This window comes from Diplotaxodon limnothrissa, linkage group LG10 (assembly GCF_057381915.1).
Source record: "Diplotaxodon limnothrissa isolate DT_005_m linkage group LG10, D_limnothrissa_male_GT1.1, whole genome shotgun sequence".
NCBI classification, from domain to species: Eukaryota; Metazoa; Chordata; class Actinopteri; order Cichliformes; family Cichlidae; genus Diplotaxodon; species Diplotaxodon limnothrissa.
The window spans coordinates 22,327,390-22,471,568 of record NC_140605.1 but is presented as its reverse complement, the minus strand read 5'-3'; the positions used below and the strand labels follow the sequence as shown (position 1 = coordinate 22,471,568).

General features: G+C 41.6%; 2 protein-coding genes across 3 annotated transcripts; both read right to left on the bottom strand.

Moving 5' to 3' along the window:
- Positions 1–32,036: 32,036 nt before the first annotated feature.
- nsg2 (neuronal vesicle trafficking associated 2) lies at positions 32,037–92,097 on the bottom strand. The gene is made up of 4 exons (XM_085363947.1): positions 91,969–92,097; positions 68,806–68,916; positions 37,796–37,906; positions 32,037–32,231 (listed from the first exon to the last, which is right to left on the bottom strand). The coding sequence occupies exons 1-4, from the start codon at positions 92,095–92,097 to the stop codon at positions 32,037–32,039; spliced, it is 546 nt and encodes a 181-aa protein (XP_085220073.1).
- Positions 92,098–103,062: 10,965 nt separating this feature from the next.
- cpeb4b (cytoplasmic polyadenylation element binding protein 4b) lies at positions 103,063–137,570 on the bottom strand. 2 transcript variants are annotated; one of them, XM_085364610.1, is made up of 11 exons: positions 137,144–137,570; positions 135,173–136,404; positions 120,092–120,182; positions 113,615–113,665; positions 110,030–110,053; positions 108,764–108,934; positions 108,387–108,476; positions 107,905–108,023; positions 107,613–107,727; positions 106,379–106,560; positions 103,063–103,491 (listed from the first exon to the last, which is right to left on the bottom strand). In XM_085364610.1, exons 2-11 carry the CDS (start codon positions 136,355–136,357, stop codon positions 103,264–103,266), a joined length of 2,256 nt encoding a protein of 751 aa, XP_085220736.1. In that variant the 5' UTR covers positions 136,358–136,404; positions 137,144–137,570; the 3' UTR covers positions 103,063–103,263. The 2 variants fall into 2 exon arrangements, with proteins under 2 accessions (XP_085220736.1, XP_085220737.1); XM_085364611.1 differs by lacking the exon at positions 110,030–110,053.
- Positions 137,571–144,179: the final 6,609 nt, after the last annotated feature.

The following is a 144,179-nucleotide window of genomic DNA, read 5'->3' as shown; positions in this document are numbered from 1 at the left end:
AGAATTATTCAGTGTTCCAACTTCGACTCACCAAGCCTCCTTAACTTGAGCTATGCGCTGTCACATGAGCCAAGGTGTGAAACAAGATGTGGGTCATTACTGTCACAGAGGCCAAGGTGTGAACCATGCCTGGTTTCACATCTTGGCTCATATGATGACTCACATTATTAATAGCAGGGGTAAAATACCTGGGCCTCTCCATCATACTACAACCTGAGAAAGCTTGTGTGCATTCAGCAGTAGGCATTATTTCTGCTTTTGCCTCAATTGCAAAGCACAGAAATTGTGTTTAAAAAATTTTTAATGCACATTCAGCGTCGGAGTTCGTGGGAAATGTTGATTGATCGTTTGTTTGTGCTCAAACATAAAAAGCAGCTCTAAAACCTCAAAGGTTCAAAGATAGTCTAATATGATTTAGTATACAGAAAGTCAGCATAGCTTACCATGAAAAATCCTCTGGACAATGCTGCAAGGAGGAATAAACATTTTATGCTTCTTTTTTTCCCCTCAACGTATTAAAACCTAAACATAATCTTTGCCATTTTCTTTTGATGACATGCCTGTCTTAATCGCTTTAACAAGTAATGTTACTGTTTCACACTTTCAGCTCCATCTTTGATCTCTACTTAATGCACAAAATCCACAATCTTAGCTCTCTACCCACACTCACTGTGAGGGCAAGAGAGGCTCCCTGTGAGGTGCTATTTCTGTTGCAGTGCCACATGGCATGAACTGTGTAGTAAATCTGTGGTTCCATACTTCAGATCTACAGTACCACATGTTTCTTGATCTCTTGCCACAGAAAATGCATCACCTCTGAAAACCTGCCCAAAGGCAACAGATCATATAAATACTGTTTAGCCATCAGCCACTGTAGAGAGAGCTTATTTATGACTTTAAGTTTGTAAACAAAGGCTGAGAAATACCTGTTTTGGTTAGAGTGATATCCCCATGTGCTGCTGTAATTCACATGGCAGTATTATTGTTCTTTCAAAAGCCTGATGAAAGCTGTAATATTCAAAGATAGATTATATGAACAGTAAACAGGCAATAAATGTAGTTTATTTTTTCTCCTGTGAAGAAGATGAAAAGTTGAAAGGTAACTGGTCCAGATGACATACCGCTGGAGGTATGAGAAGTCTAGGAGAAAGTGCGCTGGACTTTTTAACCACATTGTTTAACACAATCTTGGAGAGTAAGAGGCTCCCTGGGGACTGGAGAAGAAGTTAACTTGTGCTGATGAAATGTGTGATGACGAAAGGTTTAGATCTTTAACAACTACAGTCAGATGAAGTTAATGAGCCATGCCATGAAGACATGGGAAAGGTTGTTGAAGCTAGATGAAGGAGAGAATTTAACAGTAGTATTATGACTTCATGCAGTGAAAAAACACTACAGATGCAATGTTTGCTTTGAGAATGTTGATAGAGAGTATATAGAGGTTTAGTATAGAGGAGTTGTATGGAGAACATCATAAAGAGTTGCATTTTGTGGCTACAGAGAAAGCATGTGATAGGGTGCCAAGAGAAAAGCTGATACTGCATGAGGACATAAGGGATGACAGAAGTATGTGATGCCATGGTCCTGGGTCATTTGACCCAAGTATTTGGAGTTCTTGTGTTTTGATGTCATTTTGTATTATGGTTTATGCTTAAGTTCATTTTGTTAGTCGCAAGTTTATTCTGTATTTTGAATTGTCTCTGTTTCCCTGTTTAGTTCTTGTCTATTAGGTTCTACTTGTGTCTTTGCCCCTCTGTGTCCTTCCCGGTGTGTTCGGTGTTTGTGTGTCCTTGTGTTTTGTTTCCCTTTCCTGTTCCCATGTTCCTCTCCTTGTGTTTCATTAGACATTCACCCTGTCTATCATGTTTATCATGTTCCCCAGCCTGTCATGTTTCTCTTGTCCTCTCTCTCGTGCTCCCTCGTGTTCCCTTGCTCCCTCTTTTGTCTGCCTTTCCTCCACTCCTGTGTCAAGCTCGTGTCCGTCTTGTGTTCCATCGTTTTCTGTTTTATTGTGACAGTCTTGAATTCCATGTTCGGTGTGTTTAGTTCTGCTTCTTCTGTCTCACTGTGCTTAATTTGTCTCAGCTGTGTTCCCCGTGTGTTTCCTGTTTCTTCGTCTTTCCTGGTATATTTAAACCCTCTGTTTCCCTCTGTCCAGTGTCACAATCTACCTCATGGCTGTGTGTTTCTCCATGTGCCTCTCTGTATGTTTAGTTTCCTGCAATTCCGCAGTTTGGGTTTGTATTATTTTTCCTTTCAGCAATAAAAGCTGTGTTTTTAGTTAAAGTCCCAACTATGAGTCTGCATAGTCTGTTTTGTCAGAAGCCCGGGGTCTTTTGGAGTGTAATGTTTTCATAGTTAGATGCCTGGCTGACAACTGTATAAAACAAAAACTACACACAATATTCGAAGCACATAGTGCACACTGTGGGAATTTACGACTGTGCGTAAATCCCCCCTAATATTGGTATGATCCGAGCTCAGACACTAAGCGACTGAGCGAGGGGGCGGGAGGAGCTGCTGCCTGCGAGTGCGCTGTTGGAGAAACGGAGCCAGGCAGACAGAGGAGAACTGAAGTTCGACCAGGTACCAAAGAAAATCATCACAAGAACATTGTTTTACTGTACAACATCAATTTAGAGTAAACTTGTTTTGTTTTGGATAAATAAATATTGAAATATCTTTTGAATTAGTTAAATGTCAGAATAAAGAGAGACAGAGCTGTCTATTTTTTATCACTTTCATCAAATTTAGGAGTACATGTACACTAAGCTTATTGTTAATTAATAAGAAAACTCCAGACGATTCCATTGTGAGCTGAAGAAGCTTCTGATAGGTTGGTAGAGTCCATGTGAGTAAATTGGTGGCACACCTGTGGATGGATATAAGGCAAAACACAGAGCCTGTTTCTGTGACATGGGAAAATCAAGAGATATCAACCAAAATACCAGGAAAAGAATTATGGAGCTGCATAAGTGTGGCTCAAATTTGAATACAATTTGGTGCCATTTACAATTAAGAAATACAGATAGTTTCTCTCTTTACTCTTAAAGTTAACAAATATGTTTTTATATTTATCAACCTAAAAAAATTAACATTTAGTCTGATTTGATGTTACAATTAAAAAAGTGTTTTTTATCTGAAGAGTTTGTAAATATCTGGTTTCAACTGTATATTTGATGATGTTGGTGTTTGGCTTGATTGTCAGCACAAAGAGGGAGAGAGAGGGAACAAGAGCAGGTGAGACACACATGTTAGTCAAATGGTTGTTTACCAAAAGTATCACCGTATCATAGGTCCTCATGTATCTCGTACCTAGTGTTTCCTTTTAGGTTTGTTATTTTTCAAATTCTACATTTATTAAGTTATGCAGGCTTGTTTGCACAACAAGGCTAAATAATTATATAAACTTTTCTCAATCTAAATAGTGGACTTTGGTAGAATTAAAAAATAAGTGTAGTGCAGGTCTATGATGATTTTCAGTGCTACTATCATCTAGTTCTGATTCTGGTTCTGTCTTGGTTAAATCCCAAGTAGTCCTGATTTTGAACTGTTGTAGTCCTGTTTTAATTCCGGATCAGTTCTGGGTCTGGTTGAATTGGGGTTTAGTCCTCATGTCTTGATACAGCAGGTGTCCTGCATATGTGATATATATTTTTCCCTATATGAAGTCATTCTTTTTTGAACACAAAAACAACAAAACAGAGCCTATTAATCTTTCAGTCATTTCAACCAGATGCAATTTGATGAGTTGAGATGAGATGAGACTTTATTGATCCCACAACGGGGAAAATTTTGCATTACCTCAGCTCAGGTACAGATATCAGAAGGAAAATACAAAAAATACAAAGAAATAAAAAATAAGTAAGGTAATACACAGTATGATTGAAGCGCCTTGAGGCGACTTTTGTTGTGATTTGGCGCTATATAAATAAAATTGAACTGAATTGAATTGAAGTGTTTGATGCTTACTTTTATGCTTACTTTTCTCTTTAAAGTTATCATCATGCTACATTTTAGTGTGAGATCTAAATTCAGCCTGACCACAATCTACATTCCTCTTCGAAAATATAGAAAACATAACACTTGAAATTCTCTTTGTGTCTGAATCTGAGAGCACGCTCATTATCTCACAGACTGTGGATCAGACTGAATCTGCCCTGTTGTGATAAGCAGGATGGTAGGTGTCAAACTGCGTGTGGAACTAGATACCTGGTGTGGTTTTGCTTGTTTGACTGTTCACTGCATGTGCATTTGTGTGCAGGCATTGTGATAGACTGGATGACACACGTGAAAAAGAACTAGCAATTTCATCTGAAACACTGAAGGAACCCCTTCGCCTTCAGTGCACCTTTAAGACATATTTAAATAGAGCCTCTTGCATGTGAATATGGTGGGTTATTGTGTATCTGGCTCAATATCAAAGCAGGACTGCTAAATTCTCTGGAAGTCAGAGATCTGAAGATAATCAGTGAATGTATTTTGCCAAACAGCACGAAAGCTGCAATTATTTTAAATTTGGCTCAGATGGAATGAATGGTTATTTCCAGTGACAGCACTTCTCTTAATGTTAATTTCCTCGTTTAATCTGCGGCATGTTTCTGTTTCCTCGTCTCAGTGTGTGGTTTTATAGTCTGTATGAATATGACTGTTTTCCAGTCATTACAAAACAATCCAAATTCTGGTTTTAAGTGTTTTGTGACTCCTTTGTGGTTTTTTAAAATGATTATCCAGCAGCAGTGAGTTCTCAGTATTTAGAAGTATTGTTTGGGGTTTAGATACTGTATTATTTAGAAATTAGACTGTAGGGGGCCATGGTACACCGGGTGAATTAAAAACTAGTTCTCATTTCCCACCACAGCGTATACTGTGAAGGATTCTGATCCCTGACCCTTTACAGGGTGGCAGAGTCACAGGACTCAGTGTGGACACCCTGAAGGAGTCTGCAGAGGGGCATATAATTCATTTAAAGCCTGCCATACTTTTTGATGAAGTCACACACCTATAGAAAGCAATGCTTCAAGTGTTGATTTCTGCCAGCTGTCCAACCGAACAAAGATTCCCACCACAGTCGGTGCCTCTGTTCTTCCTCAAGTAACTTGTTCAAAACTTTCAAAACTTTCTTATTTAATGCCAAGCAGACGACCCCCGGTTTGTTCCCAGGAGGAGACGTACTGTAAATCCTTTTGGGGTTGTGTCAAGATTAAGGGAGCAAGAAAAAGGGGATAAAGAAGCTTTTAAGTATCAATATATGGCCAATGATTGTCATTGGTTTAAACATATCCTATAATCATTAACAGTGCACAGCAGACTTCAGATCTGAGGTGTTTGAAACAGCAGTGTTTAAGTTACTTTTTTAACATTTTCCTCTCTATGGGATCCATTCAGTGTTCAATAAATATGAAGATTAACATCCTGTGAGTCTTTGCCTCTATATCTATTTCTGTGTACATGCATTTGCTGTATTATCCTCAGTAGGTCTTTGAACTTTCTTAATTGTTGCTGTTATCAGTATTTTGGGTCTTCGCAAGGACAATGATCCCATATCCCAGGAATCATTAAAGTTTCATCCTCTTATCTAATCCAGCCTTGCTGATCAGGGTAAAACACAAGTGAAGGGTCATTTCAGTCCACGTCAGCTGATCATAATCAAAGACCGGGACTAACATCAACCGTAGAGCTGAATGTTTAGCTATTTACAAAGATAGAAAACATGGCAGGACTAGGGAATTCATTTTCAGATTTCTTTTGAATTCATTCATGTTTGTTTGTCGTTTGGCCGGCTGCCTCTACAGCACAGAGGTGACGATAAGCTTTGCTGTTGCGAACATCTGGCTCCGGCAGAGTGGTAATTACTTTTAGAGAAGAGAAAAGGAAACAGACAGACTTAGGAGACATAAAGAGGGAGAAAAAAAAGTGAGGGAAGCACTGAGTGAAGGAAAGTAGGTGGGCGTCCTCAAAGGTGTTTATTATGTGGCAGGAATGTAACAGGCAATTTAAGCTGTTGTCCATGTTTTGGAGCAGCCTTTGTTGGACAGCCAGTAATTATTACACCCACACTTTTTAAATACAAAATAGCATCAGAGACACTCGGTGATATCCAGCAAAATGCTACAAATACCACTGTATGTTGTTCTGAAACCTCATGAGCGAAGGCCAGGCTCCCTCTCACTTATTCAAAATTTCACTGGTGACTAACATATTTGGATATGTGGATATGTTAAACTCTTCAGAAACTAGTTTTAGAGGTTCCTTTATCCATTGGTAAGATGGAAATTTTAGTGAGTTGCCAGGTTTTTAGCAAGTCTACTGAAGGGATAAAATAACGTTCCCAAAAAATATATTCCTAGAGTATTTAAAAGTAGAATGGGAGGCAGAGCCTTCAGTTTTCAGGCCCCTCTTCTGTGGAACCAGCTTCCAGTTTGGATTCGGGAGACAGACACTATCTGTACTTTTAAGATTAGGCTTAAAACTTTCCTTTTTGCTAAAGCATATAGTTAGGGCTGGACCAGGTGACCCTGGATCCTCCCTTAGTTATGCTGCAATAGACGTAGGCTGTCGGGGATTCCCATGATGCATTGAGTTTTTCCTTTCCAGTCACCTTTCTCACTCACTGTGTGTTAATAGACCTCTCTGCATCGAATCATATCTGTTATTAACCTCTGTCTCTCTTCCACAGCATGTCTTTATCCTGTCTTCCTTCTCTCACCCCAACCGGTTGCAGCAGATGCCCGCCCCTCCCTGAGCCTGGTTCTGCCGGAGGTTACTTCCTGTTAAAAGGGAGTTTTTCCTTCCCACTGTCACCAAAGTGCTTGTTCATAGGGGGTCATGTGATTGTTGGGTTTTTCTCTGTATCTATGAAGCGCCTTGAGGCGACTTTTGTTGTGATTTGGCGCTATGTAAATAAAATTTAATTGAAATTGAATTGAATTATTCCCTGATTTGATGTTTTTATGGGTTGGTGGTGGAGAGTGCTGCCTAACATTTCTCTGATGATCAGCTGATGAAAACCACAGGATGTGATTCACATCCTTTGTACACTCCTCAAGCCACTCAATAACCCGACATGCCCTTTAGAAAAACAGGGGCATACCCATCCCAGAAAAGACTTCTCTCATAACAATGAAAATGTTTCATTATAGAATCACTTAGAACTATTTTTTATGATTAGGAGACTCCCATCACATCTAAGAGGGACCCAAATTCTACCAGCAAAATGCCCCAAACACCATGAAAGAGACATAAGATCTCCTTGATCGCTTCACCTTCAAGATTTTAAGGTAAATTCTTTCACTTTAATTTGCCACACATTTGTAGTTGTAGCCTTTAAAGATAATGTTTTGTACATCCGACCATTCATTGAAAATGCTGGCCTGGACACGGTAAACTGGTCGCTTGAATGTTTGTTTAGTTTTGCCATCTGGCCCCTTGCTGAGGACCTATTTTTTTAATGGGAAATTCTAACAAGGACAAAGACCCCTGACTATATAACCCCTGGGATCACTGGGATACACAAACTTCTCCACCATGCTAAGGAAATTCACTGAGGGGATAAGGTTTTGCAAATGTGCATATTCAGAGCATTTAATGGAACTTTAATACAACATTTTGTCCGTTTTATATCCCCGGAGGATACCTTGAGCAACCTCCAGTGAATAATAATTTTATGGATTTGCAGTTTGGAGTAAGGAAGCCTCACAGATTTTTCTTAATTATAAGGAGATCAAATGAGCTAAACCCTGATGTGCTGCAATCCCACACTCAGCCTGATGCAGAGAAGTCATAAATTTAATGGACCATTAGTGAAGCAGAAGGCAAATCAAGGTTAAGTCATTTCAGTAGCGAAGATATTAGAACAGGTATACTACTATACACTCACCAGCCTCTTCATTAGGTACAGATGTTCATCTATTCCTATATGGAAATATCTAATCAGCCAATCAGATGGCACCAACACATTGCATTTAGGTATGTAGATAACCTCTTGAAGTTCAAACCAAGCATCAGAATGGGAAAGAAAGGTGATTTAAGTGCCTTTGACTGTAGCATGGTTTTTGATGTAAGACAGTCTGGTCTGAGTGTTTCAGGTATATATCCTTTGATAAACACAGTGTACCCTTCATCTCATGACACCATGTCACAAAGCTCAGATCATCTCAAATTGGTTTCCTAAGCATGACAGAGTTCTCAGTGTGTATTCAAACGGCCTTCACAGGAACCAAGTTATTGTCTAGTAAAGCGCCTACAGGATGTGATGTAACGGGCGATTAGATAATGGATGTGCAGCCGACAAATCAGCAGCAACTGTGTGATGCTTTCATGTCAATATGGACCAAAATCTGCGAGTAATGTTTTCAGCACCTTGTTGAATCTGTGCTATAGAGAACTATGGAGAAAAAGCACGTAAGTATGAAAAGTATGTGAGCACAGTTCCCACTTTATTCGATAAATCTAACACTAATATAGGTTGATTGAAATAACCTACCAAAACATGATTACCTGCATAATGATTATTAATATTCATTTTTACAACAATACCTGGCCTCATAAAAAATCTGTGTAAGTTAATTGATATGACCCTATAAATGTGTGTGTGTAATGACAGCATGATTTATAATGACAACACAATGAGTAATAACCTTCAGAATAGAAATAAGACCTCTCTAACCAAATTCCAGCTAAACAAAGCAATTATTTATTGAACCTGTTCGGGTTGGAAACTCTGGGAAAGACAGGGTGATCACAACAAACATTTAAGAACGATTAAGACGGCGTCTGCTTACAGCGTTTCCACATTCGATCATATTTGCTTGAGCAGCTAGCAGCTGAGTGTATATGTCTGTGACAACCTATGTTCATTATAAGAGAGGGGTACAAGTACAGTCTTTGGCCTGGAGGCACTCTTCAAGTGAAACATGGTACATAATTTGTGCAGGCTGTTGCAGAGTCAGGAGCAGTGCACGGTTCAGGAATTATAATTGGCTACAAATATCCAAGTTCATAATATGCACCTACGCTTGACAACCTAGAAAAATCACTAAAGAAAAACAAAAGCTTTCTGGGATGCTAATATGTGGCTTTAAAAAACAAAACAAGCAAAATAATTTTTTAAAAATGTACATTGCCCTATTTCTTGGATGCTTTAGTACCTCATTGGACAAATTTGTATGCAGCTGTTGCAATAAATTTGCATTAAAAGCTTAAAACAGTCCATAGAATAAATATACGAACTACCAACAGGGACACCAGAGTGACTCACATGGTGGCGATTAATTCAGAGCGATTTGTCTGAGAGGTTTATTAACATGCTGACAGAAAACACATCTCAGGTAACTAAATACATTTTAAGCACAATGCTCTCAGTCTCAATCACAGTGGATTCATTTCTTTCGGTCCTTTTTCCACTCTGGAACTGGCAGCTTCATTACATAGTTTAATTAGGAGTTATTATCTGTTCTCGTAAAACGGCAGAGAAATGGCGATTGTTTTAAGTAATGTCAACTGGTGGCACTTGTTGCTTCTTTAGCTCTGTCCTTCGAGAACATTGAAATGTCACAGCACCTTACCAAATTCACGCCTGTCTGTTTCACAGAGAACAGAGATTTCACATGAAACTCAGACAAAAGAGCAAAATAATGCAAATTGCGGCGTACCACAGAGGACGTGACGGCCAGAACCCATAATCATGAGTTCCTGTTATCAGACCTTTTTTCACTTCGGTGTCTGCATGAGAGAGGGAGATCTTATTATCAAAGCCAGCGTAGAGACCAGAAGGTTCTTCACTTCACCCTAATTATGCCATTTACAACTGCAGCTTTAGATAATTATGCTGATTTTATCTATTGAAACAGAACCGCCGGTTTCTTCAAATTAATGGCTTTGGATGTCTTCATGAGAGTCAAAGTAAGTCACCGAACAGCAGGCTTTTCTCAACTTTAGTATCTCCAGAAACAACTCGGTTTTTACTTTGTGCTTGTAACATCAAATTGGATAAAAAAAATAAGAGACGCAGAGAGACACTGAAGTGGTGCCTGCCTTGCCCTGGCTTCAGATAAATCTGTGATCAATGCGTCACTGGTAAATTGCTGTCAGGCTCATTTTTGGCAAGTTCTCTGACGGTGGTTATTGAATAGATGATGAGCTCTGTCTCCCATAAGAATGACTGCACGATAGCGTCTATTTAAAGAGCTCTGAACTGTATTGCAGGCATGAAAGCAGACTCCAGTGGTCTCCATGGGACTGGGCTTTAATAGGAAGAGATGGGCAGGTTTTATGTGACAGATTTAATTTCGTTTTTTAATCAGCTAACTGCCTCTGCTTTCACTGCTTGTAACACACAGAGAATTTAAATTACTACATTTCAAATATATCAAGAGCCTCTCAGCTGGGTTGTCTCTTTATATCTCTGTTGGTCCCCAGCTTGCCCAAGCTAACATTTGCCTAATAAGACTATGTGCAGTATAAATATGTTTCCACCCTCTGTGCTCGTGCTGACTGGCAGGAGGGTCATTTGGTTGGCATGGGCCTTAAAAGACTAAGCCCTCATTATACATCTGCACCTAGAACACTGAGGTTAACCTGGCAAGTATAGAAACTGGAAGTACAGGGGCAGAGGATCCCATGGAAAAAAAAAAGGAAAAAAATCTGTGTGCAGAATAAAATTGAAACTAATAATTTCTGTTCATTTCAAATAATAACTATAAATACACAAATATCTTTGACACAGCACGGTAAATACAGGAGTTGGGTTGGTTTTCATTTTAAGTTAAAATTTTCCAAGTGAAATCTGAGTTTTGTGATTGTTGTGTGGAGTGGACTACCATGCAATACTCTCTTTAAGTCAGCAGCCACTTCATTAGGAACAGTATCAACCAAGATCTCTAAGAAATGTTTCCAGCACCTTCATGGCACAGGTGCTATGAAGATTAAGAGCAGTTGTGAAGGCAAAAGGGGTCCAACCCAGTGTTAGCATGGTGTATGTAATATGGATGGTGAGTGTATGTGGATTCCCAAAGTGTGGACTGCTGCCCACTCGTGGGCTTTGAGGGTACTGCAGGGGGGGGGGCTTAAAAAAAACAGCAGTTTTCATTAAATACTGATATTTCTAAAAGAAACTGGGTTTAAATTGTGTTTAAACACTGTTATTCTAAATTTTCTGACATGTTTGTAATCCAATCACCACCAAGCCATAACGCTACTGGGAATCAGCCTCAAAAAGCAAGTTACCCAAATATCAAAATGATTCAATAAAAGCTCAAAGAAAGAAATACTTTATCTCGTGCTGATTTTATTGAAGGGTTGGTTGGGAAGATTTTCAAAGTTAAAAATGGGCCAGGGCAGCACAATTGTTGCTGATGTAAATCAGCAGGAAGACACGTATTTATTTAAACGAAGCCCTGGCGTTCAGCGAGTAACCTCCATCTGCCATTAGCTGTGATACAGGCGGCAGAAACCATAAGACCTTGATCAAGCTGAAGGTTGCTCTAAAGCAAAATTGGATTATACCTAAAATTTAATTTCTGAAGGGCAACAGCGGATTTTGACAATGATACATTTTATAACTCGCAGGATGAGACAAAATCAAAATGTGTCTGCATTACAAAGTTTGTGTGTATTGCACCACTGACTACACAATTTTCTCCTTGCAGAAAGCGAGGAGCAGAGTTAGATGAAGCAGGAAAGTCACAGAGGTTTTGTGGTGCTTGTGTAGATGAGTCAGACACTATACAAACACCGGAGAAGAGCTGCAGACTACTGAAGATGCTGAAGGGCTCTCCATAATGTATTTATCTCTCTCCTGGCTCTTCCAACATTCATATTACCTGCACCTCTAGTGCTTCTCCTAATCAGACTCAAAACTCCCCTGTACATCGCACTCGCCAAATAGACTCCATTTACTCGCTTTCTGTGTGCTGGTATATGTATTTTTCAGCTTATGTTTGTAAAAGTCTCTGCATATGGTTTTCAGAACACTTTCTTTGATACAGAAGATTGCTTTCATATGATAATCCACAAGGCATTATTTATTACTATTGTTCCAGGTGTTTTGATGTATGGAGCAAGGCATGCAGAGCTGACGGTGACAGTGGAGATGAATCGTGAAGCAGAAGAAGTTCAAAAACTACAGCGGAAGAAAATCATCATAAAAAGCGAATATACTGAAATGGGAAAATACATGATCTCCTATAGGCTGTTCTGCATATCTGCACTTTGAATTTAGTGCAGTCAAACAGTTTAAAGATCATAGTTGATTAATTTCCTCTACTAAAACAAGCATTAATATCAACCTGGAGTTTGAGGTAATTAGACGTCTTGCTTGTTTCCCCCCATTTCTGAATGAGAGAATGGAGAACAAGCCTGAGGAAACTGTTATCAAACCCCAAAAACACTTTGATAGAAGCAGTTCTCACTGCTATCAACACACCAGAATTCAAAACACAATTCTTTCCAATATTTCACTCCAACATTGAGTTTGGTTGTTTCAGGAAGATTGGGCTTATCAGCAGTGCAATTACCATTTCTACAAAGAGCCTGTGGCTGTCTTTAAACATAAGGATGACGTGAGAGAGAATTCTTCTTACAGCACATTTCTTTCTCAGGATGAGCAGTAAACAGATTAGGGGGATTTGAAAAAGCTCCCTGCTCCTCGGCGCACATACATAGATTTGACATAATAAACATACTCTAGCATATTGTCTGAAAATGGGCCACAATGTGTCCTTCATTTTTGAGGCGATTAACTGTAAATTCCTGGAAGGCATTCTGTGATGCTGCTTAACAGCAGTCTGTATTGGATGGTGATAAGTAGGAATGAAACAGGACAACATCTGCACAGTACCTACAATGACATCAGTGGCAGTGGATTTCCCAAGCAAGGTGCAAGTTGAACATTGTGCCTGTGGGCACTTTAGTGCGTAAGTAGGAGCTTTCTGTCTTTTCTTCTTTTTGCTTCATAAGGGGTGAAGGTGTGTTACAGAGGTCTTAGTCTCGTCCTACCGACAGATTTTTTTCAGTGCAAGAAAGCAAAGAACTGATACAGGAATCTTCACTTCATCACACAGACAGAAAAAAGCTATTATGTCAATAATTTCAGTTTCGGGGTCACCAACCACATCTTGACTGATCAGAACGTGTTTTTTTTCCTTTTGTAGTTCTCTGTTTTGCCACATCGGTCCGTATGTATAGCTTTCGTTCCCACAGACCAGATGCAAAACCAGCAAAGAGTAAAACACATTCAAGTCTTACAGCAAGAAGGTCATGGGTTCAGATGTACCTGCACAAGTTCTCTCTGGGTTCCTTCCACAGTCCAAAGACATGCAGGTTGTCTCTGTTAGCTGTGCAACACTCTGGTGATCTGTCCCATGTATAACCCCTGATCCTGTATTTTATAACCCTAGTAAATGGATCAATGGAAATTCCAGGAAATAGAGTAAAACCTGAAACACATCAAGATTTTAGAGAGCAACAACAAGAAGCACTTTACTTTTCCAGTGTTTTCTAAGTTTCTAGTGCAGTAAAATCCTGATAAGGGTAGATAGATGTTTGCTCTGCTTACACAAACATTATGTAGGAGCATAAATGATACTGACTATGAATAGCGGGACATGACTTATTACATAATTCATTTCTAACTAACTAGGTAACCCCTTCTCTTTCACTTGACAATACTTTATTCAAAGATAAAACACATTTTAGAGTTAACTTGGAAAAAAAGGGCAGATGTGAAATATAAAAGCGAGGTCAGAGGGCAAATGTGACCAGATATTTGGATGCAAACTACAATGTGATATTAAGAACTTCCATATACCACAATCATTTATCAAGACAAACAAAGAAAGTGGAATTTCAAGCATAGTTTTAAAAATAAAAGACATTTTGTGAAAATTTTATCTTATTTGACTTTGAAGAAGAGGTCAGATGTCCAAATTAGAACCCTCATAGCTCATTTCCTGTATGCATATATGTCGTCAATACAAACAATAGCAGTACAAAACATAGTTTTCAATAGCTCTATACAGCATTATTATTACCTTCACTAAGTCTATTGACCTTGAAGGACAGGTCAGAGATCAAATGTAAGATGATATAGGGTCTTTTTTTTTTTTTTCATGTTTACTCACAGAATGATGACACACATGCCTGCAAACACTACCAAAAACACAATGCCCTTGATGGAGGTTATGTTTATCAAAAACAACATGATTTTCCACAATCCAGATAATACAACAAAACTGAATGTTTACCATCTAATCTTCCATCCTTTCAAGCACAATTTAAAATTCACTGCTGAGAGTCTTATAAAAACTAGAAAAGACATCAAGTAGTTACTCAGATGGCTGTACCACAAAGCAGGATTCATTTTATCCAGGTAACTTCAGGGTTAGTCCTGTGTTTTCTGTACTATAAAGGCAGTTCAGTTCTTGCTTGATTAAGTTCCTGCAAACCTAATGTGCTTCAGAGGTTAGGTTACTGAGTAGACATCAAGAGGTACAAAATGACCAGTCAATTATCTGAAAAATAGCATCTCAGTTCCTGGGAAATCATCATTCCTATACGCAGACACAAACTGATCCCTATGAGTGCCCCCTACTTCAATCAGAGTCTTTATCAGACGATGATTGTAAATGCAACACTGTTGCAAATAAAACAAAAGATTAATGCTGCAGAAAATCTTTAATCTTGGGATTTATCACAAAGTGGTAAAATAAATGTTTTAATTCCAGTTCATTATTTAATCATTGAGTGCACTCTCTATGCTGCTGTTGTTACTAAGATGACGGCTGCACATTAGAGCGCTGACTATAAAGTGAAAATAATACGTAGGTATTCATGTCGTGTGTTCAGGTAGCTGCACTTCCCATATGGAAAAGAAATAGTAAAAACATATATGATTTACTCATGAAAGTGGCCACTTTCTCATTACTTTCATATATTTTTTTAGTAAGTATACAAAACATACAAGTTTCATTATATAATTTTTCAAGGGATCTTATATGTGTTTTCACTCCTGTATGCTTTTCATACAAGTTTCATACAAGACAGATACAAACTTTATAAGATTTATATATATCTTTTCCATATGGGTTATAGCAGTGTGAAAGTGACTTAGCAACATATTAGAGTACAATAATATTTATACATTTCTATAACAATGTGGAAACGTGGCACTTCAGGACTTAAAACTCTGAATATCACTCCCGACCACGTTATGTGTTTAGTATAAGTTACCATGGTGATTTCTCCAGGTAAAATGAAAGCCACTTTGACTTTGATCAGTGAGTCATTAATCTGGCTTCGTAACGCTTCCTTTTCATCACCTTCGGTCGTAAAAACAAAAGCAAGAAAATTCTCTTCACCTTCTCTTTGATAGAGTGAAATCAAGTGTATTCACTTTATATGTTAGCATGAAAAAGGATACAAATCTCAGTTTTAAGATCTGCATCATGGGAAAAAACTGCCACTTGACATCCATGTTAATTCTTACACATGATCTCTTGCAAATAATATCCCTTTTTTATTTAGAAATGAAAATAAAAAGGATTATTGGTGATGATCATTGTGTCCCAGAATTCTATTGATTTTTCTGTTAACACCAGACACTATATGTGCCGTGTGCGATCAAAATTTCCATATAATAAGGTTTAAAGGATTAATGCATTAAACGGCTCAAAGCAACTGCGATACACTGTCAAGTGAGTATAATTGTTTGTCTTAATATAACGTTAATTGTTGATCAATTGATACATGCTTTGGTGGAATAAATGAATCTGTTCCAGCAAAGGAAAATGTCAACAGAATAAATAACACAAATAAATGAATGGAAGGACAGTGATTTCTCCAGTATCACTCATGTCAGCACAAGAATGTTTGCACTGCAGTTTCTCCTTGGATGCACCCATCCAATTCAGAGTCTGCAGACTGTGTCAGCCTCAGGAGGTCAGGCAGACACCAGAGTCCTCAGTGTGTGTGTGTGTGTGTGAGAGAAAGAGAGAGACTCAGGGTGTACCCTGAGTACTTGAGTTCATAGCACATGCTGACCTTAAGAAGACACACAGCTGCAAATTCGGCGTAAATGATTTTCTTAAGACACTCACACAGAATTGAGTGAGGAACCACCTCACAATGCATTCATGCCGTTTTAATAGTGAAGCCAAGTGAAACCAATTAAGATGTACTTTGTCGAGTGGCCTCAGCTGCTGGCTTGTGTGTCAGGAGAAATGGGCGAGCATATCCTGTAGTTTCTTGACATTTTCAGAGGAATGGGAAGAGATTGCCTCTTGTGCCAGAAGAACTGATAGGAAGTATTAGTTTTTAAAAATGTCTTGACCTCTGCGAGATTGTCCGTGCTCGTTTCTGTGACATTTCACGTAACATGAAAAGTATTTGCGAAGGAAGAAATACGGTGAACTTCTGCATCAGAGTCTGACTGTACCAGTCACTCCAGGCGTGTGGCACCAGTCACATCGGATTTTTACGGTAAGAGAGAGAAAACATGTCCGGACTGCTGTTTGGTATGCAGGACCATTTTATCTTCTATGTTTTTGTTTTATTCCCAGAATAAGAGCAAAGATAAGCACACATTGGAACTTATTAATGTGAAGAAAGGGCAACAGTACCACAAAACAGTCACATACAGCTGTCCTCCAAGACTCTCCAGCAGAGGACTGAGTGAATTTAAGTTTTTATTTGGATGCATCCAGACAGTCAGTCACGTCAGCCTCAGGACCGTTGGACTGATGAGAGCACTTCATCCCTCTGTTGGGTTTTTTCCTCTTTTGTGTATGTGTGTTAACAGGAGACAGAGGCAGTCTGTCAAAGAAGGTCCTGCATGTGCCTGGCGTGTAAATCAGGACATGTCTGTATCCACTGCATGCTGCTTTCGCTGTCAGAAAAATGTCCTTATTCGATGGACCGAGCTGTCATGCAGCTCACATCAAAGAATGCATCTCTCATGACCTCCTATCACGCGAGACCTGCTGGCTGAGTCATAAATCTTGCTGCATCAACATACAGATCCCAGTTCACCATTCCAGATCATATAATGTAAGCTGCTAAAAATACATGACGCACAACTACAGTATACACAAATATGAATGTAAACTAATTACAAAAGTCATCCTATCAATGACTAATCATTTACCCTGCTGAATTACAGCTTTTCCAGTTGAGTGACACAGACGTTTCCCGCTAACGTAGACCTTTTCAGCTAAATTTAGGTAATTTGGGCTTACTTAACAAGTGAGGCAATTGGATCAGAAAAGAACAGCTCCTCAAGGCAGATGTGATTAAATGCCACAAATTACTTGATATGTTAAGAAGCTCTCAAAAAAAAAAAAAACAGTAGTAGAAATGTCTGCTAATTTCAAAGTGCAGTTCAGCTGTTTGTTCTCAGAGCTGCAGTTTTGAATATGAATGAACATAAATTATTTTCAGAAGGAATTAAATGCCGCAAATGTTTTTCATCACATAATTTGATGAGTCGAGTGTGGTGAAAAGTAATGCCAGAGATAAGTTCTGAATGATCTGTGTAATATATAAATAGTCTCCTTTTGCTAGGTGTGAACACGGTGATAGCCGGCGTGCCTGAGATGTTGATATTTTCTGTCAGAGCACATTTCGTCAAAGCCTGCTGGGCATTAATTAACTGCCTCCATCATTTTTCTTACTTGATGAAAACATATTTTTCTGAATGTTTGTCAGTAGCAAGAGCTATGTTACCTTATTAGTGGATAACTATGACTTGAAACTGAAATATCAGCTGTTTATACAATTGCTAATATACTGTACATTTTCTATTATATTCATAATAGTACTTAGCAAATTCTCTAATTTGCTCCATTGTTTAAAATTCTGTGCATGTTGTGTAAAATTCTTGACAATTCTTGTCTGTTCATATGTGACCTTCCCTTTGGTAAGTATTAAACTTCATTTATCTGTTTTCTTCTGCTTAAGGCTCTTTCACATAGGACGCGGCATGTGCTGCGCTGATCGCTAACTACAGTAAAGGACCCAAAGTTTATGTTGCGCTCTCATAACAATATAAAGACCTGGATGACTTTGGTAACACTGTGAGGAACTTGGAGTCATTTTTGACCAGGTTATGTCCTTCCATGCACTTATTAAACAAATATGATGGCTTACTTCCATTTGTGCAATATCTCTAAAATTAGAAATATCCTGTCTCAGAGTGATGCTGAAAAACTAGTTCATGCATTTATTACTTCCAGGCTGGACTACTGCAATTCATTATTATCAGGATGTCCTAAAAACTCCCTAAAAAGCCTTCAGTTAATCCAAAATGCTGCAGCAAGACAGGGACTAGAAAGAGAGAGCAGATTTCTCCTGTATTAGCTTCCTGTTAAACCCAGAATCAAATTTAAAATCCTGCTCCTCACATACAAGGTTTTAAACAATCTTAATGATCTTGTAGTACCATATCACCCTCACACTGCAGGCTTACTTGTTGTTCCTAGAGTATTTAAAAGTAGAATGGGAGGCAAAGCCTTCAGTTTTCAGGCCCCTCTTCCATGAAACCAGCTTCCAGTTTGGATTTGGGAGACAGACACTATCTCTACTTTTAAGATTAGGCTTAAAACCTCACCCTACCGGTTGTGGCAGATGGCCGCCCCTTCCTGAGCCTGGTTCTGCTGAAGGTTTCTTTCAGCTAAAAGGGAGTTTTTCCTTCCAAGCACTTGCTCATAGGGGGTCATATTCATGTTACAAACTGATTATAGGTGAAATGTGGAGGCACAGGTCAGAGTGGGTGGGGCAAAAAAGTGGAAGGTTATGAGTGAGAATGTTTTTCTTTCATTTGCAGTGCTTTACTCATTTATTAGACCATCTGTCACAAAAACGAAAAAACACAAATCTGTCAAAAGCTTGTTTGAAACTAAATGAAATTGTAACTTATTGAACAAAATGAATTCACGTTGCCCACATTTTAGCTAGCATGCATTGAGAAATTAACCAACCGTGACATTCAGATACTGAAACTAATTTTTAAGCTCATGAATGATTGTAAATAACTAAAATGTGGCATCTTAATCAAAACATAATAATGTGCTTTAGTATTTTGTCAGCTTTTTTGTGAAACAGTAAATTTGAAAATATCTTGGTAACCACAATAATTCTATTTTAACCTCCTAAAACCTGAACTCTTCCACAGCATGCATTTTTAATTTCTCTTTGATATTTGGGCTGATTGGGACCCGATGTATGTAAAAACAAAGAATTACCAGATTTTTTTTTATCTTATTTTTGTTTTTAAGAAAAATAAAGAGTCACATTTGAGGATATTCATTTAAAATTGTGATAGAACAGTAGCAGTATAATGTCCTCGTAAGTGGATATCAGGCCCCTGTAGAGCAAAATTGAGTATTTTGGTCTAAATAACCCAAAATGTGATGTCCACATATGTGGATGCCAGGTCCTAGGAGGTAAAAAAAATAATTTTAAATGCACATAGTTTTTTTTATTTAATTATGTGTAAATATGCTGTACAAATTCAGCATAGTTCAAAGATAAACATGGACCAAAGGAGATGTCCTACTATCTTCAGAAAATGCCTTGGTGTTGAGCTAGAGTTTCTCAGCCTGCAGAGACTCTGGAGGTAAAGCCACGGCAGCCTTGTGGTAAGAAAGTGCTTTGAGTGTTCAAATAGACTAGAAAAGCAGTCCACACGTGGAAGTGTCCTTGGGCTTGATGATGAACCTCAAAATTGATGGATTTTATTTCTTATCTCATTCACAGGATGAAATATTAACAAAAGCTAAACCAAGTGTATCTTTTCTTTTCTTTGTGGATTGCAGACACATTGCATGACAGCATAGACAGATGGCATAAGACAGAAGACTACCTTGTCATGCTTGTATATAATTATCTCATGATTTGTGAAAAAGTTGAAAAAACGTTGTTTTGTTCAGATAAATTGTTGAAGTGTTAGGCTTGCAAAATAATAAATATGTGATCTTGAGATAAAAAGCAGCAGCTCCAGCACGTTACAGTTAAGTATATGAATCATCCTAAATCCTGGCAACAAGAATATTCACAACTTTTTTGAAACTGCATCCAATAACATAAGTGTGAATTTGTATTTTGACCTGCCATTTTATTATTTTTTACAGTTTTTGCCTTTTCCCTCCTTGGAAGAGGTAAAACACGGCAAAGTTTTTGGTTATTTTCTGTACATAAAACGATTTTTTATTTTTTGATATGCATTCAACTGATGAAAGTAAGTCCAACAACATGGCTTGAAATATTCACTTAATACTATACTTTATTATAAAAATACTGACTGTAGCTGGTGTAAGGACACTTGAAAACCCCAACAACGTATTCGAATTCATGCGCACACGATTTCAGTCCAACTACAGCTATCCTCAGTGATAAATTTTTAAAGTTTCCCCTCTCCTTTTTTCTTTAGTAAAACTCGAGCACCTTTTCACTCTGTAACCACCTCCCTTCTCAGAGATAAAGTCTTCTATGACTCACCCTGCCCTCATTTTGCCCTCTTTTGATCCATGTGTTGTTGTTTTTTCTTTAATTCAGTCTGGCTTCTTCCTTGCACTGAATTTATTTATCTTCAAGGGTGGAAGAAATGGTAAGTGAAAAATGCACTAAATCACTAAAACAACAACGAATGTCAAATGAAGTGGGAAAATTGTGCTGTTTGTGTGGGAGAGCTTTTATGGCTATGTGAATAAATGCATTTGAACCAAGTAGAAGATGCTTTTTTCACATGGGAGAAAAGCATATTGTAACACATGGCTGACTTTGTAAAAACAAACATTGACAAAAAAAACCAACATTATAAAAACAACGAGTTATAAGTTATAATTATAAGTTAGTTTTACTTCCTGTTTGTTCCCCTCTGTGTAAATGTGTGCCACGCCCTGATTGTCTTCACCTGTGTGAGATAGGAAGTAAAACGATACAGATACATTGTTGCTATAATCAAGGAGAATTTTCAGGTATCTTTAATTGATTTTAATATTTATTTTTCCTACAACTCTTGTCCCTCTTCCTCCCTGATTGGGCTTCATTACCAGGTGAAGTGATAATGCGAGGAGACTTGTATGCTGATGAATAAAGACCCAATTATAGGATAATTAGAGGAAGAAGAGGACAATGGATGGGTGTGGAAAGTCATGAGTATTATCTCAGACCACTGCTGATCTGACTTTTAATGAGGGCCGAGCCCAGAGTAGAGATTTAAATAACATGAAAAAGTGTTTGAAAGTAAAACATTTCGAAATCAAGGTCCTCGAGTCTGAAGGACGAGTGGAGAGACAGAGACTCGAAGCTGTCTGACCTTTGATCACCACGGCAGACTGAAATGAAGTCTTTCTTTTCCTTTATAGATTCATTTCACTCGCCGGCATGTTACATTCTGAGGGCGATTCTCCATTTCATCTATTCTTTTAGGACCCGGTGTCTTATTTTTTTTTAAAGCGTATAAGGATTTATAAACTGTGAATTATGCAAACCTACGGCAGTAGAGTAAAAGAATAAAATTTCAAATTTATTGGCTTGACTGAAAGACAACCCAGGGAGAGGTTGTTAAAATACTGTCACAGCAAATACTTAACTCTAAGTCAATGAAAATAATGAATGTCTCTTGGGGATACAGAGACGCAAAAAAAGTATTTTTCAGGTATCTTTAATTGATTTTAATATTTATTTTTCCTACAACTTTCTACTTTTGCTGCGTACATTTTAACACAACACATAACTACAGTACTCCCTACTTCATACATTTTCAAAACAGCTTTGTTACTTTAGAGTTAACACGTTTGAGGGGAGTTGTCATTTTGTATCACTGTGTGCCTTCCCGACATCAAGCCCATTTAAATAAAAGCAACAATACTGTAAAAAGCAATCGCATTGGTGCATCTAAAAGATGTAGAGATGAAAAAGCTGCCAAAAAACCCAAGCATATAATTTATGTATATTGCACAATGGTGTTCAAAGTGCAGATGTCAAGATGTTGTGGTCGCAGCACGTCAGTATCTAGGTAACACTACTGAAGCGGAATAAGCATAAAGACAGCATAGATTTTTTAAGTGGGAGGTCATTTCAAGTGCAACATTTCAAACAGTTAAATATCAGCAAACCCACAAACAGCTTCTGTGCAGTTTCTCAAGCATCTGTATGTATCTGTAAGTGACAAATGACTGTACTTTTCCCACCTCTGCCTGTGATAATTGCTTTCATTTGTATCTTGTTCCTCTCCTGTAGCCTGCCCCTAATCAGTCCCCTTTGTGTATATATAGTCTATTCTGTCTTTAAGATATATTCTCACTGTTTGTGCTCATTTTGGAGTACTGTTTTTTGGATTGTTGTCTGCTTACTGTTTGCTCATTTTTACTTCCCCACTGTGGGTCTTTCACACTATATCACGACAGAGAAATTACTTCACCTCTGTCCCTCTTCCTCCCTGATTGGGCTTCATTACCAGGTGAAGTGATAATGCGAGGAGACTTGTATGCTGATGAATAAAGACCCAATTATAGGATAATTAGAGGAAGAAGAGGACAATGGATGGGTGTGGAAAGTCATGAGTATTATCTCAGACCACTGCTGATCTGACTTTTAATGAGGGCCGAGCCCAGAGTAGAGATTTAAATAACATGAAAAAGTGTTTGAGGCTAGTGTCAACTTTCCCAATTTGATGAAAAATGACAATTAAATTTCATATTTTATATTATTCTTGGTTGTATTAAATGTTACATGAGCCAAAATAAATCCAACAGAAAATGATGTTGATGTAGTGAAGGTGTTATTGGATTAATTGATTAGATAAGACCTACTGCTCTGTTCTAAGTATTAATCTGATTCAATGGGCAGACGCCGCTACCCTTCGAGCTAACTTCTTAAATTTCTCCTTTCAGTGATCAGAGAGCTGCGAACGACAGTTAAACTCAATCCTGCCAATGCTGGCAGCTTCAGACCATAAAGGAAACCAAATCACGAAGACATGAAATTAACACATTTGCAGGCAGCAAGTGCACATGTAACAGATCCAGGCTGGTATTTATCATCATCTCTCACTAATCCCTGCTCTCAAAGAGTACAATTTGCTGTCTGCAGCACACAGTGTGTTGGCATCCATTCCTAAATATGACTGACATCTGACCAGGGATTATCCCATTGCCCCAGTTTCACTGGGACAGCCAAACAGAGAGTGCCTTGTCGTAAATATTCTGCACAGACAAAGATCGGAGTGTGTGTGTGTGTGTGTGTGTGTGTGTGTGTGTGTGTGTGTGTGTGTGTGTGTGTGTGTGTGTGTGTGTGTGTTTGACCATCTGAATGCCTGAATCAATTCAAATCTGTGCGTGTTTTTTTTAAATGTGCTCAAGCATGAACGTCCACACATATTCACGTTAGTCTGTGCGCATATGTTTTTATGCTTAGGAGTCATAAGCCGCTGTCTGCTTTGGCTCAGTGGGTGTCCACAATGTTAAAATACTGGCAGGGTAAATAAAGCAGACGTTGATAAATTTATTTGTAAGCTTATGACCTAATGAGGTCCTGAAATAATGTAAATAATGAAAACTCAAGGTCAGGACACGATTGAGTCATATTTTCTGTTTTGTGGAGAAAGCCTGATTATTATGCTTCCTCTGTAGCCGCTCCCTGAGAGAGGGAGCGAGAGACGCATCCCTTAACCCAGACATTTTTTTCTAAATAATTGAACTGTGCTCGGCATTTTGAATATTATATGTACTAAGCTCAGCAGGAGCACCCCAGCAGCAATGAAGGCTTGTGGACTTAACTGACATCTCCTAAATGGGTGAGGGGAAACTAGGCCAGAACAAAGTGCTCTCATATAGAGAAACACAAACTTAGATGCTCTGATATTTGAATTTTAATATGTTGATTTAGCTAATTAGACTGCTGTCCAGGCAAAGTACATATACAGATATATAATAGTCACACACACACATGAGACGCAGGGGACTGCTCGCCCGGTGAGTCTCATAATGCTTTCAAATGAGACACAAATTTATGTTCCTTTGAGATTTCCGGTGCTTTAAAATAAAATATTATCCACTCGCACTAGTACGGTAATATGTGCGCAGCATTCATGAGGATGAGCCTTACATTTTTAATGCAAATGTGGACTGTTAAATATTTTATGATCTTCTTAAGCACTGTATATTTTTCGAATTAATTGTGGCCGGCTGTTCAAGCTGCTCGCCAACACATCCGGCGGTTCAGAGGAACCACCTGCAGCTGATTTTCGATTTCATTTTTCAGAAGGTCACACAGCCAGACAAAACAACACATGCACCACAGATTTCAGATTAAAAAGACGATAGGTTGGGGCACGTACCACATGGGCTTAAATGCCCTTAGCAGCTGAGTTTGTGCTCCGCCTCGTTCTTTCCTGCATTTGCTGTCTATCTCTGCTGCAACATCTGAATAAAAGCAAAACAGGAAAAGAGAGCACCCTTCGTACAATATGCTGCGGTGTACAGACACAGCATGAAGTGTTTTTATGAATGAACGTGACTAAATGCTCAAAATAACATAAATTATATTCCTCATGGTGATCTTTTGTCGTCATGACATATCTTTTTTGCATTTAGACGTTAAAACTAGAGACTTTAATTCACAGTTTATATTCCAACAGTTAAAAATAGTTTTTTAAAAGTTATGTGACTCATTTTCAGGGGGTCGAGATAACTCTGCTTTTGTTCTTTAGTATCCTGTGGTTGCTAAACATGTAGAACTCTTCTGAGCAGGAAAAGGTTTCAGAGTTTTTTGTGGGCGTAACCTATAATGCAAACAGTGTCTGTGTATTTCATGGCTTTTGTGTTCAGTTTGAAGATACCAGTTGATTCAGATGGAAGAATATATTTTTACCTGGTTTGATGCAGTGGCTTGATATTGATTTCACCTGGTGAGCATGTTTGTGTCATCACAGCTAAATGTGGTTCCTAAGATACTGTACCAAGAACTTTGACCGCTGTTTATGAGTTTGTCTCTCATAGGATTGCAGCAGGATGCAGTCACTTAAGTTTAAGGACTGCTGTGATCTAAACCAAGAGTGCTGCATACTCATGTACAGTCGCATCTCTCTATATATTCTATTTTCATTGTATAACTATTACAGTGAAATATTTCAGGACTTTTTGTTTTGTTTTGTTCTTATTTTTTATTTTCGTAACTTCTGCTCATCTTCTTTTTCTTCTTTTGGCTGCTTATTTTTAGGGTTCACCACAGAGTGCATCCTTACCTTTACCACCATCCACTTTTGTCACACCAGACTCTCTCCCTGTCCTCCTTCACTTCATCCATGAACCTCCCTTGTAGTCTTCCTCTTTTCCTCCTGCCTGGCAGCTCCATCTTCAGCATCCTTTGTCCAGTACTTCCACTATTTGACCTTTTACATGTCTAACTGCTCAACCTGAGCCGTCCCTCATGTAAACCTTCCCTTTCATACCTCATACTTGACTCCAGTCAGTCCACCCTTCCTGTGCTCTCTTCTTCATCTCTCTTGTGCACTGGATGGTTGACCCCAGGTATTTAAACTTATCCATCTTCACTACCTCTGCTCTTTGCATCTTCACATTTCAACCAGCTTGCCTCACATTCACACACGTGTATTCTGTGTTGTTTCTACTGATTTCCATTCCTCTTCTCTCCAGTACAGACCTCCACGTTCTCTGCAACCTGCACATTTCTTCCACTACTGATCACAGTGTTGTCTGTGAACATCATAGTGCACAGAGATTCCTGCTTGACCTCATCTGTCAGTCTGTCCATCTCCATCGCAAACAAGATGTAATCCCACCTGAGTTGGAGCAACAGATGGGTTATCTGTTGCTCTACATACTTTTTGGCCAAAGAAGTATTAGCCCTGTAGCTCATTGCTCATTAAAATTAGAAATCCAGTATCTCAAATTATTTAAATGTTTTACTTTTAGTTTGAGCAAATTACTATTTACATAGTGTAAATACCAGCTGAGTATCTTTCAGTCTAGTTCAGTTCATGGAACCACAATCACAAGGAAGGCTGCTGATTTTACAGATAATCGACAGCCTACAAAAACAGGATAATCCACAAAATCCCATTGCTGAAAAGGCTGGTTGTTCACAGAGTGCAGTAATGGAAAGTTGAATGAAAGGACAGAGTCTAATAGAAAAAATATGCACAAGAAACAAGGATGAGAGCCACCTTTTGAGAGGATTCTCAAGAAAAGTCCATCCAAAAACGTGGCATCAGTGGATCAAGAGCCACCACACACACATGCCCCCTTCAACTGTTGCATTCTTAATATAAAGCCACTCCTGAACCAGAGACAACGTCAGAGACGTCTTACCTGGTGTAAGCAGAAAAAGAAGCGGAGACTTTCTCAGCGATTCGAAGTCGTCCTTTTAGATGAAAGTAAAATTTGCATTTCATTTCGAAATCAAGGTCCTCGAGTCTGAAGGACGAGTGGAGAGGCAGAGACTCGAAGCTGTCTGACCTTTGATCACCACGGCAGACTGAAATGAAGTCTTTCTTTTCCTTTATAGATTCATTTCACTCGCCGGCATGTTATATTCTGAGGGCGATTCTCCATTTCATCTATTCTTTTAGGACCCGGTGTCTTATTTTTTTTTAAAGCGTATAAGGATTTATAAACTGTGAATTATGCAAACCTACGGCAGTAGAGTAAAATAATAAAATTTCAAATTTATTGGCTTGACTGAAAGACAACCCAGGGAGAGGTTGTTAAAATACTGTCACAGCAAATACTTAACTCTAAGTCAATGAAAATAATGAATGTCTCTTGGGGATACAGAGACGCAAAAAAAGTATCTAACTTACTTTCTGTAAAAACACATCCTGCTTCTCCCTAAAGATGCAGTAAGCGACAGATCAACCTTAAAGGCTGAATAGAAAGCTGTCAACATCTGCCAGAGTGCAGCTTTGATGAAACTCCGCGCTGCTACTCCCCCACCATTTACCTGACTTTTCTCCTCCTCTTGCAATTCCCCGTGGTTCTGTTCCCCCTCCTCTACTATTTTTCTCATTCCCTTCCTTCTGTTTTCCTCCTCCACTTCTAAGGGACAACTACTGAGAGGCAGCCTTTCTGTGACAGCAGGGGAGGCGGCTGATGGGAGAGATGGAGGTGTGGGGAAAATTACACAGATGGCCGGATGTGTGTGCGACTTTTTGATCGTCGGTAGCTTTGAACAACATTTAAAAACAACAATGAACGTTTTTGTTAGAGATTTTTAAAATGAGACAGTTTGGAATAAATTCTGCAAGTACAACTTACGTGTGATAATAATAATTTCAAAAATATGTGTGCGTCTTTGTTCTGCCTGTTCCAGAGGCTGTAATGTGTAATGTGAAAAGGCAAGCAGCAGCTATTCGAATATATAACGAGTCTGGGCAGTGCTTTACAAACAGTTATTCAGCACAGGCACTGAGGTTTCTTAGTTTTGCAAGAGGGGATAGACTTGCGGCTTGATTTCTAGAAGTCCGGCAGACACCTGAGACCCCCATTTGTTTGTTGATGCTCTTTAAATATGTTTTGTCTTAAACCCCTGGCAAAGACAGCAGTGGCAGTAGGGCTTAAGAGCAAATTTGAGCTCAGTTATCTGGTTAGCTGCTTCATACATAGCCTGCCATTCTGTTTAGTTTTGTCCAGCAAAGGGGAATACATCAATGAGCGCACTAGACCTCTTCAACAAATCAGTGTTCTGACAGAAAAGTAATGCAACTCTGGATAGAAATAAATAAAAAATTGCATAAGCTCATCGAAATGGTGCCATGCAGAATGTATGCCATCATCAAATCAAAAAAGTGATCCAACAAAATATGTCAGTTTGATTTCTTTTTTATGGCTGGGAAATACATGTAACTACATCCTTTGATTTTTCAACCCAATATTATCAGCCAGAAGCTCTCTGCATACTTCCAGCTGTTTTAAATGTGAGAAAAAGAGTATTTTTTTACTATAATGTATCCAATGACAGTAGTTGAGCTGATCTGTAGTGGATACAGATCCACTGTATTCAGTGAAGTTCAGTGTCTCTCTTCTCTGTGCTGAAGGACAACAAGATGATCAAATTTGAGTCTGCGGTGCAGATGTCAGTTTTATTTCCCATGCATTGCAGTTTGTAAGTTACTCATTTATGACCTCCTGTCTCTTTTTTTACCCCCTCCTTCTATAAGAAGGTTGTGGATTTTAAACCTCTGTATGTTGGGCGTGTTTCATTTGGATCCTGTTTCTTATGAACGATCAGAGCGAAGCTTGATTTTTATCAGCATCAGTTATAACAGACAATTTCTCCCTTCGCAAAAAATATGACCTGTCTCATCTATCATTTCTTTGTAACACCAACATCCTGTACCACGGGAAGATGAATTGTAGATATTTGCAGTTACAATAGAAAAGCAAGAGATATTATTAAGAACCGTTTATTCCCATATCTCGATGCCAGCTGCTCATTTTAAAATAATCAGGACCACAAGGCTTGAAATTAATGATCTAGGAAAGTTTGATAGGCAGCAAACGTATCTGAGCTCATGTCAGCAAGGTTTACAGTTCTTCAAATGTTCTTGTGACAAAAGATCATCAGCCCCTTAGGCTTTCTGTATTTTCTCTTTGTGTTTACCCTTGTCAGTTACTTCTTCTTTTCCGACTTGCTTAGTCATTCAGAGGCGTACCTTGGTCTAGTCCCTGACCCTTGTTGATCTGTGAAGGAAACAGATTGCCACTTACTGTCTCTTGGACACGTTAGGTCATCAGCTGCTCCTCTTCACTTAACCCTTCAATTTATAACATGTCAGGGTTGTGTAAGCACGGCATAAAAGAACATCTGTCCATGCGTATGTCTGAGTCAGTACTGCTGTGTTGCTGATTTCCCTCCCTTTTATCAGTTTCTTTTCGTTTCCTGGTTGTTCGTTCTTCATCCTATTGTTCTGTTTGTTTTGTTCTGTTTTGTGTTGGATTATTTCATGATTCTGTTACCTCCCTCTTTCTTTCTGTGTGAGCGACAGTGATACCTGCAAACCATTTAATTAAGTTCCATTTGTTTTCATCTGGAAACGGGTGGCTGTTCTTTTATTTATTGACTTCGAAAAAGATGCAAAACAAAAAACGCTGCGTGTTGGACCGTGAGGAGTCCTGTTAATCTGTTATTTTGACCGGCAGCACGCACATGCACACTGGGCAATTCTTTAAATACACAGATATGTTTTCAGTTTAACAGGAGGATTAAGAAAGGTTGAATTATCAGTTTCTTTAGATCAACAAGCAGTGTTGTGTTTGGCAGTATGTCTGTGTGCTCTTTGCATTATAAGTTATGTAGTGTGAACACAGGACAAAGAAGGACCTGTGACCTGCGTTGTAAAGAGCTTCATTTTTCGCTCTAAATGGGAAAATGTCCAATTTTAATCTTGGTCTTCAAAAATCAAGAGGAAACACTTTGCATTATTAATGATGGTATAAAATGGTTGACTCATGATTTAGAATAAAAGTAACCTCCCTATAACTAAGGAAAATCTGTGGTTGCTAGGTGACTGCATTGAATATTTTGGGATTCAGCGACTGACTGCAAGCAGCTCTGCCATTCAACTGGTCACCCAGAGGTTAAGCGTGCAACACCCTCAACCTCTGGGCGACCACTATCGATTTCACAGGTCAGCTGGTGACAGGAAACCTGTCGCCACAAAACAACTAACACTGACAGCAATCACTCTCAGAATGATTTGCAAATAATCGCTGTCTAATTTAAAAACAAACTGCCCCCAAGAGCGCCACTCCTCTGACACATCTCTTTGCAATAGAGGACTGATTGCCAATTGTTTGTATTCTGCTTATAGTCCCTGTTGATTTGCTTCCCCCTGCATAAGCTGCCTTTATAGGTTAAAAGTATCAGTATAGGCAATATTGGTCCTGTATTTACTTGGTATCCCACAGCACTATCAACAACAGTAATTAATTCCTGTTATGCTAATGGAGTTTTCTCAAACTTTTACTCGCATGCCTTCCTTGCAAAGAAAGTTCACATCCCCGCACCCCACAACTCTGTATTTACTATTAACAAAAATGAGAAATTAATTTAAGTGACAGTCGGCACTTGTTTATTTCCTCTAAATAAATTACATTTATTCCACTTCCCTTCACAAACCACCCTTTTTCTCCCTGGGCATCAACATGGTCCAATGGCAAGTTTCTCCTCTTACATAATGAACCATGGCCCCTGCATGATTTGCATCATCAAATGAACCCAGTGCTATTTGAAGTATTGAAACTTCATGGATATTTTAAACACCAAATGTATTATTTCTTTGTTTATTCTGCTTTAAATCCTACATAGCTGTCTTTTCGTCTTATGGTGCTTTCTTTGCTCTCAAAAAGCTGTTGAATTCAGGACCATTTTCACTCTGCACAAGTGATAAACAGCTGACAGATTCATTAGAATACACATTTCCGATTAGGACAGTCAGCTATTCATGTCACTGAAATGCCTTATCTGCCATTTACAAGACTATAGAGACATGTAATATATCCAGTAGTTATTATTCATACAGGTATTTTTTTCCTAATAATTTTATTTTACTGTCAATCACAGGTGCTCATTATTATAGCAGACAAATTTGCCCCACAGCTCTGGAAACTTTAACAACGTGGTTTGAATCCGAGTATGTACATCTCAATAACATAACATGGTGCAAAAAAGCCGTCGCTCTCTTTCACGATGCTCTGCCTCGGGCCCACATTAGACGCCGTGTGAGCGCTAAAGAGACGCGGCGGTGAGCGGGACTGACAGACACACTCGGCACAGGTCACAGCTTGTTTTATTTTGAATTCGAACCAAGAGAAGAGGGACAAGGATGCACACGGATAAATTACACCAGGTATCGCTACATATCAACTAACAACATCACAACATCTCATTAAAGCGCTCTTGACAACAGATCCAACATTACCAAATTGAAAAAAAATTAATAATAATAAGAGTGCAGGAGGAGAACTCGGCTGCAGCTGAAGCCCATCCATAAACAGAACAATACACAGTGGCAAATAAAGAGTTTTGGCAAGAGACAGTTGTATGCACAATATCTTGTTTCCCATCTGCAACATTGTGTTTAATGAAGCTACAAGACTGGCAACTGAAGCAATATGTAGTTCACATAAAGGAATTGTACTAATTTTAAAAAAAAGGAGAAGAAGAAAAACTCCCTAAAGCTACTACAATGCATACACACAACCTAGCCTGAATGCACATCTTTATGTACAGCTTAGCTCACTGCAGGATCTCAGGATTTAAAATGTATGGCACATCACATTTAAAATGTTCTTCTTCTTGTGTATGAGCGATTAAACAGCAATGAAGGGGGGGGAAAGTCGTTCGGTCAAGTCAGAACTGACGCGGGCCTTGGCCTCAGACAGACCAGCTGAAGCTTTGACACATTTTGGGTGATACGCCTGTGTAGTTTTTGACAGGTATGCCTGAGGTTGCCTAGTCTGCACAAAAAAAGCTAGAAAGAAGAGGGGCTGAGAATGACTATACAGTAACTACAGTATACACACTGGGGAAAATATGACTTCAAACTTCAGAGACTCGCACAAAGAAGCGTGAATCTCAGCGTCAACTCGTGCCTTCGTACAAAGAGTTACCTGGTAATCACATACAAAACATCCATAGATTACAGTAAAAAATAAATAATCATGATAGTCAATGAATAATCATTTTGAGGAAGGGAGTAAACAAGATAACAAGAGAGCAGACTGCAGGTGGATGTGGGTGTACGTCAGCAGATGATGATAACCTCAACAGAGTAAGAGATCGGATGCCCCTCGATAAGAATGAGCACATAAAAGAGCAGACAAGTTAATCTGAATACAAATGTGCTTGTGGGGTTTAATGTCTGCATGCACGATTTCACTCTATATATGTACTCTTGTGTGAATCTGTCTCTTTTGTCTACAAGTCTAAATATTCACTGACATGTTGTCGGCCTGTGTCTGCATGTACGTCTTCATGTCTGCATGTGTGTCTTTACATCCTTTAACCATTCAGCTAACTCAGTGGCCCTCACCGCCACTCGGGGGTTTGGCGTCGCGCCCTCCTGACCCTCCAGGCAGCCAGGGGGAGACAGAGTGCGAGGTGGTCTGCTTGGCCATGCTGTAGTGGCTGATCACTGTATAGAAACGGCCCCTGGAGTTGGCATCCTGGGCAGCGTAGTAGGCCTCAAGAGAGGCTGGGATACACCGCTTGTGCTGTAGGGGGAACAACAGTGAGGTTGGTGTGATTTAGCAGGAGAGTAACATGCTAATTAAAAACTCTACTGAATCATTTACAGAGTTAAAGCAATGAAACCTGAAGGAAAACATTAAAATCCCAACTTCAATTACAATCCAGGCAAAATGTGTTTATACCACATTTATTAAGTTTTTACACTGATTGTATACTTAGCATTGGCCACATCAGAAATATTCAAAGATAACACTACATCAAGGAAAAACAGGTACGGTGCTGCTACTGTACTATAATCACTTGTGCTCCAGTTCTGACAGAGACTAGAAACAGAGATGTCCCATATTAGCTTCTAGCATATTAGCGTTAAATCCTTCTGCTCACAAGCAAAGGTTTTAAATAACCAGGTCCAGTAAAGACCTCATAGTCCCATTTTATCCTAATAGCACATTCTAAACGAGCTGACAGCTCTGCCTCCCAATCTAAAAGTGGACCCGACTCCCAGTTTGGGTCTGGGAGACAGCTCTGCTTTTAAGACAAGACTTAAAGCTTTCCTCTTTCCTCTTAAAGCTTATAGCTAGTTGTTTAACTCTGGTTTTCTCTCAGAGTGTGTATCTTTTGTCCCAGAAGCTTGGAAAGAAAAGCATCTGGACTTCTTTAAGTTACTTGAAGCCGTTTCACCTCTCATCTGAGAAGCTTTTTCAGTTCTAAGGGAAATTGGTGGAGAGTCCCAGATTTTAAGCCCTATGGGAGGGTCCCCAAGTGGGTCATGGACCTCCTATTGATCCTCTACCTAATCACACTAACCAAGGTGTGAAAATGGGTATGGGACAGAGAAGACAGGTGGTTTGAAAGAGGAGTGAAAGCAGCCATCTATGTCCACTGTGAACGACCCTCCTTGAACAGAGGCGGTGGTTTACAACACCAACTGTCTGCCATCTAAAATCCAGTTTTGAGATCCCTTTCCAGACGCCTTAACGCCCACTCACACCCTGGGCCAATTGACCTCAGGAAATCACATGATAGGGTGGGGCTCAATGAGTTCAGCCGAAAATTTGGCTGATTGTGACCTACACCCGTTTTCACACCTTGGCTTGACACTCTTGGGGACAATCCCATAGGGTTTAAAATCTGGGACTCTTCACCAGTTGCTCTTAGAACTGAAGAAGCTTCTTGGATGAGATGTGAAATGTCTTCAAGCAACTTAAAGAAATCCAGACACTTTTCTTTCCAAGCCCCTTAGACAATATACACAACTTTCTCCCCACAAATTTTAAGTATACTCTTCTCTATTTGTACTAAGTTTGTGCAGAAGAGACAGAAAAAAAGATTAATAATATTGCCACAACATAAATCTTCTGGTGGCATTTGACATAATACAATCAGGGTCTTATGAAAGGATGAGAAACCCACTGTAATATATAATAAGAACAAGGTAATTATCTCATGTTTTCTAATACTTTTTGTTAGAACACTGAACACACACAGTAATATTGTCTCTTATTAGGTAAGTCACAGTGAAATTGTGTGTACTCTGTCACATTAATGATTTTTTAGTTACCACATTACCTCATTGAAATACCTTATTTATTAAGCAGTTACCTTTTTACATTTTCTATGTAAATAACTGTATGTTTGCTCTGTTATCTGATGGTGTAGCCGACCAGCTACAGCTTTCATTATACATTGTAAAATGTCAATAAAAGGCTTCTATTTCTGATTCTAATATTAGTTGTAATAAGGAGGTAAAGTCAGAAGACACAAGAAGACGCCTAAAGCTCTGCATAAGATTTATAGGTCAGTGTGCTCCAGTGTGTACCCATTTAAAGCCTCACATAGTTGTGCTGTGTGTGGCACACTGTGTGAGCAGGCGTGTCTTTCTATTGACACCTTTCCACCTTGTGAATGTGGATGTGACACTGCTAATAATACCTCAGCAGACTGCAGTCAGAGCCCCTGCAGAGGTTGTGGGCCTCAAACTAGATTTATTCCACCTTAAAGACTACATCTGTCTAGAGACACAGACTTGCAAGGTGACCTCTTACAAGGTAGAGTAAAACTTATAAGTAGAGGGCAGTAGAAATCAGCAGAAAAGAGGCTGTCTGTATCCATACACTGTAAAACCTAAAACAGACTGTTGCATAAGGACATCAGTGTGAAACATTTTCTTTTACGACCTCAGCCGTAATGATCAGGAGTCAGTCATAATGTGGTAATTACCATAAAATATTCAGCATGTCTGATTTTTCTAATTTTCATCTAATTGTCAACCAAGCTATTAACATATGATAGAGGACTAAATTAAGTGTCTTTTTGGCTTCTGTGTCAAAGAATAAAAGCAGAAAATTACACCGGTCATAACAAAATCATTGACGCCATTGATGGATTATTGCCTGTCAGATAAGCCTCATCAGCCTCTTCGGTTAACATGAACTCAGAAATGAATAAAAGTAGGGCAGAAGTTTTTTTTCTTCACCCAGGGGAGACTGCGCTCACCTCTATTTCCTGATTTAGATAGGTGGGACGTTAGAGAAGAGCGGACAGGATTCTGCAGTTTATATGGCAGAGCAAATATTTGCCAACACGAATGGCCAATGACAGAGAAATTTATTGTGAAATTTTAGAAAAATACTTGGATGCTCCAGTTTCTCCTGCTGTCAGGGGAGGAACAACAGAAAAACAAAAAAAGGAATGGAAAGAAAATCTCATTATGGTGACATGTCGTAGCTGGACCTTAAAATATTCTTCACAGCTCATGCCTTCTTCAGGATGTAGCACGAATGAGCTGAAGGGGATGTATGTACAGGAGAGGCATGAGCACGCGAGCATATAATCAAACAACAGCTGCTCCACCTCCAAAACAATTTGATCCTATGAGCCTATTGATTTTGCACACGCTGAGATATCTTTCAGTTACACAGATGCTCAAAAACAACAGCAACGACCAAACAAAGAGGAAAAAATGATAAATGAGAACCACACATGTGACACCGCAGAGTATTGAACATTTTGGTGTTAAAGAACAGCACATATATTGATTTAAACAACAGTAACACACAAAGACGACATAAACCACACAATCATCACAAAAATAACTAAAATCTCTTCCTTAAAGACCTGGATCCATAGCTTACCATTGCTAAATCCAAAATGTTTTACAGTGTTAATGTGTGATGCATTAACATCATCACACATTTTTATGTTCTCACTCCTCAAACAAGCACATCAACTTTCTCCACTTGGCTATCTTTGCACATTAAAAAAAAAGCTTTCACACATCAATAAACCAGAAAATCTTTGCTGAGGGCTCACAGTTTCTTTTAATGGGGGCTTAAAATCAATATACCTCATGGATAGCTGAGTGTTTAAGAAGATTTTGTGCTGATGAGAGATTTGGAAAAGCAGGTTCAAGAAATAACATCCAGATTTTGTACCTATGAGCATAAACCGAGGCTGCAATAGCTAGGATGTGTTTAGAAAGCAATGTGCAACTAAAAATACTCACGTCTCAGTTCGATTAAGCAAATCATTTAATTGAACCCTATCTGATAACCCTGGGTGGTCTGAGGTTAAATATATCATTACTCCTTTGCCTGAGCAAACCATCTACTGTGAGGCTTCTCACCAGGTCCTGTAAAGGTCCCGTGTGACAGTAATTCTGTGGTCTTTACACTGACTCCCTGTAAAGTTTGGGGCTCAGTGTGAGACTTTGGTAATCACTTTCAGAGCGCTTCATGGTCAGACGCTTCCCCTAGTGAACTTCTCCATCCACGCGTAACTAATAAGCCTCTGAGGTCAGCTAATCAGTGCATTTGGTGGTACCTCGATCTAGGTCAAGGACAAACTCAGACGGCGCTTTTTGGTTTGTGGCTCCCAAGTTGTAGAACTCGATTTAATTCGACTTCAGCTCTGTGGACACTGTCTACACCTTTAAAAAGAAGCTTATGACCCACCTATGCAGGATTGCTTCTATCTACTTTTATCCATTCATAGCATTTTAATTGTTGTTTATATTGCCACACACTTTGCAACATTTATTCTTGAAAAGTGCTACATAAACAAACGTCACTTACTTAAATCTTTCCCAATCCACCCATGACTACACTCAGTAATGCACCATCCATAGGAGACAAGCTTTTAAGCAGTACACACCAGGATCCAAACAAAGAACGTGGCTAAACAAAAAGGCTTTGGAAACCTTGTGAGAATTTCACTTAGAGCAAGACATCTGCTACTGAAGAAAACACAGCAGAGCTTCATCATTTGTGTGTTACCTACTATTTACATCTGGATGCGTCTTTGTGGACTAAAAGAAAATTAAGCGACTGTATGTGAGGTGATGGGAGACACTTTGGACCCAAATCTTAAGAAGGACATAGATTATAGGCCTGTTCTTACTGTCAAGTGGCTCCCATGCTGTTCTTTATTACTAAAAGGTTTAATTTTCTGTATGCTTAAGACTTGAAGACCATGCTTTGAACACTGCAAGTATTTTTTTTTCTTAGTGCATGCATAATTAATAGGAGTGAATGTCTAAACAATGGAAGAGTTTTGGAGGTATGCTGATGTGCCTTACTAATTAACTGAACACAGAGGTGGGAAGTACCGAAGTACAAATACTTCTATATTTTACTTAGGTAGAGTTTTCAGGTACCTCTGACTGAGCACGTGCTGCATATTTTGATCAGTGTATTCTTATGACAATGCACTGCAGCAAAAAGATGTCAATATAATACAAATTTAATCGAATTATGGTTAAAATCTCGCTCTTTATTGATTGATTAAACATCAGATCATTTTGTACATCCCACTTGACATCCTGTGAGCATGACTTCCAGTTCAAAGCCTAAATTCAAGGGGTTTAACAAACATATTGCATTAACTATTTAGAAATTAGTTCAGAAACTCAAAAGTATTTAGATAATATGATACAGGGATTGTTTTGGGGGGTTTTTTTTATACAAGGACTCATTTACCTGTAGTAGGCTAAAACCTGATATTAGGTTATCCAAAATATTACAATATTCACAGAGGAATGAATGGGCAGTTTGAAGAAGTGCACCTCGATAGGCATGATAAACCAAATGACATTATATTATGTGGGGCTTTTACTTGACTCTGTGTCTCCTTTTGAGACCAACCAGATTAATTCAGACAAGTGCTATAGAAGTAGTGAAAAACCACAGTGCTATTGAGATTATTCATCTCTTCTTGACATGATCCTATTTAAGATGTGACAGATGTGTTTCCACTTGATATATTACCTGGAAATCTCCAAGACAGGAAAATATCTACTGTAGAATACTGATAACCCTCAAATATGTTGTTTTGGAGAAAAGGAAGAAGGTAGTCCAAGTATTCACAAAAGGCATGAAGGTGCAAAAATTAAGATAGACATATTAATAAAAAAAATGCTAAGAAATGGCTCAATAATAATAAGTTATCGTGTGCTGCAGGCTTGCTCAGCACTGAAGAGGCTAATCTACAACCCACATTCCAGCACAAACCAGCTACTGTGTTAAACACCTCTCCTAATAAATGTGCTGCTGAGCAATAAAATGAAACACTGGCCGTTTATGGGTATTACCTTATAAATGAATCCATCTGGGCAGGCGTGGTCGTAGGTGAAGGCTTTATAAACCACCAGGAACACAATGCAGGCAAGGAAGGCCAAGGCCAGGATGATCAGAATCGTCACCTGCAGGGAGGACAAACACTGGTCAGAGCAATAATGGACGATTGTAGTTTTCGTGAGGCAGGTTTAGGGTTAGACAGCGAGAAAGATTGAGCGTGTGCACCAGTGCGTGTCTACATGTGTGTGTGTAGTCATGACAAATGGTAAGATGTTGTTGACTGAGGTCAAAAGCTCCTCAAGGCAAGGTGTTCCTGTTGAAATGTGTGATGAATGACTCAAGTGGTGACACTATTAAAAAGTACCTTGTTTCCACGGTGACAATGCTGCAAAGATAAGACATTAAGTGAGCGAGGTAAATCACTGTTCTGTTTACCTTTGTTCAGGTATATATGTGTGTTTCTCTGATACAGTACATGCATATTTTGCACCAACACCTTTGTCACTAAAAGGTCTCTTTTTTTTTTCTTTCAAAAACTCAGTTTGAATCAAAGCTCTTTTCTGTTCAAGCATCCCAGTAAGCTGTGACAGGTGTGACAGCGAGCCTCCACATACCATCCCTGGCCTGTCGTGCTACATATCCATCTAGATCGCTTTGGTGTGAATTACCCACCTTCGAAGACCTTGCTGTAGAAATGTCTGCCCTCTCTTGGTTGTAATGAAACTGGCACTTGGTTTATAAACCCACAATCCATGCTGAGAGCAATTTCATGTGGGAACTATTTCTAACAAACTACACCCACCAGTTGTATCAGTGCATAGCAAAAAGCGAATATCTACCCACGGCGAGAGGCTGTGTTCATGACAGGATGTAAATATTAGTGACCACACACTGCAGAACTACAGTATAATGTTAGTGAGCTGGATGCTTGTTTTACTTGGCAGTCAACCCACAACAGGGTAATTTAGATGGGTAAACAGTGTTACAGATAAAAGGAAAAGCAGGTAAAATTGATTTGGGGATAATGACCCCTTCAATTTTTGTCATCATCTGAATTCATTGTCTTTTTCCTGTCTTCCTCCATCCACCCCCAGTTGGGGGTAGAAGATTTAGATTTGTTCTGTTTGTGCATGATGTATTGTATATGTTGTTTTAGACTGCTGTATGTGAAGCAAATTAGCCCACAATGATATGGCATTAAATTGGTCCTGAAAGATACGTATCTATGAATTCTTATTTCATAGATCGAACAAGGTGCTGGAAACATTCCTAACAGGCCTGACGGCATCACGCAGTTGCTGTACAACCCTTATACAAATTGTGTATTTCACCAAAAAGGTGGCCTCTGGTGACTGTGAAAAACATTTGATTACAGTGAACTATTGCTATGTTCAAGAAACTATTCTAAGTTAGTTTAAGACATCAGAAGATGGGTACACTGTGGTCATAAAGGACTGTACATTGTCAGAAACAACACTCAGGTAGGCTGTGGCATTTCACCCTCTATCACCCAGGACTTACACTTAGTATAAGTAATTTTGGCTGTAAAACTATTTTAAAAATCTAATCTTTTAGGAACCATTTGAATGTTTTCCTCAGCCCAGAATAGTTGAGGAGTTACGGTAATGTGAAGTGCACATGGTAAAATCTAGGCAGAGCTGATTTTTCCGTCTGTGTTCAGACGGCAGAACCTAATGAATGCTTTATGCTACTGTGATACATCAAAAATCCCTGTAAAGCTCGTCTTTTCTTCTTTCTGAAGCCATTTTAATTTAATCTGTAACACAAACAGTAAAAGAATGACAGTTAGTTAAAGAGCACCTGTAAAAAGAGCCAGGGTTAAACAATGCTTAGCTGGTACTAAAGGGCCCAAAGTGTGCCAAGAAAACCTCCTCCATGCCATTACATCACCACTAGCAGCCTGAATTGCTTAACAGGGCAGGATGGATCCATGCTTTCATGTTCTTTACACCAGATTTTCCATTTTTCTAAAGTAGAACAGTATTGTTTTTTTCTGTTTGCTTGTTTTGTTTTTATCCATGGAGATATGCTGCAGTCACTCTGTTGTTAAAAATGCTATCGATTGGTTTTTGGACGTCTTGTCTGTGAGTCATCCATGTGAATCAATCAGAACCCTTCCTGCCACCAAACCTGCGCTAATTGTCAGCGCACTTGAGTTAGTGAATTTGCCCACCATTTAATTTCTGAAATTCTCCAGCTGCTCACTGCCAAAAGCAGAAGAAAGAAAAGTGCCCTTCATTTTTCACTGTAAATAACAGGGTGCACAAAAGAGAATTATAAATTGCATATTCTTGATCTCAATGAAATATAATTTAAAAGAAAAGAAATGAAACAAAGCATAATGTTTGGGTCAGTTTCAATAACAAGGGCCAATGAAATGTTATCAGCCTGGACAAGCACTTGTATGGAATCAAAAACATTATGCAGTGTGAAAAATGCCCAAATATCAGCCCAAAGCAGAGCTAATCGAAAATGATGGAAGTAATGCATTTATTTCTGCATGCTGATGCAAATGTGTAGTTTGATGTGTGAAATATTCATTTCCCTGGCAGGCTAGACAATGTTGTAGTAAAGTAGATTAACATATAAAAGGATTTGTTTCCTCCTACTTTCTACTTGACACCCTGATTGGGTGCTTCTGAGTGAACATTTAATTAGAATTATGCAAATGGAGTACAAAGGATAGCTGTAGGTAAGTGTGAGCTGAATGAACATAGCTGTATCTCCTAAAAAAAAAAGAAAAACGTTAATATTAAAAGTCAGAGTTATCCCAGGGAGTCAGCTGAAATATGGACTCTTCCATAATGGATGAACGTATCTAATTTTCTCTTTTCATTTCTAGACCAATGTTAAAGCCCGATTTACTGCTGTGTATACAATCTGTCACAGCGAGATGTCAGCGCAATTACGCGCGGTTGTAATCATCAGTCTCCATCAGCGTTATGCGGGTGAACAGTGACACGCAAGCTAAGTGACTGTTTACTTGGTGTCAACCGGGGGACACGACTCTCAGCCTCGGTTGCTGCTGACACTTTTTGTAAATTACATCTCCCGCACTGCTAAACGTGAAAAGAATGCGCTGAAAGTCATAGCTAACTCGTATTTAGGGAGCAGCGGCAGACGTGGAGTGACTGACGAAGGACCCACCCCCTTTTTTTGAAGTCCTGAATAGCGATGCACATGAAACGGGCTTATTAAGAAGAAGGATTACTGTAAAGCTCCTCATATCATGAAGAAAGCAATGTGAGTTGCTCATGCATGTGGGCTTTAAAACTTAAAAACTCTGAAGCATGAAAAGAAGGCTGGAGTCTGAAGAGATCTGCACTTCTGTGTGCTGCTAAAAATGGAGGGAATTTAAAGAGTCTTCATCCACGCGCTGGAACCGTTTGTCTGAAATAGTCATTTAGGGGATTATTTACTAAATGACACTTTTAAAATTAGGTCGTGACATATTACATACGTAAAACAGATTAACGGGATTAACCCTTGCACCGAGTGTGTAGCGTTGATGTTTATGTTCAGTCTCTCTCTGATGTTAATTGTTGTTGGAGTGATGACTCAAGCAGGAATTTAGCCCACCCTCGGTGACAGAAATGATCGCCCTAAAATCCCTGTTGATGCAGCTGCTGTGGCCATGTGGTGTGCAAATCCATTAAAAATCTATCCTGACCTTTCTCCATTATTCATAATCTGGCTGAACTCTGCAGTAAACCTTAGAAGGTTCAGCTGAGGGAAGTCGACTCCCTCCATGCATGTAATGGCTTCAAACTTCTATTTACTGTCTTACTGTAATATTTCGCTGCTATAGGATGACACTACTGTACTCATGTATCTGATCTGAGCGTAACAAAATGCGCATTTATGGAACAGAACAAGCTACACCAGAACATAACAGAGCAGAGAAAGGCTTTTTTTGATTTGATCACTACAAAACTATAATTATTCTAGCAAGGCACCCACATCAGCGTCATCCCATTTTCTTCTCAGTATACTCAATGTGACTGTTTTGTCACTAGCACTTCAGTATGTGTCATACTACACTACTATCACCACCAACACAACCACCATCCCGTTTGCTGTGCAACACAGATAACAGACAAACGCTTGTTTGTCTTGGATGCAGGTAGAGGCGCAGCATGTTGTTGCGCTTTGAATAAAGAACAGCGTGTCTTTAACAAGGATTGGCTTCATGAGCAGAGGCTGGGTGGCTACAGGTAACCGTGCCTGCTGGGGCTTTAATCACTTCACCTAATCAAACTGTCTGCATTTAAAACCACACAAAGCAAAATAAATAAATAAAAATAGATTTGACAAGCATCACAGGCTTCCTGTGGATCCACACTGTTTGCTCACATGAAAGCCTAATAAGAACTCATGAGTAAAGTAAGTACAACAACGTTGAGAAAAACAAACAAAACAAAAAAAAAAAAAAAAAAAAAAAAGTTGCTGTAGACTTACCTGACGGACTTTCGTAATTGAAATCTCCACCACAGAGTTGCTCTATTAGACTGAGATCTGGTGACTGTGGAGGCCATTTGAGTACATTGAACTCATGTCATGCTCATCACCCAGTTTGAGATGACTTTTTTCATGTTTATTAGCATTTGCAACTTACATGTTTAAATAAAGATTTAATTTGTTCATTCAAAATCAAATCAAACGAATGAAGTCAGAAACTATGGAACTACTCAGCGAAGGCTATCGGCATCATCTTCTTGGTAAATCTATTTCAAAAATACTGACGGCCTGTGATAGTTATTTTAAAATCCTATAGGTGATTTTCAGAAAATTTGACCTCTGACCTTGACAAAGTCACTGAGATTTCAACTCATCGCCTCGTTCTTCTGGGGTTACTGTGTTCACAAACTTGGGTGCCTGCCCACCTGTCATCCCAGTTGGGTGACGACAATACCTCATCAGCCTTTATGGCAGAGGGGTAAAAACGTTATTATAAAGAATAAACTAGAATGTAGTTTAAGACCATCCACTTGAGATAGTTTCCTCAATCTGTTGACCTGTTTGGCATTTTTGCTCAAAATGGCCTGCAGGTCATTTTTCTTTCAATCAGGCTTAAAGATATTTATATTTATATATCTATAATCTTGTACTTCCCTATCTGCCTTTTATTCTTCTCTACAACAGGCAGCTGTCGACAGTTGTGAATTTCAGAGAAAGACAAAAAACAAAGCAGATTATAAAAGATCCATTAGGATTGTTCCTCTGCTCCCCGGCTTTCTCATCACTGACTGCAGATTACACATCTACAGTTTACCTGTTGTTTACCACATCTTTCATAACACACACACACACACACACCACATGCTTATTTTCTCAAACTCCCTTTGGATTGTAGAAAATAATTGATTGCGAGTGAGATATTTTCCACAAAATACATTTCTCTTTTATTATTTATGGCTGCACGGTGCATCACAAGTTCAAAGGCAGTGAGTTTTCTAAATAGATGTGCTTCTTCACAGTGTGTTTTCCCACCATTTGACATATGATTTCTCTCCTTTTTTTTTTTTTTTTTTCCCGACGCCGTGCTAGGTTAAAATGCAACACACCACCCACACTCTCTGCTGTAAGTTGACAGGCCATATGGGGGGAGCAGACACCTCCTCACATTCGAGGAACAGAGGAGAATATGTAAGTGCGCGTCTAAGCAGGAGAGAAAAGAAAGGTGGGTGTGTGACAGGAGAGAGAAACGGCGCTGATAAAACAGATAACTAAGTGACAGAGGGAGCAAAGCGAGAAATAAAGAAAGAGATGACAAAGGCAATAAAGAAGCAGGCAAAAGGCAGACAGCGAATGACAGAGATCCAGGGGCAGATGGAGAATCTTGTTCCCTGTTTTGGTAGCAGGTGGCAGGGACAGACAGACACACAGAGAGGCAGGCGGGAGGGCAGCAAACGCAATGGGATATCAGTTGTTGCATCGATCAATACAGTGCTGAAGAAAGCATGAATAACTGCTTTTCATTCATCTTCCTATTACCCCTCTGACATCTTCTCAAGAGCAGCACAAAGGAAGCTCAATCTCTTAAATTTTCAACTATTATTTTCCGTTCAGCAGTGAGCTGAATGAATCTGCGCTCGCACGGGCATGTGGCGCTACAAGCATTAAAAACAGCCACGCTATCGAATGAGGACTGTTCGAATGCTAAAAAGTTTCACCTTAGCTGTAATATCTCAAACGCCCCAAGGGAAATTTTGTTGATTAATGAGATTAATTATGTTGTTGACAGGCTGAGTTAGTGCAGAGTGAAAGCCTCCCCTACAAAAATAAATTTTTTTTAAAAAAAAGCTTAAATGTCACTGGTCAGCGGCAAATGCCAGTATGTCAATCAGACTCAACATCCAAAAATAAAGGATGTGGGGAAGGACCCTTTAAAAGTCTGACTATAAACTTGAGCAGTGCTTTTTATCCATCGTAACGCAGCCCGTGGGTTAAATTCTGAAACTACATCACTAGAAAGAAATCAGACGAGGCAAAAAAAGAGCAATTAGACGACTTAAATGTCAAATATAAATATCCATGAAAGTTTCCAGATCAAAATCCTCTTTGAAACTCGGCTTGCTCTTCCTATTTGATGTGGTGTTCTTGTCACACATGCGGCACAACTAATAGGATTTAAGTACAGGTAGTCTTTGTCCAAATCCTTCTAGACTTGAAGTTTTATCACCTCGGTGACTAAAAGTTTATTACAAAGCTAAAATCACAATGCAAATCTTTACAGAATTTTCAGATTAAATCCAGAATCATCGGAACTTTAGTAACATTTTGTTTATGAGTAAGGTCAGAACAAGTGCGACTGGAACTGGACTTCTAACACTGACTCGTGGCAACAAAGTGGAAAAGAAAAACGGTATTTTTGCAATGAGGGCTGAATTTTTGTTGTTTATTGATCATGCTCCGTTGATAAGTAAGTACGTTAAGAATGTAAAAATACACAATTTAGCAAAGCTAATCTTTTATTTTTATATTTTTTCATATATTAACATTTCAGCCGTCTTTGGAAACATACGATCCAATCCAGCCTAAAGATATAAGAGCAGAGATGAACATGTGCCTAATCCAGAATAAAACCCTCACCTATATGTCACATGCACAATGCTTTAAGCCATGGATCAGCTAGCTACATATAATTTTAAATTAAATATTCTCTTATCCTCTTAAGGCAGTTCAGTAAGGCAGAAACTAATGAAATGTGTGAACGGATACCTTTTAAGGCATTTGGTTGGAAGCTATCACTGATAACTGAAAGATCACAGGTTGGACCCTCATGCAAAATACACCACTCAAACATACTCTTTCACTGTATGCGATATAAATGTGGACATGGCCATTATTACAATGATGACAGAAAATTACCGGAATACTTTGTCACTTCAAGGATGGTAGGTGATGTGGTTAAAATCATTGAAAAAGAAAAAATAGGAGCGGACGTCTAGTCTTCAGGCCATTTTATTAAACTTTAAGGTAAATACTGTTTTTAATCATATATAAAGTAATACTATCAGCACCACAGACACAATCTGTGTTAGCCCTGCGATAGACCAGCGATGTATCCAGGCTGTACCCTGGCTCTTGCTCTATGGAAGGTGTGACAGGCTACAGTATCCCCCGCCCCCAAGTGAGCCTGATAAGGATAAGTGGAACAGGATGGATGGATAAAGCCTCACTTTCTTTCTTCCACTCTACTTTTAAGGTTTTGTTAAAACTCTTTTTCCAACTACAGTCGAGCCATGTTGTGCAGTATTTAGGAAGAACAGCTCTTCTTTCATGGATTTTCTTCTACTTGGATTTTGGCAATTGTGCCTTCTAATCCTGCACGCTGTTTTTCTCTCCAAAAAAACTCGGGTGAAAAATTCACTTTGTTTTTAGTATATACAACAAAGGCAAGCCTCAAAGCCAGCTCTGTTTGGGGAGTATCTGAGACAGGGCAGCGGGATGTCAAGGAGACCATGTAGGCGGATTTGGGCTCTCGAGAACTGGTTATCCGGTTGAGACGAGCGCAGCTTCAGCAGCAGAGCCCAAACACTCCACTGTCGAGTTGCATCATGTCTCAGACGAAAACACAAACTATTAAAATGCCAACCTGAGAAAACGCACGATTTTGCCCTGAATTGAGGTCAGCTGAGGTTTGCACAGAGGAGCAAGTCCCCCTACCCAGAGCACCCAGATTCCTTGAGGGAGGTCAACAAGTTACACTTGTTCGCTCTTTCTCAAAAACAATGACTAGAACATCTGCGTTGTGATTATTCATGCAGAAAACCTGCTGTTTTTCTCTGCATGTGTCGCGGGGTCCTCTCCTAAACTTCTCCCGAACAAATACAGGCGTAGTCGGAAAGCATTCAGTGTGGATAATTTATTTATTTTGCCGGCCTCCCAGGTGCACAAAAAGTTATTTACAAAGAAAATAGAACTGACTTAAGTCAGCACAAACAAACATCTATATACAAAACACAGTCTGCATGTTACCCTCTCTGTAACAGCTCACTGGACAAAAGACAACAGGTGGGCCCTGACCGCCTTCTCTTATACCCCATAGCCCCTCCCACTAGGCGTAATAGTCATCTCTTTATTATTTCTTTTATCAAACCGTCTTTCCCCCTCAGCTTATTTCCTGCTGTAGTCCTACAATACATATATGTATATACAGACATTTATGGCCACTTCCCGGCAGCCTACAGTGTTTCACAATAACACCAAACAAACCAAAAGAATAATGCAGTTCACGTGACTCTTCAAGCGCGCGCGAACCCACTATTTAAACCCCGGAACCCCATACCATCGGCTTGCATAACCCCCATATAATCGGCGATCATAGCGAATCTCCGCGACCGGCTTTATTGAAGGTAAGTGGGAAAATATGTTGGCCACCCTCTGCGCTGCTCAAAATATACCTCTCACCCCTTTTTGTTTATCTGCCCGGTCGCCGAAAAGCCGCGCAGCCACGGTAATTGTAAAAACTAATGGTGGTGGTGCGTGTATGCGCCCAGATCAGCTGTCGGAGGCTCGGGACGGTGCGACTCCGTCACAGCATGTGAGGTGAATTTCTTACAAATTTTAAATAAAGGTCACTTTATTTATTCTGTATATTCATGACAGCAGTCTTTGATCACCAAACTCAAGTTTTACAGAAATATATGGCAAAAACGGCGCTGATTAAAACCTGCATTCTGTCTGGTATGAACAAATATAATCTCCCTCTTTCTGACTGTGCATATCCGGGGGTGAATGAGCTGCAAACATCTTGCACTTGCAATGTCCTCTGCGGCCTCCTGCATTAAAGCACAGCAAGAGTTGCTGAATTTTCTTTTTAACTGAACCAGGTTGGCGGTTGCAACGGATTGCAGGAACACGATGAAGAAGGCTTTGCATCCCTCGGATTATGTGCTGAAAGGAAAGTACACAAGCCAAGCACAGACTAGCAGTCTTTTAAAATCCTAACCCCCCCCCCCCCCTCCTCGCCCATGAAAAGAACATCACATGTGTAACAACTGCTTTATGCAGATTGTAGTCATCACAGTTTGAAATTTTCATCTTTTAATCATGTTAAACCACAGGACACACTTGCATATTAGTCATTTCCACTCATAATAATCAAAGATTTCTGATGTAATCTCAAAGGATCCAACAGCTCTCATGCTGTGTTCGAAGACTTATGTTCTGCTCACTAAAAGATAACGTAGCAGTGTCCACAGCCCATTTTTATGGAGACAAGCACAGCGTCTTTACACACTGGTATTTAAATGGGACATTTAGGATTATAGCAAGCTAACTTTAGCGATGATAAAGCCCTTTCTCAGGACTAATCTGTTATTCTTTTTGGATGTGTGTCTATAGACAATGTCATTGTTAATTTTTCACCTCCTCGTCTGTTTGCTGTAAGATGTGTCATTAGAGAGCATCAAACTTTTCTCACTCAGAATCCACAAGCTCAGCAGCGAGTGTGACAGTGCATGTTCAGCGGGAGATGAGTGCTAATTATGATAATGCATCCCAATTAGGCGAGGTCTCTATGGAGACAGAACTTCAAAGGTTTTGCCTGTATGCACTGCGTATTAGTTAGAGATGTTACACGGAGGAGAAGGTTCTTAGAGTATAGAGTCCAAATCAAATAGCAGGTGGGTTAGAATAAAAAGAAATGACAGAAATAAAAATGGACAGAAAGGGTGAAAGAGGCCAAAAAAAACAAACAAACCCACAACGTAAAAAACAACTGAATAAAAGTCCAGAAACCTGTTTTCCCTAAAATGTGAGTCTACAGTCCACCGGAAAGAGAGCCACTAATCAGTAATGATAACAAATCTGAATGCACCCTCAATAATATGAACACACAAAAACACTTAAATGCTAATCATGAATCCGTAGTAAATCCCTGAGGAGACTGAAATTCTCGATTAGGTTTGCTAATCAGCTCCTACTCTGCTAGATGAAGATGCTGCAGGAGAGGAGATATTATTAATGATGGGACCTGCCTGCTAACACACAGCGCACCTCTAAACAGCTGGTCCATTACTCTAATAAGAGATAAGATAAGATAAGATAAGATAAGATAAGATAAGATAGAACTTTATTAATCCCTCGGGTGGGTTCCTCTGGGAAATTCGATTTCCAAAAAAAGCACAGCACCGACAGAAGTTACAGAGTTATACACACACACATATATATAAATACAGAGACAATATAAATAAAATATACGAAGGGGATAAATAGAATAAATAGGAATAAAAATAAAAATACAAGTGAATTGCACATTTCAAGTATTGAGTCTATTGCACCGTTGACTATTTACAAAAGTATTGCACAAAAGGTATTGCACAGTGAGGTGAAGAGGCACTACAGCTTAGTTGTTCCCTCCTTTGTCCTCCTGTTTCCCCTCCCTCTCCCCTCCAGAGAGGTATCCCCAGCTCTCAGTCTCCTGGGTACGTTTTATGTTCCTGCATTTGTTCAGCATGCGCACGGATGTGTGTGCATGAACGCATTTGTGTGTACGTGTAACACAGTGAAAGTAAAATGTATCCATGTGTCCTGGGATTTTTCATCTTTGGAAAATGTTCACCCAAAGAAATTTTAATTTTGATTTAGTTTGGGATTTCATACAGTAACTCAAACAGTTTTAATTGTAGTAATTTATTTGAGATCTTTGGGTGTGATTTACATGCTTTACCTACGCACTGACGGGACCCCAACAGAAGCAGAAAACATTGAGGACGACCCGTTCAGCCATGACACAAAGTTGTAGAGTCGTTCACGTCTGGTACGAAAATTAAACACGCTTAAATTACTCAAAAGCCACGTTAACAGCCTGATATGGTTATGGTAGTGGTTAGTAGCTATGGCTATAAATCAAATGGTAACGTGGTGCTAGGCATGAAAGATAATCAGCATTATGATCAATTCTATTTATTAACAGTCACATCAAGGTGAAAAAACCCCGACAATCACAAAACCCCCTATGAGCAAGCAAATATTGCCTTCATTTTTTTTTTGCAATTTTTGCCCCTCTTAGTACTGAAAATGGAGTTGAGTATATATTTATTTGTATTGTTGAGTACAACAATATAAAATGTGGACGTAGCTTCTGAGAAAGGAAAAATGAAGCCAGTGCAGAAGTGGCTTAAACATTAATCGAGCCTTTCTGGTTTGTCCTCTGTAAACGTTTTCCTGCTGGGTTTATGGTCTCACACCCACATTTTGGGCAACACTGAATCAAAATTACATCTACCCGATTTCAAAATCAAGGATTATCTGTGGTATGAAACTGCATGCTGATTAGCTAACTAGCTGTCAATCACAAGTCATTAGCCCATTCTTGTTTTGTATGTAAATTTCTATCTTCTATTAGAGATTACTTTCCTAAAGTACTTGCTTGCTTTCTCTTTCAATGCTTTGCATCACAGTGAAACTCTCCCATAGTGTTTTGTTTCCATCTCTATGTTCTCTATTTTCTTTTCTCCTTCCCCTCATCCCACACACCGGTCACAGCAGATGGCTTCCCATCGATGAGCGTGGTTTCTTCCTTTTAAAAGGGAGTTTTTCCTTCCCACATCACAAAATGCTTGCTCATAGACAACAGTTTGACTTAAAGGGTTTTCTCCAGAATACTTTAGGTCTTTACCTGGTGATATATAGTGTGCCTTAAGGTGACTGCTGTTACAATTTAGTGCCACATAAATAAACCTAAATTGAATTCTCTACATCTCTTGTAAAAAGTCACTGTCCTAATTTTTCAGTAGCAGTATATAAATCTATGAGCTGTAGTAGCAGTAGTATTTTTATTATATATCTCCCATACTATAATAATTTTGTTATTACACAGAGCTCTGCTTATCTTATCTTAAGAAATTTTTACCAGAGAATAATAGCAAATAATTACTTCCTCACTTGTAGTTTACAGTCCTGTGTGTCCTACAGTGATCATGCAATCCGGTCATTAGGTCTGACATCACTAGCCGTGTCTGGGCCTAAACTCCGCTGCAGGTCCATATATCAAACGATCACTATGGCATTACTGAGAGTTGAAAAACTGTCTAAAGTCTTTCATCTTTAATAAAATGATCAGCGTTCTGCTCTACCAGGTGTGACAATTGAGTTTAACATCCAGGCATCCATGAAAACGGAATTTATGACATTTAACGGAGTTAGAAGTTAGCAGGAAGTTAGCTCGCTAGCTTCTATCTAAATGCAATATAGCATGTCCTGACTGCAGGGTTTTGGAAACAAATTAAAACGTACAGCTCTGCTATCACTTCCAACATAAATGAAGACAGAAAACTAAAGCAGCAGCAGTGACGTTTGTATAGTGTTACTGAAGTTGGCTAGCTGGTATTTAATGATGTGCTACGTGACCGCTAGCGACACAGCTATGTTAGCATAATATAAACAAGCTAACTTTTTTTCCACTCGATAACAGTTAACGTGAGTGTTCTCGGTGGTCAGGAGCAAATGTAATCGCATGGCAGGATGCTGTAAAAGGACCAAACTTCAGCCAGGAGAACAACTGAGATAATCCATCCACAATACGAGGTTAGTCATTTATATACTGCTGCATGGGCTGGGCTGTAGTTACATCCTAAGGTTTTAAAAACTGAGCTTAAATAAATGATTAGCGGTAATAAAAGCCGAGGGAGGTCAACAGTGATCACTGACTGTTTTAGGAGCTTTTTGAGATTAAATAGAAGAAAATACAAAACATTAAACATGTTAACAACTAGGGCTGCTCAATTAATCGAATTTTAATCATGATTACGATCTGGGCTTTCAACGATCATTAAAAATGACTGAGCCGATTATTAGCCCCTCCCTCATGCTTTACTCTCGCGCTGCTCCGTGTGGCAAATCAAGCGCACTGCTCTGCATTTCGAACACGCGTCACAACAATTAAGAGGACCCGAGGGAAGCTCGGAAAGCTAAGCAGAAGTTATTTGGAGAGGAGAGTGACTGCCGTTGGTTGAAAAGAAAGGTAAAGAAAAAAAACTTCAGTGGTGTGGAAACATTATGGGTTCGCGGAGTCAGATGTGGATCAAGTAGACACAGTGTGTAAACTTTGCTATGGTGTCGTAGCTGCACCACAGAGCAACACTGCAAAGTTCACATTTTTCATTTATTTCTTATATTGCAAACATTTGCACTGTTATCAGTATTTGCACACTATTTTATATTATTTTTTTAAAGTCATTATTCAATACATTGTTATTCTTAACCCTTTAAAGCCGGTCAGAGCAGCATGCTCGTTTTGTATAACTATTTTTAAATCCCTGTAGAACCTGAACCACTAAGCTAGCACAATAAATTTTTTTCCATATGAAACCAGAGGAGTTACATCTTATGCCATCAGCTTGTCCTAGGTCACGGTTTCCTTCCACATATAGCTTTGCAAAAATTGCATAAAAAGCGCTTGCAGGAACAAAAACATAATATTCCAGAAACACGCTTTGCCGATCCGATCAGCTGTTCATAACACTTCCCACATTGAAAAAGACGTCAACGCGAACTATCGCAAGTGACGTCATTTTTGCGGAAAATGTAGTTTTTTTTACTTGTAGGCCTTAGAACTCGAATTGCACTGCTGGAAATAGTTTATTTTGATGCACATGCACATTCTTTGCAAATTTGCATCATAGGATTGTTTTTTTGTTTTTCCTGCAGTATATAAAAATTGCTGTATCTCCAAAAATAAAACTATGAAGACACTCAAAATAAATTTCCTGTTGTTGTAAACTATTTTTTGCAACTTTTTTGTATTTAAAGTTTTGAGGGATAAACCTCTTAAATTTCTCCAAGTAGAAATATATGTAAAAAAACAAAACAAAAACGATTTTCAATTTTTTTTTGTAGTTTATTGCACTTTTTTGCAATTAATGTAGTTACTATGGACTTAATACATACACATTTTAAAAATATGGGCTATAACAGTTGTATTGATGTATAGCAACGTGAAATGCTCCCACAAATGGCACTACAGCATGTAAAAAAAAATAAATATAAGCTCTGGCGGACGAAATAAATATCGTCAAATAATCGTGATCTCAATTTCAGTGAAAATAATCGTGATTATCATTTTTGCCATAATCGAGCAGCCCTATTAACAACACAAAAGCCATATTAAACGCAGACTACTTTAGGCCCGGAAGTAGGATTCGTCACATCATCACTTAACAACCGGATAAGAGTGATACCACTGGTGTCTGTAGTCTGAAAACACCACGAGGAAGACATAGGGAAGTGAGAGGTGGATCAATTTGGAGGACAGATGTTAAAGTGAGAGGAAGCAACAGAGAAGTATAAAGTGAAGGGTCAGACTAGTCATCCGCAGTCTGTCTGTCTCCTAATTGCTCCCATGGCTCAGCTTGTCAGAACACCAGCAGCCAGGAGGACAACTCAGGCTGAGGACAGGGAGCACACTGGCCACTCACTTTTTTCCTCCACTTGATTTTTTTTTTTTTGCCTCCCCAACATGGAAACATCAAAGCTTGGCTTTTTCTCCAATTTAATCTTTTTTAAGTTTTTAACGCTGCACAATTTGCAGAAATTGGCAGCCCGTGAACTCGATCAGCTGCCACTGAGAAGTTAAGAGGCAGCAGAAATGCGATCGCTGGAGGAGTCTTACAGGCCTTGTATTCCTGGTTGTAAAGATTACATTAAAATCTGGCATTTCTTGTGAAAGACAAGAACTCAAACAAATTCCTGCAGCTAATTTAAAAGATTTTCTGATCTGATATCATTATGGTAAATGTGTGGTTAAATTTAAGCACCAAAATAACATGGTCTCGGTAAGAGAAAGCCAGGGTTGTGAGCAAATCCTTTAGGAACAACTGTGTATCCTCATCAAATTACTCTTTTGGGGACAAATCTGATACATTACAAATTTATTTGATGCTCACCTTTAATTGCTTTTGCATAGTCCCGAGGCATTAGCGGCTGTCTGCACTGGCAGTTAAAAATCTGACTTACTAATCTTAAATTTTACACTCAGATGCAGATTTAGATTCATGGTTTTAAAAGAATGTCATCTTCTTTGCCATACAAAGAAATCCTTTTAAGCCACTCGATCAGCGCTAAACACTGAGGACTTTTCCTGGGGCAATGGAAACATTTTCAGCCAAATTTTGTTATAATACTCTGACACATTTTCCCATTTATCAAAACAAAAGAGATAGATGATAATTGCATTCGCAGGCAATCTCTAACCAACCAATTAAGCCTAAAGAAACTTAATTTTACATCTAAAACTGAATCAGATTTCATAGCAATGAACTCGTGGATTTCCGTTTTGTACCACGGTGGACTTAAAAAACAAAACCAACTGATACAGAACATTTAAACAAGTCAGGCTGAAACCGCAATATGAATGCCAAGAGATTTATTAGTGTCAGACTGCATGCACTTGGCCATCGATCAGCCTCAGACATCCTTTTTCGTCTTGGCATCCCCTTACAACTGAGTTATTATGTCCAACAACAGAGTATGAATGCAGCTGCCTCTGCAGCCTTGAATAAAAACAAGACAGGATGGTCAAGGTTGGATGGATTCAGGATTCACTTTTGCTTTCTGTAGTCTCAAATTGGATTGATTCTTCGCCTTGACCTTTAAGATAAAAAAGGGCACGCACTTTGAATTTTTCCTTGTATACTGATTAAATAAGAGAGATGATTTATGCATATATATACTTATATCTGCTGAAATTGATAGGGAGACAGCATTTGAAGTATACCTTCCCTTGAGGTACTGATTGATATGGGAACTGAAACTAGAAGTAGAGCACAAGGGAAGCCATCTGGACCTCTAAATCATCCTAAATACCACTCACAGGGCAGCGATGTCTGTCCATTACGTGGCTTTCGTTGCTGCTGCCTTTCAGACGTGGAGTTGTCTGTCTGTCCAGCCTGTTTGTCAGTCTTTCATATGGTAGCTGGCACAGGGGACCTACAGTATTTGCAGTGACAACTAACTCATACTCAAGTCAACTTTGAGGCCTTTGAGACAGGAGACTGACCTGATCAGTGGCATATGAAGACTTACGTACACCCCCGTGGAGCTGTGCAAAGGTTAGACATAAAGAGGTATCCAAACTATTTTACACTAATAACTGACTTTTCAGCTCACATTAACCTAATACAACCATCACACATTCATTTCAGGTCCAAAGTGAATACAACAGCATGATCCAATTCATAATTTAACAATGACAGAGTGTAAGTACTTCAGGTGTGTGTGTATGTGTGTCTACTAAAGATCTAGGTATCACATCTGGCTTATTTTATCAGAAGCCAGTTTTGAAATAATAATGTGTCTGTGATAATCTGCCAGTGGGAACTGGCACAGTTAGAAGTGTGAGTGTGATTGTGTTAGAACTGGTGAAAATTACTTCCCAGCATAGTTTGCTGAGAGTGTGAGCACACTGGTGCCAGTGGTTGGTTAGCTATGAAACGATGGAAAGGGGAGAAAAAAGAGGAAGTTGGTGTATCGAGGCAAATGGAGGACAAGAGCACAAACTCCTAGTCTGCCTCTATACATATATATATGTGTATATATGTGTATATATATATATATATATATATATATATATATATATATGTAAAAGAAAAGAAAAAGAAAAAGAAATTCTGAGGGTTTTTTGGAGCCTAAATGTGGAGCCAGTAGCGGAGTCCCAATGCCAAACAGCTTATTACCTCCTAATAAATAAACAAAATAAATAGTTTAATTAATACAGAAGACCATTATGGAAATGTTAAAAATGAACTTTGGATAATGTGTGGTATAGTTTTGCTAAAATAAAGAAAAACGGAGCAGCAAACAACAACAAAATAAGAAACAAATTATTAAAAATAAATTATTGTAATAGTAGAAAAAGTAGTTGGCTCTGCACAGCCAGCAACCCGCCCGGTTCTCCATGTGTCCATAGTTTGCTCCGTTGCAGCTCAATATTCCATGTGCGGTCAGTCCGCTAGCCGCTAGGTTTATGATAACAGGTGGCTAAGGCGGCTAACGGGTACGTGCTAATAATTAAGTTGCTAATGCTAACGTGTACGCTGGCCAAGGTAAGATTTCTAACTGTTTAAGACGTCAGTGACCTTCTTTAAATTCCTCCTAAAGTGTCCTTCAGTGTCATGTTAACTACTTCAGGTGTCAGCGAGGGGAGGAACTGTGTACCTGACAATTACTTAATTCTTCATCATAGATCTTTACTGACCTCCTTGGACTTTCCCGTTGTTCTAATCGATCAATCGTGATCACTAACCAGACGTTAACAGGCCTTGTGAAGTTAAAAGACATTGCAAAACTTCAGCACTACTTACTCGCTTAAAATATTTAAGAGAGTGTTTGTATATGTTTGACTCCATGCGGATTGGAGACAATCGAAAATAAATTCAAATTTGTGCACTTGACTCGTGTTTTTTAAATTCATTTAAAGGTGTACGCTGCACAATCATGAAAAAAAATCCTTAAAAGCCCCAAATGACCAAGAAATTCATGCCCATGTCAAGTGCATGTGAACTTCTGGCCTCAGCTGTACTGCAGATATTTTTGATGATTCTATACAATATTATGTGTGCTTTGGAAAATTTCTCCCTAATCAACAAAAAAGCATCTGGCCTGCCTCCCTCTTGTTTTTTTTTTTTGTTTTTTTTTGCTTAAACAGTACTAAAGGTCCGGCGTTCAAGGTTTGGCGTTCAAATGTGCGCGAGTGCATGAGTGTGGGTGTTTAATCAAAAGAAGGCTGCAAATACTCCCTACAATCAGTGCACTATTAGTCATCCGTACAAAACAAGGAAGAGCAATACGTGGAACAGGAGGCCATGTAAGGCGTCAAACCACAGCAGTAATTACTTCCAACCTGACAAACAGTGAAGACCTTCTGTGGAGGCGGCAGAATGCAGCAAAGCTTTTATCTGAAGGCGAAATGGAGGTAATAACGGGATAATTGTTCTGGACGATAGCTGCCTCTCCCACTGCTACCTGCTAAATTCTGCTGGCACCGAGCGTGTTCGGCTTGGCAGTCGTGGCACCGCCATGTTACCCGTGTCTATGCATGTGTATGTTTGCGCACGAGCGAGTTTGTGTTGGCATTTATCTGGGTGTGTGAGTGTGTCAGCACTTGATGTATGTGAGTGGGTTTGAAGTGTGTGTAAAGAGGAAAAAAGCTGGCCAACTACACCATGTTTTCTGAATAACAAGCGAGCCAGAAACCAAGCTGGACAACACAACTCTCCCCTTCATCAATCTATACACCTGTATCTCTCAATCCCTGCCCTGCTGTGCTAGACTAATCTTTCCCCCCTCTTCCAATCCACAGTGCCAGAGATGATCTCCGTACTATCATTTTATGAGACAGTCTTGTGGCTGAGAATGATAGATCTTTTGGAGCAAGGGCTGTAAGGTGAATTCAAATCCAAAACGCTGTAAATACATTTTTAAATTCGCAAACCACCCTCTTGACCACAGGTGTTTGTTTCTGTGTACAAATCTCTGTTCGTGTGGTCATGTTACTGTGTCATGTGCTATAAAAGAAGCCCTGTCTAAGGCTGTATGATCCCGTCAATCATCACTTTTACTTAAAACTGTGCATCAGATGAGATATTTCACTACACTTTTAAATCCACTATCTTAGGTGATGTCACACAGGTATAGTATTGCACAGATATTCTATTGCAAAGCATAGCAAGAACAACAGCCCATAGTAATAGTGTCTGATCAGCTGTTATGTACCTACTAATCTCCATAGACAGTATATTACCATAAAATGTACAACTCCTAATTAGTATACTGGGAGCTAATGTGAAAATGATTTAAAAATGCATTTAAGAAGAGTAATATATAGAAATAACTCACACAAAAGATGATCTTAAAACATTAGGCTTTAATAAACTACCATTCCTCATGCATATAAAATCCAGTGTCTGTTTTGAACTGAGACAAAATCACTTCCTGAGAAAATTTCCATTATTGGATTCTAATTTGAACAAATATGCTAAACAGGATGTCATAATTTTCCACAGTCATTCTGAGAGTAAGTAGGAAAACTGGAAGCCAGACCAAAGATCCACAACAAGTAAAACACTATTAACTAAGAATTTTAACTTTTTTTTTAAAGTTCTTTCTTTAAAGTGATTGCACAGGAGCCTTTAAGACAGTATCAATTAGTACTTGATGATTGATGTTGCTTAAATGATTAAAAAAAGACACGAAATATATTGCAATATACCATAACACAATACAGGAGCTGGCTTCCTTACTATAGGGAGAAATATGTATACTGGGCCACCTATACATTACACCGACAGAAGCTGGCTAGGTGCTTGATATTTTATATACCTAAAACACTTAAAATTAAAGGTGTGGCCCAATACTTTACTTGTACTTTGTATGTTTTATTTTTTGGAATATACTTGGATATACTAAAATATGATGAGCTCTTTCTCTGCCTGCAGTATCAACTTTAATCTTCCTTCTCTACCTATCAGGGGCATGCAGTGAAATTCAGAAACTTATTGTCCGTCTTCATTATAGCTAATGAGGTGGGAAAGGTGCCCTCCTCGGTTCATTCATGGAACAAAACAACTACAGGGAATACACTGCAGCTCATCTCTACTGTGAGTAATCAGGAGGACGGGAAAAATGAGGGCGGGAGGAGAGTAAAAGAGAGACGGTGAGGGACAGAACAAGAGTAGGAGGGAGGGAAGAAGGCGAGGAAACAGGAATCAATGTCACATGAACCCGTTCTAAAGTGATGGATGTTTAAGAAAAAGGAGGATTGAACGACACAGACAAGGAGAAAGAATAATGGGAGAATAAAGTAATTACTAAATGTATCTGCTGTAATGCTCATGACACAAAAAATAATGAAATTTATTTTATGCTTTTTTTCCCTTTTAGGTAACAAAAGAATCAACTATTCTTTCGACTCACTTTTTCAGATCGACTATCCTTCATTCACTGTCCAGGCAAGTAACACTTTCAAATTTCTAAAATAAATAAAAGCTTTTTTAAATCCACCCAGAAAACAACATCAGTGCTGCGAGCAGAAAGAGGCAAGGAGAGGAAATAAAGAAGCAGGATGGTGAGTGGTAAGCAGAAACAAGGCGGTGGGGGGGGACAGATTAGAGAGCATTTTACACTCTGAGCTCTTCATCCATCAACAAAATCTGCAGAGCTTTAAAGGGGGAAGAGATGTGCAAGCTTTTCATCTAGAAATGTCTGCACTGCACAGCGTGCAGCACTCTGTTCTGCATATATGCATGTGTGCCCGGCTGCAGGATCGGCTCTGTCAGTCAAACAAAGCGAGTCGGTTCAGTTGAGCACCCAAAACTACCCGACATACCATAAAAATCCCACGGACTGAAACGCATATCTAGCTAACAAAAGCTGACGTAGTGTGGTAAGCCAGGGATGACTGTAGAGTCTGCCGCAGCATTCTGGCCAGCTCAGAGGAGCAACACTCTCACTGTGTACATTTTTGAGTTTCCTCTATACGACAAGGGGCCACACATTGGAACGTGTGCAAAAGACCTATCCAGTGTGATATTAAATCCACACTTTTCCTTGTACTTGATAAAAGATATAAGGTCAAGGAAAGCTGTGAATGAGAATTCCAAGGAATTCCAAATGAAAATAAAACAGGACTGTTCAGGGAATTTCACTAGGCTGCTTAATTATGTAACTATAGATGTTATTTTTGTAGGTCTGCCATGGTTAAACTATGATTTTGGAATATGGAAAAAGTCCAGTATGGTGGTTAACACTGTTGCCTCACAGCAAGAAGGTTCTGGATTTGACTCCAACATCTGGCTGGGCCTCTCCGTGTGGAGTTTGCATGTTGCCCCTGTGTCTTTATGGCTTTCTCGCCCAGTACTCCGGCTTCCTCCAACAGGCCAAAAACACAAATTTAGTAGGGAATTAGCCCGATTGCTAAATCTAAATTGCCATAATCGTCTGTTTCTCTGTGTTAGTCCTGTGATAGACTGGTGACCCGCCCAGGATCTCAACCTATGGCAGCTGGGATAGGCTCAGGCCCCCACTCGCAACCGTGAATTGGATAAGTGTAGGAAAATCAATGGACAACCATGCTAAAAACGTTTTTTTGTTACCAGTGGTGCAATAAAAACACTCCTTAACCTTTTTATACAACATTCAATTGTAATGTATTTCGAGCCCTAAAAACTTCCCTCCTCAAAGAGTTGTTAAGGAAGGTAATTACTTGTAATTGAAAGATACTTAGATGGGTCTGTTTGGTCGTCTCACATTTAAAATGTTTCTCAATGAAATTCCTAAAATGTGCTGTATGCTATATGTAGATAGAGAACATTTTAACAAAAATGGCATCCTGTATAGACTATATTGACACACAAAATTTATTCAAACCACCTCCTAAACATGCTTAGCCAATAAGCACTTAAAACGGGACTCACAAAAGGCATCAAGCCCTTTAATTGGCTTCTTGGGAACTAGTAAGGGAACCCAGAGGCAGCTGCACTCCGTCGATATCATGAACAAAACTTATGTCTGATGTTCTACCAAGGCACCGAGCTCACCCCATGTGCTATGGGATAATCTAAAGACACATTTTTCTGCTCAAACTTCACAGCTTCAGTACAGTCCGAACACACAGCACATCTCATGTTTTCCAGGATCCGATTCTCTTCTCTCCTGCTTCGAAGGACATCTCAGACCAGTATTACACCTCATTTACACACCCTCACCTACACCTAAACATGCACACACCTCTGCTCGTGCACTTTTTCCTCCTCTCTTGCTCCCTGTCAGGGTTGCCATGGAGGGAGGTTTTCTTTGCTGCCATGACAACGTGAGATCTCTCTGGTCTCCCCTAACGACAGCGAAACAGAGCAGACAGCGCCCGTGGATGATTTTGGAGCGCTGTGATCCACACTCGTGCTGCTCAAGTCACCTGTTCTACCCTGTGGCAAAGAAGGGTGGTGTTGGAAGATGCACACAGCTCCCTTGCTTAGATTAAAATGCCAATAAAACCGAAGATGAAGAATTATCAATTATTTGTACTTGAATATTCAAGTAAAGGTCCTCGCTTTGCCAGAAAATGTGTCCTATTAGATTTTAATCCACACTGTGTAGGCACTGTAGACTGCTATGCTGTAGCTAGTTATATTGACAGTGAATATAATATCTATACTTGTAAAGCATTACTGGGTAAATCGAACCCCTGTACCTGTCAGCTCGGGTAGCTTCCACCTTCAAAGAGCTGCTTTTCAGTGGAATAATTTGCATGTGGTTGTTTTTCTTTCAACAAGGCAATTGTTGTTTTTGTTGAGGATTTCATATGTCATGTCATTACTGTATGAAATAGTGTGCTTTCTGCCTTCTGACTGTGCACTGGTATATATAGATTAAAGGGGAAAAAATGCAAACAGCCAGGCAGTTTGTCTAGTGGTTACCAACTTCAATAAATCGTCTGGATTATTAGATTATTGATAAATGTAAATGAAGACAAATCTTCTCTGGGATGGAAAGTAAGTCTGTTTTTGTTATAAATGCTGACACCTATAGAAACGTGACATAAAGCCCCGACCAGAAGCACTGGATTTAAGACTTGGCTAGGATATAACATCAGCATAGTGAGATGGCTATACTGTCATCTTTTCAAAGATGGATTACCGGCCCTGGAGTGGAAGGAGTGGAAGGGGACGGACCCGCGGTCAGCAGGAGAGGAGGAGCAGCCGATGCAGTTAGGCGGAGCACGGTTGAGCTCCACAGATTGGAGGAAGAAACGCCAGACGGGTGAGTGTTTTGCATGTGGAAAGAAGGGACATTTTGCTGACGCATGCCCCTCTCGGGGAAACGACCAGGCCCGTCAGTAGCTGTGGGAGTACTGACGGGTGCGACCATGAACATTGCTCCCCATCTGAGTTGTTCTGCTAAGTTGGTTTTTCAATCTCACACTCACCAGTGCCGTGCATTAGTGGACTCTGGAGCTGAACAAAATTTTTTGGATGAATCGCTCGCTAGGCAGTTGGGCTTCCCCGCGGTTCCTCTCCAGGAGCCTCTTCAGGTTTCAGCTCTTAACGGCAGCCCGTTAGCGGCAATAACCCATCACTCTGTCGATCTGACTTTAGTTCTTTCTGGTAACCATGTTGAGAGAGTTTCCCTGTTTCTGTTTAAAGCCCCCGGCACCCCATTGGTCTTGGGGTTCCCATGGCTTAAACAGCACAATCCGCAGATCGACTGGGCTCAGGGACGCGTGACAGGCTGGAGCGAGTGGTGCCATGAACATTGTTTACGTGCAGCGGTGCCTAGTGTAGTGCCCCTGAATCCGGCGGCTCAGGTGAAGGCACCCGATCTCTCAGCCGTCCCTCCGGAGTACCATGACCTGGCTCAAGTATTCAGCAAAGACCTAGCAGTGTCTCTCCCGCCTCATCGCCCTTATGATTGCGGGATAGATCTGCACCCTGGCGCCCCATTACCCACCAGCCGGCTTTACAGCATCTCAAAGCCTGAACGGGAGACGATGGAGCGCTACATTACAGACTCTCTCGCTGCCGGCCTAATTCGCCCATCTACGTCCCCTCTGGGGGCTGGATTCTTCTTTGTACAGAAGAAGGACAGGTCTCTCCGCCCCTGTATTGATTTTCGGGGCCTGAACAAGATCACTGTCAAGAACAGATATCCCCCTGGAGCAGGGTGCCGCCGGTGCATCGAGCCACCTGGGGGGCTCTTCAACTGGTGGGGGAGATTGTCACATCTTGCAGGAGCTTTCCTCTCCTCAGGAGCTCCCTCTGCAGGAGGGGGAGATACAGGAGAGGTGGAGGAAGATCTCAGCCTGGGTGTTTATTGTCTTATGTAGTCTGGAAGATGAGTGGATGGTGGGGTGGGTGCAGTTTTCTCTGTGGTGGGGTTGGGTGGACTGTCCCGGGCTCTGTGGGGCCGGGCGGCGCTGCTGCACTGGGCCCCGGTCTGGATGGGCCTGGGCCCCCTTTCCCTGGCGGGTCGCGGAGTGTGGGGGTGCCTACTGGGGTCAGCGGGGGAGCTGGCCCCAGGGAGGGGTCACTTGCCCCTCCCTTCCTTCCCTCCCCATCTCCAGCTGCCTCCCTCTTCCCGCTCCACCACAACCACCCACACATGCAGGGCCTTGGAGTAGGGGTATGTCACCAGGGTGCAGAGGAGGCTACCCCCCCCCCTCTGTCCCCTTCTGGCTGCCTCTGCCTCAATTTTATCCCACAACTTAGACATTCACATTACTCACACTCTCATTACACATACATATAGGATCTTGGGGGTGGGCACGATACACGGAGTCCAAAGTACCATCAGGGTGTACACCCCACCCCTGGCATCGTTGCCCACCTCTCAATTTTAAATACACATAGACATTGAGGGCTAGCAGGAGGGACCATGCGCTTACCTGCTGCTCTCTGGCAGGTAGCTCCAAGCCCTCCTGGGTTTTAAATGCACCTTAAAACACACATGCATCAACACTACAATGAGCGGGTGGAGGGAGGTTTGGAGTCTTCTCTCACCCCCATTCTCTGCGACCTGCTGGAGCAGGGGGGCTAGGAGGAGGAGTTGGCCGTCCGACTGCGGTCTGGAGTGTGGAGCCTTCCTGCTGCTGCGGAGTCGGGGTGGTCTGCCTCCCCCCACCGCAGGGAAAAGGGAAACACCACCTGGGTCTGGGTGCAGTTCCCCCCTCCAGGGGCGGGGGCACCTAGACCCGGTTTGTAGAGTACGCTTGGGGAGTGTGATCGTGTGTACAGCGTCTCTTTATGTCTGTCTCCACGTTGGTTGAGTGTGGAGTAAGTGCATATGAGAGCATGAGGGTGGGAATGGATGTTTGTATCTGTGTGTGCCTGTATGTCTGTGTCTATATGTCAGGTTGGGTGTCAGGCGCCACCTCTCTGGGGACATCTCAGGCCCTCCAAGGTTTGGAGGCCTATCTCCCCCTACCACCACTTCCCCTGCCAGTGGCGGACCCCCTCAGACATCGGTGCGTTGGTGGTTCTTTGTGTCCGGGGATGGGCGTCCAGGTACACACCGGCTCACTCCTTGGCGGCCGCTTATCGGGGCCTGGAGCCTGGGGCTCGCTCGGGCCACTTCGGAGGTGGGGTGCCCCCGGCCTCTCGGCCTGGGGCTCGGTCACTCAGGCGCAGCTGGCTGCCGGCGGAGCTCACGGGCGCGTCACTGCAACTCCCCCTGGCTTCTGCTCCGCGGCTGCTGAGTGAGCCCTCATCTGGGACTCTCCTCAGCTCTTTCCGGGACAGTGGCGCAGCTGCCCCTCTGTTGGTCTTCCTTGGTCTCTTGTGTTCTGGGGGCCTCTGGATGTCTGGAGTTTTGATCTCCTCCACACCTGCTTCATGCCCTGGAGGACGGGGCTGTGGCCCCCCCACACCCTCTAGCAGATTATTACATGAAGGAACCTTTTAAAAAACAAAAAACAAGCGCGTCCATGCTCACAGGTGTACACACGGGTGATCACACCCACAAACTACACCCTTTTTGGCTCCTACCTCAAAGCACACTGTGTTCTGTTGATCTTATGTGCTGCACAATAATGTTTAACATTTAGTATTTACTGTCATATTCCCATATATCATTGTGATGTTGTTTATTCTATTACTCTTGTTCTCTTCTGCTTGCTTTCTTTTTTCTTTCTCAGCAGGTGACCCAGGTGATTGATATATGCATTTTTTTTTCTCTGCCCGTTCTGTTGGTTTTTGTCTTTTGCCCTTCTCCCCCGTCCCTCTTCTCAGCTGTTTCTCTTTCCCTCTTTCTTTCTCCCCTTCTTTCCCCCAGTCAAGTCTGTCCCGTATTCAGTAAGTGAAAATAAAATAAACAATAAAAGGTGAATCAAATGGACCATTACGGCAAGGCTGGGATGGTCAGTTTGGTAAAGTAAATCCGTTGGGCATCTTTCTTTGCCTTTAGACAACAATTCTGAGGGCAAAAGAGCCAAACGGGACAGGCCAAAAAAAAAAAGAAAAAAAAAAAAAAAAAAAAAAAAAAGAACAGATATCCCCTCCCTCTTCTTGTCTCAGCGTTTGAACTACTCCAAGGGGCGACTATCTTCTCCAAACTCGATCTCCGTAATGCATACCACCTGGTTCGTGTTCGTGAGGGGGATGAATGGAAGACGCCGTTTAACACCCATTTGGGGCACTTCGAATATCTGGTCATGCCATTCGGACTCACCAACGCCCCCGCTGTCTTCCAAGCAATGGTTAATGATGTGCTGCGTGACTTTCTTAATCATTTTGTGTTTGTCTATTTAGACGACATTCTCATCTTCTCTAAGACTCGAGCCGAACATGTGAAACAGGTGCGACTGGTGCTGCAGCGTCTGCTGGAAAATCGACTTTTCGTCAAGGGTGAGAAATGCCAGTTTCATGTTCAGTCTGTGCCGTTTTTGGGGTTTATTGTGGAGGAGGGGCGGCTACGAGCCGATCCTGCTAAGGTGAAGGCAGTGGTGGAGTGGCCCGAACCCAAGACGCGTCGAGAACTGCAAAGGTTTATTGGGTTCGCCAACTTTTACAGGAGGTTCATCAGGAACTTTAGCCAGGTGGTTTCTCCCCTCACACAACTCACTTCTCCCAAACTGCCCTTTCTATGGTCTAGTTCCGCGCAGCAGGCATTTGCTCGTTTGAAACAACTGTTTTCCTCTGCTCCCATTTTGATCCAGGCTGACCTCACCCGACCATTTGTGGTGGAAGTGGACGCATCGGATTCGGGGGTGGGGGCCGTTCTCTCCCAGCGGGTGGGTGGCAAGCTGCATCCATGTGCCTACTTCTCTCGACGGCTGACCCAAGCGGAACAGAATTACGACGTGGGCGATCGGGAGCTCCTCGCCATCAAGCTGGCCCTGGAGGAATGGAGGCACTGGTTGGAGGGAAGTGAACACCCCGTTGTGGTTTGGACGGACCATAAGAACTTGGCGTATATCCAGGCAGCTAAGCGTCTTAATGCACGTCAAGCCAGGTGGGCCCTGTTCTTTACACGTTTCAATATCACTATAACCTACAGACCAGGATCACGCAACACGAAACCCGATGCTCTCTCATGCCAATTTGCACCACACACGGATGACGGAGAGAAGCAGAGACCCATTCTGCCCGCCACATGCATCGTGGGAGCTATCACGTGGGAGATCGAGAGGATGGTTAAAGAGGCCCAGCAACAGGAGCCGGACCCAGGGACGGGCCCTGACGGACGACTGTTCGTCCCCACAACGGTCCGGGGCAAGGTTATACACTGGGCCCATACAGCAAAGTTCTCCTGCCACCCTGGTAAGAACCGCACCGTGAGTTTCCTGCGACGTTTGTTTTGGTGGCCCTCTCTTCTCAGGGATGTTCGGGACTACGTTGCGGCCTGCCCTACCTGCGCTCGCAATAAGACCCCCAGTGCCCCCCAGGCCGGTCTCTTGCACCCTCTGCCAGTCCCCAAGCGCCCCTGGTCGCATGTTGCTTTGGATTTTGTCACTGGTCTACCGTCGTCATCAGGTAACACGACCATACTAACTGTTGTAGATCGTTTTTCCAAGGCGGCGCACTTTGTGGCGTTGCCCAAACTCCCGACTGCCTTAGAGACGGCTCGGCTCCTTACCGAGCATGTTTTTCGGTTACATGGGATTCCGCAAGACATTGTTTCTGATCGGGGCCCCCAGTTTACTTCCCGGGTCTGGAGGGCGTTTTGTTCAGGACTAGGGGCCCGTGTGAGTTTGTCTTCAGGTTTTCATCCTCAGACGAACGGTCAGGCGGAGAGGGCGAATCAGGAGTTGGAAACCATGTTACGCTGTGTGGTTTCCTCGAACCAATCCACCTGGAGTGACCAGTTGGCTTGGATTGAGTACGCCCACAATTCCAGCACGTCGGCGGCCACTGGTGTGTCTCCGTTTGAAGCGTCGCTGGGGTACCAGCCACCATTACTTGCCATCACTGAAGGTGAGCTGGCCGTTCCCTCTGTTCAGCATCATATGAGACGCTGCAGGCGGGCGTGGCGCGCCACCAGGGCGGCTCTGTTGAGGACGACGGCGCAGAATAAGAGGTTGGCCGATCGTCGCCGCACTCCGGCCCCTGCCTATCGTGTTGGACAGCAGGTGTGGCTCTCTTCCAGGTATATTCCCTTACGAACTGAATCCAAGAAGTTGGCCCCGCGTTTTATTGGGCCCTTTTCGATCCAAGCTGTGTTGAATCCGGTGTCTGTTCGTTTGGCCCTTCCTCGCAACATGAGGATTCATAATGTGTTTCATGTTTCCCAGGTGAAACCGGTCCGGACCAGCCCTTTGTGCCCGCCTTCCAGGCCCCCGCCGCCCGTCCGGGTTGTTGCCGGCGCTCCTGCTTATGCCATCACGCGGATTATGGATGCCAGGCGTCGCGGTAGGGGCTTCCAGTTTTTGGTGGATTGGGAGGGGTATGGTCCGGAAGAGCGTGCTTGGGTGCCGCGGTCTGCGATTCTGGATGATGCTATGGTGAAGGAATTCCGCCGCCAGCACCCTGACAAATTTGGTCGGTCGCCGGGAGGCTCCCGTTAATGGGGGGGTACTGTCATGGCTAGACGGTCCTCACTGATCGTCTTGCCAATTTGTTGTGGTGTTTGTGTGTACTGTGTCGTGTTCTCCTCTCCATCCTGTGCATGTGTTTTTCTGCTGGAACATGTACTTCCGGAAGCCGTGGCACGGAACGGCAGTTGACCGGAGGGGAGTGTCCTGAGCTAGAATCATCGCACCTGTGCAGAATTACCTTGCCAGCTCAGACCTATTTAACGGGGCGGTTGAGTCACAACCAACGCTGGAACGTTGAACTAAACCGGGTAGCGTAGTCGTGATCAGCATACTCGGTTTGTGAAGGAGAGAACGTTTTCGTTACTGTGCGTGTGTTTTTTCTCATCTGCCTCCAGGATTCAGGCATTGGAGGAGGAGCCGGCACCAGGAGTTGTTGTGGATTATTATTGCACTGTCACCGTGAGGAGAGATCGCCGAATCACTGCACTGCCCTTCTTGGATTATAGACTTGAACTATTAACTCACCTTTTTCACTGTAAATAAATCCACTGTTATTCTGCAAGGAGTCTCGCACCTGAGTCCTTTAATCCATTCACCATGACAGGAAATGCCTTTTGGTTAAACTGTCAGCAAGGAATTTGCATTTGCACTGTTAAATTTTTATATAGCTTTAATGCACATAAAAAACAGCTGCTTGTTTAAGTAAAAATACATTGATGGGGTTTTTTTTCACTTATAAAGTTGTGGCGTTGTAAAATATTTTGTCCAGTGTCAATTATATTGTCAGTTATATCATTATTGCAAATTTTCAAATATATATCGTGATAAATATTTTTGGCCATATTGCCCTGCTCTAATCAGTAGCAGAATAAGCTGTCTGGCATCGGCAGAGAAGACTTTCATGGGCACAACCCACACACTCTACTCTGCTGCTCAACCCACAAATACATTTTCCTGAAAAATATGGCACAATTTAAGCGGAATAAAGAGACTTTCCAGCAGTATAAGATACAAAAAATAATCAACCAAACACAAATGTCCTTACTTTTTGTGCTAAGTTTATAATTATTCCACAATTAGAGTGTCTGTAAACATCCCTTAGTTTGGTTTGGTGGTGCAATGCCCTGCAGGAAGAGACACTTTTCCAAAAATAATCCAGAAGTGCCTACTCTGCAAAGACAATAAATGACATACGAATACTTTAAAGCAGCGGTCCCCAACCTTTTTTGCGCCATGGACCACGGAGTTTAATGTCCGACAATATCTTCACAGACCGGCCATTAAGGTGTCGCAGATAAATACAACTAAATAAAATAATATGACCAAGACATATGGTGGTATTTTGCAAATATAATAATAAACGCAAATTCACCAAATACTAGTATTGGCAAAGATTAATGACAGAACAGGGATTGCATCGTGTTACTACTGTAAACTTCCCCAGGACAGCTAACCTGACTAACTTTATTGTCCTGGAACATTTGTGTGTTTGTGTAGTGGTTGCTAGGCAGAGTTACAGCTATACAAGCAAGAAATAAATGACTATCCTGAGTGTTGTGAATAGCACGGATGCAACTGTGGCTAAATCAATTTCATGTTAATGTACTGTATGAAGCCTGTATAGCTTGTTGCATGATACACACAATTTCTTTTTAAACTCTGGCTTATAGAACCTAACTTGTTATTTCAGTCACCGGGGAAGACTGTGAGTTTGCATGCCAGTGAGTGAGAAAGATTGTTATAGAAAGAGCAGGAGTCTCATAACCCAGATTCATTCATTTGTTTGTCTACTTCCTGAGTATTTACACTACAACTGCAGCTGCATTTCTAAATGTAATGAGCAGTTCAAACTGGTCACATGGATTTCATTTGGGTAGGCCAAAGGGGAACATGTTAGATGAATCAATATTCTTCATGCAATTATAGCTGCGATGATAAAGAACCCACCGGACACCCATTATTAGAATTGTTATTTCTGCATCACAGACCCCGAAGATAATTAAGCACACTGTGAGTTTCTATTATGTAAATTCTTACCTTAAGTCTCTCAGACACTCCATCAGTAAAACTGATGGTGAACTCCTCCACTTTGGGCACCTTCAGCCGCTTCTTCTCTGTCTGGTACTCCGTGCGAGTTTTCACCACCACCTGGAAGCAGAAGAAGAGTCGAAATTAAAGCAGTTAAATACTCAAAGATGCTGAAGGCAGCGAAGGATTGATGGGTATTACCGTGGAAGGGAAAGGTTAATTTACGTTTAGCGTGTTGCCACAAAGGTCTTACAAACTGCATTAAATGGCAGGAGGTTTCACCTGACAAAATCAGTTCATTCAGGTCAAGTGCAAAAAAAAGGTGACGGAGGAAACATGTTGGCTTAATAAAAACTGGGCCAAAGTGCAGAATCATCCTTGGTTAACAATCTGTATCAAAACATATCCACATTCAGTAGACTGTAATGTACATTATGAAATATTTTGTCCAGAAAAAATGTGCAATAGCCAGTAGGAAACATTCATTTACTAATATTCTGTTTGTTTCCCACTGCCTTCAAAATAAAAACCAATTGAAACCAGAAGCTCAGTAACATTGTAGCTGAATTCAAAGGTTAATGTAACGTGCAGAAAGAAAGTTGTGTTTTCTTACTAGTGGTTGGTTTTGTTGCACAAACTATTGAGAATTAAAGAAGTCAAGGAGACTTGAAAAGTCGAGGATCAATGCTATTAAATTAATGTCACTTCACTAAAATACGACCAACGCTGTAGGAGGAGTGGTGATGCCTTGACATAGCAAAAGTTCATCAGTCCTTTGGCCGCATGAGCAAACAGCTGACAGATGGCGTGAATATCATTGATCATCTAATTACAATGCAGTGTTGTACCTGTCTGTGGTCCTGAAAATCATCTGCATATTAACAGGACACGTAGCACCCCCTTCAATATTGCTGCAGACTGAAGCCTGATTCAGACTTCTGTGGGGAATCTTTGTAGAGTCTACAATGTAACCTCTGTAAGTGGTCGACGTTGTCTATGCTTGCGCAGGTTCGTTACATGTTCATTACCATGTGGTCATGTCCTGATGCTTCATACGTGGTGCCAGCCAACAGACAAAAATAAAATGCTGGGTCCTTACTGTTTGTTGTGGTCAGTTTTCTTTTTCTTTTAGGGGTAAAGATATTTGTCCCTCATTTTTTTTTCCACGTTTTTGTTCAGTCCCTCACATCCATTCTGATAGTTTCAGCAATCTCCCTCCAGGAATCTACAGACATTTGTGAGTCCTTATATTGATGCTGTGGTTTTTATTCCTTATACTGGGCTGATGATTGTTATTCTCTCACTGATAAATTCAAAAACTGTGGCGAGTAGTCAGAAATGCACATGAGGAATCAACTGTGCTGAACAGGCCAATCACAGTAGTTGGGGGCTGCGTTGATGCATCGTGCAGTTATTTCTCAGGAGGTGTGAGCAGGTTATGTTTTACGTTACGGCATAGATTCCCCACTGAAGCATAAATGGGATGTAAGCACTCCCCTCATGGCAACGTCACTCTCCAGCAGCAGCAGCCTCCACCAGAAGGAAAACTCACACCCAAAGTAAAGGACCCAGGACCATTTATTGTCCAATATCCAGTTCCCATGTCTTAGCAGATCTGAGCTGTTTAAAGGCATGAGGAAGACCTACTCAATATTAGACAGGTAGTTTTAATGTTGTGGCTGGTCAGTGTAAAACACAAAATTCAGAAGCTCTTCCAAGATATTTTGACAGAGACATTTTCTTGGTCATAAAGTAACAAATCTTATGGTAATAACATTATAATTGTCATGGTCCTGGGTCGGTGACCCAGTGTTTTTGGTTATGTACTTTTACTTTTGATAGTTTTGTATTTTCTAGCATTTAGTGGTGTTCCCTCTGGTTGATGTCTTCCCTGCTTGTGCATTTCCTTAGTGTAGTAAGTCTCTGTGTTTAGTCCGCGTCTCTGAGTCTGTGTCATTACGTGTATGTGTTTCCTGTTTTACTTTGAAGGGCTCTGTCTTATGTCAGTGTGTTCTGTTTACGTTTCCCCTGCCTTGTCAGTTATCATGTATTCCAGGTGTGTTCCCCTCCTGTTTCCCATCCCCTGATTCCTGGCATGTGTATTTATAGTGTGTGTTACCGTGTCCTCGTTGCTGGTTCGTCTGTGTTGTTTCCCCTCGGTCTCCCTGTATGTATTTCCCCGGACCTCCCTGCACCGTCATTCTTGGTTTGTGTTGTTAGTTTACCCAGTTTAGGTTTCAGTTTCATGTTCCTAGCACCTTTGTTGTTTGCATTTTTGTTGTTAATAAACCCTCACCTGCACCAGAGCTGCCGCCTTTTGGTCCTATATATATTCCACACGGCTTGCCCCTGCAAACCGTGACAGAACGAACCAGCCACCATGGACCCAGCGGCTGTAAATCCGTCCGAGGAGCTCCAGGACGACATCACGTACAATGTGGAGATCCTTCTCAGCCTATGGCTGGAACATCCCCCGGAAGAGCTTCGCCGCGCAACAGAAGACCGGCTGCAACGGCTCTTTTCCGGCCTGCCATGGCTATTGAACTCGCTTCCTCCGACTATGCAGGCTTTTCTCCGGCTCACACCGCACCTTCTCTCGGCCACTCCTGCCTCGCTGCCCGACTCGCCGGATGTGATCTTGCCCGGCCCGTCGGAGCCGTCTGCGGGGAGGAGACGCCAATCGCGCCGCAAGCGCGCCACCCCACAGCTGGACGTTCGGACTTCTAATTCGCCGGCTGTGCCACTCTCAGCCACTCCTGCCTCGCTGCCCGACTCGCCGGATGTGATCTTGCCCGGCCCGTCGGAGCCGTCTGCGGGGAGGAGACGCCAATCGCGCCGCAAGCGCGCCACACCACAGCTGGACGTTTGGACTTCTAATTCGCCGGCTGTGGTGAGTGAGGACTGTTTTCCATTTGCGGACTGTATGACGGTTCATTCAGGGGCGGTGTTCTGTGCGGCAGATGACTTTGTGAACAGCATATCACCTCCCGCGCAGCCACTCTCAGCCCAGTTAGCTCCAGTGCCACCCTCAGTTCAGTCTCCAGTGCCACCCTCAGTTCAGTCTCCAGTGCCACCCTCAGTTCAGTCTCCTGTGCCACCCTCAGTTCAGTCTCCTGTGCCACCCTCAGTTCAGTCTCCTGTGCCACCCTCAGTTCAGTCTCCTGTGCCACCCTCAGTTCAGTCTCCTGTGCCACCCTCAGCGCAGGCCCCAGTAGCTCCAGTGCCGCCTGTAGCGCAGGCCCCAGTAGCTCCAGTGCCGCCTGTAGCGCAGGCCCCAGTAGCTCCAGTGCCGCCTGTAGCGCAGGCCCCAGTAGCTCTGGCTCCAGTATCATTGGCTTCACTCATTCACTCCGTGCAGGGAGAAAGTTTAATTTCACCTCAAGGTGCTTTTCCTGGTTCAGCCGCCATTGGCACTGTTTGCCGCTCCAGGGCTTCCCCAGAGGCTAGGTCCCAGTCCTCAGCTGATTCTGGACCCCTGGAGTTTAAGCAGCCACCTGGGAAGTGCCCCGTGTCAGTGCTGTCTGAGCAGGGCCAGTGCTCAGCACAGCACCCATTTCCTTCATGTCTGCCAGTGGACTCCATGCCTGCGGGCTTTGTGATGGCTTCTGCTGGAGGGTCCAAGGGGCCCGTCCAGCCTTCGTCTCGTGTCTCCGCTGGAGGGTCCGACGGACCGCTCCGGCCTTTGTTTCCTGTTTCCGCTGGAGGGTCCGAGGGACCGCTCCGGCCTTTGTCTCCTGTTTCAGCTGGGGGGCCCGAGGAGCCCGTCCAGCAGCCTTCCTCGTCAGCTGGTGGTTCCGGAGAACCACACCAGCCTCATGCCTCGTCGGCTGGAGGGTCCGAGGGGCCCGTTCAGCCTCCTGTCTCCGCTGGAGGGTCCGAGGGGCCCGTTCAGCAACCTTCCTCGTCAGCTGGGCACCAGCACCATGCTACATCAGCTGGGGGGCCCGAGGAGCCCGTCCAGCAGCCTTCCTCGTCAGCTGGTGGTTCCGGAGAACCACACCAGCCTCATGCCTCGTCGGCTGGAGGGTCCGAGGGGCCCGTTCAGCCTCCTGTCTCCGCTGGAGGGTCCGAGGGGCCCGTTCAGCAACCTTCCTCGTCAGCTGCAGCTCCAGCCTGTGCTTCGTCAGCTGCAGCTCCAGCCTGTGCTTCGTCAGCTGCAGCTCCAGCCTGTGCTTCGTCAGCTGCAGCTCCAGCCTGTGCTTCGTCAGCTGCAGCTCCAGCCTGTGCTTCGTCAGCTGCAGCTCCAGCCTGTGCCTCGTCTGGTCCGGCCTCAGAGTCTTCGTCCTCGTCTGGTCCGGCCTCATCAGAGTCTTCGTCCTCGTCTGGTCCGGCCTCATCAGAGTCTTCGTCCTCGTCTGGTCCGGCCTCATCAGAGTCTTCGTCCTCGTCTGGTCCAGCTGCCTGTGCTTCTGCTACGCCTGGTCCTGCGGCCGCCTGTGCTTCTGCTACGCCTGGTCCTGCGGCCGCCTGTGCTTCTGCTACGCCTGGTCCAGCCTCTGCCTGTGCTCCTGTTACGCCTGGTCCTGCCTCTGCTTCAGCGTCGCCTGGTCCTGTGCCCTCCAAGCCTCGGCCGGTGCGCCTGACACTTGGGCGCCGCCGCTGTCTTCCGCGCGGCCAGCCCCCTGATCGCCATCGCCTGAGTGGCCGCCGCTGCCTTCCGCACGGCCGGCCCCCGGACCGCCATCGCCTGAGTGGCCGCCGCTGCCTTCCGCACGGCCGGCCCCCGGACCGCCATCGCCTGAGTGGCCGCCGCTGCCTTCCGCACGGCCGGCCCCCGGACCGCCATCGCCTGAGTGGCCGCCGCTGCCTTCCGCACGGCCGGCCCCCGGACCGCCATCGCCTGAGTGGCCGCCGTTGCCGTCCGCACGGTCGGCCCCCCGAACTGTTTTGGACTCCTGTGCTGTCGGCCCCCCGAACCGTTTTGGACTCCTGTGCTGTCGGCCCCCTGGCCGGCCCCCTGAACTGTTTTGGACTCCTGTGCTGTCGGCCCCCTGGCCGGCCCCCTGAACTGTTTTGGACTCCTGTGCTGTCGGCCCCCTGGACTCTTCTGTTTTGGACTGTTTTTTTTTTTTTTTTTTTTTTTTTTTTTTTTTCCTGTGTTTTGGTGTGCTTCGTTTCTTTTGGTTTTGGGCTCGTTTTTTGTTTTTGGTCTTTTGGCCTTCTGGTGCTCCGGTTTTGTTTTGCTTCGGGCCCTCCTTCCTGGGCCCCCGCCGCCCGCCCTGGTCGGGTTGTTTTCTGTTTTTTCTGGCTGTTTTTGTTTCTTGTTGGGCTGTCTGGAGCCAGCCTTTGAGGGGGGGGTACTGTCATGGTCCTGGGTCGGTGACCCAGTGTTTTTGGTTATGTACTTTTACTTTTGATAGTTTTGTATTTTCTAGCATTTAGTGGTGTTCCCTCTGGTTGATGTCTTCCCTGCTTGTGCATTTCCTTAGTGTAGTAAGTCTCTGTGTTTAGTCCGCGTCTCTGAGTCTGTGTCATTACGTGTATGTGTTTCCTGTTTTACTTTGAAGGGCTCTGTCTTATGTCAGTGTGTTCTGTTTACGTTTCCCCTGCCTTGTCAGTTATCATGTATTCCAGGTGTGTTCCCCTCCTGTTTCCCATCCCCTGATTCCTGGCATGTGTATTTATAGTGTGTGTTACCGTGTCCTCGTTGCTGGTTCGTCTGTGTTGTTTCCCCTCGGTCTCCCTGTATGTATTTCCCCGGACCTCCCTGCACCGTCATTCTTGGTTTGTGTTGTTAGTTTACCCAGTTTAGGTTTCAGTTTCATGTTCCTAGCACCTTTGTTGTTTGCATTTTTGTTGTTAATAAACCCTCACCTGCACCAGAGCTGCCGCCTTTTGGTCCTATATATATTCCACACGGCTTGCCCCTGCAAACCGTGACAATAATATTGTGCTTAGCGCTTCCTCTACAAACAAATCCTATTCCTGTATAAAGATATGACAAAGAAGTCACCCCTCACCCCAAGTTATGTTTCCTTTGTAAAAGGCATAATTGTCATAGGAAGTATGGACAAAGGCACATCTTTCTAACCAGCAGCAGGTTTAAGGGTTAGAAAATTCGATTCAGTTCAATTTTATTTATTCAGCACCAACACAACAGTCACCTCAATGCGCTTTATATTGTAAGCTAGATCCTACAATAATACATACAGAGAAAAACCCAACAATGATATGACTCCCTATGAGCAAGCACTTTGGTGATAGTGGGAAGGAAAAACTCCCTTTTAACAGGAAGAAACCTCCAGCAGAACCAGGCTCAGGGAGGGGCGGGGCCATCTGCTGTGACCAGTTGGGGTCAAGAGTGTCAGCTGATATTAGACAGTGTATGAGATTACAGCACATCAGTCAACTTTTCAATAATTATATTCTAAGGCAACAATGTTAGCTCTCTTATTTTGGCGCTGAATTAAACCTTGGATTTGGAAAGCTCATATCAGACACCTGTTACCGCTTACTAAGCTGTCTTGCTATTTTCTGCTGGCAGCTAGAGCAAAACAAAAGAAGCAAAAAACTGTCCCAGTAGTGTCAATTTTGCACTCCTCAAGCAAACAGGTTTGGAGCTGTAGTCCAAACACAGAGTCTTCAAAGCTCTGGTTTGCTTTCCGACTTCCAGTTGTGTTGTAGGAGGTCCACGTTCAAAACACGTGGGAGGAGAAAGCAGATGGGATTTCCTTAGTAACATAGGAATTACAGCTGAGCTTCTCTTGATGAAGATATCAACCCACGCACACTCAAACATAAAAAACAGTTTGCATTGCAAGTCACACTTCTGCAGTAGTGTCTGGCTGCACGCACATGTATAAGCAGTTCTTAAGATTGTCTGGAGGCTATATTTGCACAGTCCCCTCTTGCTAGTTTTGATTCCTCTGTGGTGCTTTTTGTGGCCCTGGTGTAAATGAACAACAAAAGAGGTGCTTTTTACCAGGTTGCGTGCACTTCACCACTGCAATTACTAAAAAGACAAAGTGTCCCTACTGTTTTTGTGCGTTTCCTGTATACTAATGCACAGAAGACAGGGCAGGGAATAGAGTACAAATGACAGAGCAGAGGAGAGCTGGATGGAGAGGAAAAAAAAGAAGAACAATGTCTCAGTGTCCTTGAGGCTAATTGTGCTGCCTCTGAGCGGCTCTCCGTCACTTTGAGACAAAGCCAGAAACTGCTGCGCACACAAACTGGCTCCACTATGTGAATAACAAAGCTGTCAGTTGGCTGTAGAAACCTCTTATCTAACAGTTGAAGGCCGCAGTAGGTGTACTGAATACTGCGCATTTGATTGGACCCCTGAGGCGCTGGTGCCCCAAGGCTTTCCGCGCAGTAACACCAGACGTCAGGCTTGCCATAGTTGTAACTAATGTCTCAATTTTGGCTCAACTTTCCCATTCTCCAACTCATTTCACAATAACATGCTCGCAGCCTCTAGGCTCAAACACACCAGCGCTTTATTTTGCTTCATTACTCTTTCCCCTTCTCTAAATCTCACTCCTTTATTTCATATTACCTAATGAAGTGGCCATCAGTCAACATTGCCTCATTTACACAGCTGTTAGCTGTCAGCCAGCTCGTAGATATCCCCTGAACAAAGTGGCACCATCTCTGATCAGACAGGTCTAAATACTCTCTGGGAAACCTTAAATTTATGAACAGAAAACTCTTATTACTAACACTGGATGTAAATGTGTATAAATAATGCAGATGTGATATGAAGACTGAAAAAAAAGCAATTGCAGCTTGCATTATTATCATTGTGCATGAGCAGCCTTTTATTTCTTTATGTTAGTAGTATGATTGTGCACTTTTTTGGCAAAGCCTGCAGTGAAGTGTTTGCGATAGCAGTGAAAGTCAGGTAGGTGGCCAAAATTAAATATCTCAGCAAATATCAGATTTTCATGAAAGGCTGCTAAAGCTATTTTAGTTACCCAGCACATAAACCAATGTGGCTTTGGTGAAGCCTTGACTTTTTCTTTTTTTTCCATTTGAAGAAATAAATATGACAGCTATAAAGTGGAACACCGCAAAATGCTGTAGGGATGCTTATCAGAAGATCTTTCAACAAGCAAAGAACCATTCAGAGGTGGACTGTCCTGCTGCATAACCCAAGTGAACTTTAGCATCAGGGCACGAACTGATGATCAGACATTGTCCTTCAGGAGTTACTGGTAGAGAGTGGAATTAATGGTTTCATCACTTGCAACAAGACTTCCAGGTCCTGAAGTCTTTTTTGGTCAGCAGTGGTTTTTGCCTTGGATCTCTTCCATTTATGACATTTTTGCCCAGTCTCTTTCTTATATTAAACTAAGAACGCTGACCTTAACTGAGGCAAGTGAGGCCTTTTACATGACTTGATAGGCTGTTTTGGGAAGGTGTTCACTGTTCCAAGTTTTCTCCTTTTGTGGATAAAGGCTTTCACTATAGAGTCCCCTGAAACCCTTTCCAGAATAATAGAAGTCATTACTTTGTTTCTTTAAATCATAGTACGATCTGTTGCTCTTTTAGCCTATTTAAGGGATTTCTTGATTGAACAGGTCTGGCAATAATCAGAGTTGGACATGGCTCATAACATTGAACTGACAAGAGAGGGCAATTACTTTTTCCACATATGGCCAGGATTTTTTGTATTCACTCAGATTAACCTCTATTATTATTATTCTTTTATTATCTTAAACATTTAAGTGTGACTTAGAAATCAGGAAGGGGTCAAATATTTGGTACAGGTAGCTGGTACATGAAAAAACGTATTCAGTGGGAGATTACACAACCCATTTAGTCCCCTGTAGTTGTACTATTGTACTATTATTACTGTTCATGGTGGTACTTCTCTGTCTCAGCAGTGGTGCAGCACATCCTGCAGTTTTGGTAACATATTCCTGTAAGTGTGAAAACACAATTTTAATTTCCAGAATACCAGCGTTGCACGTTAACACCGTTTTATCTAAATTTTGAGTCTTATTTATCAGTTTGTATATAAAAAATATTTATTTTAGCTATTAATATTTCATTCCTTCTACTGCATCTGTGAATAAAATTTCAAATTAAACCACCCGTATTAAAAATACATCACCATGAGTTTTCTGTAGCTGCTTTAATATATCACTGGCAAGCGCTTCTACATCTGGAAGAGGCGGGTTAATGATTCCCCCACCTACATGGGTACAGCCTCTCCAGCAATTTCCTTTGAGAGTCTATTTACAGATATCAAATTAGTCATGTATATTTTATGTAAACATCCTGTTTCACTGTGACCTTTTAATACTTCTGTGTCTGACTCAAGAGTCACTTTTAGATCTGTAATATATCTCTGTGCAGTAAGCTGATGATTGCCTCACAATGTGACGATGGACACTTTGGTTGCCAACAGAATTTATAGATATGTGGGTTTTTTTGAAAACACACGTTTCTATATTTGAGTGAAGGAGCAAGTGATTGAATAAGGCATGAAGAAGTATATGAAGTGCATTTCAGAAAAGATGGCTTAAGCTCATCAATCTCAGCCTGCCATTCTCTCTTTGTGTCTCTCCATCGTTCCATCTCCAGTCACAGTATTTGTCATGGTCCTGCGACCATGACTCAGTGACTTTATGTTTATGTTCTTTATTGTTATTACTTTCATTATTATTCATGGCTGTTTTGGGATGGTTTGTGTTTGGGATTTTAGACACTGGGTTCTGGGTTTGTGCTCCCTCTGTTGGTCCCTGGTGTTAGTGTTCCCCTGTCTCGTCAGGTTAATCAGGTCCAGCTGTTTCCCCCACCTGTGTGTGATTTCCCAGTGTCTCTTTGTGTACTTATAGTGTGTGATTTCCTCTGCTCCTCGTCGCGTCGTCTGTGTTCATACCCTGTGAAATCCCCTGCGTGCTCTCCCTGCTGTTCTCCCTTCATGTTCAGGTTTGCTATTTCTTTGTGTAGTTTCTCCCAGTTAGTTCATCCTTAGTTCTGTTTTACCATCCCCACTTTATATTTGATATTATCAATAAATCACCCTCACACCTGAATAAGTGCTGCGTTTTGAGTCCTCCTTCCACTCTCCACACGGCCGCTGCCCCGGACCGTGACAGTACGACGCGACCACAAGATGGACCCAGCAGCGCTTAATCCGTCCAGGGAGCTACGGGAGACGCTCATCGATGCCACACAGGAGCTGATCGACCTGTGGCTGGAAAGCCCGGGTGGCACGTCCCAGCGCGCTATAGAGAGGCGGCTACAGCGTCTGGTGACCGGTCTCCCATGGCTTCTGGACGCGCTCTGTTCGTGGGAGCAGGAGTTTCTCCTTTTGGACCTTGGACTTCACCCCCCGTCTGCATTTACTTTCGAGCAGCCCGAGGCGGTGAGTGAGCGGGATGCATTGGCTTCCCCAGATTCCAGGACTTTGTTTTCTGGGGCTATTCAGAGCGGGATGGGAGACTGTACGGGTCGCTTACCTACCTTCGTGGTAACGGATCCTTCCCAAGTGGGCGTGTACAAACCCTCTGCAAAACTGACAGACTGTGTCTCTGCCGCTCCTTCTGAGCCAGGACTTTTTCGCCATTCTCCGGCTCAGTTCTGTGTCCAGCCACAAGCTTCCCGGTCTGTAGCTCAACCGTTAGCCTCCCTAAGGGCACAATTACCTGTTCCGCCGCCGCTCCAGTTAGCCACTCAGCCACCACCACCGCTAGCATCGCTTCAACCCATAGTTTAGTTAATGGCTGAGTCACAATATTCACACTGTTTTTCCACCGCTGTTTCTAAGCAGGGAGATGAACTGTTTTACAACGGACCTGTTCCTCAAAAGCTGGCAACATTAGAGACTGTTGCTCACTCCGGGGCTTCCCCAGAGGCTGGGTTACTGCCCTCAGCTTACTCTGGACCCCTGGAGGCCAAGATGCCAGCTGTGAACTGCACCGGGCTGTCACTGCCTGAGCAGGGTCAGTGCTCTGCGCAGCTGCAGCCCTCCGTACGTGCGCCAGAGGCCCACGTGCCTACTGGTTTTGTTTCACGTGCGCCAGAGGCCCACGTGCCTACTGGTTTTGTTTCACGTGCGCCAGAGGCCCACGTGCCTACTGGTTTTGTTTCATGTGTGCCAGAGGCCCACGTGCCTCCTAGTTTTGTTTTGTGTGTGCCGGGGGCCCCGGTGCCCGCTGGTTCTGCGGCTGTTTTCGCTGGGGGGCCCGAGGAGCCCGTCCAGCCTCCTGCTTCGCTAGCTGGGGGGCCCGGGGAGCCCGTCCAGCCTCATGCCACACTGACTGCCACGTCGGCTGGGGGGCCCGGGGAGCCCGTCCAGCCTCCTGCTTCGCTAGCTGGGGGGCCCGGGGAGCCCGTCCAGCCTCATGCCACACTGACTGCCACGTCGGCTGGGGGGCCCGAGGATCCCGTCCGGCCACCTGTGGCTGCTTCTCCACCTGTGGCTGCAGCGCCGCCTCCTGCAGTATCATCACCTGCAGCGCTACCACCTGCTACTGCCACGCCTCAGCCTGAAGCTTCAGCCTCGCCTGGTTCTGGTCCAGCTTCATCCTCGCCCGGCCCGGTTCCAGCTACAGCTTCGTCCTCGCCTGGCCCAGCTTCAGCTGCAGCTTCGTCCTCGCCCGGCCCAGCTTCAGCTACAGCTTCGTCCTCGCCCGGCCCGGCTTCAGCTACAGCTTCTTCATCGCCTGGTCCGGCTTCATCCTCGCCTGGCCCGGTTTCATCCACGCCTGGTCCGGCTTCATCCTCAGCTTCATCCTCGCCTGATTCTGGTCCAGCTTCATCCTCACCTGGCCCAGCTTCAGCTACAGCTTCGCCCGGCCCAGCTTCAGCTACAGCTTCGTCCTTGCCCGGCCCGGCTTCAGGTACAGCTTCTTCATCGCCTGGTCCGGTCTCATCCACGCCTGGTCCGGTTTCATCCACGCCTGGCCCGGTTTCATCCACGCCTGGCCCGGTTTCATCCACGCCTGGCCCGGTTTCATCTCCAGCTTCATCCACGCCTGGTCCAGCCTTCGTGTCTGCATCCTCGTCTGGTCCAGCCTTCGTGCCCGCATCCTCGGCCACAGCATCCTCATCTTCACCCACTGCGCCTGGTCCAGCCTCCGCTTCGGCATCCTCATCAGCCTCGCCTGGTCCAGCCTCCGTGTCTGCATCCTCATCAGCCTCGCCTGGTCCAGCCTCCGTGTCTGCATCCTCGTCTGGTCCAGCCTCCGTGTCTGCATCCTCGGCTGGTCCAGCCTCCGTGTCTGCATCGTCGTCTGGTCCAGCCTCCGTGTCTGCATCATCATCTCCGCCTGCTGCGGTCCCCGCTTCCGTGCCCTCAGCCTCGCCTGGCCCAGCCTCGTTTGGGTCTGGAGCTAAACGGCCGTTTTCTGGACCGCTGGCTAGGCTACTGGCCGGGCGCCATCACCTGAGCGGCCGCCATTGCCTTCCGCACGGCCGGCCCCCGGACCCTCTTCGCCTGAGCGGCCGCCGTTGCCTTCCGCACGGCCGGCCCCCGGACCCTCTTCGCCTGAGCGGCCGCCGTTGCCTTCCGCACGGCCGGCCTCCTGAACCTTTTGTGCGCCTCCACGGCCTTCTTCGTGGCCGGCCTCCTGAACTGTCCCATCCTGGCCTCCTGTGTTATCGGGCCCCTGGCCGGCCACCTGAACTGTGTTTTGGACTCTGCTCCCCTGTGAGGTTTTTTTTGTGAACATTTGTTTGGGACTCTGGGGCCTCCGTCTTTGGTCTTGGCCCGGTCCCTCCGTCCTGGGCCCCCTGCCGCCCGCCCGGATCTGGTGGTGTGTTTCTGTGGCTGTCGGGGGCCAGCCTTTGAGGGGGGGGTACTGTCATGGTCCTGCGACCATGACTCAGTGACTTTATGTTTATGTTCTTTATTGTTATTACTTTCATTATTATTCATGGCTGTTTTGGGATGGTTTGTGTTTGGGATTTTAGACACTGGGTTCTGGGTTTGTGCTCCCTCTGTTGGTCCCTGGTGTTAGTGTTCCCCTGTCTCGTCAGGTTAATCAGGTCCAGCTGTTTCCCCCACCTGTGTGTGATTTCCCAGTGTCTCTTTGTGTACTTATAGTGTGTGATTTCCTCTGCTCCTCGTCGCGTCGTCTGTGTTCATACCCTGTGAAATCCCCTGCGTGCTCTCCCTGCTGTTCTCCCTTCATGTTCAGGTTTGCTATTTCTTTGTGTAGTTTCTCCCAGTTAGTTCATCCTTAGTTCTGTTTTACCATCCCCACTTTATATTTGATATTATCAATAAATCACCCTCACACCTGAATAAGTGCTGCGTTTTGAGTCCTCCTTCCACTCTCCACACGGCCGCTGCCCCGGACCGTGACAGTATTATTATTTTTTTCTTTTTTTCAGATTTGATATCCCCTGTGGAAAAGCTGTCAGAACATTTCTTCTTTGCCCATCTTCCCAGTATGTGAGACCTGTTATCGCAGTGAATGCTGTTTCGTTTTTCATCCCTAAGAACTGAGCTGTGGGAGAGAGTTGGTCTTTGGTGAAGTTTAGCGTGGAAAGCAGCTGTAGATACATTTTTGACACCTTTGATTCTTCGGGATTCCTTGTGATAAAAATAATTAATGAAAACCATTAAAAATAGAGAAGAACATTTGTACAACATGAGTTATAACAGGATGAACTGATGTTAAAATCAAGACGATTAATATTTAATTTAAATGACAGCAGACATTCACGTTGGCACATTTTTTATCTTAACTACCGTAATTGTCGGGCTATAAGCCGCTACTTTTTGCACAAGCTTTGAACCCTGCGGCTTTTAGTCAGGTGCGGCTTTTCTATGGATTGTCCATGATTTTTGTCATATCGTAAGACGATTTGTTTTGTTTGTTCCGCTGTTGTACGGCACTACGTTGCCTGGCGGAAGGATCGGGGTTCAAGAGTGGTATGTTAGTCACATGTCCATCCGCCAGGCAACGTAGTGCCGTACGAAGTAGCGCGAAAAACAAACTTCAAAGTAGCGCTACGCGTTCAGCGGGAGTCGTGGATGATGAGCGGCGATAAACTTGCGAAAAGCAAGTTATGCTCAACTCCACCGGTGGATTCTGACAGCGTGGAAAAGTGTGAAAACATCCACGATCACCACCGGATTTTGAAGGGCTGGACTGCTGCATGATGGAGAGGAGGACTCTGACACTGACAATGAGGATTTCTTTGGTTTTGAAAGTGACAACGAAGGAGAGAAGCGGAGAGTGGATGACGAAGCCATCCTGAGCCTGTTTGTATCCGACACTGGAGAAGAGGACTTTGGTGGTTTTAGTGCGCAGGAAGAAGAGAAAGATGGTGGTGAATGACTGACTTTTCTTCTTGTTAAAGCCGTGTCACTGCACCTGAGCCTAAAAGGTAGTCCGAATCTATTTTTCTGGTGTGCTGTAGGTTACTGTTATGTACTACATGTGCAAATATGTACCCATAACTTGTTTTTCAAGTTATGGGTACAAACAGCCATCTCTTTCCTGACAATTCGCTTTGTGCATATTCTCTTACATATGATAAGTCAACATTGAAACACCTGCGGCTTTTAGTCAGGTGCGGCTAATGTATGTACAAAACAGGATTTTCCCCTGATTTTAGCTTGTGCGGCTAATATTCAGGTGCGCTTTGTAGTCCGGGAAATACGGTAGTTAAAATAAGGTAAATCTGTTATAACGTTACTTTTGTTTTTTACCTGCTGGATCAGCCTATATTATCTTTAAATCTATTTACATTTTTTTTTAAATAATGGTCTTCAACACATAAATACGGGGATCTCTGCAAATCTAATCTGAGTACTTCATACTACAATGCACTTCATTACTTAAACCTGTCCAAGTCCTGGCTAATGCAAAAATGTATTCAGCGAATCAAATGGCAGGAATTCAAGTATATAAGAATTCCAGACATGGTTAAGACAACCTACTGAAATTTTAACTGAATTAAGGGAATTAATAGGGAACAAAGGTGATTTAAGTGACTGTAAACATAGCATGGTTGTTGGTACTTAACAGGCTTGGCTGAGTTTTTCAGAAATTTGTGATTGTTAGGGATTTTCCTACACGACCATCTCGAAGGTTTATGGAGAACGATCCATTAAAAGAGAAAAAGTGAGCAGTAGTTCTCTGGGTGAAAAAGCCTTATTGATGTCCAAGGTCAACAGAGAATAGCCAGACTACTTCAAGTTAATAAAAAGCCAATAGAAACTCAAATAACCGCTTGTTACATCCATGTAGAGATGTCATCAGAACTTAAGAGTAAAATTCTTTAAATGTGACTGCATTTGTTTTTATTTGGCACTGGAGGTACAGAGGCAGCAGAACATCCAGATCTGTTCAGAGAATTGAAGGTGAGTGAGTTTCAGTTTAAATTAAAAGTATCCAAAGTGTTATCTTTTTTTTGTTATCCTGAAATGCACGCTGCTATTTAGATTGACAGCTAACATTGTGAAATCAGCTTTGTGCGATGCGATATTAAATGCTTATAATAACGTGATGTAACTCTAACATTAGTAGGTTACATGGCAAATATTCTAATATTTCAGTCAGTGTCTTGTCAACAAAATGTAATGTTAAGATTTTAAATAAATGACCCGCCATCATGTTAGTGTTTTTAAAAGAACTTCAAGAAGTTCATCTTTAAGTATGTGGGATACAAATTTTGTTTTGATATCGAATTGGCTGTCCATTAATTCAACTACTGGTACTAACTATTCAATTTCTGGTATTGTGACCCTACAACCAAGATATGCAGAGGAACGTCTATGAACGCACGACATACTGAACCCTGAAGCGGAAGGGCAAGATCACACCAGGTGCTGTTCCTGTCAGCTTAAAACAGAAAACTGAGGCTACAATTCACACAGCCTCATCAAAGTTAAAAAACAGAAGAATGTAAAAATGTTGCCTGGTTTAAGGAGTCACAGTTTCTGCTGTGACGATGGTGGGGTCATCTGAATTGGCGGGTAACGAGCATGGATCATGCTTTTTATAAACAATTCAGGCTAAGGCTGTGCGATATGAACAAAATCTCATATCCCGATATAAGAATTCTATCGTTCCGATAACGATATAAATCACAAAAATGTAACATTTTCTGTAAATTCTGTGAATCTCGGGCAGCTCGACTTGCGTGAAGTGTTTCCAGCTGCGCGTCATGTAGCTGGAGTCGAGTGTTTTAACAGATGCATGAAACGATACATTTTTAGACATAAGTTGTAACGACCGCCGTTTTCTTTGTGAGTATTTATTACACAGCGTGCTGCGGGGAAAAGCCTGTTCTAACGTTTGAGTCTAAGGTTTATTTTTTTTTTGCTTCTCATCCATAAATAATCTGCTCTTTCACGTGATTCAGTTTATTTTGAAAAGTCTCAACAGGATCTTGAGCTTTATTGTGAAAGGTTTATGTGGAACATAAACAAGCTGACACGTGATGCTGTTACCGTCGTTGTTGCTAACCACAACGCATAAAAACAGGCGCTTGCCCGTCAGTAGTGTGGTTATATAAAATATAAGAGAAAGAGAGAAAGAAGAAATTAATATAGCCACTACAGTGACCATCAAAAGGATGAAAAAATATTGCCGTAAACAGTTTATTTTGCGACACCACGAAACAAACGATAGCGTAAAATGAAACGATAGACATTTTTATATCGTCATCCGATATATATTGTTATATCGAACAGCCCTAATTCAGGCTCGTGGTGTAATGGCATGGGGGGATATGTTCTTGGCAAACTTACTACCAACTGAGCATGGTTTTAACACCACAGCCTACCTGAGCATTATTGCGGACCGTATCCACCCTTTTATCACCACAGCTGTTTAGTTCATATGAAAATAAAAAATCTTAATCATGGCGACCTATGAAAGAAAAGCTTTGCACCATTACCATGACCCAACAATTACTGGGGCTCAATCCTGAAAGTCTCTGTTAGCCTGTCAGAGTGAGTACTGCTGGTCCTCTTATCAGGAAAGTAAGAGCAGCTATTTGCATTCCCCAGCATCTGAGGTAGAAATCAATCTGTGGCTACACAGACAGAATATAAACCAGCAGGGCTTTAAATCCAAAGGTACAACACTCCAACCAACCAGCAGCACTGCAGTACTGTTGGATTACACAGTGGAAAGAAAGCATGAGCCCTGAATGGCTGCTACAGTATAAAATAAACACAAAACTGTTGAAGGCTGAACATGCATACATGTATTTCATTCATTTAAATACTGAAGATAAACTGACACTGTCTATTATTTTGCATGAATTTAATGGTCCTTAGGTCTCCTTAAGGTATTCATCAACTAACTAGTGTTCAGTCAAAGCAATACCAGCTGTTCGCTCTATAGTGATGGTAAACTCACTGTTATCCTTTTTTATGCATGTTTCCCAACATGTTATGACAGATGATTGACAAAACGATTAATTTCTTCATTTGTGAAATACTCTATATGGAATCTAAATCTAATCATAAACAAAAAAAGATATCTAAATGATCCCCCGCTAAAGCTCGCTATTCAAACTGTTAAACAAAAAACAGACTGTGTAGGCTTTGCGTTTCATCTGATCTGGCCTACAGCCTCTGTGCACATCCAGCCAGATAAACGTATAAAAAATATATTTAGAATCTGTGGCGATTTGGCAAATTAACATGAGCGATGGTTCATCTGGTTAGGAGGCCCAAAGCCGTCACAACGCATAAGAAATCATCCGCTGATCCATTACTGATTTGACTGCCTGATGGAGGGTTCTCAATACCAGGAATTCCTCTTTAATTTATGAGGATAAGAACAAAGAATCGCAAAAAGAAAGAACAAGACTTGAAAGCGTCTCTGAAGTAACTGAGGGAAGTGAGAACAATAAAAGAATGAGGATGTGTGTTAAACAGGACGAGAGTGATTGTAAGTCTCTTACTGCCTTTGAAGCAAGTCTTGGTAGCTTAGCTTTGTTCTTAGAGGAATGATAAACAGAAACGATCTGCGTGTCTCTCTCAGAGGCAGTCCACCTCTTGCCACCCTCCTCTGGTTGTTGTTGTTGATTTTCTTTCAAACTACCAGAAATCCAATCAAGATATTGGTGGCGCAGCAGAGGCCGTGATGCATCTCTGCCCAAATGAAATCAAATCTAATGCTTTTCTAATGCCTCAGCAGCATTTTCCTTCCATGCGTTGGTGTGCCTGTAAGTGTATGAACTTTACTGTCATAAAGTTACCCCACCCCTGCAAAAATCTGCAAATATCCCCGAGTAACCCTGTAGCCGGCAAGGTCACATACTCATCAGACAGGGATCAGGGAGAAAACAGCTGGACTCGTATTTGTAAAGCCGCTCACAACCGCACCGCTGATGTGGGGTACTAGTCGGGTCACATGGCCTACTAAAACCTCGCTTTGGCTTTAAAGGACAAAGAGAACAAAACTGGTCTCAGATCAGATTTTGAGAGAATGATAAAAGCTGATTACCAGTGAACTCTTTCTGGATAGGGCAAGTGGCAAAAACAGCAACCCAGTATTCAGTGAGATTATGAAGCCTGTCGCCGCAACGAGTCTACAGTTTCTGATTTAGACAAAGGAATGTTTTCCTACAGACACAATCAACGTCAAATAACAAAATGATTACCAGTATAGGTTCCTTACTCAAAAAAGGTAATGTATTACACTTCCTGTCATTTTTTAAACTTTACATTACTTAATGACTCCCTGAATAATGTAATTCTTTACACTACTTGTTGCATTACTGTGGATTAAGGCTTTTAAATCTTTGTGAATATTTTATTATTAATGAAGTCATTCACATCAACTGCATAAATCTGCAGCACAAATTTACAGCATTTGTAGCTCAATTTTTCAGATTTTTCAGATCAAAATAAACAGATCTGACCAATCAGACCACTGCATTTGGGAACATGTGTATTCATACCTCATGACACCAGTATTGAATATTCATCCATCCATCCATCTATTTTCTTTTGCTTATTCGCATGGGCAGCAGCCTAAGCAGAGAAGCCCAGACCTCCCTCTCCCTAGCCACATCCTCCAGCAACTCCAAGACCAAGGCACTCCCAGGCCAGCCAAGAGATATAATCTCTCCAGCGTGTCCTGGGTCTGCCTCAGTACCTCCTCTGACTGGGACATGCCCGGAACACCTTGTCAGATGCTCAAACCACCTCAACTGGCTCCTTTTGATGTGGCGCAGTAGCGCCTCTAATCTGAGTGTTGGATGGCCGAACTCCACACCCTGTCTCTAAGGGCGAGGCCAGCCACCCTTTGGAGAAAGCTCATTTCTACCACTTGTATCTACGACCTCGTTCTTTCAGTCACTACCCAAAGCTCGTGACCATAGGTGAAGGTAAGAACGTAGAACGACTGTTAAATCGAGATCTCCTGCTCCCCTTGATCGTGAACAAGACTCTGAGTTACGTTAGGGTCCACTTGGAGCAGTAACTCGTACCTGACATAGAGTCGGCACTCTAGCCTTTTCCGGCTGAAGACCATGGCCTCAGACTTGGAGACATGGAAATAGTAAAATAACACAGTTTTGCCACAGACTCATAGCTGGACGTTGCTCCGGGTCAATCAGCTCTCTGAAAAAAATTTTCTCCCTCCTAAAATGTGGTCTCAGCTCTGCCAACAAGAGTTCAAACTGCCCCACTGACATCCTGAAATATGCATGAAAGCAACCGTGTTTCGGCTTCAACTCTTGGAGAAAACCATGAAATTCTCAATGCTGCTGCCTTCTCGTGAGAATTAAATGAACCCAGAATCTCGGTTTCTTCCTTTTCTTGTTTTATGTTTAATTTTATGTTGCTTTTTTGCAGCACACTTGGTGTGTTAACAATATAAACTGTCGATTACAGCATGACATGCTGGTACAAATCCCTATCCTAATGAGGACATACACATGGTCTGTCTTTGATTGTTTAACTTTTAAACCAAAGTCATTGACACAACATTGAAAATCAGCCTAAAGGGACTTTTAAGTGATTGCTACAGTGACTCTGTCCAAAAAAAGGTAGAAATGGATGCTACATGGCTACAAGTCAGACTGCTCATCACTGTTGTTGTTTATGATCAGGCTCTGGCTGCTGGGCTAGACTCTGCATACCCTCAGCTTTAATGTCACTTTGGGTTCTTTGCTAGCTTTGTGTTAGCATGTCGTGCAAATGCTTGCAAAGAGCCAACGCTGTGTTAGCAGTACAGTGCCGCTGTTTCTTTCCTGGGTGCAGCTTACATTTTACCATCATGCTCTGGTATTTTTATACAATGAAAATGAAGGTAATTCTCAGACCTATACTCCTCAAAAGTCAAACACTGCTCCACCATTTTCTTCCTCCCTGCTAAACTGAAAACAGCCTATTATAGTGCAGGTGTGCAGGAAGAAAAGGGCACATTTTATGTATTTGTGTGCAAATAGTGAAATAACGTAATGTTATTTAATCAACGTGTGGTACTGAAAAAAATAGCAATGTGATTACTTTGTAATCTATTACACCCGACACTGGTGATAACAACGAGAAACAAGCTGTCTGGTCCTCTGTGCTTTCCAGAGCTGAATAGCATAGATTCAGCTTAATGTTATCAGTCTGACCCACAGTTTGACTGCTTTGGGTCTCATGTGCAAGATTGGTGGCTTTATTCAAATCAGGAACTCCAAAGAAAAGGGACTCCAAATGAATTATAAAGTTGTTGCATAAGAGCTTAAAATATAAACAGATGAATTTTCTAGAGATTTCATAAAATCTGATGTCTAATTAAATATTTCATTATTTCTTGGCCTCTCTTGCATTCATGCATCACTTACCAGGAGGAAAATTCTCACACTTACAGCTCCAAACAAATGCTAAGATTAAGCAGCAAATTGACCTTTCCGACTCCCACACTGTCCTGACTGTTAACAAACGGATCCACTTTCGTTTGCATAGTGATAGATTAAAAGCAACACACACACACAAAAAAAACTTGCCACGGTTTTGTTTGCTTAGTGTCCGAATGCACAAATGAGCACAAAATAAATGAGCACACGGAGGGGCTGAACTAACAATTTTCCAGTCCTGGGAGCAAGCCGGCAAAATCTGCATCAGCTGTCAGCAGATTTATCCAAAAGCAGCAAGCAAATGCAATCTTTGTGGATGCATCTCCTGAGGCATGTAAAAACTCAAAAACAAAGCCAAACAGAAAAAAAATTACATTAAAAAAAAAACAAAAAACTGCAAGCCATCCTGTTTGACCTCTTTTCCTCTTAAATGTCAACAGCAATAAGTCACTGGATGGGGACTTATACTCAACTCAGGTTATTCTCTCTGTCAGTCTCCCTTTTCAGGTAATCAATATAAGACATATTTGTGTAGTCACACAGTACAGTAATACAGCAATGAGTGTGTGTGTGTGTGTGTGTGTGTGTGTGTGTGTGTGTGTGTGTGTGCAAAGGCAGCTTCATCTACAGTACGTAGCAGTGTTGGTGAATCTGCTGGGACTGATTTAATCAGAGTAAAATGACTGACAGCTCTACTAAGAACGCCGTTTCACAAACTGGTGACAGAGACGACCTGTCACTCACGCACACGTACGCGCCGCCTTTGTTGTAAGTATGCGCTGCTAGAATTCCCGCAAGCACAACCGTGAATGAAATTGCAAGTGTGTGCGCATGTGTGTGTGTTAGCACAGTGAATGGCAGGTCTCCTGAGTTAACAGGTAAATGAAATGGAAAGCGACTGTGCTTCCCTCAGCAGAATCCGCGCTGTGGGGTTCAGGCTGTGCTATCTGTTTCGCCTCGCAGCAGGCCAAACGGGAGCTCGTTTCATACGGTGGAGTTTTGTGTGTGTACGCTCAAAAATTTAAACCCTTTGTTAACGCATTTTTCAAAAAACGGGGTGACCATGATATGAAGAACACAAGCACAGCTAAACTTCAAATTTAAACACACAGCATAAGCCTCTTAAATTTGCCACATACAGTATAAACGTCCGGAGAAATGACATCTCCCTTAATGGGAATATTCCAGCTATGGAAGCCAGACACTTATTAACATCGTCAGCTGTTATGCAGCAACATTTTCACTCATTTGTCATCGTATTTCTGGCCATTGCTGGCTGTGTAGCTCCAATATTGACTCTCTCTGAGCTCAGATGTTCTCCAGAGGGAAATATCCAGCTCCTAAATGCTCCACTCTACCACCAGTTAGTTGCTTCGTGTCTGTCATTCAGTGATGTGAATAAAGTACATTTGGTTGTTAGAGGCTTTTCACTAAAAATGGCTAAACAGCAACTAAATAGGGGGGATTAATCATGCCATAAAGCTTCTTACAGCTACACATGAAGCTGATAGCTCTCTGTTGGTTTACCAACTCCAATAAAATACAAAAATATGGCGTTACAGTCCAAAGTTATGGATTTATTTCTCAAAATGTATCTAATTTGATTTGTTTTTACTTCTACAAGTCATTGGTCACTTGGTGAGAGGAGAAATATGGATTAATATAGCTGAAAAATGTTCATCCTTACATCCAAACAGCGAAACAAACAATCCACAATAAAGCTTTCATGTGTGCAAAAAGTGACAATGAGCTCGCCTTGCTGCCTAATTCCATTAATTCTTATAATGCGCAATCAGTGCTGCTCTCTCTTCCAACCCGGCACATACACCAATCAGCGCTGCACTGCCACCATGGTAACTGGATTAACGAGCGGCGGCGCAGTTACTATGGGATGTCAAGATGACAAATGACAGTCTGTCTGGCACCAAATCTGTCTCCTAATCTCAGCTGGAAGACAAAGGACATGGCTGGGAGACAGATAAGATGAATGAATGTGTGAATAAATGGAGAAAGAAAACATAATACACACACACACACACGGATGGCAAATAAAAGTAAAAATCGACATAATATAAATCAACGTGATTTTGAGACATTTAGTGACCCATTGTGAACTACAAATATGAGGTCCTGCAATCCTGGGATAACAGGAGATCACCTCCATCAGGAGTGAAATACTTCCTCACCAGATAAAGGTGAACACTCACATCAACTTTGTATTGATCTGCAATGATCCTCCCCTCAAGAGGGTGGGGGGGCAAGTGATTTCAAACAATAACAGCAAAATGCCTCCCACAGCTTAACAGAGCCATCATATCACCTTTTTTTTTTCCCTTTGCTGTGTTTGTCTGTGTGTGGGAGGATGGCACAGGTCAAAAGCACTGAGGCAATGGCAGCGAAGGCAGATTTGGGAAGAAGATGCACAGAAGCTGGTGGGCAGTCTCTCACCTTGTCAGGTGCTTGGCTCTGGAGGCTGCCAACATCCAGTGGAGTGATGAGGGGCACATTCTGAAAGCCGTCCTCCACGCTCACAGGTTTGGCGCCTTTGTCCTGCAGATTACTCCCCAGTTTCACCATCTTCAGCCTTTAGTATTCCTTTATTTCCCCGAAGCCTACTTCTGAAAAGAGGAAGTTTTGCACCTTTACAGCCTCTCAGGTCAATGAAAGCTGGCAAACGCTGGTTGATTGATGGGGACGATTTTTAATGAAACGGTGAATAAAAATGTTGAATTAAGCGGAGTGTAGCTGTGAGGCAGCTTACGCACAAAAAGGTGCTCAAATAATGCCTGAATGATTGATTGGTGAATGATTAGAGTAAAAACAGGAAATCGGAGGGAGGGGAATTTTTTTCGTTTACACTGAAACATGTATCTGAGTGAAAACTACCGAAAAACAAGGAGGGGGGGAAAGGAAATATGCATTCTGTCTTCAGCACCTTCTTTCTATCACAACAAAACCATCAGAAAATGAACGAATAACGCGTAAAAAAAAAAATAGGCTGATACTTACAGCTGCTCGTCCTTGTCCGCCCGGTTCCTCCGTGCTGCGGCACTGTTTGTGTGGACAGAGGCGGAGGGAGCGCAGATGAGGAGCAGGTGAGGCTGGAGGATGCTCTGCGGCGTCGCTGCTGCTGATGCTGCGGGAAAGCTGCGCTGCACCGCCGGAGACAAACTGGATGTCTGGCGGCAGGTTTCCTACCAGCAGGCAGCCCAACCCCCTTAATCCAAACAGCCTCTTCCTCTCCGAGCTGCTAACGCCAAGCCGCTGGAGTTGCCACTAGGGGGATGTTTGGGTTTTTTTTCCTCCTCTAAGAGTCTCGTTTGTTTTGCCAAAGTGGAAACTGGACTGTCGTTGCCTTTCAAGTTACCTGGTAAAGTCCGATTTTTCACCAACATATTTTAGAGCATTTTGGTCACTTTTGTTTGTTAAATGAATTAAAGCGGGTCCGGATCTAGCGTTGTGAATACACAGATCTAACCCGAAGAATAAAAGTGGACTGCTTGGAGCGGATTGATTTTGCTCTCCACCCTGAATATGACATCCCGATCACTTAGAAGTTGCTTAATATTCTCATTTCCCCAGTTTTAAAACTGACATTTTCCATAAAGAAGCAACATTACACGCATCACGTGAAGGCAGCATGAAACATGCGGGACTCAAACTGGTTTCTTTGGTCCTACAGCGCCACCTGGTGGTTTAACAAGTGACACGCAGCCAGTGTAACAGTGCAGCTGATATTTCAAAAGAGGGCGTGTCCGTAATAATTTACCATTATCAGGTGGAGGCTGCACAAGGTAGAAACACTACTACTGCTAAAACTACTAAAACTAACACTACATCAAATACAGTTGCTTATCATATGAATAATACTAATACTGCTGGAGACAACTGGCAACCTACAAATACTGCAAGTAATACTACTAATTTCATTGTACATATACAATAACAATAAAGCGCCATTCTATCCTGTTACTACTAAAACTAGCATTACTGTAAATTATCACTGCTTCTACTAATCCTACCAATGAAAATACCAATACTACTAGCATTACTGCTAGAGACAATTGGCAGGGTACAAATACTGCAAAAGGTATTACTATTACTTAATCTGACTTATTACTACTATTGCTTACTAATACGATTACTACTAAAACTAGCATTATTCAAATAATCACTGCTTCTACTAATGAGTGAAAATAATAATATGACTACTAATGCTGCTGGAGACAATTTGAAAGGTACAAATGCTGCAAATAATACAACTAATGATAATGGTATTCATTATTATTTAATCATTAATATTATTAATAATAATCATAATCATATTTCACAAGTTTGTGGGGACGTGTAACCTGTATGCAGCATTAACGGGACATTTGGAGCCCAAGAGTCAGTATGTAGGCAGCCATATTTCACAGAGGTGGTGACTTTTTCATGCTTTTTCACCTTCTCCGTGGTTTAACCACCTTCTCTACCCTCCTGGCCAGGAAGCGCATTTCCATAGAGGCACAACAGGGGAAACGTAATCTTTTATGCACTTTTCTGCTTCATTGCTGTGCTTGCAGATCTTCCTGAGGTTATCAAGTCAGCTGACATAAACACCTAACTCCTCCATGGATCAAATATAATATTTTTTATAGCACATCAGATGATTAAAGATGAGCTTCCATTTATTTCCCTGCCGTCAAACGTATTGAAAGTATTTAGAAGTTTAGCTGAGCATGACCACCCTTCATCCTTTTGTGACGGGTGATTACCTGATTATTCAGCAGCTGAACAGAGATATAATCTGATGCCTGTTTCTGTATACTTACTGTAATGTTCCTACTGCGTCCTCTCAGGTTTAGGAATTAGCTCCTTTATGGTTCTCAGGGAACCGACTAAAATGGGATAATTGACTGTAAGCGAGACACAATACACCTAAAGTGATTTTGCAGACATTTTTTTTTTCAGCCATTGCATCATCTCCTTTTGTGAGAACCTCAAAGATGGAGCTCTGTTTGCAGTGGAGAAATATCATCCTCCAGCTGCCCTGTGGTATGAGGTAATACAAATTATTTCTTCATACAATTTCCTGACACAATCTAACAAGCTCCGTTTGTTTGTCCATGGGAATCAGATGATGACGTATTGATTTTCAGCCTATAAGCCGAGCACCAGGATAGTTTAATACTGCAGTCATCTTGTTATATTCATATTACTGGGTGTGGACGAGATATGTTTTATGTTATTCTAAACTTGTCTTCCTGATAACAACATGTTCTTCCCTCCCCTCACCTGAAAAGGTAGGCTGTATCACACTAACAACTACAGCTAGGTCCATATATATTTGGACATTGACACAAGTTTTGTTTTTTTACCTGCTTATCCAAACACTTTCCATTTATAATTATATAATGGACAGAATGTGTAGTCTCTCAGCTTTCATTTGAGGGTATCCACATTCAAATTGGAGAAAGGGGACCAAAAGTAATTGGACAATTAACTCAAAGTCATTATCAGTAATGCAGACAAAAGGCCTGGGGTTGATTTGAGGTGTGGTGCTTGCATTTAGAAGATTTTGCTGTGAAAAGACAACATGTGGTTAAAGGAGTTTTCCATGAAGGTGAACAAAGCTATCCTTAAGCTATGAAAACAGAAAAAAAACCATCTGCTACAATAACAGGAGTGGCAAAATCTACTGTTTGGTACATCCAAGGAAAGAAAGCACTGGTGAACTCAGCAACGCAAAAAAAGATGGACGTCCATGGAAGACAACAATTGTGGATGATCGCAGTATCATTTCCACAGTGAAGAGAAACCACCTCACAACATCAACCAAGTGAACAACACTCTCCAGGAGGTATGCGTATCAATATCCAAGAAGACTGCATGAAAGTAAATACAGAGAGTTCACTGCAAAGTGCAAACCGCTCATAAGCCTCAAGAATAAAAAGGCTAGATTGGACTTTGCTCAAAAAATAAATAAGTAAATAAAAACGTCTAAAAAAAAAAGCCAAACCCCAGCACAGTTCTGGAAAAAAAATATTTCGACAGATGAAACCAAAATCAACCTCTACCAGAATGATGGCAAGAAAAAGGAGAAGAGTATGGAGAAGCTGTGGAACAGCTCATGATCCAAATAATACCACATCATCTGTGAAGCAGGGCAGGGGCAGTGCGATGGCTTGGGTGTGCATGGCTGCCAGCGGCACTGGGACACTACTGTTTGTTGATGATGTGACACAGGACAAAAGCCAAATGAGACGGAGACATACACTCTTTTCAGATCCAGCTAATGCAGTCAAATTGATTGGGCAGCGTTTCATAATACAGATGGACAATGACCCAACACATACAGCAAAGCAACCCAGGAGTTTATTAATGCAACGAAATTGAATATTCTTGACTGGCCAAGTCAGTCACCTAACCGTAACCCAGTTGGGTATGCATTTCATTTATTGAAGACTAAACTTTGGACAGCAACGCCCACAAACAAACAGCAACTGAAAGCCGCTGCAGTAAAGGCCTAGCAGAGCATTAAAAAGGAGGAAACCCAGCATCTGGTGATGTCCATGTTCAAGACTTCAGGCTGTCATTGCCAGCAAAGGGCTTTCAACAAAGTATTAGAGATGAACATTTTATTTTTAGTTATTTAATTTGTCCAATTACGCCGAGCCCCTGAAATGAAGGGATTGTGTTAAAAATGTCTTCGTTCCTCACATTTTTATGCAATCTTTTTGTTCAACTCACTGAATTAAAGCTGAAAGTCTGCATTTCAACTGCATCTGAGTCGTTTCATTTAAAATTAATTGTGGTAATGTACAGAACCAAAAATAAAAAAAGTTGTCTCTGTGCAAATATTTATGGCCTAACTGTATCAAACATCTCTACAAAATTTACATTTCTTTGACTAAAAATCACACTTTACATGGAAAGAGGACTTCTGTTACAAATAAGATGCAGCCAGCTGGTGGTGTTACCGAGCTGTCACACATGTTCAGAAAACAAAAGAACAGGTCGTGTCTGGGTTATTAGATAGGTAGTAATGAACTCACAAAGAAAAAGTGTAGACAGCTCCTTTTATACTCAAACATGAACTAAAAGGTAATTACTTAGTTACTTAGTTACTTTTTAAAAACACGATTTACAACCTGAATAGGTGATAAAGCGAAAGATCTTTCAGCCCAATTCTACTTTTTCTGCATAATCCATCATACAAAATGTAATCAAATGGAAAAGTCTCTTTTTTTAACTTGTTTTATCAGTTTTAATCTTTTAACTTTATGCATCAAGCAAAAATTTAATTATATGCAACATTCTCTGACTGGAAGAAATTTGTTTAATATTTAAACCTATTTTCTGCACATTCCAGCACATAAAATAATAAATTTTTTTTTTTGTGTTTACACTCACTCTTTCAAATCGATGCAAGTAAAACACAGCAGAAAATAAATAAAGTCAAAGACTCAGCGGTCCTGTTGCTCTATTTTCACCTGTAAAGCAGGAGTGGGGTAGGCGGAGGTTTACCCTGGTGCAGGTGTGCCGCAGCGGTCAGTGGAAGGATACGGCAGTTTCTCTGTGAATTTCCCATTACGTCGTAGCGCACTCGGTGCTTGCTTGGAAATTTAGGGGGGTTTTTTTCGCTGTAAAAAGAAGTTTTCTTCCCACGTGAGCAGCGGACGCTAATGTTTTTGTCACTTTTTATGGAATCAAACTTAAAGTAAGGTCAGTACTTCCACGCTTTAAACGCTGCACGCTCATACTCTCTCCCGCACTCGATATATTATCCATTGTTGATCTGCACACAGCTGTTGTCACTAAGGTCGCACTCGCTTACGTCACTGTCATGAGACATTCTCGCAAAAAATCACGGTTTTAGTAACGCAGTAACGCAGCGTTCCTACGGGAAAGTAACGGTAATCTAATTACCGTTTTTGCAATAGTAATCCCTTACTTTACTCGTTACTTGAAAAAAGTAATCAGATTACAGTAAGGCGTTACTGCCCATCTCTTCCCAGGAGTGGCCGACCTACCAAAATTACTCCAGGAGAGCACTAGTGGCTCATCCAGGAGATCACTAAGGAGCCAGTTCAACATCTAAAGCACTGCAGCCCTCACTTTCCTCAGTTAAGGAGTTCATGATTCAACAATAAGAAAGAGACTGGGCAAAAATGGCCTCCATGGGAGAGTTTGAAATAAATCACTGCTGACCAAAAAGAGCACAAAGGCTGGTCTTGTATGAATAAATATATATAAAAAAACAAAAACAACGTCTTCATGATCCTCAAGACTCTGGAGAAAGAATTCCGTGGACTGATGGGACAAAAGTATAACTTTTACACCAGTTACATCTGGTGTGAAAACCATTTATGCCGGAAAACCCTCCAATGTGGCTGAATTTAAAAAAAAAAAAAAAAAAAAAGTGGACCAAAATTCCTCCACAGTGATGTGAAAGACTAATTACCAGTTACTGAAAGCCATGATTGCAGTTCATGTTGCCAAGGCACAACCATCTATTACTTTATCACACAGAGCCAGGTAGGTTTAGACAACTTTGTTCCCTTAACAATTTAAAATCCTGCATGTTGAATTTCTCCGGTTATCGTTGTTTGATATAAAAAATAAAATAAAATAAGAAGGAAAACAATATTCTTTCATTCAGCTCATTCTTCTTCTCAGTTGTTGAATGCGTGAAAAACTGAAGGAACGTCAAAGTTTTCTCGTCATCGAGAAAAATCCCATAAAACAACAAATACGACCTTGAGCCATCAGATGACTGTCGTGTGCAGTTTTCTCTAGGAGTGGGAATTCTTGTGAATTGTAGAAGATCAGGCGGACAGCGGATGCCTTTAGCCAGACAAGGCATCGACACTCCTCTTTAATTATTCAACTTTCAGCCAGATTTGAACACTGATTAAGGAGCTGAAGGTTTAAAGCTGTGACAACACAACAGTCATAAATAATCACATCACACACAGGCTTTCATCACAGTTAAGATTTATTTCATTCAACATTTCACATTACAAATATTTAAAAATTATGCATACTGTTATAAATAGTTGGCTGCAAACAATTAAATAACATTAGATTTTTCTTTTTCGTTTCACTAGCACTTCTACAGACCAACTCCTAGAAATATGGACATATCCGTATTACATAACTTAATTAGAAAGGAAAATACAAAAATAGGAACTTATAAAGTGAAATGACAATAAAAATTAAGGTGATATCTTAAGTAAAAAAATGCTATTAATAAATACAACAACCTTCCCATACACAGTTAAAAACTATTGAAATCTTGCCATTAAGTAACATCATTAACAGACAAATATTTAAATATTTATTTTCCTTCAGAAAATGTGAACCATATATTGTGGAGCACAATATAGCAATTAGTAAAAACTAGACACTTTAACATATTAAAAGCTTCACCTCAAAAATATAACAAAAATCTGATCAAAATTATAAAAATCAATTATACATTCCAATTAAAAATATACCAATAAACAGCTAAATACATTGTTGACCTAATAATTACAATGCAATCAATCACAGTAGCTTAAAATAAACAAAATAAGCAAATGAGCACAAAACCTTTAATGTTTTAAAAATAACTTCAATTATTTATATTAGTACAAATAGTTTGATTTCTTTTCTTTTTTACAAACACCAGCATGAAAAGGATTACAATAACAGTAGAAAATGACTGTGAAAAACATATTAACATCTTCTTTAATTAAATGTCTGCAATTAAAAATGGCATTAAAGAATTACATTGCAAAGAGTCTTTATCTGGAAAAAGGTTCAAAAGAAGTATTGCACATAACAACTTGAAGTTAACTTGCAACATTTACCACATTCAAGTCTTTAAGCTCCCCTTTCCTCCAGATAGGTCTATGTAAGATCACCTCGACAGACAGCGGGGACAGGTTCTCAAGTCTTTTTAAACAGTGTTCTCTATATAAAGGATGCTCAAAGTCCTGCACTGCCAAATCAATTCAAAGGTAGGTTTCTTTTATCTCTCTGTCACGTGCATCCTGCAGAGGTCTGCGAATGGGGAAGCGAGGAAATCGACACGTGGGGCGGGAACATGGGAAGAGGGGAAGAGGGTGAGGTGAGAGCGGGTTCGGGGTGTCCTTAACTGAATAGTTGAGAAACATTTGGTGCACACCACAACAATTAATTGTAATAGCTAATTCATTGTACTTGTCATTTTCTTTTTCTTTTTTTTTTTCGTCATGCATGCTAAGGATTACAATAGGTGCTAGTTGGCAAGTTCAAGAATATATATATATACTTTTTTTTCAAATATTAAAATATCTAAACACCAAACATCCATTCTTGTGATACGAGATTCAGCGTTAAGCGTGAACCAAATTTTGCATTCTCCTTATATAATAAGTTATGCTCCATCTATGGAGAGGAAACCAAGACAGAAGTTACCATTTCCAACTAGTATAGCCATTTTTAGACACATTAACATCAATCCCAAATTATATGTCTTTCTTTCTTTCTTTCTTTTTCTCGCCATGCTCTTATTGACCAGATCGACTGGAAAACATCTAGTGTAAGAAAAGCTAAGACCAAGAGAGCGATACACTTTGGTCTCTCCTCTGCACATCTGAAGTCGCATCAACACAAGTGCGCACTTAGTTGTAAAGATTCCTCAGCACTGAAATGTATAAAAAGCATAATTGAAAATAATATATATTGAAATCACTCAACTTTTTTTGTTTTTCCTAAAATGAACATTTCCATATATGCAGATCTTTCAGTAACAAAAGTACAAAAGCTACCTTTCACAATGTGAAAAATTGAGGTATTGCAAAAAGGAGTTTCCCCATTTGTGAAAAATGTGCCTAAAATGACTGTTGGAAAAAGAAACAAAAAATATTTAGAAAAGTAGTGCATAATAAATGTTTATATGTGCATGACAAAATAATTTAGCTAGAAAACACTGTACCAAAAATCAGCAGGCCATGTATAAAATAATCTTTTTTTTTCATCTCATTTAACAGCAAATTCTTCACAAAGTGTTTTAACTTCTAAAATGCTCACCCACCACACCCACAAAACTAATGTCCAGGGTGCAAAACTGGTGCCGACAACACCGCGCCGATATGAGGATTCTCACTAGTGTGTGTAATAATCAAGTTTCTGTACTAACTCCCTGACATTTAAATGCTCGGCTAATAAGGTTACCACTGAGTGACTCAAACAAAGGTAAGGATTAGTTTTACTTTCGCCGTGGGAAGGTGTACTTTTTGTGTTACTTTTCCCAAACGCACAAATCCATTTCAGATAAAAATAACTAGCGCCTAACTGACAGCACACACCTCCATTTTGAGCTACGGAGGGAGTGTGAGGCCTTGTTTGCATGTCTCGCAAGCCCTGTTTTGTCCCCCCCCCCCCCATACTGATGTTCTGATGGTTTTCACGGCACTATCGTTCATATGCATAATGCATTCTGTAAAGACGATGTTCAAGGCCAATCTTTGGTTCGCTGGAGTCTATCAGGGCTTGACAGTTAAGCAAAACTGGGTAGAAATCACAGATTTAGGAAAACAAAAAATATATATATGCAAAACATCCTTGAAGAAAATGAAAAAGAAAAACCAAAACTTCCACACAAGTAACAAGCTACAGTATGACCCACTACTGCACAGCCATCTTTGGTTCCCAAAAGCCGCTGGCTACAGTCGACTGGACCTGCAATCTCGTTATGGAGAGCAAACTGCATGTGGGTCACAAGTGTGCAGTAGTAGAGCACACTTCAGAGACTATCTTCATTTATGCTTCAAAAACACTGGATGCTGAGTTGGATTAGCTTGGCAGGGACCTGGCTTCAAGGGCAGATCCCTACATGTGATGACGATTCCAAAGTCAGATAAACTTTTAATTGCTTCTTTCATTAAATGTAACTAACCCTTGGATGCAAAGTAAAACTTTTTTTTTTTCCATTAAAGACTTGGGAGAATTGCACAAATGCATTAAAACAAAACTAACACAGACAGGTATTTCCTGTTTGGTGGTAGCCCCATTAAAAACTGCAATACCGTCCTTCAGTGACACGTTGCCTTAACCTCGGTCCTGAAGGACGTGGATTCAAGCCTCGAGCAGGTTGTGATCCACGAATGAGGCCTTCTGTTTGTTAGCTGTAAGCTTAGCAGCAGAGGCCGCAGGCAGACACGAGGAGGGGATCTGGGGCTGAATTTCTCTCTTCACCACTAAGCCTGTCTCTCCTGTAGCCTCCCTTTACCATACATTCCAATAATACACTGTATATTTTACGATGCTCTGTCACTAGCACAACCCTGGGTTTGATTACAAAAATAAGGAGGTGATGAAGCAAGTTGAGTAGAAAACTGTGCCAGTTACATCACTCTCTGCCTGTTGTATCACTTCCCTCTGATTATAGTTCTGAGGAAAGGAGAACACCAGAGAGCGATGATGTTTTCTTTCTTGGTTTCTTTTTTCTCTCTCTCTCTCTCTCTCTCTCTGTATTCGGCACATTAGCAGCGGAGTTTGAGGTATTAGTTTTTGCATGTCAAAATGGAGATCGAAACCCTAATCAGTGTTGCTAAAATTTTGTTTAGATTTTCAAGTAACATCAAAATGTTTGTATGGTCCTGGAAATCATAACGAGAGGTTCGAACGTTTTTGATCTGGGAAGGGAAAACGAATCCATTTCGTTCTGCAGTGGGCTCTTTCTGCTCGTCAGAGTGAATTAAGATTCAGCTTTGGTAACTACTAAGGGTCTTACGTACTGTGTATCTTCAGTACTTAAACTGGAAATAAGTGCACTCTTCTTTAGCAACACCCTTTTTAATTCACATTTGCTCTGGAGCCTCAGCTATCAATAGCAAACTTAAAGTGCCCCTATTATGCCTTTTGGGTTCTTCCATATCCTTTAGTCTGGTGTGTGTGTGTGTGTGTGTGTGTATGTTGATTTTTTATATATTAACTATATATAAAATACTGCTGTACTGTTTGAAACTGTCAAAGGTTTTTGTTTTGTGACTTATGTCAGGGGGGGGGGGGCTTAAAGAGACAGGAGGCAAAACGGAGAGTTTCACACAGAGGGTTAAAGACAGGCACTGCAGCATTGAACAGTATGACCCAAATCTTGTTTTTGGACTTCACAAAATCTATTTGAGTGAACACTCGCCTCCCTCACATGAAACACTGAGACTTTAAACATATGCAAATATGCAAAATAGGGGCACTTTAATCCTACCTCTCAGAAATAAATAGCCAATCATATTCTGTTCAAACAGCATTTGCTCTGGAGACTCGATACAAAATAAAATGTAAGAGCTCTGCTACAAAACAAGTCAGCTGAATGTCAAATGACAAGTATTTGTTTCGGGGCCTCTTGTATCAAAATTAAAATAAAATACACTGTTTAGAAAAATATCCCAATTAAAATAGCAGAGTACCATATCACACCTCAAACTTTTCTATATAAGTTTTTTTTTTTTTTAGAACTAATAAAAATATTTTAAAAATCAAACATAAATAAAATCATATTACACATCTTTTTTTTTTTTTTTGCTTCCTTGACATATCTGGATATAAATCCAATCTTTCTTTTCCGTCTTTAAATATTAATTTAACAAAAAAATTGCAAAAAATGTCGGGTGAAAGTGGAGCAAAAAGGAACCAGCAACAGAAAAGTGCATTTATTTGTACAATGATTTTGCGACTCCTGCACTACCTGCCCTCCTGCTCCTCTGTTGCCTCTCCCTCTCTAATTTCCGCTCAGTTCCAGCGGAAGGAGATGTGACGGGGTCGGTCGCCTCCCTCTTTCACCAGGGGTTTGTGAAACTCGCGGCCGGCGCGCGAATGGATGGCCGCCCAGCAGTACTCGCAATAATATTGTAGGCAGGTGACATTGGCGCAGAAGAACGGCGCAAACTTCCCACCGCAGCGAGTTCCCTGGCACTCATCGCACAGCTGGTCATCCAGCACATATGGCTTCACTTCCACCTGCAAAAGAGGTAGAAATAAATAAATAAATCCATACATACTACGAGCAGGGTGCAACGTGAGCCACAACAGGTGCTGCTTTTATTATTGGAATCATTACAGTAAGCAGGAAAGAAAATATTGTTTTTAATACCGTGAATTAATCCAATCAATAATTCACTGCATTTACACCTCTATGTAACAGCCTTCATTGTTATTTGAGGGGTCTGCTATTCCACACGCATGAGTGATGCACAGGGGAGAGTGTATGTCTATAACCCAGCTTACTGTTACTTTGTAATTCCATCTTTCTGATACGAGTCTCACCGTTTACTTTTCCCTTTCCTACTGTTGCATCACGTTGTTTTAAGTTAATGTGAATAAAAAAATCCCGGGTGCCCTACTGCTGTAATTCTTTTCAGCAATTGGTCATTAAAAATATTTCCACAAAGGAAAAAAAAAGGTCTCTTTTTTTGCACTTGTTCAGCATTTCTTAACCACATTTGTTTTTATGACAAGCAATCTCAAGTGTCACAGAATCAGCCTGGGCTCAAAATTGAACTTTCATTCACTGCAGACGCCACAGACCTCAATTTTGGCCACAATGCACAGTTTATTTTCATTATAGCTGATTAACAATCTGCTACGATTAGGCTGTTTGCCTTTTCTACCATTTTTATTGGAAAAACATTATCTTGATTTAGCTGACAAATAATATGACGTGCTGAGTGGAATAGCCGAAGCTTCACTTTTGGTGAGGAAGACTGTAGTATCTTCTCAATCCGTTATTTACCAGTGATTAGCAGATGTGTGTGTGTGAGAGGCTCCATACTGTGGTGGCCTGAGAGACAAAAAAAAGAAATCCAGAGTTCGAGACTGGGAGGAGACACAAATCCCTGTGGGCTTGTCTCAGGAAGGGCATCGCGATCCCTTGTGAATAAGGAAGCAGGTGTTTGTATGAGCTTTCCTCCTCCTAACCAAGCTAGCCAGGATTTGCTGTTAACTTGGCACCCCACACAGTGTGCTTTCTTTATTCAGTCTATGCTTCAACATACACAAATTAAACTAAAGATGCACTGATTGACCATCTAGTGACAGGAACTGGACCATTTTTATTGTTTGTGGCCCTGACTAGCAACGAGCAGGCCCAGTCCATGCATGTGCAACATGCACACAGTGGCACATGCAAATAGTTGCAGGTTTACTCAGTGTCACACGCAAACATGTCGTTAGCATGAAAGCTCTTCACTGTGAGTAAATACACAAATTTAGCCAAAGTGACCCATGAGAACGGGAATGACCACACAAACATTTTTAACAACAAAACTAATCAGATGAAAGAAGCTAACAAAGCCAAAGTGGTAAATGCTAAAGCTATCCAAGCTAACAGCCTCAGTATGAGCAAAGGATGTAAGCAGTTATGAGGAAAATTGTGAAGTCAGATGGGGGGGGGAATAAATAAATTGTTGATGTCCTGTTGTCTGGTGAATTTTTAAACATGTTGGAAAATGATCTGAGCACTTGACATTTGTTTTGTTGCATAAATGTGTTTCACTTGTTTTTGTTTATAAAAAGCAGAATGAATAAAAAGCCGAATAATCTCCTATTCCTGATCAGTATTCAAAAGAATGTTTAAAGTTGTTAATATCGCACTGCTGACTTCACCGTTATTAAAATACTAAAAATTTTCTGCATTTTAAACTTCCTGTTTATGACCTTTTGGAACACCTCTTGCTTCTTTATCTTTCCTGCTCACTGATGAATGACTGTAGTATTGGGAGGTTAACGTTACCAAGGCAGTCATTACACATAATTTGCACAACATCACAATTATGCAAATCTTAAAAGAGCATACCATTACTCCAGTGTCTTATCTTATAATGTTACCTATACTTTACATGCATCTGCTGAGTCTCACGTTATCTTAACTCACCTATTGTCAGTAGAATTTGTGTCATATACAGTTCATTAGCATGCCTGTAGAGATTACTGTAATTCTTCTGCTGCTGACAGCGCTGGCTAAGTTACTGACAGTATTCTTATGAATTAAGGCTAATAAAAAAAATGTAATAAATAATAGACTGTGCACCATCTGTAGGGTTCCTGATACTGAAAGAGTGAGGCTCTGGAGTTCATAGCCTTTTTATAGAGAATAGTTTTCAGGTCACAGTAGGTATAGCACTGATAAATGAACTCAATGAAAGCCAAATTCCATTTAGATGCTTCACTTTCAGGGTTTTTGGTATTATGCATGCTGGTTCACTGACACATACAGTATGAATGTAAAAAAAAAAAAAAAGCACTTGTTAACAAATTTGTACTCTTACTACTGAAACTGGTCAAAATAGCTGTTTTAACTGCTGACCAAAAAAAACAGTCCACTCAGTTACAAAGTCTGAATTTCAGGCAGTTCTACAAGTAAAAATCTCAATTATTGCTTTAACAGGAGAGTCGTCATTAGAGCAGTTTTACAGCTTGCGAAGACATGAAAATCTTAAGCCCAGTTCAACCACACCAAGATATATTTCAGCTAAAAACATCCAATCATTTCTGGTGAACCTACATTATTCTGTTACACAAATCACTCTCTGCTCCAGTTACATCACAAACACAGCACGCCTATTATAACTACTCTGCCTGGATAAAGGTTAAAATGGATGTAAAATCTGAAGCTAAATTTAACAGCAGTCATTTATACTCTTCTGTTCATATGCTAGATGATTTCTGTATAAAATGCAGTATAGTATGACTATATTACTCCAGGAAAAACTGTTAAAACTTTGCATCACCTTTGCGCAACTGAAAGAAACACCACGAGTAAGAGCAGGAAGCAAGCTGAAGAAAGGAGGGGGCCGAGAGGGAAGACAGAAAAACACTGAGCTTTTTTTTTTCTCCTCTTTCCACTCACCCGTTTATCGATTTCTCCATGCTGCAGCTGTACAAAGCGAGCACTGATAGCAGCAATGTAGCTCTGCTGATTAGAGAAGGCGACCCGCCCCGCTCCCTTGGGGTACTTCAGCTCGGGGTCTGTGTCGATGCCAGCGTAGCAAACTCCACCGTACAGGCGGTCCATTATCATGGCCAACTCCACTGCAAAGAGGGAGGGTGAGGAAGACGCACACAAGCAGATCAACAAAACATTCACAAAAACAAGTTTGATGCACAGATGGAGACAGCGCACAGATGGAGACAGCACACCGACACAAAGATTGCAGGACACAGAAATCCAGCAATTACCTGTGTGGATACAGAGGTTCACATAAAGTCATGCCAGTGTAACCAGAAAACACAAACACATACTTTATGAGAACTGTTCATCTGAGAGTTTAAACCATTAACGTGGACGGATTAAAGTCCTGCAGAGTTTCACGGGGTAAATATGAAAGCAGTGCCCTGAATTTACTGACCGTCCTTATGACTGTTTTTCAGTTTTTTTAACAAGCATGCAGTTTGTGGAAAAAAATCCCTGCAAGTTTACATTTCAGCTTTACTTATTACGACATTAAAAAGTCTGAACGTCCTTTTTAATATGTGGATTTTCTTAAAATGCAAATCTAAACCCAGTTATTACACACGGTCATAAAATATTTAATGCACTGCTGGGCCTAATGTCTTTGTTCCTTTCTAAAACGGCAGCACAGAGGTTTAAGACACAGTTACACAAAGGTGGCATAAACTTGAACACACAGTACACGTGACATTATTATCAAGGGAAAAAAATATTTATTTTTTTTAACACTGCACAGTGTGTCATAGAGACTACTTCCTGAAATAACCAGTGTAGGTCAGTGTCTCTTTAGCCTCACCCTGTAGCGGGTCTAATTTTATAAGCACAAGCTGATCACATTTTGTCTCACAGAAGGAAGCATTTTGCTTACGGCTGATATTTCAACAGTTGGGAAAGAAAAGGAAGTAAGAGAAGACTACTACTTATTGTTCTCATTTGGTCATTTATGCTATAAAAATATTTAGACTACTGAATCAAAGGGAAGGGAAATAAGAACCTTTAAAAGGCTTTTGACAAAAAAACACTTGAGATGCAAAGCATATGCACAGAATACTCCTCAGATGTTTGTATTATAAACACTCATTTGTTGTTAATTCAGCTGGCGGAAAAATACCAGCATAAAAAAGAAGGATACCTGCACGGAGTGGGCGAGGAACTCCTCCCACAAAGATGGTTTTCCTTGGGTCAAGAGGTTGAGATCCATCCATCACAAAGTCGCTGTCATTCAGGTTCCATGGGCGGATCTGGACCTGTCACACACAAAACCAATAAGTGGGTTTTGGTTTTTTTTAGCTCTAGTCTACTAAGGGACTACCAATAGATTTAAGCATATTGGTGTGTGTGTGTGTGTGTGTGTGTGTGTGTGTGTGTGTGTGTGTGTGTGTGTGTGTGTGTGTGTGTGTGTGTGTGTGTGTGTTCCCACTGACCGGCTTGTCTTTGATGGTGGGGCTGGACACGCAGAGGTACAGCTTGCCATCCTCCTCGATGCAGGCATCGATCAAAGCCTGCACTGAGCTCTCGTCCTGGAACAGCAGGAAGGCATAGCCTGCACAGAACACAAGAGGGTTATTCTCGCTGCTGGGGCCGCAGAGTACTGACAGAGGATTGTGCTGGAATTTAGTTTGCTGATTACTGTGAAAGCATGTCTGATCACGACACTCTGCTCGCACAGCAGGAAGGCATAAGCTTTTACAAACATACAAACAATCTGAGCAGAGATGACAAATGCTTCAGATAACAGCCTGAAGACAAAACCAGATTGCTCAGATGTATAGATATCGATTGTAGCAGATTATCACTCATTGCTTTACCCAGGAATACTGAAGTCAGTTGCCAAAAAAAAAAACCAAACAAAAAAAAAAAAACAGCATAGTGTGAACAAGCTGTGAATTTAAGGAATTTAAGATACCTTTGGGAGGAAAATAGGATTTGCTCTCAGCTTTGTGAGGCCAGTCCACAAACAGGTGTCCAAAGCGTCTGAAACTGGCTGTTATCTCATCTGAAATGAAAAAATAATAATAATGCATCCTCATCGTCAGCCCATAGCTTTTTCAAAGAAAACACCAGGGGAGATTTAGAGCAGAGGCCCTGCTCAGATTTCACAGTAAATTACAGGGGGGTGTACTGTAAGAAGCCCTGTGTGTTTCAGGCATGATTGCTTTATTTATTTATTTTTAACTTTTTACATTTTCCCTCAAGTTCCCTTGTTCTAAGTTTGATTACATAAAAGGCTAAAAGTAACCCAGGAATTCAATCCTTTTGATATTAATCATGTTACTACTGCACCTTCATCTATATCTGGGGGCAGTCCTCCAACAAAGACCTTGCGCGAGTAGCGTTCCACGCGCTCTCCGTTCTGGTGCGGAAAGCAGTGTGGGGAACCTAGGCCTGCGAGACCCTGGTCTCCACGTTCATCATCAGGGAAACCATCCTCTATGGGGAAGAGAGAAGAGTGGCCTGAGAAAGAAGAAGAAGGTGGAAAAGATTTATCTTTTGAAGAGAAAACTAGACATTTGTTTTGTTTTTTTAAAGAAAACAGTAAATCATGGTAATGGCACTACAATAAAGATGGCCGTAAATGAGCACTTTAATTTCATCCCTTTGTCTATCTGACCTCAATTCCTACTACTTTAATTTTCTTGATCTAACAACAGTAAACAAACCATTAACCTTTTTATCTTACTTACTAAAATATAACTATTTGATTCAAATTGGAAGAGAATCAGTTAAACACGTGCACGCAGAATGGAGATATTAGAGCCTGAAAGGACCACATCACAGTCTGACCGAATTAAATGTCCTTGATGTGTTGTTCTTTATTCCTAATTAGCTTCCATGAATCACACATGGAACTGTGCTGCCTGTGAACATAAAGGTTATCGCGCACACATTAGTCCCATCAGTGAGAAAGTATAAACACTTTCAGAGTGCACTGTGTGTGGTAAAGGTTAAGCTCTCCCTGCTCTATCCCTGCTCCTATACAACCTGCCCTGAGCTGCTTTATGAAGATTTATGAAGATTTATGCAAGGACGTTAGCCTTAACTGACAGTGTGTGTGCCTCGCCATGTGTCGGGCTCCTCTTGCAATGAGTGTAAATCAGGAATTACACTTTGCGCGTCTCCCTGCCTCATTAACTTGTAGCTAAGTGTGACACCGTCTTGTATTGTCTGAGTTAATCTTGCAATATGCAAGCAAAGATGGAGAAAAGCGAGCAGAGTGAAGCATAATGAGAGAAACAAAAACTTGAGGATAAAAGATGCACAAGATCACTTGACGACGAGTAACAAGGCTCGAGACTAAAGACAATCATGCAGACAAACTCGTCACATCACTGCACGTATAAAAAAAAAAAAAGAAAACAAGTTTTAAAAAAGCACAGGGCCATTCCAAAACTAAATGCATGTGCCCGTTAATGTAACAACAAACAAGCAGACCACAGTCAATAAAATCATAACACTGCTTAACATTACAAGATTAGTTAAACACTGAGGCTTATAGGGCGGGAAAATATGCTGAAAACGAGACATGATGTATTTGTGATTGCATTTTACCTCGTCTCCTGCTATAATTCCTGGCTGCATGTGGAATAAGGACAAATCAAAGAAGAGGATGTTCACAAAAGTCCCATAATACACATAATACCAATAAAAGTGCCAGGTGGTGCACGACAATGGAGAGACGATCCACTTTCAGCCTGCGGGCCCTTGATTTTATTAATCACCGATGAATCATAAACACCCTGTGGTTTTGTCAGCACACCGACTATCAAGCAGGTTTTTGTTTTGTGTTTTTTAATTGTGGAACTGTGCATTTTGAAAGGTTGCAGACAATCATTTTAAACTTGCTGTATTTTTTATAAAGGACACTTTATATAGACACGCTGTAAAGGTCACCTCGCTATTAATATAGCACTTTCAAAATAAAATGCTGACTCATTATGAGAAGGGGATAAAGGAGACAATCTAAAGGCGCACAGCTAAAAAAGGACATCTCAGTTCAACAGCAAAACATTTCTGTAATTCAATACAAGCCCTGGGATAACCTTTAACAAAGAAACTGAAGGATAACATGAAGTGTTACGCTACATGTATGGATGCTCTGAATAGGAATATTGACAGAAATGGCAGAAAAATTGAAACTTGAAAGTGAAGCACATCAGGAACATCTATAAAAAATCAAATGAAGCCTTCAATTAAAAGAGGGGAAGAAAATGAAAGAGGAGGAAGGAGGAAAAAGAAAATAATAAAAGCATGAATAGAAACCAGTTTCGGAACAACTGCAGCTTTGTGTGAAGTTAAGTGCCAGATATAATTATATGTTCAATGCCAGCCAAACAGCCGTGTGAATTATCCAGTTCACCTAGCTTGACTGCAAAGTACCAAAATTAAGCAAGTCTGCATAATTATGCAAACGGAAAGACGATGACGAAGACTTGATCCCAGGGCTGAACCTTAAACTGGATTTCAGGTCTAATTTAGCAAGACCTATAGCTAACAGCAAATGTGCTTTAAAACTGTAGGTCATATTTGACCTGCATGTGTGCTCCACACAGCATGAACCTGCAAACAGCATGGCAGAGTGAGTTGGTTACTTTGCTGGGAAGTTACAGCCTTTTGCCTGCAGCTCTTTATCTAATGGTTCACAGTGGCTGCTCCTGCTTGTTTCATTACTCCCTGCAATATTTCAAACCCATCTGTTATCCAAAATAAAATTTAAAAAAAAACATCACAGTGAATAATGGCATTAAGATACAAGTTCACTGATAAATGCACTGCACTTCCTGTGTGACTCTTTCATAATAAAAGTCAATTTACAACCTTTTTTTCTTCATTGAGCTGAAGAAAATGTTAGTTTGCACTAGAATGTTTTCCAGGAATGTAATGCTGCAAATAGATAAATATTGCCTTAGGCTCAATAAGTGTAAAAGACGTTTATTTATTTAAAAAATAAATAAAATTGAGACCTCTACTATAAGCATGACCTCAGTAATTTAGTGACTAAATCTGAACTCTCCAAGACATCAAATGCATCACTGAAGGTCAAGCAGCACTACCCCTGACAACAGCAGTTTCAATCTAGCCTCATTAACAGAAAGAAAATGTATCCAGTGTGTCATTATCCAAACTTTTCCCAGGGCAGTGGTTTCTCTGATGCTGACATCATTGCGGGGGGGGGGGGACTATACTGGCCTTGAGCTAAAGTGACAAATGTTCAAATGTGCACACTGGAGTGAACCAGGCCTCAACCCATGTAAAAGAGCAACATGGAGAAGAGCGCATGAGCAACAATCCTGGCCTCCCTCAGTGGATTTTCCAACCCAGATGGACATCAACCGGGGGGGGGGGGGGGGGGGGGGGGCTACAAAGGCTAGCAATAGAGCCCAAGAGAGTCAAGAAAGCAGACTAAAAGGAAGCACACAGAGCTATAAGAAGTGCGTGAACAGGAGAAAAAGAAAAAATGGTCAAAGAAAATGAAAGGGTGAAAGAACAGGAGATAGGAATGCAATCTTTGTGTTCTTATGAGGTGGGGGTAGAGGGATGGAAGGGAGGGTTTGGCTAGTGTGCATCCTCTATCTGCTGCCTATCCGCTGGCACCATCTGTCTCGGGGCTTGATGACAGCTCCTGATCATGTGATCTTGCCATGTGACTCGGCAATCTTTTGAAGAAACTGCTGGCCTTTCATGTTTTACATCTTAGCCCCAAGCCCAGAAGCAAAAAGCTAAAAGGACAATAAAGGAAACTGTAGCGTACAAGGGCAAAGTAGAAGCCACTAAATTCCACATATCATGTGGACATGAATGGTTTGGTTTTTTCCTACCCGCTGAGGAAAGAAATAAAGTATAAAGCCAATTCTAATTTGGAGCTCCATATCTTATTTTTGAGAAGCACCAGGATTAAAGAATGCATTTAAAAGCAAAACAAACATAAGATGAAAGAGCCTCCTTAAGAAGCATGAGAACAGCAAAGAGGTTCATCTTTAGTGTAACTACCTATCAAACTATTTCTGGTATTTAGCAAATTATTCAAACCAAAGGCAGTTTCCCTTTCATTGCTGCTTTCTATCCACTTATTAAAGAGTGGTGAAAAAACACCATTTCGCTCCCTCCACTTGTCCACATTTCTCAATCCATTCTTTACCTCTTGGCTTTGGGGACTAAGCAATCTCAACAGTAACAGGTAGAAAGGGAAGAGCCCCACATTAGTTTCAAGCTAGGAGAAAGGGCACAAAAATATATGCTTGTTAGTTTAATTTCAAGCAGGCATGTGGGGATGTGCTTGTATTTAACTTCAGGTAAGACGAACAGAAAGATCTGCATCTCCACCTGCTATATTTAGCCTACCTCCCTCCTTTAAGATGTGCACTCTTCTCCAAGAATCTGACGGCATCTAAACACCCTACCTTTGTGTCTGCATAAATATCGTGGCTACTTCCTCTAAGAGTCACAATGGCACTCTTACCAACAAGTTTTTAACTGAAACCAGTCACACTAATGGTTACACACTCAAGATTACAACTGCACAAGTGTCTTGTGTCTAACTAACTCATTTTCCAATCATAAAATATGTATTCCTGCTTCTCTCAGTCTATCAGGGAGATCGCCTACTTTCTGATCCTGCATGCAAGGGGCAGGAGCAGCTGCTGCAATGAACAGTACACAGACAGAAACACCGCTCTTAGCAACAACAGCGGCAAACAACTAAACCTTCAAGTGCAGTTACGCTTCGCTAGAGTCGATACAATACAGGCATGCCATCACTCTCTCCCTCCATCATGGCACTGGCTGGGAAGCTATGAGGGACGTTAATGGAAAAGCATCCCATGTCTGAATGAGAGATTACTGCCATTTCCTCAGACTGATGAAGCCCACCTTGTTACGTCTCCAAAAAAACCATCTGAAACATCTGACTCTTCTTCACGTCGATCTACTGTCCACTTGTCCATTTTAACTTATTGGGCGTTTTTAAGCGATAAAGGCCCTTTTTTAAAAAAAATTAATAAATAAAATGAATGCCAGCTTGCAATAAATAAATTTATCAGAGATATCAGCATTTTATGATTTAATTTTTTAATTAGTTTGTTATTGCCCAGTTTGTCATTTTAGCAGACTCTTGAGTGTTTAGGTTACCATACGTACCATTGAGGGGAAGAGGGTTGTCCCCTCCTGGGTGAGGAAAACCAAGACGACCTACATAGGGAAACACAACAAAAAAATCTTTTGTTATATCATATAAACCTTCCTATAAAGCTATTATTATATTTTCACTGACCAGTTGAAAGAAAAATCTGTATTTTATTAAGAATATGAAAGATATAGTAATAAAATGGCTGTCACTAATGCGATGTCTGCCCTCCACACCAGCTACAGCCAGCTAAAAACAATGTGAGGCAAGACAGCACCACTAACACTATCAATCAGTACTTTGTATTTGGAAAAGGGCTGTTACCATAATAATCCTCTTGACAATTACAGCAGTGCACTAATTAAATTGCCGAGGGGCACTATTTGATCTATTCTGCGCATAATATAGGAACAGTTGGTGACTTTACTTTGTTATAAGTTTTTTTAAAGTGTTAATCCAGAGCAGACTTTAGCTGGGACAGCTATGACCACAACCTTTGTTACCGCTCGCTGCATGTTTCTCCTACATCTATGGGACATCAACTATCTCTTTCCCTCTTATCACCTCGTTATTCTCCAAGCCTCATGCTATAGATTTTAGCCATTTGCCAAGACCCTCTTGCATATGCACACACCCGCGCCTACACAAACATGTTATGATTCCAAACAAGCTTCGAAGTTATGCAAGGCCCACTTGCTGCAGAGGGATAATGACATGAAAGAGCTCAAATAGTACGACCATTGTTGAGTGGGTAATGAGTGCCCTGTGATTGGTGCATTCCAACGCCTTGGTCACATGGAAATGTGTTGGCTCCTCCCCCCATAGTTTGCCTAGAACTATGGGGGGGGAACAGAAAAAAAACAGAACCCCGACTCACAGAGCAGAGAAACCAGGACAGACCACCTGCAGCTTTGAAACACGCCGCTCGATGATAATATTCGACTGTGTAGCGCACCCATCATCATTATCTGAATAAAAATGCAATAAAATGAGTTCAGTTTAATCAAAATAAGCTCAAAGGTGGCAACCAAACCAAACTAAAATCCTCTGGACTACAATTCAGACCTTAGTGATGTGATGACACTAAGGTAAAAGTCCATCTGAGCACCACCTGCTATTCTGAATTTTAAAGGGCTATAATGGTCTCCGAGGATCACACGAGTAGGCACCATATCCCTGTGTGTCTGCAGGACTGTGCATGCCCGCTCTGTGAACCTGATTTGCATGCTCCTGGCTACATGTGAGTACAGTACTGTAACAGTTAAAGCACATGCATGCAGAGCACACAAAAGACGGGGGGGGGGGGGGGGGGGGGGGGGGGCGTGTGTGTGTGTGTGTGCATGCATGGGGCGGGTGAACAGAGGGATCCTTTCTGTCAGTCAGGACAATGCTGGAAGGGATTCAAAGCTCCTTGTACTGTAGACATTTTGTCTCGCCCGCTCCCTTGCTTCATTGCTCTCACTTTGTTCAATATGTTAAGCCGGAATGAGAAATTGCTGCCCTGCTTATGTGCATCTAAATGTGCTTGTGTATGAATTCTGCCACAGTTTGTTATGTAGATGCATGTATGCATGTGACGGAGAGAAAGAGCAAAAACTGGCCCGGAGAAGAGTCGCTGTAATTATAATATAATATTTGTTATGCATCAAATTATTGTCTAAAATTATTTACTTTTTGTCATCTTTCTTCAGACAAGCTTTGCAGACAACGGAAAAATGTAAACATACCTGACCACACAGAAAAAGGTTCTGAGAATGCCACTGAGTAGGGATGGGTATCGTTTAGGTTTTATCCGATACCGGTGCCAAATCAGTACTTTTGAAACTGTGCCGGTGCTCAAACGGTGCTCAAACCGGTGCTTAAAGAATGGAGAACACAAAATTGGTCCAAAAACCTCTCATGTTCAGCTGGTTTTTTGTAAAAAGATAACAATGTTAGCCTTTTCTGCAGCTATGGGGCATATATGGTATCACTCTTGGCTGGAAGCAGTGCTTAATCAATGGAAAAAACACAAACTTTATCCAAAACCTCTCATGTTTAACTGTTTTCCACTTTTTCTTTGGTCATTTTAGCCTTTTTGGCCAGGGTGAAGGGAGTATCTGCCATCAAACAAGAAGACAGCTGCATGTAGCTATGATGATGTTTGCTAGTTCACCTTACCTGCATTAATGTAATAACATGGTTAGCCTACTCAACGTAAATTACACACGAACATTAAGCTACTCACGCAGAGAAGAACGGCTGCTGCTGCATCATCATCCTCATCATTTCTGATACACTGGCAGGGCTAGGGGCCAGGACTCTCCTCTTCGGGGTTTTTGGGGGATATTGCTAACTCCGGGTCAGATAACAGGCAACCCACGCACAGTAGATGCGCTCGGTGTGAGGTCTCGCAGCAAGCTATCATACGGCGCATTTCTGGGCTTTTAAAAAAAAAACGCTATGCGTCGCCAGGTGTTTCATCGGATTTGAGGTGTTACCTCCTTTGACAGTATCACAGTATCAGCTTAAAGCACTTGTTGCAGGCTGCTGAGTTTGCATATTTTGCTGTGAAGTACAGCCAGACTTTTGACCGCTTCGCCTTGGGCATTTTAATCTGTAGCTCTGCTCTAAAAGAACGTACGTACCTGGACCCGCCTACTATCCTGGGAAACGTAAAATGATTGGCTAGAAGTGTATCACAGCTCAGGAAAAAAAGCACCGAAATAAAGCACCGAAATGTGCGCTGCTTTTCGGTCTGGTTACTACCGTTTATGTCAGAACCGGTGCCATCATGGCACCGGACACCGGTGCCATCATGGCACCGGACACCGGTACCATCATGGCACCGGACACCGGTACCCATCCCTACCACTGAGCTAATATTAGCATCAACGAAGCAGAGAACATCTACTTTACATGTATTATAGGATGTATACATATCATATTCTATCATATTTATAGGAAGTTGGGCTTAAAAATCACTTCTGCAAACCAGACTATGCAGTATTTTGAAATTGTGATGAAGTTATGTAAAGCAGAAGCTTTGTGGTTTTTAGAAGAGAATTTTGACTTCTCTTCCTGTGTTTTCTTGGATCCATCAGTGGAGCTAAAGCACCAAAACATGTTTAATGAGGCAGACTTCTAGTTTTCTTCTGCTAATACTGAAGAAACATTTACTAAGATTTGACAGCACAACATTATACCGCCACTGAGCCCGATAGGTCCGAGGTTTAAAGAAGTGATCTTACTGTAGCATCCCATACTTAAAAATTTATTTAAAACTTTTATTTTGTATTTATTCTGCTAATAAACTGATGTGTATAGTAAGCGTTTTTATGGAACATAAAGCTATGCATATATTACGCACGACATCGCTCCCATTTAGAGATTTTTTTATACCACATTTTTACCTCATAAGAAGACTCCTATCAATTTCTGGTCCTTGACTTAAAACTTGTACAACCTAACAAAAACAACATAATCATTATCTAAGTCCTCTGTCCTATTAAACTACTATCAAATATAACAGTCAACTTTAACTGTATAGTTAGTTACCTTTTACACTTAGCCTAAGCCTTGAGAAATCAAATGTGCTTCCTTTCAAACAATGATCATTACTAAGAACTTCAGCTCTATCCTCTTAGCCAACACTCACTATTGGCCACTGACTAACTTTTCTGTAGTCAGATTATTTCTGTGAGCGTCACCCTTTAAAACAATGATCATTAGACTCCTGTAGAATTAATTTAATATTCAATTTCTGGGTTATGATAACCGGTCAGCAGCACTGTTTGCTATCAAATAAATGTTTCCTTTTAATGCTAAGACCAATACTGTATGTTAAAAAGTATCATTGTTCTTGGCAACGTCTACACCAACATGTTAAAAAATTTGCATGCAACTTCTTCAAACATTTTGGACCAAAACTATTTCACAACACTATTTTGCATGAAAAGCTTAGCAGCAGCGATCATTAGAAAACAACGACAGTGTCAGTTCAGTTCAGCGAGGGCTCTCCCATCTCTCATAATTCCCATTTAAATAAAGCCTAAGCCCTCATGAATCTCTCTGCATCTGCTTCTTAAAATTCATGAGAAAGAGGTTATACCTATTGCACCATGCTCAGCTATCCTTCAGTTCAGTTTGTACACTTTGTGTTTTTAAATCTGGGATGCCACGGAAGTAGCTTTGATTGAAGCAAGCAAGTAATTTATTTATATAGCACTTTCAGATCAGCCCCCAGTTGAACACAAAGTGCTGTACACTTGACATGCCAGAAATGATACATTGAACATGTTAAAAAATAAATAAAAAAATAATATAAAATAAATTAATTTAAAAAATAAATAAATAAGATGATTATTAAAATGACATTTAAAATAATAAAATTAGCACAAATAGCAAAAACAATAATAAAATAGTATAAAAATGATGATGAGAATTACATTTAAAACAACTGACAGTATTTATCTTATGGTTCTTTTTGCATTGCCCCTCAGTTCATCACCGTTTCTATGAAACAAGCTCACTTAAATGGACCCCTCTTCCTAAAGGCTCACTTTATGCTGATCGTGCAGTCATCTGTCAATATAAAAACCATCAGATTCAAAACAATAGTGGGTAAAAGTGCTTTTGAAAACTGCAACTTGTGGACACCACAAATATGTGCAGCAACGATGGCTATGGCTGGGCGTCTGTGTTTTGTAAATATTAAATTCATTAACTCCTTATTGTGTTATATAACAGTGGAAAAGTAGGTCAGTCAACTATTGCTATACAGGTCCATGGGAATCAACTTGCATAAGAAAACGCTAACTGACGTGGAAAACATCTGCCATCAGGGAATACCATATGTAACACAGCAAGTAGAATATTAACAGCTGCACAGGAAAGGCACCTCTCTGATGCAGTTTTATGCATGCTTCGAATCACACTGAGAGCATTTCAAAAGGTTTAGTCTTTTATTTTGATAAATGACCAGATTCTCTGTCATTTACATGTGTGGTTTTGTCTCCTCCTGACCTGCTCTGTACAGCCTGATATGGCTTCCAAGCAAAAACAGACTATTAGACACAGTTTCAAGCAATGCCATTTTAAATTCAGGGAATTTAAAATAGAAAGTAGCTCGTCCACAGAAGGACTGGTAGCTCCCCTTACGATAAGGGTTCAGATCGCGCGTACAGGTGTGAAATGTGTGTGTTTAGTTAGTTTGTTTGTTTGCTTGTTTTAATCAATTTTAAATCATGCTTTTTATTTGTTTTTGTTTCTAATGTCTCTGTAAAGCACTTTGAATCACCTTGTTGTTGAATTGTGCTATACAAATAAATTTGCCTTGCCTTGCCTAGAGCTGCTTGTGAAATCCACTGCCGTCAGCTCTGGCATAAGCCAGAATGCAACATAGTCTCACCCAGCTGCATTTGTCGCACCCAGAATAATCGCATATATGGATATGACAGAAAATGTAAAGAAGAAGAATAGAAGCCACAAGGAGAATTTTGTTTTTGTTTGTCTTGGTTTGTGTTTTTTATGATGAGTGGGAAGAAGAAAGAAGGAAAAGGAAGACAGAGGTGTGAGCTGACTGCTACACACTGTGGCCTTTCATAATATCGCCGATGATAGCACAAAAAGAAGACAAAGCCTCTACATGGCTGACCTGTGGAGGAGGTGAAACCTCTCTGCTAAAAACTGAGGCGTTAACTGATAAATTATTGTGTGTGAGCTGTTGTTCCTTTGTGCGGCCAAATAAGCTACAATCCATAACAAAGACAAGTGTTTAAAGGTAAAGCCTGCTTGCACATTAACATTTTTTTCCCTCTTGTATTGCACACCTTATATGAGGAAAACTGCCAAATGCAAAATAACGAGTGTACTGCAAAGTGTTTGCATGTTATATTGTGAAACTCATTTTCAGCGAGATCAGTTGACATGCACTGAATAACTATTGCACACCAGCCATTTACTGGACAAATAATGACAAGATCAGTATCATAGTATGTGTGCCATCTGTGGGAAAATATGATGCATCTAAAGATAAAGGTCCATACAACTACCTCCAGCGCATCACAGGTTTTCTAAAAATACAGACATGCTAAATGGGAAGCATACACTTTCAGCATATACACTCATTTCCTGTACCGAATCCATAGTAAAAAAAGAAAATTCCCTGCCTATAGAATAGGGAAAAATGTATGGTTGCTGGAAGTTGTAGGCTGATGCTGGGAGACATCTGTCGCACCAAAAACCTCCTCGTTGGTCACAAACAGATTGAAACATATTGCCGCAACCAACACATTTCAAAAGGCGAAACCTTTATGCTGGAGACTCACTTTTTGCTAGCGACTGGTGGTTGTCAGACATTCACCAACCAGTGTCTAGGCCTGTGGCCTTCTATGAAAAAACAGCTCTGCTGTTAACGCAATGTCAAATTAAAAACAGAAAAAAGGAAGAAAAAAAAATGCTACTGGTCTGCTTAGTGTTTCATGATCTTGATTGACAACTGGCATCTTTACCTTTCAGACTGTCCTGCTCAGCTCTCATGATGTCAATCAGGGAGCTCTCCAGAGTGTTCATGTTGAAGCTGTCAAATGACCTGGTGCGCTCCTAAACAGAGGAGAGAAAAAAGAAACACTGTGTCACATTTTTAGCCTGCTTCAAAGACATGCAGTTAACACAACTATAAAAAGAAATGTGGTAACCAATGGTGTTAATTGTTAAAGCGGAGCAATGAAGAAATTGCCTTATTAATGCGACAATGACTTGGTTAATATCTAAGCTTGCCAAAGACTGTCTTGCCACAAGACAGACATGTTCACTCTTAACTTAGAAAATTTACACAATGGTGAAAACTTCCCGCAATACTTAAAGACTTTTGACCAAAAAGAGTTAAAAAAAGGGGAACAGTCACATGCTTTCCTGTTTCTTCTCACCTCACTTGAGCTTGTTTCAAAGAAAAGACTTGACAGAAAGCTTTGTTTCTCTCAATGTGAGAGACTGTACAGTAGGGCTGGGCGATATGACCCAAAATTCATATCTCGATATTTTTTAGCTGGATGGCGATATAAGATATATATCTCGATATATTTTTTTTAAAGCAATAAAGTAAGAACAAAAAGAGAGTTCTTAGTCAAAGCTGTGTCCCAGATGTCACACAGGCACTTTTATTAACATAGAGCAGATGTACATAAAATTTACTCAAAAATAAATTATGAGCATTTATTAAATAATAATGCTCCATAAATAAAAGAAAACAATGTTGTTTTTGTGCATAACAAAAAGCTCACAAATGTGCAGTCAAAATGTAAACTAAAAGACGCTGAGCACAATAACAAAGACAGATTTCACAGCTGCTCTGTTCCCAACTTGTACTGCTTGACTTGACAGCCTGGAGTTTGTAATCCGCTTCGCAACCACGTCTCTTAACAGATGACATTTACGGTCCTTATACACAGTAGGGTAATATTACGTTGAAGCACAGTACGTATCACTCCGCGAGGCTCAGCCGTAATGCTCCGACAATCCATCAAGCGGTGCAGCTCCGTAGCTTACCAAAGTCGTACTAAAACATTTTTTGACAGATTGCTGAGCGCCGTGTACCACATAAAATCGGTTCGTGGCCATCAAGCACAACCAGAATTCATACATAAGGCGCGCTGTCAACTTTTGAGAAAATGAAAGGATTTTAGTCCGTGCAGCACCTCTGGGCTGCATGGCGTTAGCGTGGTTAGCTCGTTAGCGTGGTTAGCTAGCTAACACGTTGACGCCGTCCAGCCCCACGCACAGGGCGATGCGCAGTAACTCGTTAACGGAGATTTGCCGTGTCCATCTTGTCGCTTCCTGCAGGTGAAGCGATGGGGGAGGAGGGGGAGTTGTGTTCAGTGAAGGAGAGGCGAGGCCGAGTAACGTTGCGTAAAGACGAAAGTGGACGAAAGAGAGGCAAACCTGCGGCTCCACAAGTATAATTATAACGTAACATAGACTATATCGATATAAAGGATATGGTCACATCTTATATCTCGTATAAAAATATATCGATATTTTTTTAAAACTCGATATATCGCCCAGCTCTACTGTACAGGTACACATAGACTTAGTATTGGTTTAAATCGTTTTAAAAGTAAGAAATGAGAAATAAAAAAAGTTATAGCATTTTCTTGGCTCACGTTGTGTTCAGCTTTATTGTGTGGGTCCAGAAGGACTCATCCCAAAGTAGCTTAAAAATTATCTGTAGGTGTGTATCTACCAATGGGAAGAAGAATTAAATGTTGTTCTTTTCTTTTATTAAATCTAGCTTTTGCTCTCAGCAGTTGATTTCTCTCATCTTATAAGATGCTGTTATGTGCTTAATTACTATGTGTTTAATTCAACCCTAATTTCTTTTCTTGCATGTTTTTGTGTGCTTTTCCTGCTGTGCAACTTGCAAAGTAAACACAAGCAATAAACAGACTCGTTCAATGAGGCAACATAATGAAAGTCAAGAGAAAAACAAGCAGTCAAATGGAGCATGAGCCAAGCAAATTCCTGGGCAAAAGCTTCGTCACCTACAACAAGGGCATCCTTGGCATATCAGCCAGCCACACTGGATATAATTGTATGCACACACAAATACGTGTTAACACGCACACACCCATACGATGTGTATATACAAAATATTCTCACACTAAAAACATGTACCCATAAACAAACACACACACACACACTCCAAGTGGCATGCTGATAAGGTTTCAGTGCAGACTCCACCTCAGCCAGACAAAATATGCAGTCTTTGTCAACAACTTCTAAAGAAAGTGATCAACTCTTTGGGTTTCCCTTCCTCTGAAAGAACCAAAAGTTAAATATGAAATAATTATTATTCGCATCTCGCTTTTCAATGTCTCATTGCTTCCTTCCTCCTCCTTCACCATTTTCCAAGCCATTCTCTAACAAATACCAACTTCAAAAGTAGAAATGCCTTAAAAAACCTTTTATATTCCTCATGCATGTGTCAGAGATCTCATACTTGACAAAGGCAGCAATTGTTCTAGCTAGAAGTTGTTGTTCATAGGCTGTACCCTATGACTAAAAAGTTTAGTCATGTTTATTCTCTCAAAACTTGGTCACGACTGAATATGCATGTCCTACTTTCAGTTTGGTATCTAGTCCATCGACTACTTGATTATTTAAGGGATTTTTTAAATGAGAAACAATCTCCAACTAATTTGTAGAGCGGCACTCAAAGAAAATCAACCGTTAGCATTTTGTGTAAATATGTAAAAACATAAAATAGATTATTACAAAAAAAAAAAAAAAAAAAAAAAAAAAAAAGACAGGCGAAGGAATGGCTGCCTAACTACTAACTGTCATGCTTCTAAAATAACACACCTGATGTGTTCAGGTTTAACGCTGTAAAAACATCCACTTCGAAGCAATTGAACCTGACAGGATGATTGACAGATCAGACTTCCAAACCATGTCAGCAACGCAGTGTTAAAATAACAAAAGCATCAGTGTGAAACAATGTGGCCTGTTTCTTTTTAAACCTAATCGGCGGACAGTTCAGATGAAATGTGGAAAACTCTAAATCCAAATTTAAAAACTATAAGCAAAGTAAGCAGTAAACTCATACAGTTCAGGTGTAGCAACAGTTCGAATGTTGGTCAGAAAACTTCTGCCTCGAGAAAAACGGAAGAGAAAAGTGTTAAATAACTGAAATAAAGCATGACACAGAAACAAGTTCACCGTTTCAGACAAAACAGAGAAAACATCCTGACAACAACACTACATAGTCAGCTCTGCCCTGGGCCTGACTGATAATGGGCAGAGAATTACCCATCATGTCACTAAGGCTGCATTATCAGTCACTCTTTAAATTTACTATGTTGTTTCTTCAGCAGCAGCTATGCAAAGATCTCTGTTGTTAAACCAGCAACCAATTCAAAGCCTAACGGCAAACTGCAGGCAGTGTCAGAAAAGACTAAGAAATGTTCATTGTCCTTTGTGTTACCATGCTAAAAGGCTCAGAAGAAACACACCTATCCAAGTGAACTACACTTCAAGGGTTGACTAGGAGGGCAACACACTTTTTCTCTTTTTCCTCATTAATCTACCGTCCGGTGTCTGGAGTTGTTCACCAAAATTCAATATCTACTATCTGATCGGCTTGAAGAGCGTGGTTGGGTATCTGGCACACTTGGCTGGTAAAACAGCCAAACTTCCCAGCTGTAGCCAAATTTCTTACCAGCATTTGAGCTGACTACAACAGAAACAACACTGTGGCAGAACACACCCAATGCACTAACTCTCTCTCCCTCAAAACAAATATCAACATGGGGATACAGGCCAGATTGTATCCACCATTTTCTCATATCCGCTTCAGTATAATATGTGCACTTGCGCTATTGCCTAAGGACAAATAAGTCAAACACTCCAAGGCAAGGGAAGCAGAAACAGAGTCCAGGTTTGGTTTCTGCCTTAAGTATACAAGGGTAATGAGTATATTCCAACATGACGACAAATGCATACAAATAGGAAGCGGACAATGCTGTACGCATTTTTGGATTCGCATGCTTTGTGGCATCAGTTTATTTACCATCATATGTGGGCGGTGTAGTATGACAGGGTAATTCTATTATACTGTTTCTGGATAATACAAATTCATTTTGTGGCTGAGATGGACTCAGTATGGTGGACTTGAGGCCTGGCTGGTTCTCTGCAGTTGCTAAGCATTAGCCTGGAGAGTGATTAATCATCAGATTTCTGCATCTCACTCGCTCTCAACAACTGGCCAGCTGTCCAGCAAAGAGCTTATCCCTGACAGATTGCAAGCATGCACAGATGCACGCACATTAGCCACAAGCAAGAAAAATGACGGTTTATATGGTAGTTCTTGTAATCTATGAACACGGCCTAATGCATACACTTAAATTTGCATGCAGCCCATTCACACTGCAAAATCATCTCTTGCAGAAACGTGTAACCCTGAAGCAGTCTATTTGAAGCTGATAATGTAAACAGTGACAGTGCAGGGTTTTTTCCTTTTACTATGCATGATAGGTGTGAATTGTTGGTTGCATGCAGCAAGGCAACCTTACTCTACCAGGCCCGGTGCCATTTGCTGTTTGTTTGACACTGAATTAAAAACTATGCACCAAACTAATCATTTAAAAATTTTGGACTATTATCCAGAATAAGGATTATGGAACACACAAAAATGGGCTTATTATTTATTATTCCATTACAATTACCTCTCAGATAATTTGACTTTTTCAGCCAGTAATTCTTATCAATCTAAAATTAATAATCAATTCTTTTTTTTCCCCCTTTTCTTTCTTTTTTTGTTTAAATTGGGACCTATGCATTGTCTAAGAAGCTTATTTGAAATGCTTGACAAAAGCGTACTGGGTCACACATGATCAGAAATTGGTTCATCTGTCATTCAATCTATGGTTCATTAAATTATGATATGGGTTAGCTTTACAACCAGTGCATAAAGTGCTGCACACAGCACACACTAGTTGCTTAACACTGACTGAAAAAGTAGTCTAGGTAGATCTGGGCTTTGCCATTCTGGGCTCCCTGGTATATTTACACAGAGTCAATTCCAATCAATTTTAGACATCTATAAAAAACAATGTCTATTTTTGACAGGAGATATTTATTTGGACAGGAGAGCCTATCATCGGCTCCGTCTATAACAGAGACCACCGACAACACGCTGCCTTTAATATCATAAAAGCTCAAGTCAAGCATGTTTGGAAAAAAACAAAAAAGCAAACAAAACCAGGGCTGGGCCTGGCTACCACTGTGTGACTGCTCCCTCTAAACAGAATCTAATCTTTAGCAGCACCAAACTGAGCAACCTCCAACAGATTTTCATGGCATGTAGAGTCATCAAAGAATGATTAAATCCAACATGCTGTGGGTGATTAACTCTCAACATTAATCATCAATGTCATCTGGCTGTTAAGATAAAATGGAAGCTGTGGCAGGGTAAAGGGATGCACAACATAAAGGCAAAAAAAGAGTAACTAAATTACACACTGGTGATGTGTAATTTGTCAAGGCTGTAGAATTTGGAGGTTATTTAATAGTTCGCTTATATTCAATTGTCGGAAGGTTGAGCTTTTAATTACATCCCTGAGATTTGTAAAAGATAGAAAGGCCAAAGAAGGAAGGTAGATACAGCTGTTAAAGAAAGGGGAGAGCAAAAGTGAATAGTGAGGTAATTCATCATAAAAAGAGGAAAAATGTAGTACAGGAAAGGGAAACAAGTTGTTCTTTTGACGCTTGTGATTATTTAATTATCACAAAATAAATATAAAGTTGATAAAACTCATTCCATCCATGTTTTGACAGGCAACACAAAAGTCCAATGACAATGAGAATAGCAGAGTTTGAGCCATATCAGGTTAACGTGACCTGCAAAGCGTAGGAAGAGCAGCAGGTAGTGGCACATGCGCTAATGTCTGGGCTCCTGCAACCACGTACAGTAGAACGTCAGGAGTATGAGCAAGCTAAAGGACAAAATGACACCAGAAAATGTTAACGAAAACTCATGCATTACAGAGCACGACACCCCAGAGGACACAGTCCAAGGCTCAGAAGACTGGGACAGAACGGTTTGAATCAACAGAAAAGTATCGATGCCATTTTTAGTGATTTATTTTCCATTCTTAAATGTGGATCCATTTTATTTATTTGGAACTGACCAAAGAATTTAGACATTTGTTTGCGTTCTTCTGTCACAGAACTTTAACTGATTAGATTGTCACTTTGTTATATACCTATTTCGTTTTAAAATGCAGACCAGAAATAAATATTTAAATCAAAATCAACCTTACATCATCACAAGTAAAAAGTCAAAATTATATACTGATCGATAGACTGACATTAAAGAAAAGAATTGTGATAAAAAAAATTTTTAAAAATTCCACATTGCTCAGCTCTGGTGATTGTACTAAACAGTAATATTAACTACTCCCAGCTGCCAAAAACAACCAAATACACAGTGTTGTCTGAACAGTGTGTGCGTTTGGGTTTTAAAACAAGTGACAAAGGGAGGCGTTCAAGCAGTATTTGAACTGCTTGGGGATTAGATTAAAACAACTCACTTACTGTATGCATTCAGCAAAGCTACCTATAATAAGACACTAGGGCTGCTCAATTAATCGAATTTTAATCACGATTACGATCTGGGCTTTCAACGATCATTAAAAATGACTGAGCCGATTATTAGCCCCTCCCTAATTTATCCGCGACACCTTAAAGGCCGGTCCGTGAAAATATTGTCGGGCATAAACCGGTCCGTGGCGCAAAAAAGGTTGGAGACCACTGATTAAGAGGACCCGAGGGAAGCTCGGAAAGCTAAGCAGAAGTTATTTGGAGAGTGACTGCCGTTGGTTGAAAAGAGAGTTTAAAAAAAAAAAAAAAAAAACAAACTTCAGTGGTGTTGCACACTATTTTATATTATTTTTTTAAAGTCATTGTTAACCCTTTAAAGCCGGTCAGAGCAGCACGCTCCGTTTTGCGTAACTATTTTTAAATCCCTGTAGAACCTGAACCGTGTAAGCTAGCGCAATAATTTGTTTTGCATATGAAACCGGAGGAGTTGTACTTACATCTGATGCCATCAGCTTGTCCTAGGTCACGGTTTCGTTCCACATATAGCTTTGCAAAAATTGCATAAAAAGCGCTTGCAGGAACAAAAACATAATATTCCAGAAACACGCTTTGCCGTTCCTATCAGCTGTTCGTAACACTTCCCACAGTGAAATGATGCACATGCTGTTTTCTTTGCAAATCTGCATCATAGGATTGTTTTTTGTTTTTCCTGCAGTATATAAAAATTGCTGTATCTCCAAAATAAAACTATGAAGACACTCAAAATAAATTTCCTGTTGTTGTAAACTATTTTTTGCAACTTTATTGTATTTAAAGTTTTGAGGGATAAGCCTCTTAAATTTCTCCAAGTAGAAATATATGTAAACAAAACAAAAGCGATTTTCAATTTTTTTTGTAGTTTATTGCACTTTTTTGCAATTTATGTAATTACTATGCACTTAATGCATACATATTATTAAAATATGGGCTATAACAGTTGTATTGATGTATAGCAACTTGAAATGCTCCCACAAATGGCACTACAGCATGTAAAAAAAATAATATAAGCTCTGGTGGACTTTGTTCTATAGTAGGTCTTAAAGGGTTAAATAAATATCGTCAAATAATCGTGATCTCAATTTCAGTGAAAATAATCGTGATTATCATTTTTGCCATAATCGAGCAGCCCTATAAGACACCTGAACATAAACTTTCCTTTGTCAACTCTTTTTTGTTATATCAAATTTTGCTGAACACATATTTCAGTGACTAATTAGGGCTTATGCACACACGTATACACAAGTGCCCTTTCTTCCTGTTGCAGAGCGTCTGTCAAGGGCGTAAGAAGGGCACAATGAGGCTGTATGAGCAGGAGAGTTATGTGCTTGCCGGTGCACCGCTCATTAGTTAAAAAAAAAAGAAAAAAAAAAGAAAGTTTTTTTTCTAATTTAACAACACTGTCACAAGGACCAGTGGTAATGGTTTTAACCTTGGGCTTCAAATGACCGAGAGAATTTGTCTGAAATGGCATGACAGTTTTCATGCAGAACATCACAGGTAGGCAAGGAAGGGTACCTGAAAGGCCTGAGGCTTATCTTTAAAGCAAATTTGTCAGTGTCAGCGTGATTGTGTACAGGAACCATAAGGTGTTGTGTTTAACACAGGAAAATGGGCAGGTCTACAGTTCAATTACCTGATACGTGAGTAGGGCTGCTCGATTATGGCAAAAATGATAATCACGATTATTTTCACTGAAATTGAGATCACGATTATTTGACGATATTTATTTAACCCTTTAAGACCTACTATAGAACAAAGTCCACCAGAGCTTATATTATTTTTTTTACATGCTGTAGTGCCATTTGTGGGAGCATTTCAAGTTGCTATACATCAATACAACTGTTATAGCCCATATTTTAATAATATGTATGCATTAAGTGCATAGTAATTACATAAATTGCAAAAAAGTGCAATAAACTACAAAAAAAATTGAAAATCGCTTTTGTTTTGTTTACATATATTTCTACTTGGAGAAATTTAAGAGGCTTATCCCTCAAAACTTTAAATACAATAAAGTTGCAAAAAATAGTTTACAACAACAGGAAATTTATTTTGAGTGTCTTCATAGTTTTATTTTGGAGATACAGCAATTTTTATATACTGCAGGAAAAACAAAAAACAATCCTATGATGCAAATTTGCAAAGAAAACAGCATGTGCATCATTTCACTGTGGGAAGTGTTACGAACAGCTGATAGGAACGGCAAAGCGTGTTTCTGGAATATTATGTTTTTGTTCCTGCAAGCGCTTTTTATGCAATTTTTGCAAAGCTATATGTGGAACGAAACCGTGACCGAGGACAAGCTGATGGCATCAGATGTAAGTACAACTCCTCCGGTTTCATATGCAAAACAAATTATTGCGCTAGCTTACACGGTTCAGGTTCTACAGGGATTTAAAAATAGTTACGCAAAACGGAGCGTGCTGCTCTGACCGGCTTTAAAGGGTTAACAATGACTTTAAAAAAATAATATAAAATAGTGTGCAACACCACTGAAGTTTTTTTTTTTTTTAAACTCTCTTTTCAACCAACGGCAGTCACTCTCCAAATAACTTCTGCTTAGCTTTCCGAGCTTCCCTCGGGTCCTCTTAATCAGCAGTCTCCAACCTTTTTTGCGCCACAGACCGGTTTATGCCCGACAATATTTTCACGGAACGGCCTTTAAGGTGTCGCGAATAAATTAGGGAGGGGCTAATAATCGGCTCAGTCATTTTTAATGATCGTTGAAAGCCCAGATCGTAATCGTGATTAAAATTCGATTAATTGAGCAGCCCTATACGTGAGTATTCATACTCATATATACGTGTGTGTGCTTTGGGGTTAGGGAGTTAAAAATGTACTTTTGCCTTGTTTGAAATATATTATTAATACATCTGTGAAAAACCGCAGCAATAATTCTACCATTTCACCCCCAAAAAAGGGGTTGATCCATGCAAACCATTTGCCATTGCCACACCTGACATCCTAGTGATCCCACAAAAATATATCAGTTTAAGAATAAGCAGATCGCTCCAGGACACAAATGAGCTATGAACAAATAAAAATGAGCAGAAGAAAATTACTTATCGGAATAAATTCAGGCAATAATAAAATAACATTTAGCTTTGCTTACTTGCTAATCCAGAACTTATACTTCTGCTGTAAAGTGAAAGTTTTATTTCAGGAGTTCACAGTACATATATGAACGGATGTTCACACATACCTTTCTTATCTCTTCTCAACCGGAGTTTACAAACAATGTTTTCTGTCTGCCATTACCAGACATAATAAATAGCTGCATTTTACTCTCGGTTTTATCAGGCACAAAGCAACAGGCCTTGCTTTTTCAGCCACTTCCATGGCTTTGTTTGTCTAACTTTTATTTACTGACAATTAACTCTGGACAGGATAGAGTTTACCCAACTGCACTTCCTCTAGTTCACACTCAATATTTTCTGCATCATATTTTCATTAAAGATTCAGATGTTAGCAGTTTTCACGCATGTACTGCCACCCTTGGCCTTTGTAGAATATAACCAACAAAGGTTCATGTAAATACTGAATATCATCTTTAGGCTCCTGAGCACCATCCGTCCAGTTATACATCCATCCATTTTCTTAATCTGATTCAGGATTGGTGGTGGGGTCTGAGGTCTGGAGACTCTCCCAACTGTCATGGTGTGAGAGGAGAGGTAGACCCTCGACAAGTCGCCAGTATATAGCAGCACTAACACAGAGACAGCCAATTAACCTAACATGGATGTCACTGGACTGTAGGAGGAAGATTTAGTATCTGGAGGCAAAAGGGAAACATGCAGACACAGGACCTTCTTGCTGAGAGGCGACAGCTCTAACCACTGTGCCGCCCACTCCAGAGCTACAGTATTTTCCAAACATGCATCCATTTTCTTAACCTCTTATCAAATTCAGGGTCACAGAAGAGCTGGAGCCCATGTAAGCTGACGCAGGGCATCCAACTACAAATATTTAAAGCACAGGCTTATCGAGTAAAAACAAACGGCCTAATAGTCTAATATTCGTAACGCAAACCAGCTTACAACCCCGTGTACTGGTCATTTACAGGTCTGATTTTACATAAAAAGTAGCGTTGTTTTGGTTAAAGCGATATGTAAAACCACACTCTGCAAAGATTTTCTGGACATACACAGAGACAGTTTTAATAATGTGCCTTCAGATAACAGCATCATTATTTCTAAGCTGCACAAACAGTCAGGAGCGCTGTAACCAACAGTTACCCAGGTGGCTTACTGAGGCAATATCCTGTGCTGGCTTCTCTACCTCAGACCCTGCAGGTCTTGACCTGGTCACTGGCCAGATTTACCAGTCTGAAACCACTCAGTACACCTGACACAGCAGCAGGCTTCTGACCTTGAAATTCACGGGTGAAGAATTAGAGGACAAAGAAGGAAAGAATAACAGATAGAAGAAGAAGAAAATAAAGACTTCCCTGACATTTAAAAAGTACACATTTCTGGTCAAAGGTTATTTACTAAGTGAACTGTGTGCTAGCAGTTAGCAGCAGTGTGTCTGGATAGTTAACCACTGTAACATATCTGACTGGTTGCATACTATTGATTTATTGTGTTTATGTGCAGCGAGTTTATAGTGCAAAGGTCACAAAAGTACTGACTTACAGAAATCATCTATATTACATGTTTACGACATTAAAAATGCACAAAGAAGCAGATGTTGTGATGAAATAGGAGTTATTTCATCAAACACAGAAGACCTGAATAATGCCCAACTGATCCTTCATCTGTTGTGTGTGCTAAAACTCCAACAGTTGAGGCTTACAGGAGAAGGGATGTGACACAGGTCTGTTTAGTTCACAGTTACACAAACTACAGTGTTTCATTTACCAAATCCGGGAGTGCCTTGTGTAAGACAACTTGTGTAATCAGTCATCTGAACAATGCCTGATCTCAACAAACATTGACAAGAACCATTTTAAAAACAGTTTTAAAGAAAGCAAAACAAAGCCATCTTTCCCATAACTTCCTCTGGAGTATTTCTGTAGCTACGGGAGTAAATGGATAGGAAACTGCTTAAGGCAACTGATGAGACCGATGTGGCAATTTTCATGTCACATGTATATGCAAGCATGGATAATGAAAGCCAAACAACACTTGGATAGATGTATTTAAGAGTGAAATATACAGAGAAGGCACTGGCAATTAAATGTGACGCTTGGTTGGCTGTGCAGTAATTTAACAATGGTTTCTACAGTAACCACTTCACCACAACATCATGACCTACAGTACATGCTCACACCAAAATGAAACATTTCAAGATTCGGTTGTTTTGTGGTGGATCGAAACTGACAAAAAGAAAAAAGAGAAGAAAAACAACTGATGTGATTCAGAATTTGACAGACTTATAAGCAAATCCTCATTTACATGTAGTAAACTATCTCAGTTGGAACAAATCCTAATATCCACATGAAGTGCATATGAAGTGAATGTTCCAAAGCGGCTGCATTACACAATGCAACAAGCAGCACTGATACAGATCTGAGTGGAAGATGTAACTACGGGCAAAACAATACCGATCCACATCCACGCAAAGCGAGGCGAAAACAAATCTGCGTGAACTGATCGTGTCCGACTTGCCATTACGCCACCGTGCATATGCTTGAAAAGTACAGATTCACGAAGGAGATGTTCTTGAAGAAAAGAAGCAAAAGTGGAGATTGCGGCAGGTTTCAAAATGAGCTTGAGGACTATAAATATACACAGCAATTTCTTAACAGTCATTGTTATCCTTTGTTTGTTATTGAAACCTATATTTTAAATGTGTTGTTATTTTAAAAAAGGAGTTACACTTACATAATCAGTCCCTCTCCCTCTCTCAGACATGCACACCGACAGGGAGGCCATTCTACGCCCATCCTCCATCTGCCCTTGCAGTATCAAGGGGGCAAGAGGACAATGCTACTTTAGTTGATCTGATTCAACCACAAGGAAGAACAACATACTGCAGCTACAGGAAAGCTAGCTTAACTCTAACACCGGGATGTAACAGTCAGGCTTCTCAAAATTGTTGCAGAAACCCAAATCTGATCTACAGGCTGTTTGACACCAGTTGCATTACAACTGGCGTTACAATGCTTTTAACGCATTTAAATCTACAAAGCATGTTGGGAACTTCTTTCTCATTATACTTTTTCTGGTCTTTTTTTTTTTTTTTATTAAGCCAACAGCTTTTTTTGTACCATCCAACCATGCTAATCTGTAATTTTGTGCTCATGAAGACATAACAGCTGCGTATGTGCACCTCTGCACAAAGCAGGGAGGAGGATGGAGACAAAGTGAGACACAGGAGAGCCTCCCTCCTTCCAGCATGAGCCGAAAGTGATGCTTCTATAAGATCATTATAGTATTCTATCACTGATGACCCCGTTCACATATCACAACAAATGATTTTGCATACAGTAACTAATTAACTTAAGAGGACGGATATTAGCTGAACAGGTAATACAGAACTAGGTCACAACATTTGCCCAGTTATTTAATCAATTTAAGCTTTTTAAATCTTTTTGACATGTAAAAACTGTTAATAGAAGCAATAGGATGAAGTTATAAATTAGCTAACTACCTTGTTACAATTTTAGTTATCTTTTTTTAAACTACAATGCTAAATAAGTGAGCCACCATCCTTGTAATTATGCTGCCAGAAAACTAGCTAAAAGAGAGAGGATGTTCCTAATATTGTCCTCTTAAGGGAAGTCCACACAGCAAGTGTGGTGACAATCAGAGACCACAGAAGGTCACTGACATTTAGTGGCTTTAAGCAATGATGGGGTGGGAGCTAAAAAAAGCTCATTTCAAACGTTGGATGAACTGTACCAACACCCTGTACAAGACAAATGAGGATGTCTTAACTGAATCATGCAAAGCTAGTCTAGTGGAGTCCAAGAATAAAAATATGGAACTGTAAATGAGAATAACAGGCCCCCTTTAAATAGTCTCCTCATCAAAGCAAACTGGAACAGGTCAGACACGAACCTGGGCCACACAACTACCTACAGCAATTAGCTGTTAACAACATTAATCCTAAATAGCTACTGAGAAGCATGTGCTCCCTCTCTAATACATGTCAAGACATGTCCGCACAACCTTCTGGCTGCTGAGCCTGTGGAGTGTTGAGTCATTAACTGCTAATGGACAAGAAGAAAGGTCACAACAAGCATCACTTTTAACAGTTTTAAGTTACTTTGCATCTTTAGAGAATTTTGGATTCACTGGTAAAGAACGTGTCCAGGAAATCTGCAATCTATACGTTCAGTTATGATGTTGACAGGCTGCTGAATCTAAAAAGACATGCAGCCACCAGGACTATTTAACACGATCTATTTTCATCCATGACGACGACTACGACTGACACCAACTTGCAGGGACTTTGTCACAACGTAAAAAAGTAAAGGATATGTAGGGTACTTAAAGAAACATTTCACTGGATAGGCCCAGATGGGTCTATAGCCACCTCTGTCTCTTTCCCCTCCTCCTTATAACGACCAGCACAATCAATCACGGGCTAGATCAATAGAATGAATTTATCTCCAGGCCCCTCTACCTCTTTCCATTACAGCTGGTTTCTACATGTGACAGTACAATTATTTAAGCAGTCTTCATTGTATGTGGACCCAGCTTTTAAAATGAATGAACAGGTTGGATTTTTTTTTTTATTAAGGGGTGGCCACCCATGCCATGACATACAGTAAGTGATTAATGTAACTCTAAATCTTATAAATCATCAGGCTCTCTTTTACACAGTGTAATAGGTCAAGAGCCTAATATATGCAAAGCATAAAGAACTGAGCAAGGTTCATGGATCTACAATATCACCGTTTGTTGCTAATGGTTGTTTACGACTGGAACAAAAGCAATCTAACCATAATGTATTGTTATTCATCACTTAATGCAGATATAGTTTTTGACACTATTGTCTGTCGTTATACCCTCCATCGCCGTCTTCATTTTGTACCTCGCTCTCCCAGTCTCCCATTATAAAATCTTATCATTTTTTTTCTGTCCATGCCGTCTTCTCCCCCATTCCTATATGCGCCCCCCCCCCCAATTCACATGGCACACACCACTGCAGTGACAGAGCCACATTAGTCATCGCAAAGGACGCTCAGCTATAAAAGTACAGAGTCCAATAACAGGTTTAACACAGTAGCAAAAGCATCGTGTAAATCTGTGCCCTCCTGCTGTGTCTAAAAATAGAAGCTGTACCACATAATGCTATAATATTAATAGTTCACATAAATGACATCCTGCTGTTTAATAATTCAGGTGATGAGCAGCTACAACTGAAAAATATTCAGAACCAGACATATACGCTGGACATTCATGCTTAGTATACAACATAATTGGGAAGAAAAAGAGGACAATTCCATACAGTTAGTGAAAATTCCCACTCAACCATCTGAATAAACATCTTAGAGGCAAACTGACCTGAAAGGGGAAGATGTTATCGCTGCGGCCAACTCCATCATCCATCCAGGACTTGGGGTTAAAGCCTGCGGGACTGTTTCGAGGGTACTTCTGGGATGCCACATGGTTGTTAGGGAAGGTCTTCTTCAATGGGGAGATAGAGTTAATGGGAGTCATCCCGCCATTCAGCCCGCGTCGATAATCTCTGCCTTGAGATCCTCCCCAGCCGCCACCACTACCATATCCTCCTCCGGGACTCCAGGAAGTGGAGGAGCCGGGGGAGGGAGAGGGACTCTGGTAGCTGGCTGGACCCCAGGGAGACGGGGGCTTGTTCAGGCTGTTGGACAAATGCGGCAACTGGCTGAAAGCTGCATTCCTGTGTGGGAAGGGCGGTGGTGGGTGGGGAGAAGCTGGAGAACGCCGATGCTGCTGGTGTTGGCTGTGGGGGTGCTGGAAATGGGGATGAGGTGGGGGAGCCGGGTGGTGCTGGGACAAGGCAGCAGCTGGTCCGATCTGGGGGGAGAAGTTCCCACCAAACCCTGGACTGACGTGGTGTGAGAAGTTCTGGAACAGCAGAGGCCCGTTACTGGCAGACGCCGGGTTGAAAAAGCTGACATCCTCGTTGATGATTGTTGATGGCGCAGGTGGGATGGCGGGTGACCAGTTGTTAAAGCCAGAAAGCGATGACGAGGTTGTACTGGACTGAACTGGGCCCGTACCCCCGAGACCAGATGTCTCCTGGTAATCAAAGCCTGTCAGAACAGGTGACTCAAGACGGAGCTGCTTCTCTTTTCCATTACTGCTGTCAGATGTGCCATTCTCTGTCTTGCCTTCCTCGGACCTGGCTTTTTCCAATTCTGAAATTATCCCAACGCCACTTCCACCCTCTTGGTGACTCCCAGGAGACAACTGCTGCTTTTCTTGCGTTTCTTGCATTTCCTGTTGCTGCTGTGCTTTGGGTTTTTCTGGCCCCCCCAGGATTTCGTCTTGCACGCTGTTGTGGGTGGCGGAGGCAGGGAAGAGCCAGGGAGAGCCTCCCGTGGTGCCATTCCCTGCGGCTGTGGTGCTGTTTATGAAAGCGGCAGGGCTCTGCGACACATTTTGGTGATGATGAGGGGGCTGCAGATGCGGGTGGATTCGGACCGGGAATGCAGACTTGTTGCCAGTGTTGTTTTGAACTAGAACTCCAAACCCGTAATCCCCCATTTGTTTTCTCCCCCCACAGACAAGTGCTATCCCGTGATCGTTTGGTCCTATAGAGAGAAGAGCATACAAGCATGGCATGCACTGAGTTAGCAGTCACCCACTCACATTAACCAACAGATCAAGGGATTTAGAAAAAAAAAAACAACGAAGTGAGGGGACACAGAGGCATGGAAATCTCTTTATGTGTAGGTTCTAAATGAGATCCTACACACATATAACATTCACTGTACTGTGGCTTTAGAGCTCATCCTTAAAAAAAGCCAGCCAGTTAACGTTACATCTTTAGCTAATTATAACCCCGTGACGTTGCCAGATTGTCTACAGCTGAGCTGCTGGCAGCCACCAGTAAAGCCAGAACCACTGCTGTGTCGAGCATATAGTCTCCATTTGGGGACGTTTTACTAACGAAAACCAACTGACAGGCAACTAATTATCACCCAAGAAACGCACATTAGCACAAAATATCAACGAAGGCTGAAAATATTGACAAAAAACCAACAAAACCGTCAAAAATAAAACACTCGACCTTGTTTGACAGCTGTCAGCACCCTGGGAAGAGCCCACTATCAAAATTACGTTTATATTAATACGGCTTTTTTATCAGTCGGGCAAATTATTGTTAATTAATCGGTTTCACGCGTCGACGGAGAAGCAGTTTAAATCGCTGTTAGCTGACCAGCTAACTTTTCCATCCGTTGCTAACATTAGCTTGCTAGCTAACGACCGTTAGCACGAATGCTAGCTAGCTGGACAGGTTGAAGGCAAGCGAATAAAACATCTCCTCACCTTCTGATCACCACCTTTCGACCTCGGCGTCGTCTGTGTCGAGATCCTTTCCCTCGGGCTGAGAGCGAGACGGTGTCCTTGAAACAATGAGTGCGGCAGGCAAAGGTTTTCAGAGGCGGTTTTAGTAGCTGACTCGTACAGTGCAGTCGGTCAGCTCTTTTTTTTCTCTCTCCCTTCTCCTGACGTGTCCTGCCTGCTCAATGACACAGCTCTCTATCTGCTGCCTGTAATCTGGACCGTATCATCGAAGAGCTTTGTTAACGTGGCAGTGTGTGACTTATACTCGGTTCGTTCATAAAGCCTTATTCGATCGGTTTCATTGTTCGCTTTATTTTCTTTTCTTCTCACTAACTGTCTCTCCTTCAGAGCCAGCCGATCCTCTGTGTGTGTGCTTGCTTGCTTCTTGGCTGCCCCTCTCTCCTGGAACCGACCGTGGCCGAATGACAGCGAAAGATCAGCCGAGACACACTTCCGCTTCTGGGACGGCCCCTCTTCGCTTAGACCACGCCTTCACGGGGCCACACCTCGGTACGCGATTGGTTGGACCACCGGCAACCTCTCTAAAATTCTTCATCATTTAACAGCTATGCGCCAATAATATAACCACGCCGTGCTTTAAGGGCCTGCCCACTCAGGGCAGAAAAAAACCCTCCTCCCATCGCTATCCTGTCTTTTCACGATGCAGCCTATATCAGGTCGTGAGAAAAATGAGAAACCCAACCCCCCCACCAAAGCTTCAGTAAAAGCGCATCCTTGGCTCGGGCTTTTTGATCCCTAGCTCATTTGTTGTGTGGAGATGAAACAAGGAGGTATGCTATCGTTTTTTTTGGTGGTCGTTTTGGTGTTCCTTTTCATGCATAACTTAAATGCAAACCTCGTCCTCTTCACACTGGCCACTGCACTCTGCAGTATTTTTCAGCATTATCATTTTTGTCAGGTGGCTAGAGACTCCTCTTTTCAATGTTTCCCAATCAGTCAATCTTTATTCAGCACTCATTGTCCATAGAAAGAAATACACCCACAAAGAGACTACAGGAGTGCCTCCAATAAAGACTCATGTTTTGCCAAACCTGATATCCATTTAGCCCAGTGATCTCATTCTCAGGCGTGTTGAGCCTGAATATAAATTTAAACATGAGATTTCTTAATAAAGCTTTAAATATACTGATTCCAGCAGTTACAAGCATCTCACTTGCCATTTTAGTCTCTTTAGTAACAACCTCATGGCATCATTATAAGCTACATGTAGCTCGCTTCCCTGTATTTCATCCACAGGTGTTCTGTATACAAATGTGTACAGTATGCTCTAAATGAAGAAATATTCACTCATTCTGTACATGCAGTAAATTTGCATAAGAGGATGTTCGCTTGAGCATACATTAACTGTCATGCCTATAAATATTGTTGTCATCTGTCATTGGATCTGCAGAAAGATCTGCAGGATATTTGATCTCATTACTGACAGTAAGATTATTATCTGACAATGTAAACTTTGGAAATCTGAGATAGATTTCCTCCTTAATCTATATAGAATCTAGAAATCATATCGCTCTTACAGGCATTGCGAGTAATACGCAGAACATATGTGAAGTAGCTGCTGGAGAGAAGCACTACTAGGACTGAAGACCACAAGATCATCTGCATACATGATGTGGTTCACTAAATTTACAGGCTCTCATATTCTTTGACACATCATCGACATAAAGATTCAAAAGAATTGTGGATAAAATCTCTCCTTGTTAGACAAGGAGTTATGTTGTATACCAAAAGAAAAGCTGGTTAATGTAATATCTCCTATCTGTGTTACATCTGTACTCACACTGTCTTATAATAGGTTTTATTATGAGAAAACAGCCTATTCAATCCAAAATCAAAAGCAGCTGTCATGTAATCATACAGTTAAATATGTAGTGACAACCAGGAAGCAGATTGCTTAGCAAAAAAGCTTCATGGCTATCAAATTGTCCCATCTACATTACAGGAAAAACAAGAGCCAGAAAGAGAGCTTTAAGTTTTTTAAACCCATTTCACCTCTCATCCAAGAGGCTCTTTCAGTTCAAAAACCAAAAGTCCCAGGTATTTAAGCCCTAATGCTGCTTAGGAGGTGGTCGTTGACACACTATTAATCACGTATGTCATCACATGAGACAAGGTGTGAAAAAAGGCGTGGGTCATTACCACCAGAGGTTTCAGGTGAAACCACTGTGAGACCTTGCCCCACCCTATCATGTGACCTGTTGAGGTTACTTGATGTGAGTCAGGGTTGAGGCACCTGCCGTAAGCCACCACCTCCTTCGATGATGGTCCTCCACAGTGGACATAGGTGGCCTCTTTTACTCCTATTTCAAACCATCTGTCACTCCTCACTGCACTGCGCAGCGTACACTATGTTGCTTAGTTTCTGTTTGGGAGCTTTGTTTTACGGATGAACAGGTTTATGTCCGAGGGTATGGCTGGGTCTGAAGTACAGTATGTACTTGTGTACACGTATATGTTCCTTTTGTTTCCCTTCTGCCATAGGGAACATTTTCTGTCAAGTATGGCAGGGTCCTGATCACCCCAAGCTTGTGTTCCGGAGGGTGGTGGGAGTTAAAAGTACAGATTTGTGTATGTGGGCTTCCAGTGAACTTCAGTGTTAAGGCTTATATGTCACGATCCTGGGTCTTAGAAGACTACGACCATTACATGGACCCAGCAAACCGCTCTCAGCTGCGTGAGCGTCAGGATGCTGCCTTTGCTGAGCTAGAGGAGGAGCTCCGCTTGAGGCCGTGGCGCACTCCTGACTACGGGCGGATTTTCCGAGGAACGCGGCTGGCTCTCGGTGGTCCCCGGAGCTGCCGAAAGCCCCCACCTGCCGCTTCACCTGCACCCAAGCCGCGGCCGCTTCAGGTGGGAATTCTCCACGTCCCTTCAATTGCCCACGCTCCAGCCTCCGTGTCGCCGTTCTGCACGCCGGAGGCTCGGCTATTCTCTCCGCCCGCTTCCCCTCCCCGTAGGAAGCGGCGCACACGCCGCAATAAGATGGACCATGTTAAGCAACTCCCGGTGGTGAGTAACACTGATTATCCTTCTTCCGCTTCTCTGGACATTAAGAACAATAGACACACTCCTGATCCTGTCGATGTGTCCCTGATGGACGATGACATAGACTGGGAGAAGTTTTTTCATTTTGCTCCCTCTGAACAGGGAGAAATCACAGACAATAAGCACTCGCCAAAGGCTGTAAATGCTGTTAAAGGGAAAACTGTGAACCACTCTACCAGGTCAAACACACTCAGTTCCGGTTCCATCTGTTCGGGTTTTGTCAGGTCCGGTTCAGTCATCCCCAAGTCAGCTCACTCTACAACTGTCAACCCAAGGATTTCAAAAACTATTAAAACAAGGACTGCTAATACTAAGACTGCAAAACATGAAGTGGACGGCGGGTTCATTTTTGATAGATCTGTTTTTGTCGACCCTGAGCCTGCTGTTTCTAAGACTGTTTTTTCTGAGCCTGCTCCTTTTCCTGCTCGTGTTTCTCCTCCCGGGGCAGCTCGGGCCCAGCGTACCTCTGCACCCGTACCAGTTCCTCGGGTGGGGGAGGCTGAGGCCCAGTTGGTCCCCGCTCTGGTTTCCAGGCTAGTGTCCGGCATGTGCCTGCGCCCGTCCCTGTTTCTACTAAGGGCTCAGGAGAATTCGGTCTGCAATCCACACCGCCATCACTACTGCATGCCTTTCAGTCTTTAGCTCAGTCATTAGCGCTGTTAGCCACCCAGTCCATAGTACACTTTCCCGTGCTTCCGTTAGCTCAGCCCTTAGCCCACTGTGCAGCTCAGCCAGCTCCCCATTGTTCAGCTCAGTCATCTGTTCCGTCACCCACTCAGCCTTCTGTTCAGCCGGTGGTCTCTGCACCTACTGGTCATGCCATGTCAGCTGGTGGTTCCGGAGAACCACACCAGCCTCATGCCTCGTCCGCTGGAGGGCCCGAGGAGCCCGTCCAGCCTCATGCCTCGTCCGCTGGAGGGCCTGAGGAGCCCGTTCAGCCTCATGCCTCGTCCGCTGGAGGGTCCGAGGGGCCCGTTCAGCCTCCTGTCTCCGCTGGAGGGTCCGAGGGGCCTGTCCAGCCTCCTGTCTCCGCTGGAGGGTCCGAGGGGCCTGTCCAGCCTCACGCCTCGTCAGCTGGAGGGTCCGAGGGGCCCGTTCAGCCTCCTGTCTCCGCTGGAGGGTCCGAGGAGCCCGTCCAGCCTCCTGTCTCCGCTGGAGGGTCCGAGGGGCCCGTTCAGCCTCACGCCGCATCAGCTGGAGGGCCCGAGGAGCCTGTCCAGCCGCCACCTGCGACCGCCTCGTCGTCGCCTGGTCCGGCTGCATCCGAGTCTTCGTCATCGCCTGGTCCGGCTGCATCCGCCTGTGCTTCTGCTACGCCTGGTCCAGCTGCATCCGCCTGTGCTTCTGCTACGCCTGGTCCAGCCTCTGCCTGTGCTTCTGTTACGCCTGGTCCAGCCTCTGCCTGTGCTTCTGTTACGCCTGGTCCAGCCTCTGCCTGTGCTTCTGTTACGCCTGGGCCTGCCTGTGCTTCTGCTACGCCTGGGCCAGCCTCTGCCTGTGCTTCTGCTACGCCTGGTCCTGCCTCTGCTTCAGCATCGCCTGGTCCTGCCTCTGCTTCAGCGTCGCCTGGTCCTGTGCCCTCCAAGCCTCGGCCGGTACGCCTGACACTTGGGCGCCGCCGTTGCCGTCCGCACGGACGGCCCCCTGATCAAATGAACTATGGACTTCTGGACCGTCACCCTCCGGGTCGGCCCCCTGAGGAGTTGTGAACTGTTCCCTGCGCTCCTGTGTTTTTGATGGACATTGTGTTTTTGTGGCTTTGTTTCTGGCCCTCCGTCCTGGACCCCCGCCGCCCGCCCTGGGTGGGTTGTTTTTGGTTTTGTTTTGTTTTTCCTGGTTTTGGGCGTCTGGAATCCGCCCTTGAAGGGGGGGCTCTGTCACGATCCTGGGTCTTAGGACCCAGTGTTTTGAGTTTTAGTTCATTTTGATGTTTATAGTATGTTTAGCTCATTAGGCCTCCTATGTTGATTTGCTTATTAGTTCCCCCTTGTGTTTCAACCCATGTTAAGTCTCCCCTGCCCTTCATGTCTCTCTGTGCCCCCTCTGTTCTGTTTATGGTGTGTCTTTGCATGTTTGAGTTTCTTGTTTTCTGTCACCCTGCATTGTGCATTATGTTCTCATGGTTGGTCTTTTGTTACTCCCTCTAGTCTAGTCTCTTGTGTTCAAAGCTGAGTATTTCCCTCTGTGTATTTTGGTTCTTAGACCTCTGCCTTATGGTTTGTCTCTGTTTCTTAGTTGCTGTCTCCACTGTGTCTAGTTCGCGTCTCTGTGTGATACTTCCTGTTTTACTTTGAAGGTCCATGCCTCATGTGAGTGTTTCTAGTTTTGCGTCTCTGTCTCGTCCAGTCCTGATTTCTCCCAGCTGTGCCCTCCTTCTGTGTCTCATTCCCTCGTTATCCCTCTGTGTATTTAAGCCCTGTGTTTCTCTTTGTCAGTGTCGTAGTCTCCATCATAGCTGTGTGATTTTTCCCTGTGGCTCCTTGTGCTTTAGTTTTCCCAGTTTAGTTTATTTTGTATTGTTTTTCGTGTCCCACTCCACGCCAGCAATAAAGCTGTGTTTTTTGAGTTTACCTTTTGTCTCTGTGAGTTTGCGTTTGGGTCCTACTTTTGCCTGCACACAGCCGTACTGTGACATATCCTTGTCAGTGTGCACAGCACAGTCCAGAAATGACAAACTATTATCCTTTGTACATTACACAAAATACACAAATCCATTATATTAGGCAGATTACAAGTGTCAGCTATGGTTCTATCTTGTGAACCAAACTTCATGTATGTAGTATATAAATGCTTTATTCATTAAATCCATCTGTCCGTCCGTCCGTCCGTCTGTCCGTCCATCCATCCATCCATCCATCCATCAGTCTATCCATTCATTCTCTTCGGTTTATCCAATTCAGGGTCAAGACAGGGCAAGAAGCAGGGTGCCGATGCCATTTTATCTTCAAATTATTTTGTTTTGGTTGATTATTTTAATCATTTGGCACATTTTCTGAGATGTTTCAATGAACAAGGAGCATACTAGGAAATATATTACTTTTACCTCTGACTCTGGTCATAGTCCATTGTAGTGATCAGAAGCTGGAATGAAGATGCTATACTTATAGTGTGTGAGAGAGACATAGTATATTCTGCCCCAGGCCCTAACAGAGTTTGAAGCCTGTGGGATAAAGCACCCTTAAGAGATAGAGCTATAGGTGCTTGTGTTTTCACCTTTGCACAAAGCCAGGTTAGTGTTTATGCTAACAAAACGTTGAATAAGCCTGCTTGTGTCCTGATTTAATGGACAGAAATTAGAGAGGAGACAATCTTATAATCTCAAATTCAGTAAAAAAGCATTCAAGAAAAGATTTCTTCTTTTGATCTAAAAAAGCTATTTTCTCCGTGTACAGTGTTAACTGACATCTAAGATTGATTTGATTCGTCATACCGATATGAATCTGTCCCAGTTTTTTCTAGGGTATCACATGTAGCCCATTTAAGAGATGTGGTTGTGTCTGCTTTACTCTGTCAGATGACCATCCAACCACCTTTTTTCCTTCATCACCCACCCACACCAATAACCTTCTACTCCTTTTATCTGTTTCCCTGTCCTTCTGTGTCCTTCTCTCTTGTATGGTCATTATCACAGAGAGGTCATCAAACAGCTTTGACTCTGTCAGTCTCACTGACCCTCAACTGGCAGTATTACACGCAAGCCGCAAATGGCAATCTCATAAATCTGTCACTTCAAATCCAGCTGGGAGAGAGCGATAAATTAGGGGAACATGCAGTCTCCTGCATTATTTAATATATACAGGAAGGATGAACAGGCCATGGAGCAGGTATTAGCAGGGTTAAGGAGTGACCGGATTAAAGCAATCAGATTAAGAGAATAGATTGCAGATGCCTGATAATGTGGCCATTCACATTGTGCTCAGAGGTTGGCGTGAGCTGTGCAAATACCCGTAGA

Coding starts and splice junctions, on each gene's coding strand:
- cpeb4b (XM_085364610.1), bottom strand. CDS start 136,357: ATGGGGGATTACGGGTTTGGAGTTCTAGTTCAAAACAACACTGGCAAC. Junction 120,183..135,172: donor ATAACATCTTCCCCTTTCAG/GTCAGTTTGCCT, acceptor TCCTCTGTTTAG/GAGCGCACCAGGTCATTTGA. Junction 108,477..108,763: donor GCCCCCAGATATAGATGAAG/GTGCAGTAGTAA, acceptor TTTTCATTTCAG/ATGAGATAACAGCCAGTTTC.
- nsg2 (XM_085363947.1), bottom strand. CDS start 92,097: ATGGTGAAACTGGGGAGTAATCTGCAGGACAAAGGCGCCAAACCTGTG. Junction 37,907..68,805: donor GAGTGTCTGAGAGACTTAAG/GTAAGAATTTAC, acceptor TCCTCCCTGCAG/GTGACGATTCTGATCATCCT. Junction 32,232..37,795: donor CAGATGGATTCATTTATAAG/GTAATACCCATA, acceptor TTCCCCCTACAG/CACAAGCGGTGTATCCCAGC.